General features: G+C 42.5%; 2 protein-coding genes across 2 annotated transcripts; one reads left to right on the forward strand and one right to left on the reverse strand.

The window, feature by feature from the left end:
* Positions 1–14603: 14603 nt before the first annotated feature.
* Positions 14604–104867, reverse strand: LOC311245940 (uncharacterized protein; the record flags this gene model as incomplete). Its single annotated transcript, XM_084335965.1, has 14 exons — positions 104732–104867; positions 101473–101651; positions 100903–101033; positions 94820–94992; positions 88697–88841; positions 78307–78446; positions 74609–74712; positions 71419–71570; positions 61011–61187; positions 60534–60828; positions 46988–47091; positions 45487–45924; positions 32916–33728; positions 14604–14620 (listed from the first exon to the last, which is right to left on the reverse strand). The coding sequence occupies exons 1-14, from the start codon at positions 104768–104770 to the stop codon at positions 14604–14606; spliced, it is 2907 nt and encodes a 968-aa protein (XP_084192091.1). The 5' UTR covers positions 104771–104867.
* A 13335-nt stretch (positions 104868–118202) lies between these two features.
* LOC311245941 (heat shock protein 30-like) lies at positions 118203–126850 on the forward strand (the record flags this gene model as incomplete). The annotated part of the gene is given in 3 exon segments (XM_084335966.1): positions 118203–118262; positions 118265–118741; positions 126836–126850. Coding segments are annotated over 3 exon segments (552 nt in total).
* Positions 126851–144179: the final 17329 nt, after the last annotated feature.

The raw sequence follows: 144179 nt of genomic DNA on the forward strand, positions 1-144179 counted from the left end.
TGTTTACATCAGGGCCGCCCACTTTCAATTCATCATGACATTTATAACATACATGACATACATTGATTTATTGATTGCTAATTTGATTACTGAACGCCTTGTTTCCAACTGGTTAAGTTTAAGCCCTCTTTCGAAGTTGGTTAAGGTTAGAGTTTGTCTTTAGAGCAGGGCGATAGACCACCAGCCCTGATTCCAAACTCTAACCTTAACCAACTTCGAAAGAGGACCTAAACTTAACTAGTTGGAAACAGCTAATTTTATTACTGTCCGCCTGGTTTCCAACTGGTTGAGTTTAGGCCCTCTTTCGAAGTTGGTTAAGGTTCGAGTTTGTCTTTAGAGCAGGGCGATAGACCACCAGCCCTGATTCCAAACTCTAACCTTAACCAACTTCGAAAGAGGGCCTAAACTTAACCAGTTGGAAACAGCTAATTTTATTACTGTCCGCCTGGTTTCCAACTGGTTAAGTTTAGGCCTTCTTTCGAAGTTGGTTAAGGTTAGAGTTTGTCTTTAGAGCAGGGCGATAGACCACCAGCCCTGATTCCAAACTCTAACCTTAACCAACTTCGAAAGAGGGCCTAAACTTAACCAGTTGGAAACAAGGCGGCCAGTAATAAAATTAGCAATCAATCAAACAATTCAATAACCCACGCTCACTTAAAACAGTGCACCTCCCAGCTGCTTCTATAGAAAGTAGGTTAAAAAAAAAAAAAAATCTTATAGGGCAAAGAACCCCCCCCCCCCCCTATAGGGCAAAGAAAACTTGTTTTAATTAGTTTGACCTACTTTCTATAGAAGCATCTAAGAATGAAGTTCTATAGAAAGTAGGTTAAAAACTAAACTTGTTAGTTTACTGGATGTCTAGTTGAAAGACAGTTGGATATCTTAGTTTGTTGGATGTCTAGGTGAAAGACAGTTGGATGTCTTAGTTTGTTGGATGTCTTAGTTGAGAGACAGTTGGATGAGTTAGTTTGTTGGATGTCCTACTGAGAACAGTTGGATGCACTTCCGAGCTGCTTCCACATGGAGGCAACTTCACTTTGTTTTTGTTTTGGGAACTACTTTTTCTGGCGGATGGTTTTTTCAATAAATCTTCAATTAATGTGTGTTTATTGTGTTTATTGTTTAAGCATTACATCACGCGCAGGAGTGGTTTGTGAAAAATAAACCATGCCTAGGGGTGGTCGTTAGGCTATTAACGTCATCTAAGCACGGTCCGTGCATTTAAACTCTTGCCATTGAATGGGGGATTGCATCGGCGTATCTAGACCACTATCAGTAGGGCACCGCCCCTACTGATGATCATCTGTGCCCCAGTGATTACATTTTTTTTTTTTTTTTTTTTACAAATGTTTTTTATTTCCCCTTTTTTAACATGATCAAATGATCATTTAACATGATCAAATAATTATTATAACATTTTTTACTTCACTTTGAAATATTATAGTGAAATATTTTGCAATGTTGTCGCATTTATCTTGTTGAAATCCTCCAACAGGCTCTTTTTTGTAAGTTGACTGGTTTGCACACCAATAATACAGTGCAATAATAGAATAGTAGAATAGATAGTAAAATTATGCAATAGAATGGCCAGAGTAAAATAGTGCTACAGTACAATCAACAGCGGGGTGTATTAGAAGGCTATGGTGAAGAGGTACGTTTTTAGCTTATTTCTGAAAATATTAAGAGATCTAGCTTCCCTAATGTCCATAGGTAGTGTGTTCCATAACTTTGGTGCATAGTTAGCAAAGGCTGCATCCCCGATTTTCTTTAGACTGTGGCTTGGAACCTTCAATAGTAGATGATCGCAATGTTTATACTTTGTATATAAGGAGGAGGACCTTGAAATCAATTCTAAATGTTACCGGAAGCCAGTGTAGGTTATTTACTTGTAACTTTGGGTTTGATCCAAGGAGTAAGTTGCCCCATATTGCTCTGTAACATTTCTCTTTTTGTTATAGGACCGACTAGTAGGATTTCAGTTTTGCCCTCATTTAATTTTAGGAAGTTGTTCGTCATCCATTTGTTTATTGCTAAGAGACAGGCGGAAATGGAGTTTATAGCTGTGTGATAATTTGGTTCAGCGGAGATGTACAATTGTGTGTAATCTGCGTAACTATGGAAACATACATTGTGCTTTCTAATGATGTCTCCTCAATGTTCAATGTTCAATGCAATGTTCAATGCAAGTAAAGCACTTTAAACTTTAAGTATGACTAAATGCTTTCTTGACTATATATATAGTAACTGTTCCAAAATGCATAGATTTCTATGTATTTTAGGGGTTTGGGGGGCTAGCTCTTTTTAATATAAATGTCAGATTGTTTTATTTATTTCATAGATTTCTATGCATTTCAGGAGTTTGGGGGGCTGGCTCCCCCAAATAATTAAATAACATAACCCTAACCTAACCCTAAACCCGAAATAAAGTTTAAAAAAAATAGTTACAAAATCCACCCATTTTCGCCCACAAACCGGCCAAATGTTTCTATAACTGCACAGGTTGACCCAGGATTAAATAAATAATAAATAATAGCCAATCAAAATAGGCTATTAACGTCATCTAAGCACGGTCCGTGCATTTAAACTCTTGCCATTGAATGGGTGATTGAATGATTGACAGCCTTTACATCCAATCAGAGTATTTTGCCCACTCTGCTGCTTTGCAGCTACACAATGATTGATAGCCTTGAGTTCCAATCAGAGAATGGTTCCTACTCTGCAGCTCTGTAGCTACACGGCTGTTTCTCCCCTCGCGGGATTGATTGATTGAAAATTGTATTAACAGAGCGGCAACGTTCGAAACCTCTATATTAGTGTATCTAACATTTAGCACTTTAACCCATTCTCCGCCATTGACGGATTAAGACGTCATTCCTCGCCATGCTTAATCTGCCAATGACGGATTACGCCGTCATCGAGATCAATATTTCAAATTTTCGTCATGGTATTCACATTTCACCCACGGAGTCATGACTGGTGCTGTAGATCTCCACTCAACTCTCCAGCGCTTCAATACCGCCACCTGGTGGCCGATCGGCGAGTTGCCAAACCGGAAGTGGGGCCGGAAGTGCTTGGTGTCACCCCTATTCCGTCCGCCACTCGCTATCGCTCGCGGGACTCCATCTGGACACACTGGATAATCGATCCGTTGCCGTAACTTGATAAACAACATTATTTGGACGTATATAGTATTATACAACCTGGAAATGGAGCGCATAGATCAACATCCCATAATAGCGATCTTTTTGCTCCAGTATCATCCCCCATCGCTACGAGGAAGCTGCGGTGAGTTTCAGCGTTTTTGATTATTATTATCCATACAAACTGCTATGATCTATATATCACCCATACGACATGAATCATTTAACGTCGGTCATTGCATTATAAACGACCCCCCCCCCCCCGGTCACCAGCAGATGATGAGTCATGACGTATAGATGTAGCAGTACTGTCTATCTGTATGTCATGTTATGATGAATTGAAAATGGGGGACCCTGATGTAAACAAGACGAAAGTCTTTCTCTGGTCTGCATCCCCTTAACAATTGTGTGTATTGAGCCGTACTGTATTGTACCCATTCTGCAATCTGTTAAATAAAGTTTTCATTCATTGTCCTTGTGTTACATAAAACCCATCTGTGGCCTCGTGCAGAGGAAGGTGGTGTGGTAGTTTTCATAAGCAAACTGTATAATAAACTGTTCTGGGACCTGACGGCAGCCTGGCAGCGGTGGTAATTGCATTCATCATACATTCCTAACTCACAGACGATCGCTGCCATTCCCCTCTCTGAGGGGGAAGATTGGGGATATAAAGGTTGAGTTTGCATATAGGCTGAATACACTATTATACAACATACTACTGGCTTACTTCCTCAGGCCAAACTCAGAGACAATAGTGGCTTGTTGACCATAAACAATGACACACCAGACTTCTGTCTCAAACTCCCCAAGCCGAACTTTAGATACAATAGATCAATAGCCATCCTGACGTTTGGGGCTGGCTGAGACAATGGAAGTCGACACCAGGCCCTAAAACACAAGTTTATTACTTTTCACAACAGAAACGGCCAAGCTGCAGCTGTTTACAATTGGTCCCCCAATAGAAACTGCCACAGGCAGCTGTTAACAGTAAGTTTGGGGGAGAACATAACCTCCAGCAAAGATACCCTTAAAAGGCTTTTCCGGAACATATCTATTCAAAGAGGCAGGCACCTAGTTTCATCTAGTGTCAGCGAATCAAACGTGGCGGTAGACTACAAACGGTCACGACCACTGGTTATCCAATCGGAAGCTCTCTGGCTCCCAGAAAGACCCGCCCTCATGACGTAAAGTTTGGCGGGAGGAGTCTAGTCTTTAAAATACGTAGTTCTGATCGAGATATGGAGAACCCCACGAACAACTGAGCGAAGAACATCCATTCTACATTCTCTTCCCCCTACTGGCCGGAGGACCGCGTCGACGCATTGAGACGACAATTCCAACTACCATCAAAGAAGAAGAGCCGAGAACGAGAGATGCTTATAGCTGTTTAGATATTGAACGTTTAGACTGAATTCTGCTGCCCTTCGGCATAGCGACTGCTTCCAGCAGAATTCATTGCACTATTCTTCAAATCGTTGATTTGTAATTGCTTTGAATCCCATTAAAAACCCGGATTCTTTCAGATCAAATCTGCTCGGACATCTTTTTCTTCAACCGTTTTCTGGTTTTGTTTTAAATACCACAGGGCTTGTAAGATTTATACACAACGCAGAGCAGATTAGGAATTAGGTTCTGATTATATCAGAACAGCATAGCCCAGTGGCGTACTTCAGTGGTAAATACATGTTAAGATATTCCAATGTACAGTTTTGCATACCATTGACTCAGAATGGTCTGTTTTATTGAAATCGTCACAGCAGTATAGTTTGTTTATACTTCAGAAGTATGATATTTAAACATGGTCCCCAAAATGAATGGAAGCGAATGAGGAGCCTGACACCTGGGAAGAATGGGGGTGTTGCAGCGTTGGGGATGTTTAAAAAATATAATTTAATATATAATATAATATAATATAATATAATAATTTGTGCTTCACCTAAAAATTGTCAGCAGCCTCCACTGGTAACAAGTTAGGGGCATCCATAGAGATAGATATGCAGAAGTGTTACAAATTCTCTCTCTCTCTCTCTGTGTGTGTGTATACAAATCTGAAACATACAGTAGACAGACAGTCAGCTCAGTCAGGGACAGCAGACAGACAAGGTAGGTTTGTATGTGCTTGTTTCTTTCTTTCTCTACAGGTGAATGGAGGAGTGTGTGTGTGTGTGTGTGTGACTTAGGGCTGTCTTAAATACTTCGAAGCTTCGTTCAATGGGCATGGGATTCGAATATGAAAATAAAATTCGATTATGTAAAATAAAATAATTTTTATTTTTTTTGCTAAATCAACTCTGCCTCTCTTTGTTAACTACAACAAGCAATGCTGTTTGTTATTTAAGATGAGGTCGGACTCGGCACTGACAGATTTGTGTTCATTGTGCTGCTTTTATAAAGCCTCAAATGACGGCTTACAATATTTCATGGAAGCAAAGTGTTTAGTTTGTCTAAGATTTAAAAAGGTTTAAACTTTACAGCACTGACAAAGTTGAACAAAGTGCTGTACAAGTCCCACAACATTAAAAAAAATAAAATTTAAATCGAATCTCGGCCCCGAAGCTTCGAAATTCCAAAAATAAATCTAAGGTCAGCCCGTGTGTGTGTGTGTGTGTGTGAGGCTGCCATGCTGAACTGGGTGAAGGTAAGGTTGTGTGTGTGTTTGCATGTCTGGTAATATTTCAGCATAATCATTTTGGTTAAATAAGTCGGCAGTCGTACAATAATAATAAAGTTTAAATTATTTTACTTTCTTGTTTAAAGTATTCTTGTGTGTTTGCAGATCATGCCTAATATCCGCCAAATGCGGAAGAGAGAGAGGAAGGTGCGTCTGTGGCCCCCGGAGGCCATGGATCAGGCCGTCGCAGAGGTCAGAGCAGGCAGGTGTAGTGTGAGGCGGGCAGCCATGGTGTTCGGGGTCCCTGAGTCCAGCCTGACCTGACCGACTCAGCGGAAGGGTGGCACTGGCTTGTAACATCGGCCGGAGCACCTATCTGACCCCTGCAGATGAGAGTTCCCTGGTGGAGTACTGCTTGTACTCTGCCACTTATGGGTTTCCACTGACGAGGTCGCAGGTCCTGGCCCACGCTCTGGCCATATACAACCTCCGCCACCCAGGGAACCAAAAAACATCCCTTGGCCAGGCGTGGTGGATCAATTTCCATAGAAGATACTTTAAGAGGGGGGCCATAGAATATACTTCAAGAGGGGGGCCATAGAAGATACTTCAAGAGGGGGGGGGCATAGAAGATACTTCAAGAGGGGGGCCATAGAAGATACTTCAAGAGGGGGGCCATAGAAGATACTTCAAGAGGGGGGCCATAGAAGATACTTCAAGGGGGGGGGCCATAGAAGATACTTCAAGAGGGGGCCATAGAAGATACTTCAAGAGGGGGGGGGGGGCCATAGAAGATACTTCAAGAGGGGGGCCATAGAAGAATACTTCAAGAGGGGGGCCATAGAAGATACTTCAAGAGGGGGGCCATAGAAGATACTTCAAGAGGGGGGGCCTTAGAAGATACTTCAAGAGGGGGGCCATAGAAGATACTTCAAGAGGGGGGCCATAGAAGATACTTCAAGAGGGGGGCCATAGAAGATACTTTAAGAGGGGGGCCTTAGAAGATACTTCAAGAGGGGGGCCATAGAAGATACTTCAAGAGGGGGGCCATAGAAGATACTTCAAGAGGGGGGCCATAGAAGATACTTCAAGAGGGGAGCTGTTAAGAGCTACAGGCAGTCTCTATCTATCTCAATCATCTACTCGAGATAGAAGCCTGTGGCCGCTCGATATCCCCCAGCGAGGTGCTAAACTCGCCAAGTTCTCGAGTCAATTACTATTTCTGTCAAGATTACTTCAAGTCACTGGTCTAGTTATATCCAGTTGATATGAAATGTAAGCATGAAGAGTTGTTAATCTCTTCTTGTTTGTAATAAACCGAATGTATGTCTAGGAGAACCATTATTGCCTATAATAAAAATAATATTATTATTATCATTATCATCACCGTCCTCATTTGTGAGGGAAGGCATGTAGCCTGTAGGCATGTACAGTCATTTTACGTAATGCCTGTTAGGCTGCTTCTCTGGAAGCCTGATGATCTTTCGTCACCACCACCACCATCATCACCGTCCTCATTTGTGAGGAAAGGCCTGTTAATAACATATATATATATATATATATATATATATATATATATATATATATATATATATATATATATATATATATATATATAATATATAACTTTTAGCTGAAAAGCATTAACCAGTAAATTGATTCAATCTGTATTAGGTTACAGTACATTATAGTCACCTTCAATAGGAAATCAGGGCGGCGGCCGGCGTCGTGGCACATTGCTGGCAGAAATCAGTCCAAGGATTCAATGGATAATTAGAAAAAAAGTAATCTTTATTTCAATGAAGTTACAAAAAAGGACTGTATTGGATATATCCATTACAGTTTAAAAGATTATATAATACAAAACATCTCATCTCTAAGATCGCAAAGGCCTAACACGGCTTGTGCCTGCCAAAGCAAAATCCTGCATCTTGTCTTCTAAAGCAGTGGTTCTCAACTGGTCTAGCCTCGGGACCCAACATTTTCCTTAGTCATTAAGTCGCGACCCAAAATTTTGAACCACTATGATTTATGTAAAAAAAAATATTTGCAGTAATACGCAATCTTTCAAAACATGAAATAAACACAAAAAAGTGCAACAAAAGTGCAACTATTGCTAAAAACCCAATGAAATAAAAGAATGATAAATAATATATTCTTCTTAGCAGATTTCTTAGCTTAACATAACATCCCTCTGAGCAATTTTACGTTGAATAGACGTTTAAAAGACGTCTAAATGGCCCATAGACGTCTAGGCTAAAGTCGGTCTAGAATGGGGTGAAAAGTGAAAGTTTGGTAGACGTCTATTCCAGACGTGTTTTCAACGTCTAAGCTTAGACGTGTTTTGAACGTCTATGTTTAGACGTTGTTTCAACGTCATGACATAGACGTCTAAAATCAGTCTAGAATGGGATGAAAAGTGAAAGTTTGGTAGACGTCTATTCCAGACGTGTTTTTAACGTCTAAGCTTAGACGTTTTTTGAACGTCTATGTTTAGACGTTGTTTCAACGTCATGACATAGACGTCTAAAATCAGTCTAGAATGGGGTGAAAAGTGAAAGTTTGGTAGACGTCTATTCCAGACGTGTTTTTAACGTCTAAGCTTAGACGTGTTTTGAACGTCTATGTTTAGACGTTGTTTCAACGTCATGACATAGACGTCTAAAATCAGTCTAGAATGGGGTGAAAAGTGAAAGTTTGGTAGACGTCTATTCCAGACGTGTTTTTAACGTCTAAGCTTAGACGTGTTTTGAACGTCTATGTTTAGACGTTGTTTCAACGTCATGACATAGACGTCTAAAATCAGTCTAGAATGGGGTGAAAAGTGAAAGTTTGGTAGACGTCTATTCCAGACGTGTTTTTAACGTCTAAGCTTAGACGTGTTTTGAACGTCTAAGCCTAGACGTTGTTTCAACGTCATGACATAGACGTCTACCAAACTTTACATTAAAGCATGAGCGTTGAAAATGCATTGTTTAAACATTAACACATCAATAACATGGAATAGTCAAAAGTTAGCAGTTTTTATAATTTCTTTTTATTTTAAAATACTAAAGGCTGGCCCAACACACATACATAGCAACTGAACATTTTAAAGATTAAAGATAGAGCTGATAGCGGATCTATTTGAGCTAAGGGGCGGCGCAGAGAGGGTTGCATCCTCCCAGTCTTCGGCACTTTGAGACAGCCGGAGAGGCGCAGAGGGGGTCGCATCCTCCCGGTCTTCAGCACGGGACGTCCAACACTCCTGGACAGCCACTGACAGGGAGACAGGGAGACGGGACAGGCGTTAATACAACTCACGTGATTGTGATGGGCGGACATAGCAATAGATACAAGTGGTAAGCATTAGTAGGTTACAGCAGTAGGGATGACCCCCGGAAATATTGTGTCTATTACTAGGCTTGCTTAAATTGTGAAGAAATGAGAATATGAATTAAGATTTTTCTTTGCATCTTTGACAGTGAATAACACCATGCTAATAATGACCAAACATTAAAAACTGCCACTGATCTCGTTCAGTACCTTCTTGAGATCATGTGTACAAAAAAGTCTAAGGAAATTAATAAAGGGAATATGATTAAACCGAAGGTTCTGTAGATACAGTACTGAATTCTCCCATCCGGACCAATGCCATTAGAAATATTATAGAATAGGAGGCGTATAAATTACCTTATTATAGCCAATTCGCACATTTATATATATATATATTTACATATATTAGCTACATAAATATACTGTAACAGGTTAAGCCTTTGAACATTAAGGCAACTAGGTAAATAAAATATTGCTCCACTTCTACAAGGACATTTGCATATTCTTGGTATCTAGGGACATCTATGGACCTCAGGGAACGTAATCACAGTGTCAGAAATATTGTGTCTATTACTAGGCTTGCTTAAATTGTGAAGAAAGGAGAATATGTAAGATTTTTCTTTGCATCTTTGACAGTGAATAACACCATGCTAATAATGACCAAACATTAAAAACTGCCACTGATCTCGTTCAGTACCTTCTTGAGATCATGTGTACAAAAAAATCTAAGGAAATTAATAAAGGGAAGATGATTAAACCGAAGGTTCTGTAGATACAGTACTGAATTCTCCCATCCAGACCAATGCCATTAGAAATATTATTATAGAATAGGAGGCGTATAAATTACCTTATTATAGCCAATTCGCACATTTATATATATATTTACATAAATATACTGTAACAGGTTAAGCCTTTGAACATTAAGGCAACTTAAAGGAACACTCCCAACATTTTGGGAAATTAGCTTATTAAACATCTTCCCTGGAGTTAGACATGCATGCATTGCATTAGGCTTAGGGAACACCTGGACCGTTAGCCTAGCTTAGCTTCATCCGTGGAAGTAGGTGCTACATTAAGCCTAGTTCCCAACAGTCATGAAATACAATACCTCTCCTATCTCTCCTCTGCTCTCTGCCTCTAGACATTTTTTAAATTCCGTTATCCGTTCCAACATACACGGTAGAGGGCAGTCTCCTTAAAGGCCCACTTGTCTCGTAGACCACCCTTTTAAATTAAAACGGGACATGACTGCATTTGTCATGAGTCTCTAAGAGAAAGTCATGACATTAATAATTCAAGCAATTCAACAAGTGACTAGTCAAAACAAATACAAATTGAAGGGAAAAGCTGTACTAGGACTACAAGTGTATCACCAGTTTCATAAAACCCCTTCCTCCCATTGTTTTTTGTTGCATGATGATCATGAACACATTTATTATGCATTGTATTTTTTGTTTAAATGTCAACATCATCTGTCCATCCTCAGTACATTTACTATCGATATAATATACGCGTCTGACTTAATCTGGTCTTTCCAAACATAAACACAGAAAGTGAGAACGCATGCCTGCCTGCCTCAACCTGCATCTTTGTACATGCATATAAATACCTGTCCATCATCTTGTTAGTGCAGTCGCGGACACTCTTTCCCCCGATCCCCGTCAATGTGGATATCTGAATAAGAAAAAAACAAATTACATGTATATTAATGTAACATCATGTACAATACAATTTAAATCCTTTGAACATATGAGTCAGTAATCCCTATCCTAGGAAAAGATTTAAAAGTCACCATTTTTTTCCTGATGTCCGCCCTCCCAAGGTCCTCCTCAAGCAGGTTCAACGCCTCCTCTGTCTGGCAGGGGTGTATGTCGACCCTCCCATCCGGATGAATTTCTTTGTGGAGTTTTTTGATATCATCCTTGATTTCCAGGAGGGTCTCCATCACTTTTCTCTGGAACCCTGATATAAATGACAATTATTAGTTAAATGTAGTGAAAACATTCCGTACTTCAAATAACCACAAATATTGTGCAAAACAACTCAAACCGTTTGTGACTGAGGGCGTTTTAATGTATTCTCCCATACTTCACAGAGGAATAAACTCAAATTACATGCTAAGATTTTATCACTGTTAGTTGTTGAAACAACGGTCACCAGTGTCTAGGCATTTTTACCCAACTGTAAGAATGTTTACACCAGCAATAACTTATAATATGGTAAATTCTATTTATAATCTTAGTCTTTTCAGGCAGAGGAAATTTGTCTCTCCTGGGAGTGGGCCTTGTCTGGGGTACATCTGAAACAAGTACAGAATATTTCTGTGACATGCTACAGAAGCTTCAATACACGGGTGCGTTTATGGGGGACCCTGGTGTAAACAAGACGAAAGTCTTTCTCTGGTCTGCATGCCCTTAACAATTGTATGTATTGAGCTGTACTGTACCCATTCTGCAATATGTTAATAAAGTTTTAAATCAATCAATCAATAAATAGCATTTTTATGAAACTATTGTATATTTGTATGTCTCTAAATGTTTTGATGAATTGAAAATAGAAGACCCTTATGTAAAAAAGCCAAAAGTCTTTTTCTAGTCTTCATCCTCCAGTCCACTGTTGTTGTATTGAGCTGTACTGTATTGTACCCATTCTGCAATCGTTAATAACGTTTTCATTCATTCAATCATTCAGCCGGCAACAGAATAATTTTGATTGACAGTCGAGTCTGCCAATTACGTCACATCGCTTGCACCCGCCCTGCTGTTCTTAGCACCAATCGGCAAGCGCTATGCGTTTTTTACTTTCCTGAAAGTCCTCCATTGATTTTGATGAGAGCTCAGCTCAACGACAATTTTCATAGCACCACGACATTGTGTCGCACTGTACAGCCTTGGTTGTAGGCTAAAGTTTTACAATTTTTTTTATCCAATTTGTATTGATTAATTTAGGAGTGAAATGCCAATGAAGGTTGAAATCACTACTCACAACGTTGCTCCCAGATATTATTTTTCACTCGCAACAGCCAAATTAATAGGCAATTTGCGATCATCTCGTTGCAGTGTATAGCCCTGCATAGAGCTGCCGCGGTATTGATTATTTCCTTATCGCATAAATTTGCAAAATATTTCCTACCGCCGCGTTTTTTACCGCACGCACACAAAAAATTAAAAAAAAAAGTTTGAATGCATTTTTTTTTTTTAGTAGTAGTCTACTCTTTATAGCATATAGCCTATAGCCTGCCTCTAGTCTAAATGTCTATCTTTAGAGGATGACTTTGCAGCATGAATATTGTTTGGGATTCGGCAAGCACGCATTAGTTATTGAAAGTGAAACACGGTGTCCCCCAGGGCTCGGTTTTAGGACCCCTTCTCTTCTCCCTCTACACTAAATCACTGGGTAACATTATCACGTCTCATGGCTTCTCCTACCACTGTTATGCCGACGATACTCAACTCTTCCTCTCCTTCCCTCCCTCAGATATCCACGTCTCTGAGCGGATCTCGGCCTGTCTGTCCGACATCTCCGCCTGGATGACGACCAACCACCTCAAACTGAACCTAAGCAAAACAGAATTGCTCCACCTGCCGGCCAAATCCTCCCCCCTGACCGACCTTTCCATCACAGTCGAGAATGCAGCTGTGACCGCGTCCCCGACCGCCAAGAACCTTGGTGTTGTCCTCGACGACCAGTTGAACTTCTCTGCTCACATCGCAGCGACAACCAGAACCTGCCGATTCCTCCTGAGCAACGTCAGAAGGATACGCCCCTTCCTGACAAAAGAAGCCACCCAACTCCTCGTCCAATCAACAGTCATCTCCCGCCTCGACTACTGCAACGCACTGCTCGCTGGCCTCCCGACCACTGCGACTAAGCCTCTTCAACTCATTCAGAACGCAGCGGCCCGCCTGATCTCAAACCTACCGAAGTCGGCCCATGTCACCCCACTTCTTAGGGACCTGCACTGGCTCCCCATTGCTGCACGAATCCGCTTCAAGGCCCTTGACCTAGCATACCGTGCGGCAAAGGGAACTGCTCCCGCCTACCTCCGGTCAATGGTCTCTAACTACACACCCTCAAGACCCCTACGCTCTGCATCTTCTGGCCGCCTCAGACCTACTCCTATCCAAGCTCCGGGAGGGTCATCAAAGAGAAGTCGCCTATTCTCAGTCCTTGCCCCACAATGGTGGAATGAACTACCCACCCCAGTTAGGACAGCTGAAACACGTCCAATCTTTCGCCGTCGACTAAAGACTCACTTCTTCAACCATTATCTGAATAAAAAAAAAAAAAAAAAAAAATCTAACCCTAACTAACCATACTGTCATGCACTTGTCCTAATAAACTAACCTACACTGTAGCACTCAACACTTTGATGAACATTGTTACTCAGCTGATAGAGTTGTGCTCTTCCTGATGGCTTGTCATACAGAACTTGTAAGTCGCTTTGGATAAAAGCGTCAGCTAAATGACTAAATGTAAATGTAAATGGATGCGCAGTTCACTCGGTGTCGCGGGCACCCCCCCGACCCTTTCTTATTATTATTACTATAAAGTTACTACTCTATAATAAAGGCATTCGTTTTGTGGCATTGACATTATATAGTTATGCGTTCAATAACATCAGGGTATTTACCGGACCATAGCAAGCAATACTCTATTCATATCTCAGTTCCTTTCTTTGCTCAGAGCGTGCTGACTGCTGAGTTGTCCCATTCTGCGGTCTGTTAATAACGTTTTCAATCAGACAAGTGTATAGAACGAAGGGCTTTTATTATAACATTCGTTGCAGACAGTAAAATCATTATGTCTCGTTTAGTACTCCTGAAGAGCGATGATAGTCCACTCCGGCGGAGAGTTAAAGCTAACGTTATTAGCTGTTGTGATGAACTGACATTCAGGACGTAAAAACGTGTGACGCGTCTCTCTTCTGACCAATCAGTGGTCTGCAATGTTTCACGTGACTTTTCTGGTACCCAATAGGGTCGCTTGGAACCTCGATAGACGAGTAGGGTATATCTGCAGAGCCGCAAGCCCAACGAGAGGAGGGTAAATTATTATTATAAAAACCAGCGGTGACGCGGTATTCAGCCTACTCTGCGGTGGCCGTGATGTAACAGCGATACCGCGGTAATGCGGTAATCGCGGCAGCTCTAGCCCTGCAAACATTAGAGCTGCTACGTCAGCCATCAAATGTTACAGCTAACACTAGTTGCGTTAATCAACGCAACTAATACCAACAGCAGTGGAAACAAGAGATGGTGGGATGATGTCACAATTTACCAGCTCTGGTGTAGAACCAGTTCTCATCATTAGGGGCCAGCTCCTTGTGTTTAGCCAGCTTGACCAGGTCCACCCAGTCTGGCACCTTCAGCTTTCCTGACCTGGTGACCGAAGAAATGTATCATAACTGTGGAATATGCTTTTTTATATTCTTTTAATAGTGTGACTGTCACACCCTTGGAGGAAATTAATTAAGTCAACTCACTTTTTCAGGAAGGCCGCCAGGGCACGAACAAACTCCTGTAGGTTGACATCTTTCACTGACGCCCGGCATCTGGACACATGCAACAGAACGTTACATTTTAAATAGGGATTAACATAAGTATTTGACCTCTAGACTAACGTACAAGTGTCTTCTCAATACAAGTATATTCGATTTAGTTACACAGGATATTGGCAGCAGGTCACAGCATAATTTAAACCAATCTCCTTTCAAATAGGCCAAGTTTTTAATAAGAAAGAGAGAAAAAATACCAACAAGGAACAATAACAGGGTCTGCTGTAAATATAGCCTATTTTGTGTCTTAATTTGTTATGTTATCCTACACTTTAAGCTGTCTGATATTTCCATTACCTGTAACTCTTGGGTCTCTTTCTCTCCTTCTCTGCCTCCTCCCTGAGTCTGCACAGTCACCATATCATTCTACATTAAGGAGAGCAATACACTTATGAATACACTGAACCGGTTTGAATACACAATCTTTATGCTACTCTGTAAAGAAAGGGAGAGAGGGGGGATATATAATCCAAGTATTTGTGTCTTAATTTGTTATGTTATCCTACACTTTAAGCTGACTGTCTGATATTTCCATTACCTGTAACTCTTGGGTCTCTTTCTCTCCTTCCTGAGTCTGTACAGTCACCATATCATTCTACATTAAGGAGAGCAATACACGTATGAATACACTGAACATCATTATGAAACATTTCTATTGCACCCTTACTTACAATTCATTATGAATTGAAAATGGGGAACCCTGATGTAAACAAGACGAAAGTCTTTCTCTGGTCTGCATCCCCTTAACAATTGTGTGTATTGAGCCGTACTGTACCCATTCTGCAATCTGTTATTGATTGATTAAAAATGTTATTAACATATTGCAGAATGGGTACAATATAGTACGGCTCAATACACACAATTGTTAAGGGGTTGCAGACCAGAGAAAGACTTTTGTTTTGTTTACATCAGGGTCCCCCATTTACAATTCATAATGAATTGTAAGTAAGGGTGCAATTAACACCGTGCAATCCATTATTTGTGGAGCCCGCCCTTTAAGTCTTTGAGCTATTAGGCTACTAGGGTTCTTACTTTGCGTTTTGGTGTACTGAAAAATGGTCCGATGTCTGTATTCTTTCTTTTTTCTGCCATGTTACCTGGTTGGCTGGAAACACACACATTTTCATTTCAGGTATTGTACCTTAAGATAATTGAACATCTTGATTTACCGTAAATCCTCAAATATAGGACGGGTCTTCTATTTACCTCAGCTGCAAAGAGCACCAGGCCTTTATTAGAGAGGCTTATATAAGAGGCAGGCCTTAATTTCTAAAAATTACACTCATGGACATAATCCCTTCATTTTCAGACTTTTATTGCATTATTATTATTATTATAAAAAAAAAAAAAAAAAAATGGGGGGGGGGGGGGGGGGGGGCTCGTCACTAAAGGCCCACGGGCCGCGGCCGTCGTTAATGCGGCCCTGCTCGTCTGCATAGCGAACGTTAAAATTTGCAAACGAAGTCAACGATAGAAATACAAGCACGTACACTCGTATGAACCAACTACACATGCCATTACATATATAGTAGTCAACCCGGTTACGTTTCGAGAGGGAATAGTAATGGGCTTGGCCACATTTTATTAAAATAATAGAGACATTTACCTTGCTTGTGGACAGCCAACAGGCAGCGAAGGAACCAGGGTGGAAGGAAGTGAACGACGGGGTTTCCAACCCGTGTTCAAACGGGCGACACTCGTGCGATTACGCGAGACTTCCGCGTTGCCCCCTCCCTCTCAGCACCACTCATTGATTGATTGATTGATTGATTGAAAAGTTTATTAACAGATTGCAGAAGGGGATGCAGACCAGAGAAAGACTTTCATCTTGTTTACATCAGGGTCCCCCATTTTCAATTCATCATAACATAATATTGATTGATTGAAAACTTTATTAACAGATTGCAGAATGGGTACAGTACAGTACAGCTCAATACATACAATTGTTAAGGGGATGCAGACCAGAGAAAGACTTTCATCTTGTTTACATCAGGGTCCCCCATTTTCAATTCATCGTAACATATATGACATACATGACATACAGATAGACAGTACTGCTACATCTATATATTTATGACATACCAGATTTGCAAATACAGTACTGTTTGTGATACAAAAAGAGTCCAGAAAAAAAAGTATATACATTTGACATAGAAACTGTACATTGGATTGGGTAGGTGGGGGTGGGGGGTGACATACATTTTTTTATTTTACCTTTATTTTACCAGGTAGTCACTTGAGATCAAAGATCTCTTTTTCGAGCAAGACCTGGCCAAAATGGCAGCAAAACAAAAACAAATATACAAATACACAAAACACAGACAGAGACATAAAAGGCAAACTGGGGCAAGGGAATACATTTGAGCTGCAGCCAAATAGATTGAATGGGATTGGGGGGAGATTGGATTTATGACATACCAGATTTACAAATACAGTACTGTTTGTGGTACAAAAAGAGTTAAAAAAAAAGAGAGAGTACCGGTATATACATTTGACGAAGAAAATGTACATTGGAGGAGGGGGGGGGGGGGGGGGGGTAGGTGGGGGGGGTAACTGTACATTGGATTATCGACGAAACCTTACTAGGTCCAAGAAGAGGGTGAGCAGGGTGAGCAGTTTCAAGTACCTGGGAGTCCACATCACAGAGGACCTGACATGGTCAACACACATATATTATGTGGTGAAAAAGGCTAAACAGCGCCTCTATCACCTGAGACAGTTAAGGAAGTTCAAAGTATCGGGGAAGATACTCCACTCCTTCTATTCCGGGGCTGTAGAGAGCATTCTGACTGGAAACATCACTGCCTGGTTTGGAAACAGCACGGCACAGGACAGGAAGGCACTCCAGAGAATGGTGCGCTCAGCAGAGCGTACTACGGGTATTGCACTACCACCCCTGCAGGTCTTATATAACAGGAGGTGCAAATCCAGAGCCTGCAGAATAATTAAACACCCTCCACCACCCCAACAACAGCCTGTTCAAGCTGCTGTGGTCAGGCAAACGCCGTACACACACACACTACGAGAACAGAGACACTCCGGCTCAGCTTCTTCCCCCAGGCCATCAGAACACTGAACTCTCCATCTCACAATGTGAACTTGGTTAATTATATTAACGTATAGCTGGTAATATAAAGTTTACCATAATGCTTCTAATCATTTAAATTAGATATGTACAATTGCATAGACGTCTAAGATCAGTCTAAAGTGGGGTGAAAAGTGAAAGTTTGGTAGACGTCTAAGCTTAGACGTGTTTTGAACGTCTACGCTTAGACGTCTAAAATCAGTCTAGAATGGGGTGGAAAGTGAAAGTTTGGTAGACGTCTATTCCAGACGTGTTTTGAACGTCTAAGCTTAGACGTTTTTTGAACGTCTATGTTTAGACGTTGTTTCAACGTCATGACATAGACGTCTAAAATCAGTCTAGAATGGGGTGAAAAGTGAAAGTTTGGTAGACGTCTATTCCAGACGTGTTTTGAACGTCTAAGCTTAGACGTTGTTTCAACGTCATGACATAGACGTCTAAAATCAGTCTAGAATGGGGTGGAAAGTGAAAGTTTGGTAGACGTCTATTCTAGACGTGTTTTGAACGTCTAAGCTTAGACGTGTTTTGAACGTCTAAGCTTAGACGTTGTTTCAACGTCATGACATAGACGTCTAAAATCAGTCTAGAATGGGGTGGAAAGTGAAAGTTTGGTAGACGTCTATTCCAGACGTGTTTTGAACGTCTAAGCTTAGACGTTTTTTGAACGTCTATGTTTAGACGTTGTTTCAACGTCATGACATAGACGTCTAAAATCAGTCTAGAATGGGGTGAAAAGTGAAAGTTTGGTAGACGTCTATTCCAGACGTGTTTTTAAACGTCTAAGCTTTTGGAGGAGAGTTTGGTAGACGTCTAAGCTTAGACAAGATTCTCCTGGGCTAAATGAGAGATATGGATAGACACACACACACACACACACAGTCAGAAGAATTTAATCATGCAAGGAAAATGTAATCCCTGAATTATCACTCAGCAACTCCTCCTCCTCCTCCTGTACAGTTATCTGTAGGGGATTTGTCAGTTTTGTTCTCCTATTATTCTCCTTCTTATTTCCTTGCTCTGTTTCTGCTGTGTGACCCTCTCTCTTCTCCTTTCTCACTTTGTCATTCATTATCTTCCCCTTTCATTATTTAGTGGACTTTTCTTTCTTTCATATCTCTCTCTCTCTCTCTCTCTCTCTCTCTCTCTCTCTATATATATATCTCACACACACACACACACACACTCAGAAGAATTTAATAATTATTTAATCATGCAGAATTGTGATCAGTCAGGTTTCCCAGCAGTGCACTATCAGCGCCACCTGCTGATCAAATGGCAAACCGCATCTGCACAGCAGACTCACGGGCTTCCCCATTTACACTCACCTCGCTAAATTCACGCACCTCAGGACATCTGGGTCACTGAGATTCGGAGATTCTGTGCATATTGATAATATTTTCAGATATGAATGCATTGAAATAATATACTTAGTGCATAGTTTAAAATACGTCTTAGCTTAGACAAGATTATCCTGGGCTGAATGCGAGCGATGGATAGACGTCACATAAAATCTTCGAAAATATCGTGCTCATATATTTGTAGGTGCGTTTGCAGGATGCCTCTGTCCATATTGATAATATTTTCAGATGTGAATGCATTGAAATAATATACTTAGTACATAGTTTAAAATACGTCTCCAAAAAAACACGATTTGGCCCGGTTATACGAGAGCTATGAAAAACGCTTGGTTGAAAATACGGCTTTTGCTCACTGGGATACCTACATTTGGGGGAACTAATGGGATAATAGAGTGGGCAACAAAAGTGCAACTAGGGCTAAAACCCAATGAAATAAAATAATAATAAATAATATGCTTCTTAGCAGATTTCTTAGCTTAACATAACAGACCTAAGTTTGGGGGAACTAATGGGATAACTGGGGTTGCAACAAAAGTGCAACTAGGGCTAAAAACCCAATGAAATTAAATAATAATAATAAATAATTATGCTTCTTAGCAGACTTCTTAGCTTAACATAACAGACCTAAGTTTGGGGGAACTAATGGGATTGCAATAAAAGTGCAACTAGGGCTAAAAACCCAATGAAATAAAATAATAATAAATAATATGCTTCTTAGCAGATTTCTTAGCTTAACATAACAGACCTACGTTTGGGGGAACTAATGGGATAACTGGGGTTGCAACAAAAGTGCAACTAAGGGCTAAAAACACAATGAAATAAAATAATAATAATAAATAATATATCCTTCTTAGCAGACTTCTTAGCTTAACATGCAGGGAACTAATGGGATAACTGGGGATGATGTTTGCTCCTGACAAGAGTCTCAAAGTCTGGGGTGATGGTAGACAAAGCAACTCTGAGGTCATGCTCAATGTCCAATCTGTTCCTCCGCTTTGTCTTCAGCTGGACCAGAGCTGAAAAGCCACTTTCACAAAGATAGGTAGTGAAAAAAAAAAGTAAAAAAAAAAAAAAAAAAAATTACTTTTTTTTTTTCCCACACATCCCACTCAAAATGGCCCCGCGACCCACTTTTGGGTCGCGACCCACCAGTTGAGAGACACTGTTCTAAAGTAACAAAATGGAAAAATCCGAACATCTGAAAAATCTCTCTCATAGCAAAAAACTCTCTTTGTCATTTTGAGTAAAAGAGCAAATGAGCTAAAAAACAAAGCTTTGTCATGTTGACTCCACTTTGAAAAATAGACAGATTCCGTTCCTTACGGTATCGGCCGCTAGAAGAAAGTGTCTGCAAGCAATCTGAAAATTCTCAGCTCTCGAAGTAGGAGCAGTCATTTTTATATCATATCAGGACCTCTTTGCCATTGGTCCAAAAACAGTGATGTAATTTCACTAGCCAATCAACATCTCACACATCAGGACTGACTCTCCTCCCCTCCTAGTTGTCATTGGCTGCCGTCCATTCCACTGGATTGTAACTTGAAAAAGTACTTGTAACGTTTTTGCTGGAACAGAATACGATAGTGTAGAAAGTCCCTCTGGAGCAGAGAGGCTCCGTACATTCCTCTGGGCTCCAGTATATATAGTATATACACTATATACATATATAGTACACATAGTATATACATATATATACACATACCTGTACTAATCATTGGTTACATGTTTTACTCTATGCAGGCAGGACAGGCAAGGGTTAACATGTGCCAACCTGCTGTTTCCTCACTGCAAGGGTTAACTCTGCAACTACATGGGCCTCTCTCGTTCTGACAGTAAGAGAAGAAGACGAGGCAGACTGCCGTAATATACAGTACATAGCCTAACACATACATATATACATACATATACATGTACAATACAGTACTCATATACTTTAAACACTGATTGATCACACATCATATATGTATTTTGTAGTTTAAGGCCAGTTCTCTCTTCTGCTCTCATCTCTGTGCTCGTCTCGCTCGGAGCTGTCTCTCAAGGTCACATTCTTAAGGGTAACTCCCTTACTGCATGTTCTAGGAAAAGGCCCTGCAGTATTGAGATGGAAGAGAATGGCCTGTGTAGTGTAGTGTAGTGCCTGTGTAGTGCATGAATAGTCTTATACGCTTATATATATATATATACTAGAGCTGGGCCGTTAACGGCGTTAACGTGCTGCGTTAACGCTATACTAGTATCGCGCGATAATATAATTAACGCATTAATAAAAAAAAAAAAAAAATATGTTTTACCTTTTATTTACCCAGGGTAGGTTCGCTGAGCACAGATGCTCTTTTTCAGGAACGCCCTGCTTCACATTCACACAGTTCAATTCACACCTGGGAGCTGCCCAGTACAACCACAGTTGACACCATTGGCCACTGAGCAACTCCACTGGAGCAGTTGATTCAAGCCATGTCACATAGTTCAAGTTTGAAATGATTCTTTCTGTTTTGCTCCTGAGAGTGCTAGATACTGTACTGTACTGGTAATATTATTTATTTGTGTTAACTTCTGAATAAAACAACTTATTAAACACAAGTACATCTTATTGAACATTATTTTGATATTTCATTACCAATTATCATAGCAAAACAGCTTTTTCAAACAGTCTGTAATGCATTTTGGAAACGGGAGATGGGCTCATGGTGTAATGGGCCACCTGGCCTGAGAAACATAAGGAGGAAAGAAAAAGTAAGGACTTACTTCTGGTCATTATTTGGGTAGAACACACATATTTTGAATGCCTTTGGCAGGTTTTTTTTTAATTTTTTTTAGCCATTTTAATCTAGATTAATCTAGATTAAATCCAGGATTGCAGATAGATTAATCTAGATTAAAAAAATTAATCTATGCCCACCTCTAATATATACAGATATATATACATACCTATCACATCTAGACGCATACAGTAACATATGCCTAGATTTAAAACAGATATATTTTTACACAAGTGGGAGGAAGAATATACAGACATTACTCATAATCATATATAATTAACATAAGAACAGGATGTCATAATAACCAGTGTCACTAGTTGGCTGTGACACTTCACAGGGGCCATAGAAGATACTTCAAGAGGGGGGCCATAGAAGATACTTCAAGAGGGGGCCATAGAAGATACTTCAAGAGGGGGCCATAGAAGATACTTCAAGAGGGGGGCCATAGAAGATACTTCAAGAGGGGGGGGGGGGCATAGAAGATACTTCAAGAGGGGGGGCCATAGAAGATACTTCAAGAGGGGGGGGGGGGGCATAGAAGATACTTCAAGAGGGGGGGCCATAGAAGATACTTCAAGAGGGGGGCCATAGAAGATACTTCAAGAGGGGGGCCATAGAAGATACTTCAAGAGGGGGGGGGGGGGCATAGAAGAATACTTCAAGAGGGGGGCCTTAGAAGATACTTCAAGAGGGGGGCCATAGAAGATACTTCAAGAGGGGGCCATAGAAGATACTTCAAGAGGGGGCCATAGAAGAATACTTCAAGAGGGGGGCCTTAGAAGATACTTCAAGAGGGGGCCATAGAAGATACTTCAAGAGGGGGGCCATAGAAGAATACTTCAAGAGGGGGGCCATAGAAGAATACTTCAAGAGGGGGGCCATAGAAGATACTTCAAGAGGGGGGCCATAGAAGATACTTCAAGAGGGGGGGCCATAGAAGATACTTCAAGAGGGGGCCATAGAAGATACTTCAAGACATAGAAGATACTTCAAGAGGGGGGCCATAGAATACTTTTAAATGTACTTAAGTACTAAAAAGTAAAAGTATTTTAACTATACATTGTACCAGGTGAGTTAGTTGAAGAGGTGAGCCAATTAGTGAAATCATCAGCTGGTGTTTAGGCAAGGCTGGAATGAAACCAAGCATACACTCTGCCCACAATGGAATGTGTTCTGCGATAGACAATGCTGAAATGAAAGAACAGAGGACACTTTTTTTGCATTAAAATTATTTAATGCACTTAAATTGAAGGTAAACTAACATGGACGGCATTCTCATCACAGCATGAATAATATCACAATATTAAAAACAGAATGGTGTATCCTGAATAATATCACAATATTAACCACAGCATACTGGATTATCCTGAATAATATCACAATATTAAAGGCAGAATACTGGAGTACCCTGAATAATATCACAATATTAAAGACCGAATACTGGAGTACCCTGAATAATATCACAATATTAAAGACAGAATACTGGAGTATCCTGAATATCACAATATTAACCACAGCATAATGCAGATCTATCTATTCTTCTGATAGCAGGTGTTTAATCAAAGATCCCCGCTTTCTAGTGTTGCACAAGGACCAATCAGCATGGGTATGGGCGTGTTCATGTTCCATTGATGGGGATTTAATTGGCTGTTTACCTGCGGTCGCAGGATTATTAACGTTAACGTTAGTTCGGCCTGATAAACAATACAAATATAATCATTAAAATGGTTGGCCCTGTGAGATTTGTACTTTGTAGGTCTGCATTTTAAATGTAAGGAGTAAAAAGTATGTATTTTTTCTCTGAAATGTAATTGAGTAAAAGTACAAAGATTACAAACCTAATAATACTCGAGTAAAGTACAAATCCCTCAAAACAGTACTTAAGTATTGTAACGAAGTACAATTACTCAAGTACTTTACACCCCTGCATAGAAGATACTTAAAGCTCCTCACCAGCACCAGAGAGAAACCCTCACATTCATAACTGAGACGAGACAGGGTTTCAGCTGGACTCCAACACATTCATAACTGAGACGAGACAGGGTTTTAGCTGGACTCCAACACGTTTATAACTGAGACGAGACAGGGTTTCAGCTGGACTCCAGCACATTTATAACTGAGACGAGACAGGGTTTCAGCTGGACTCCAACACATTTATAACTGAGACGAGACAGGGTTTCAGCTGGACTCCAACACGTTTATAACTGAGACGAGACAGGGTTTTAGCTGGACTCCAACACATTTATAACTGAGACGAGACAGGGTTTCAGCTGGACTCCAGCACATTTATAACTGAGACGAGACAGGGTTTCAGCTGGACTCCAACACATTTATAACTGAGACGAGACAGGGTTTCAGCTGGACTCCAACACGTTCATAACTGAGACGAGACAGGGTTTCAGCTGGACTCCAACACGTTTATAACTGAGACGAGACAGGGTTTCAGCTGGACTCCAACACGTTTATAACTGAGACGAGACAGGGTTTCAGCTGGACTCCAACACGTTTATAACTGAGACGAGACAGGGTTTCAGCTGGACTCCAACACATTTATAACTGAGACGAGACAGGGTTTCAGCTGGACTCCAGCACATTTATAACTGAGACGAGACAGGGTTTCAGCTGGACTCCAACACATTTATAACTGAGACGAGACAGGGTTTCAGCTGGACTCCAACACGTTTATAACTGAGACGAGACAGGGTTTCAGCTGGACTCCAACACGTTTATAACTGAGACGAGACAGGGTTTCAGCTGGACTCCAACACGTTTATAACTGAGACGAGACAGGGTTTCAGCTGGACTCCAACACATTTATAACTGAGACGAGACAGGGTTTCAGCTGGACTCCAACACGTTTATAACTGAGACGAGACAGGGTTTCAGCTGGACTCCAGCACATTTATAACTGAGACGAGACGGGTTTCAGCTGGACTCCAGCACATTTATAACTGAGATGAGACAGGGTTTCAGCTGGACTCCAACACGTTTATAACTGAGACGAGACAGGGTTTCAGCTGGACTCCAACACATTTATAACTGAGACGAGACAGGGTTTCAGCTGGACTCCAGCACATTTATAACTGAGACGAGACAGGGTTTCAGCTGGACTCCAGCACATTTATAACTGAGACGAGACGGGTTTCAGCTGGACTCCAGCACATTTATAACTGAGATGAGACAGGGTTTCAGCTGGACTCCAACACGTTTATAACTGAGACGAGACAGGGTTTCAGCTGGACTCCAACACATTTATAACTGAGACGAGACAGGGTTTCAGCTGGACTCCAGCACATTTATAACTGAGACGAGACAGGGTTTCAGCTGGACTCCAACACATTTATAACTGAGACGAGACAGGGTTTCCGCTGGACTCCAACACGTTTATAACTGAGACGAGACAGGGTTTCAGCTGGACTCCAACACGTTTATAACTGAGACGAGACAGGGTTTCAGCTGGACTCCAACACATTTATAACTGAGACGAGACAGGGTTTCAGCTGGACTCCAGCACATTTATAACTGAGACAAGACAGGGTTTCAGCTGGACTCCAACACGTTTATAACTGAGACGAGACAGGGTTTCAGCTGGACTCCAGCACATTTATAACTGAGACGAGACAGGGTTTCAGCTGGACTCCAACACATTTATAACTGAGACGAGACAGGGTTTCAGCTGGACTCCAACACATTCATAACTGAGACGAGACAGGGTTTCAGCTGGACTCCAGCCGAAGGAAGTCGTCGTGCCCCGCGGGACGAAGCACGCATACAGTACAGGCCCAGGGAACCAGGGAGTACATCGCGGTCCTGGCCTGCCTCAACGCGGCTGGGGAGGACGTCCCCCCTTTTATTATTATTTTTTTTTTAAACTTTGACCAGTCACCTGGTTCTTTTAGCGTTTATCGCTTTTTCTTCGCATTCATACTTGGTCAAGTTCGACCGACAGAGCAGGCTGAAAGGGTTCAGATGGGGGGAAAGACACTCTGGGAAAGGCACGGCTGCCGTCCGGGATTCGAACGCGCTCAGCCCCAGATCCGCGCGAGCGCGGTTGTCCACGGCGCTGAAATAGCACTCGCGGTACGTGGTGAGCTACTGGAGCTCCCCCCCCCCTTTTATTATTAATTAGGGGGGCTACCCGGGAGGGCCTGACTATAATCAGATCTTGACATAGGCCTATTCCCATCAATAACGATACTGTATACTGTGGGATTAAATGTATAATTCACTTTCAATGTTAATTTAGTTTATAATGTTCTGTTTAATAGGTTGTTTATAAAACTCTAAGTGGTTCCTTGTCTCATTGTGGTGTCCTTTACAGTGATGCCACAGATTACTTGTAAAAGTAATCCGATTACTGATTATTGATTACTCCTTTAAAAAGTAATCCAAGTTACTTTACTGATTACTTGATTATCAGAGTAACTTAGTTACTTTGAAAGTAACTAGGTTACGAAGTCGTCGTCGTTCCCCCAACCGTTTTTTTTAAACGCTTTATTGAAAGTGCATAAATTGTTTTTAACTTGTTTCTCTGCACATAACGTAAATTGTTAAACTAGTGCTTCAGCTTCTGTATCATCAAGTATGGTAAAGCAACAGTCTATGATGCTCACAGCATTAGAGCAGCCAGCCAGTGGTTTTACAAAACCAGTGTATCCATTCACATCTAACAAATGCAGGCTGAACTATTCAATTATATCAACTGTAACTATTAAATTGTTTTTATAAATGTCTCTCTATAAACATACAATCAGTCTGAATGAATGAATGAATGAAAACTTTATTAACAGATTGCAGAATGGGTACAGTACAGTACGGCTCAATACATACAATTGTTAAGGGAATGCAGACCAGAGAAAGACTTTCGTCTTGTTTACATCAGGGTCCCCCATTTTCAATTCGTCTCTCTTTAACATGTAAATTAACTGTAAATCTGGCAAATAAGAGCTTTTGCTCTGCCACCATCAAATATACATTAATCAAAAGGGAAAGAAACTATCTCTCTCTTTTGCTGTTTGGCTGGCCTCCGATTCCTCCTGTACCTAGTCGAAGCGTCGGCTAGTGTTGTGATTCCAGATGCTTTCAATGCAATTGGATGTGCTGTTTTTAGCGGTAGACAGTATTTTGTTTCCTCCGCATATGAACGTGAAGTAGTGACTGACGAGCGTTTTGGGATGGAAGTCTGAACAGAAACTCACACTGGAATTCTCCGACGACGGAGCCCTGCTGTCACACGATTGGCTCATATGTCACATGACGTGCTGTGAAGACCCGCCCTACTCTGCCTCTGATTCGCAGACTGTGGATGGGGAATGTGATTGGACCAAGGCAGAGTCACTCACAGACAGAGTGTCCAGTCACGCCGCGGCCCGCGGGACACATTCTTGTGTAACCCTTTCACTGCCACACTACGTCACTCCCAAAAGAAAAACAGCTCAAAATGTATTTTTGACTGTCGAAAACGAAATAAAATACTGCAATCCGCCTGCATTATGAATTTATGATGAGATAGTAACGAAATAGTAATGCACAGCCACTTGGACAAGTAACTGCAATCAGATTACTGGCTTTTAAAGATTAACGCGTTAGATTACTATTTTCGGGGGAAAGTAATCAGATTACAATAACGCGTTACTTAGTAACGCGTTACCGGCATCACTGGTCCTTTATGTCCTGTATATGTATGATAAAGACAGACCACTTTGTGACATTATCCTAGTGGCTGTTCTGTATAGTTTAATAGGAGCCTAGTACTGCTCTTCTAATTCAAGGCTCACAATCACCCCTGACAAGAAATAGTATAGGTATATTATGCATTTCCTGAATCCTTATGGTCCTGAGTGTGTTGTAGATTTTGTATTCAGTGTCCCTGTTGCTCCTAGATGACACAAGGCTAAAATATAGTATATAATGTAGGCGGAAATCGTGTAAAAATGTGTTGTTGACTGTTCAAAGAGCTCCAGTGACCTCTATATTGGTCAGAAAGATTCACATCTTAGCTTGAATGAAAGATGACAGTCCCATTTAAAATGATACCAAAGACAATATTGTGAAACATTGACAGATGTCCTCTACGTGAGTCTAAAGCAGGGGTGGGCAATACATTTTTACAAGGGGCCACATAAGAAACCTGAACTGTGTTGGAGGGCCAAACCAATGATAACTTGAACTTAATTATGCTCAATATTCATTATCTCCCATTGTAAAAAGTAGTAAATTATATATTTTGATTAGCTGCTACTGGTAATCGAAGAATAAACATAGAAATATAGAAGTAATAAACAGTAAAAACTAAAACAATCATTACATCAGTGTTCCATTTTATTTTCAACTTGTTGATCTTCAAACACTGAAGAGATGTTTAAAAAGATGTTAAAAGACATGCAATTGATCAACTTTATACAAAAAGCAATACAGTAGTTGTGTGTCGTCTTGGGCTTGATCACTTTAGCCTAGCTTGGCTGCACGTTAGCCTAGCTTAGCACAATGAATGGAAGCGGATAGTGCCGGTTAGCTAGGCTAATAACGTGCAACCTGATAGCACTGAATGCAGACACACACACACAGCCAGCATCTAGGCGTTATTTCTTTCTATCGTGATTCATTCATTGACTCGTTCTGTAGAAAGCCATCTGGCTCAGACTGGCTGACTTCTCCAAAGTCCAGTTATTATTATTAGCCTAGCTTAGCACAATGTGCTGTGCGGGTTAGCTAGGCAAAGTCATCATTGGATTCACTCTCGCTCACCGGCTCAGTCTTCATTGAGACAGAGACAAAATAATAATAATAATGGCCTAATATCTGTGAACACAGAATTCTCCAATACGATTGATAACTGCTGCCAACGCTGTGTTGTGTTGTGTGCTGTTGTCTGCTCAGAGCTACGATAGAGAGACACACACTGAGCTGACAGACGCTCGCGCACGCAGACCACACCCCTCAGAGGCTCCAACGCTTGTTGTTATGCAAAGTAGCCAGGTGTCGAGCGGAACGCATTCCGGTAATTTCCGGAGTGCGGACTTGCGGCGTGCTCCTGCTCAAAGAAGTCCAAAGGGCCGGACGTGGATGCCCAAAGGGCCGGACGTGGCCCGTGGGCCGTAGATTGCCCAGGTCTGGTCTAAAGCATGACATGCACCAGCATCTGAAATGCAATTTCCTGAGGGGGTGGATATACTTCATGACTTGATAATTATGATACAGCTACCACTCAGGAAGGGCTATCATACCAAAATATCATCTACAGACATGGATCTTTAAAAAAAAAATTGTACGTTTCGTCACAAATTTCACAGACAAGTGAAATTTTGGGCTCTGGCCCATGGACTATTAGTGTCGTGGGTCCAGTGAGACAACTGTTTATAAAATGTGCTGGCTGTTGTGTCAAGTTTGTCATATTTTTCAAAACAAGTGATTGTGATTAGTATTTGTTTGTTAGAAAATATAAATGACAGTACTGTTGTTGTTGTACTTCATTCAGTGTTAGCAGTAATGAATATAAAACATTTACCATTATATATATTTTTTATTGAAACCAAAATAAGTAATTAAAAAACATACATTTGGGTTTTGAACTGAAAATGGCCTGCGGGGGCCGCCTATTGCTTATTAACAGCGGAGCAGTGCTGCCGTTGCTTCCGCGTTTTCCCTGATTGGCTGCGACACGCCCCGCGGCAGGCGCGGCAACCGCAGAGCGGAGCGGCAGAGCTTGCGGCATTATGTAGCCCTAATCCGCCATGATTTTCATTCGAAGCTCAGCTCACCTGGCAGCGCAGCGGTCCTGCGGTCCGTTGTTGATAAGTTCGAAATCCCATCAAAACATTTTTTTTTAACGTGTATTCTTTCGCCGGTTAAGGTTAGGCATGGTTAAGGTTAAGGTTAAGGTTAGGCATTGTTTCGGAGTTGGTTAAGGTTAGAACGGTTAAGTTTAGGCGCTGTTAAGGAGCTGGTTAAGGTTAGAGTTTGTCTTAGAGAATGGCAATATTCTTTCTATGGTTAAGGTTAAGGTTAGGCATGGTTAAGGTTAAGGTTAAGGTTAGGCATTGTTTCGGAGTTGGTTAAGGTTAGAACGGTTAAGTTTAGGCGCTGTTAAGGAGCTGGTTAAGGTTAGCGTTTGTCTTAGAGAATGGCAATAGACAGCCTATTTCCGCACTGCCGCTCTCTCGCGCTGCCGCGGTCACATGGTCAAATTGTCACATTCTTGCACTCCTCCGCTGTTAGAAAGCAACACGCGCGGGGGCCTTTATTTACAAATCAACTTACATACAGTACTTTTCTGTAGTCCAGTAGATGGCAGTATTGGTTTAAAAGGTGAAACGTTATGTCAGAAAAGGTTGTGTATGTCAGAACTACTGTGTTGGCCTGGCTCCGCCAACAAACAAACAACAAAAGTGCAACACTAGCGTTAGGTCTGTTGTCTAAAGGGGGACATATGGTACAATTTAAAGGAGACATGCATTGCTATTCCTAGCACTATTTGGGCAACTTTACACAATTCCTGTGAGTCTATTGAACACATCTGTACGTTTTTTTTTTTTATTTTTTTTTACATTGTTTTATATTTCTAATCAAGTACTCAAAAGCCAATTTTTTCTCCCTTTGGAGTTCAGGCTGTGTTGGCCTGACTCCGCCCATAAGCACTTTGAGTGAAAGTCATCCACACAATCTGCGACTGGCACAGAGAGATAGAGGGAGGGAGGGAGAGAATAAAGTTATCTCTCCACTGCTTCCTCGCGAGGTCCAGGTTGTGTGTAAATGGGTGCTGCTTCCTCGCGAGGTCCAGGTTGTGTGTAAATGAGTATGTGCTACTGCTGCTTCCTCGCGAGGTCCAGGTTGTGTGTAAATGGGTATGTGCTACTGCCGCTTCCTCGCGCGCGTCCCCGCTCGCTCGCTCGCTCGCTCCCTCTCGCTCGCTCGCTCGCTCCCTCTCTCTCTCTCTCTCTCTCTCGCTCTTTTTCTCCCCCTCGCTCGTTGTCTGCCTCGCTCTGTTTGAGGAGGCAAACTCGCTCTGCTGTCGCTGTTAACCATAGAGTTAGTTATGCAAATCAGTGCTATATTCACGTCAGCAAAACCGTCAAATCATAAACAGCTTAGTTGAATGAGGGAAGATCTCGTGAACTCGAGACTAGAATGATGAGTCAATATGGTAATTAGAGACACAGACCCATTGATACTAACCCCTATTACTATAAAACCATGCTAAACACAGCCATTTATAATGCATGTCCCTTTTAAGATTTTTAATGATAGTATGAGTACATGGGGATCCTATTGAGTATTTAGTGCTTGAATGCCCACTATCCACTTCAATGTTAGCGTTAATATCGCCTAATCTATGTTTTAAATTATGTGTCTAATCTGCCCGTCGCTTATCAATGACTCATTTTCCAGTCAACATTGTCGAAGCGGATTGTTTTTTTATCGGTTCATTTCCGTTTTATAGCATCTTGAAAAGCCCTCGTTTTCAAGGAAAATAAAAATATTCCATAATAAACGGAATATTCTAGAATACACAAAAACGTTCAAATTCTTTGGCCTGGTATATTTCCTGATCGCTCGCACAGCCAAACAGCCACATCACACAGAGGAAAAGCTTATATCTCCGTGAAAACAGGTCTGATTATCCTAAGACTGGTAAAATAGATTCCTTACCTGAGATCAGATGTTATTCAAAAAGATTATTCCAATTCCTGATTGCCATTCCAAAAATCGATCCTTTTATTGATCCAACGCTACATACTGTAAACACATATAACACGCTGTTCTGATGGTCCACAATGACGGATCATCTCCGGTTACATGCGTGAGAAGTAAAATGTGGATTCCGGATTTTTTTTTCTCATCCATTTTCATTGAGTCCATTCCAAAAGGGTGCATTACCATCTGGGAGACGATAGGGGGCGTTTTCTTCACATCTGAGCTCCTGATGGGGCTGGTTTCCCAACGGTAGACTCGGTTGATGAAATATGAATTCAGATCGCTACTAAAAAAAATGTCACGCTAATTGTCGTGGTGGGCATTCAGGGGGCGGGCTGATAACACATGTTATGTCGTGGCTGGCATCCAAAGTGTTAAGTATACTGCTTAGAATAGGTACATGGGGATCCTATTGAGTATACTGCTTAGAATAGGTACATGGGGTTACTATTATGTAAACTGCAGACTGTGTTTTGGGACATGTTCCCTCTTCTTTTCAAGTCTACTCCCAGCTTAAACTTAACAGAATGTTTCTTTTTTCAGTATTTCTTTTTTCAGTTCTCATGTGCGTCTTCAGATCTCCCTTCATACTGAACCCTTTCCCACAAACTGAGCAACTAAATGGTTTCTCTCCTGTATGAGTTCTCATGTGTTTCTTCAGATCTCCCCTTAACGCTTTTCCACAAACTGAACAACTAAATGGCTTCTCTCCTGTATGAGAGTTGTCATGTGTTTCTTCAGATCTCCCTTCAAACTGAACGCTTTCCCACAAACTGAACAACTAAATGGTTTCTCTCCTGTATGAGTTCTCATGTGTTTCTTCAGATCTCCCTTCATACTGAACGCTTTTCCACAAACTGAACAACTAAATGGCTTCTCTCCTGTATGAGTTTTCATGTGGATCTTAAGACTTGCTTTCATATTGAACCCTTTCCCACAAACTGAACAACTAAATGGTTTCTCTCCTGTATGAGTTCTCATGTGTGGCTTAATATTTCCTTTCTGACTGAACCCCTTTCCACAAACTGAACAACTAAATGGTTTCTCTCCAGTATGAGCTCTTGCATGTATCTTCAGAGAGTTTTTCCATTTGAACCCCTTCCCACAAACAGAACAACTAAATGGTTTCTCTCCAATATGCTTATTTATGTGTATCTTCAGATTTCCCTTCTTTCTGAACCCAGGACTGATGTTAGACAAACTTTGTATTTTCTGTGTCTTCTTTGGTTTCAGAGTCATGAAATCTGGCCCTGCAGTCTCCTTCCATTCATCACCGTCATTGGTCTCAGTTTCAGAACGGTCATCATCACTGTCATCAGTCTCATTTCCTGAACAGTCTGAAGAAAGGAGCTGGCCATCTCTAGTTGGTTCTAAATCACCAGCTGGATCTAGGTTACTGGCTGGTTCTGATACTCCACAGTCCTCAGCATCAGGTTCTGTTTTCATCTGGTCAGTTGAAGTGCTGGGTAAAGAGTATGCTTCTCCGTTTCTCTCCCTTTGGGTTTGAAGAGGCTGATCATTCTTTTCACCATCTTCACATTTCACTGGGTCTACTGTGATCTTGGAGTGATCAGCTTCTTCCAGCCCTTGATGTAGTTCAACTTTAATCTGTAGGAGCTCTGGGTCCTGGGTTTGGCTGAGTTGTGAGGACAGAGTATTCTCACTATATTCTTCATATTTCACAGGATGTAAGATCATCTTGCACCAATCAGACTCCTCTAGATCTCGACATAGTTCCTCCTGTTCCACTTTAATCTGTAGGGGATCTGGGTCCTTGATTTGATTAAACCACAAGGACTGAGGTTTCTCTTCATCATGTTCACTCTTCACAGAGACAGGTTTGAATGTGACCTTCATGATATCAGCCTCCTGCAGACCTTGGAGGTGCTCTCCCTCCTGACTGGTCCAGAGTTCCTCCTGTTCCTCTTTAATCTGTAGGGGATCTGGGTCCTGGATTTGATTAAACCACAAGGACTGAGGTTTCTCTTCATCATGTTCACTCTTCACAGAGACAGGGTTGAATGTGACCTTCATGATATCAGCCTCCTGCAGACCTTGGAGGTGCTCTCCCTCCTGACTGCTCCAGAGTTCCTCCTGTTCCTCTTTCATCTGTAGGGGCTCTGGGTCCTCCTGGTCCAGACTGGGGCTCCTCTCCTGCTGCTCAGGGGGAACCTCCTCTTCACAGATAAACTGTTGTAAGGCAAGAGAGTCTAGAAAGAAGAAGAATTTAAATGTAATTTGTTGTAACCATTACTTCTGAAAGTAACAAACACTACACTCTTGCCAGGAAAATAACATGTTGAACGAATAGGCCTATATAGGGATGCACAGATCATATACCCAATATCGCTATCAGGGTGATAGATTTGATTGATCTGTATCGACTACAGTTGGTCAGATCTATTACCAAGTTGTCATAAAGCTTCCTCCTCCAGTAACATCAGAGGAGAAGGAAAAGGTTCCCAGCTTTCCTCCAGAATGAATCTGATTCCACTTGATGAGATATTGGCCAAAGGTTTGACATTTCTATTACATAAGGCTATAAAGTAAGACATGTACATGAGTATCTCATCTTTTACAGTCTATGCTTGTTATGTTTACAGTCTATGCTAGGTCGCCAGCAGTCTGAGCTGACCAGAGATTCTTCTTCTTAACTTTTTAAGTTAATGTGGAAAGTCTGTTTTTATCTCTGGTCCCATTCCCACACTGGCCTGTTGAGTAGAATCCTCAGTCTTCACACCTGGCTCCAGTGCTCAGAACATGGCTTTCATTGACAATTTGAATCTGTTTTGGGAATGTTCCTCGCTTTTTAGAACTGACAAGAGTCCATCCAAACAAACTGGGTAGTGTGAGACTTTGGCAATTCTATTTGTGCTCACATAGGGAATGTCATCAAATTCATATGGACTCACAACAGCCACCTGTTGTGGCAGGAGATGAGAGTCTGTGTTCTAAAACGAAGAACTGTTGAAATTCTAGACCCTCTTTTAAGTCTGATAAAAAAAGAAAGAAAAAGCCTGTCCTTGTTTGGTCTGATACTATTTTCTGAAAAGCCATTTCATTGGCTTAGTGACGATAAGACGCTTGTTTTCTCTGTTCTGGGCAGAACGTCTTGGCGTCTCCACACTACTGTATATTCTGCCCGTTGCAATGTATAATTTCCCCATTTCAACGTATTATTTTCCTGTTTGTTGTTCACTTTGGAATAAACCTCTGAAAGATGAATTCTACCTTTTGTTATTGAAGATGATCAGATAAACGCAACAGCAGCCGTATGCTAGTGGCTAACTTACAGCACGCTGTCCAGTCACGTGATTGACTGTTTACATCCCACACCCTACTCGCGGGCCCCTCCCCCTCCTTCATGCCACTGTGTCATCACCTGAATCAGTCTCATTAGTCCACTCTTTTAAACATAGGAAAGGCCTGGGACTAATTAATTTAAATGTAAGGAGTCTGGTAAAACAACTAAATATGGATCATCTGAAGATTCTGGTCCCTCAGATTGATTGATATTTTAGTGTTAACTGAATCATGTGACATCAGCTCCATTGGTGAACTAGCAGAGTTACTCTCCCACTATTCAGACGTTGAGATGATTGTCTTTGGTGATTTTAATGTTAATTGGTTAAGTAATGCCTCCAACAACTTTAAGGAGGTTAGTGGTAATTTATATCTTCCCCAGCTAGTTACTGAACCCACCAGGCCAAACCTGAAAAACATGGCTAAATCCACCTCAATTGATTTGATTTTCTAAACTAGATGTAATAATAATTCAGCTTGCAGAGTATTTGAGTTGGGAATCAGAGATCACTGCCCACAGCATGTATCAAAAACTCCCGACTACAGAAAACAAAATCTCACACTATTTCCAAAAGACACCCCTGATGTTGTTCTCTCTCTGTCATCAATAAACATGCTCCTTTTAAATAAATGAGGATAAAAGATAGATTAACCCTGTGGTTCTCACCTGAGCTATGTGATTTATTTAGAGAAAGGAACACAGACACTCCGGAGACCCTTCCCATCTGTCATTATTTAGGCAATTTAGAAATAAATGTGCATCTGAGGTAGTGAATGCCAAATTACATTTTATTGTCTAATATCTGAGCAGAAAGATATTTGTCTGGCCTTTAGGCACATTTTCTAAAGCCGGTCATTTGTTTGATAATAATTATATGGAGCCCGCTCTTGGTGATCATGAGCTGGTGCACGCTATGAGGCATGCCTCAGTTTACCTTGCAGCCCTTCTCTCCCTGTGTTGTTTTACAGACCATTGATACCAGGAAATCAACTGGAGAGGTTAAGCTAGACTATTTTTTTCCTAGACTATTTTTTTCTCCTCAGGTTAGCTGCTCCAGTAATTACAGAACTAATATAAACATTTTCATTGCCATCATGTATAGTTCCTAGTATCTGGAAAATAGCTCATGTTGTTCCATTACATAAAGGTAGAGATATAAGTAATCTGAATAGCTATCGAGTAGGGGTGGGAATCACCAGTTTCATCACGATACAATATCGATTCTTTGGACAACAGAAAGACTCAGAAGAAGCTTCTATCCCCAGGCCATCAGGCTGCTAAACGAACAATAATCGCTAAACGAACAATAATCACTATGCAACAACCATCAAATGCACACAGCACACACACCCACACGCACACACTCACTCAAACAAACAACACACTGCAGCACCCACTCTCCACACTTTAGATCACACAAACACACTTACACTTTATATTTATTGATAAAGGATTTGCACTACAACTCGTACACCTACTGTGAATTGTACCTAAATTGCACCTCGTCCCATTTCTCCATTTCTGCCTTGCACTATATAGTATTGTATATTAGTACACTGCACAGTATTGTATATTGTATGGTAACTACGTCTATTCTGCATCGAACATTGTACATATGTCTAAACTGAACACTGTGACCTCTTTTTTTTTACTTCTAATTTTACTATGTTTTTATTTCATACTTATCTTGTCTTGCACAGTCTCTGGAGCGCAACAGTAAGAAGCGTTTTGTACAAAAGTATTCTGTACTTCTGTATGACAACTATTAAAGAAACTTGAACTTGAAACTTGACAACGATACGATATTTGCCGATATCACAAAGTCTGCCACGATACGATACGATTCGATTCAGGTGCCTGCGATCGATATGAGGCGATATTATGTGCCCATTTAACACAATCAGTAACATTTAGATCAACTAAAAAAAGGCTACGGAAATATCAATTGATGTTTTTATTTTTGAGCTCTTACAATATATTGTTTTTAATACAAATAGACCTCCTGTTCACTTTTTATATATTGAGCTTTAAACTTTAAGTAAAATGTTTTGGAACTCACAACACGCAAGCTAAAACCCCTTCCTCTCCCAAACTTCCTACAATTGTTTTATGTTGCATGATGATCATGAATACATTTATTATGTATTCATGTTTAAATATCAACATTATCTGTCCATCCTCAGTAACACACACACACACACACACACACACACACACACACACACACACACACACACACACACACACACACACACACACACACACACACACACACACACACACACACACACACACACACACACACACACACACACACACACACACACACACACACACACACACACACACACACACACACACACACACACACACACACACACACACACACACACACACACACACACACACACACACACACACACACACACACACACACACACACACACACACACACACACACACACACACACCTCTCCCCCAGTCCCCCACAGAAAGGTAGACTGCCCAGTGCCCCCACCCCTCCCAAGTCCCCTCTCCTCTCTCCTCTCCTCTCACGGTTAGCTGCTTAGCTTAGTTAGCTCACGCTAACGCAACGTTAATTTCGGTATTTAACGCGACGTGGGCATAAAGGAATGGCGAGGATGGAAAGCATGTTTAGATGCATTTGACCCCTTGTGGGGGAAAAAACAACAGGCACTTATTTCTGGCAAAATAGGCGGACTCTGAAGCAATGCTTTTTTTTTTTTTAACTCAATTTTTATTTGCATTTTTGTATTACAAGCATACAAACATCATATTTGAATATTATTATCCTCTCAGTCGGTCTTCCAGGTACATATTATATAGACATAATGTACAACACCGTTAAACAGACAAATTATAAAGAAAAAAAAAGAAAAAATGTAATACCCAAAAACAGAAATAATAAATACCGACTTAAGCAAAAGTTCCACAGACATAAATAATAAATTGAAAAAACATAAAGCAATCATCCTACCCAAATGATAGAGATAGAGAATACTAACTAAAGCAAAAATGTGTGACATGGGTTCAGAGACCCTCCTTGAACCTCTTTCCTCCTTTACCCTTCTCCCTCTTGTGTTGCATTTGTTTCTTCCTCTGATGTCGTTTTCGTTCCCCTTATAGTCCTCCCACTTTCCCCATCTTTCCCCAAATTTCTCTTCCTGTAACCTCAGCATGTGTGTTATCCTCTCCATATCCTGTATCTCTTCCACTATTCCTACCCATTGTGCTATTGTCGGTGGGTCTTCCTTGTACCACAGTCTCGTTATTGCTTTTCTGGCCGCTATCAACATTATCTTTATTAAATATTTGTCCCCCCCTTGTATTCCCTCGTGTGTCAGGTCTCCTAAGTAAAGCACCAGTCCTGTTTGTGGTAATCCGTATCCTAGTATTCTGATCATTGCCTCCCCTATCTCCTCCCAATACCCCTTCAGCTTCTGACATCCCCAGAATATGTGTGTGTGATTTGCCCCCTCCTTCCCACACATCCTCCAGCAAGCTCTTTGTGTTCAGTTCTGGGGTTATAAAGAATCTGATTATGTTTTTCCATCCAAACTCTTTCCATATCCTCGATCCTGTTGTTGAATGTTGTACCTCGCATATGTTCCCCCATTCCTTCCCTGTTATTTCTATCTCTAGCTCTCTCTCCCATTTCTCCCTTATGTAATCGGTCGTGTGTCCCTTGCTGTTCATTATAGCCTGGTATATTGCTGATATTACTCTTCCTTGCCCCCCTTCGTATGCCCATACTATCATCTTTATTATTCCATTCTGTTCTTCGTCTTTGGCCCCCCTTATTTCTTTGTTGTAGTAGTCTCTAACCTGTAGATATCTGAAGTGGTCCCTGTTTTCTAGTCCAAATTTCTCCTTTAATTTTTGTAGTGTCTGCATTTCCCCCTTCTCTATCATTTTGCATATCGCTGTTGCCCCCCCCCCCCCCCCCTCTCCCACCTTCTGAACCCATGGTCTAACCTCCCTGGTTTGAATCTCTTGTCATGTGCTACCCATCTCAGGACCCCTGAGTGTTTCTCCAATTTGTGTGTTTTTATTACTCTGTTCCATATGGTCAAGGTGTATTTGGTGATTGGATCTAATAGTCCCTCTTTTTCTTTAAATAGTTCCCTATCTCCCACCAGAGCTTGTACCTTGTATCCCTCCCCTTCTTTTTCAATGTCTTTCCATCTTGCCTCATATCTGTCGTTACACCAGCACGTCACTGCTCTCAGTTGTGCTGCATAGTAATAATCTTGTAGGCTGGGTACTGCCATCCCTCCCTCTTCCTTTGGTAGTTGTAGTGTTTTATATCTGACCCGTGGTCTTCTCCCCGCCCATATGAACCTCGATATCAGTCTGTCCCACTCCCTGAATTGATTCTGTGGTATTTGTATTGGTAGTGACTGGAATAGGTACAGTAACCTTGATAGTATGTTCATCTTAATGACCTCTATTCTTGAATTGAAGTCCAAGGGCATTACTGTCCATCTCTCTAAGTCTCTCTTGATGTTCTGATTTATCTGTGTATAGTTCGCCTCATATAGTTTCTCCACCCCTCTCGTGATGTTCACCCCTAAGTATTTAATCTTGTCCATGTCCCATCTTATCCCGTACTGTTCCCTAATTTCCGTCGTTGGGGTATAGTTCCATGCTAAGGTCTGTGTCTTTGTCACGTTTAGTTTGTAACCTGAGTAGTGGCCATATTCCTTCAGTAGATCCATCAGTGCCGGGAAGCTCTTGTCTGGTTGCCTCATGTATACTATCACGTCATCCGCAAATAGGCCTAGTTTATATTCCGTTCCCTTTATCCTTACTCCCTTAATGTCCTCGGTCTGTCTGATCAGTTGTGCCAGTGGTTCTATGAAAACGGCGAAGAGCGTCGGTGAGAGACAACATCCCTGTCTGGTAGCCCTCTCTAATCTGATTCTATCTGTCAAGCTGCCATTCACCTTAACCCTCGCTGTCGGTTCTTGATATAGCGCCTTGATCATCTTCATCGCCCTCCCGTTCAGTCCGAACCTCATCAATGTTTTATATAAAAATGTCCAGCTCACACTGTCGAATGCTTTTTCTGCATCTAGGCTAATCAGTACCGCGCTACCTCCTTGTTTTTGTATCTCCTCTACTATGTGTAATGTCTTTCTCACGTTGTCCTGTGTCTGTCTCCCTTTAATAAATCCAGTTTGATCTTCATCTATAATGTCTGGCATAAACGTCTCAAATCTCTTTGATATTATCGATGTATACATCTTGTAATCCACGTTGAGTATGGACACAGGTCTGAAACTACTACATAATTCTCTATCCTTTCCTTCCTTCGGTATCGTGGTGATTATGGCTTCCTTCCACAAGGGGGGCATTTTTCCCTCTTCCATCGTGTGTCTGAACGCCGCCCCTAACATGGGTGCTAATTCAGTTCTAAATGTCTTGTAGAATTCCGATGGGAATCCGTCCCTCCCCGGAGACTTGTTGTTTTTAGCTCTACTAATTGCCTCTTCCAGTTCTCGTTCCGTAATTATTTTATTTAATTCTTCATTCTGTTCTTTCCCTATCGATGGTAGCTCTAGCTTCTCCAGATATGCTTCTATTTCCTCTTCTCCCGCTGCTTTTGGCTGTGTGTATAGTTTCTCATAGTATTCTCTAAATGTCCTCTCTATTTCCGCTGGGTCTCTCAATATTTCATTAGTCTTTGTATCCCTTATTGTGTGTATCGTGTTCAACTTCTGTTGCGTCCTAATTCTCCTAGCCAACAGTCTGGTCGCTTTTGGTCCCCCTTCATAGTACGTTTGTTTCATGAACCTCGCTTTCTTTTCTATTTCCGTCAATAATTCCCTATTTATCCTGGCCTTTACTTCTTTGATTTCTCAGAGCGTTCCCTGTTCTTTTGATATCTGGTGTCTCCCCTCTAGATCCTTCAGCTTCCCTATCAGATTGTGATATGTCTCCTTTCTGGCTTCTTCAGCATTGCTGTCTTCTCCATCAATTTCCCCCTTATCACCACCTTCAGTGTGTCCCATAGAATGTTCGGGTCTACCATCCCGTTGTCATTTTCCTCCTTATACCTGGCTATCTCCTCCTTGATCTGACTCACCACCCCCTTGTTATTTAGTATTCCTACATTTAGTCTCCAGATCGTGTTCCTCCGTCTCCCTTCTAGATCTACTGTCAGATATATGGCACTGTGATCCGATATGTCCGCTACTCCTATTCTGCTCTCCCGTACCCTGTAACTGTCCCCCGTCGTCATCAAAAAATAGTCTATTCTCGCATATGTCACGTGTGGGTGTGAGTAATGTGTGTATTCCCTGTCCATGGCGTGCATCCCCCTCCAAACATCTGTAATTCCCATTTCCATCATCTGAATATTCATATATCTACTGATGGGTGCTCGTCCTTTTCTAGTACTCGTGGTGTCTAGGTCGTGATTCAGTACTACATTAAAATCTCCCGCGCATATCAATATCCCTTCTAGTTCCATCACTATCATATCAAAAATGGTCTCATATAAATCCCTCTCACTCTCTGGGGGTGCATAAACATTCACTAACGTAACCATTTGGCCCTCCATTTTCCCCTTCACCAGAACAAACCTTCCCTCCTTGTCTCTTACTTCCTTGATCAATTCAAATTTGACTGTGTTTTTGATTAACGTGATTAGTCCCCTCCTCGGGTTCCGTTTAAAGGAACTATAGTATGCATTTTCATATCCAAATCTCTTCAGTTTCTCATGATCCTGTGCTACCAAATGTGTCTCCTGCAGAAAAATCACTTCCATCTCACTTTTTTTACATTTCAACATCACTTTGCCCCTCTTTATCGCATTATTCATTCCATTAACGTTTAACGACATCATTTTTATACCTTTAACCATTGTCATCTTTCTTCTTCTTTCGTCTGTCGGTCCCCCCCATGTCACATTCATTCCCCCCTCCGGTTGGAGCCTCCGCTCTCTTCACCGAATACATATAATGATTAACATAAATAAAAAACATAAACTTTACATAAAGTGCTCCCAAGGCGTTCGGGGGGTCCCTGTGTCCCCTGCTGGTGGGTGAGGAGTAATTGCTCTCCTAGTGAGAGGCCTCCTCCTGACGGCTTGGGGGTTTGAAGCCTTTACCCCCAACCGCTCGTCATATTTGTCCAGCTTTCTTACTGTTTTTTTTGCTGTCGAGCTCCTGGTCAAAAGCGCTCTGTCCTTCATTCTGACCAAAGACCCTCATATCCTAGGTCCCTCTCAATGTGTCTCATATGTTCCAATGTCCCTCCTTCCTCCCAAACCCGTGTGTGGTGTCTCCTGTGTACCCCTTTTTACTTTCTTTTCCTCCCCTCTATTTTCTATGTGATGTCCATTTATCCCCTTAATCCCTTCCAACTGTGTTACTCGCAGCGTGTGTCTATGTATTTGTTTCAGTATGTTCTGTGTCCCGTCTATCATACCTAGTTATATTTCCATTTATTTCCTCCATCAGCATGTGTATTATGTGTCCATGTATACGTTATGTTCATTCCTATATCCTGCCTCTACCTGGGACCACCTGGTGTGTTTATGCATATGTTATTTCAGTTTCTATATTTTGTCTCTATTTGGATAGTTTTTTCAATCTCTTGTGCGTGTACTCATCCGTTCGCCTCCTCCCGCCTCCTCTCCACTCCTTCTCCGTCTCTGGCCTCCTCGTCCGTCTCCGCCCTCGGTCTGTCACGTCTCACCTCGGCCTTCTCCTCTCTCCTCCCTCCTCTCCCTGGTTTCGGTCTCCTACTCTGGTCCATCTGCGTGCCCCCTCCAATCTCTGCTGCAGGCTCCGCGTCTGGTCCTCCTGTCTCCTTCCTTCTCCGTCCTCCGCCATCTGCATCCCCCGTCGTCTCATCTCCTGCGCCGCCTCCCGCGCCGTCGCGTACGTCATCGTCCCTTGCTTCCAGTGAATCCTTAGCGAGGTCATGGGTGATTGGAATCTCATTCCGTTTTCTTTCATTATTCTCTTCAGTCCCGCGTAGGACCTGCGTGTTATTGCTACCGCTGTCGAGTAATCGTGATCAAACGATAGTCTTTTCCCTTCGATTTCTATCTTCTTGGTCCACGCGGTTCTGAGTATCAATTCCTTAATCTCAAATCTCAGAAAGTTAATAATCACCGCTCTCGGAGGTCTGTCCGGTTTCGGTCTCGGAGCCAACGCCCTGTGGGCCCTCTGAATCTCCATTTTTTCCAGTCCCGTCTCCTTCAATTGCTCTTTGATAAGCTTTTCTACATATTGGGTCACCGATTCCCCTTCGACTCCTTCTTTCAATCCCCATATTCTGATGTTATTTCTCCGTGACCTCCCCTCCATGTCCGATATCTTTGTCTCCATCTGTTCTTGTTTTTGAATCACACGTTAATACCTCGTGTATCTCTGTGTTCCATTCCTCCGCTTGCGCCGTTCTAGTCTGTAACTCGGTCACGTTTCTGTCCTGTTCCGCCATCTTCTCATCCACCCTTTTGAGTTCTGTATTCATTTCACCTCTGAAGTCCTCCTGTTCCTTCCTCAATTCCTCCCGTAACTTCCCAATATCATTCCTTATCGTGTCCGTGTTCAGTTTTATCGCCGCTGTTATGTTCTCCAATATCCCGGCCTGCATGACCACGGCCCATCCTGGCATTCCCGTGTCTGCCTCAGCGGGACCTCCCCCTTCTTCCGCCTGTCTCTTCTCGGCTTCGCTTCGGGGACTCTGTTTCTTCAAATTCTCCTCTTCTCGTGTGTTCTCCATTTCTCTTTCCTTCACAATCGTTGTCTCTTCCTTACTTCTCGTGTGCATTTTCATTTTTAATCACTTTTCGGGTCCTTTTTTATCCGTTTTTTCGCTCATTTGACCAGGAGCTCTACCGCACGTGTGTTACCCGTCTGCTCTCATACCGGAAGTCCCTGCTCTATGCTTTTTTGTGTTTTAAGCACTTTGGTACAGTCACAACTGTTGTAAATGTGCTATATAAATAAAGTTGATTATGATTATCAGGCAGAACGAAAGACTGTCAGGTTTTAAACTCTGTGGGGGACCCAGGCCTGAATTGCGCCCTGAGAGAGGTAACTGCACCCTGAGAGGGAGGTTCAAAGAGTCAAATTGGGTACCATTGGCATTGGGTACCATTATTTTGTGCTGTGAAGCACTTTGAGCTGCAATTCTTGTATGAAAGGTGCTAGACAAATAAAGTGTATTATTATTATTATTATTATTATTATTATTATTATTATTATTATTATTATTATTATTATTATTATTATTATTATTATTATTATTATTATTATTATTATTATTATTATTATTATGGTATGTTCAGTATAGTCTCCTCCACACCCATTTCTTAGAGAGCCATCTAAACAGTGTTTATGGAAGAAAAAAATTCAAGTGATATCTTTTGAAATCAAATGCACTATTTTGTCGTGACTACAGATGTAAAGCCCCTCGTATACATGGCAACCATTTGAGATGTGAGACATGGTTTCATCTATTTGTTCCTGACCACGAGGTATACAGTGAGGAGCATGACTGCCAGGAAGCCAGATGGAAAGATTGAGCTTGGTTGGTAAAACCTGTAGTCTTGCTTTTATTGTGAAGATGATCATGATCTCTAGCTACATGTTTAAACACTGCGTGGGAGACAGAATGGTCTGCAGCAGAGAGACAAGCTAACTTCCCTTGAAGTTTAAACTCAGTCCAGTGTTGCCTTTGTCTCTGTTGTAGCGCCCTCATGAGGTGACCTCAGGCATTTGAGGTATAACTTCTCTGAGCCTGTAGAAGGTTCCTCTTCAACATCTCTGAGCCTGTAGAAGGTTCCTCTTCAACATCTCTGAGCCTGTAGAAGGTTCCTCTTCAACCTCTCTGAGCCTGTAGAAGGTTCCTCTACAACCTCTCTGAGCCTGTAGAAGGTTCCTCTTCAACCTCTCTGAGCCTGTAGAAGGTTCCTCTACAACCTCTCTGAGCCTGTAGAAGGTTCCTCTACAACCTCTCTGAGCCTGTAGAAGGTTCCTCTTCAACCTCTCTGAGCCTGTAGAAGGTTCCTCTACAACCTCTCTGAGCCTGTAGAAGGTTCCTCTTCAACATCTCTGAGCCTGTAGAAGGTTCCTCTTCAACATCTCTGAGCCTGTAGAAGGTTCCTTTTCAACATCTCTGAGCCTGTAGAAGGTTCCTCTTCAACCTCTCTGAGCCTGTAGAAGGTTCCTCTACAACCTCTCTGAGCCTGTAGAAGGTTCCTCTACAACATCTCTGAGCCTGTAGAAGGTTCCTTTTCTTCTACAGCAGTAAACATTACTTTTTCATTAACCGCTCAGCTTCATAGCAGCCCTGAAGATGCTTGGCCACAGATGAAGATTAGCTAAACAACATGACTAAAACCTTGCAGCATTTAAAAAACACCTCAAAACATAAGACTCTCCACCGATTACAGGTGTGTGTGTGTGTGTGTGTGTCTGTGTGTGTGCGTGCATATGATTGTGATGATGCAGCATATGTGTGTGTGTGTGATGCTGATGCATTGTGTGTGTGTGTGTGTGTGATGATGATGCAGCATATGTGTGTGTGTGTGTGATGATGATGATGCAGTGTGTGTGTGTGTGTGTGTGTGTGTGTGTGTGTGTGTGTGTGTGTGTGTGTGTGCCCCACTCTGTTCTTCTTACCTGACATGGTGGCAGGCAGGATAGCCTGTCCGACCAGACCTTGTTGAAGCAGGTTCTGGTCAAACTGACCCGACAGAACCTGGTTAGCAGGGAGGTAGATGTTGGTGTCTGAGCCGGTGGCCTGGAGCAGAGTCACAGGGTGCAGGACCTCTGGACACGCCTGTTGCTGTCCCAGGTCTTGGCCCTGGTCCTGCTCCAGGTCCGTACCCTGGCTGACCCGGCCCGCCGAGGAGGCTCCCCGTTTGGACTTGCGTCCGTTGCTGTTGGGCCGGTAGTGGCACTGGATGTGGGTTTTGTGGCGGGCGGACGTGCGGAAGCGGAGCTCGCAGAAGGGGCATTTGAAGGGCTTGGAGCCGGTGTGGAGACTCATGTGGACCTTCAGGCTGCCTTTGGTGGAGAAAGATGTGTTGCACATGTGGCAGTTGAACAGTTTCTGACCTGCGAGGACAAGGAACACTGTCAGTTGAACAGTTCATGAACATTGAGGACAAGGAACACTGTCAGTTTAACAGTTTCTGACCTGCAAGGAAAATTAATACTGTCAGTTGAACAGTGGAATGACCTGTGAGGACAAGGAACACAGTTTCTGACCGGCGAGGAAAACAGTGTCATTACACAGGCAGAGAAGAGGTGTATGATTCACCTCTGGTGTCTCTAATGGCTTACTGTAACTTTCTCTGCATTCCCCATTTTAAAGGGTATATCTCATCAATCACGTCTGTAATTAATAATAATAATATTAATCATAGTAATAATGATTGGTTCTTAGGGCTCCTCTGGTTTGCTTTGAACCAGGAAAAACTGCTTTTTCCTTTGCTGCTTTCAACAGCATGGAATGCCCTCCAACTGACTCTGAAGCTGAAGGTTCTTCCTTCTCTTGCTGCATTTAAATGTATGATCTCCGAACAACTGTGTGTCGGCTTGTAACTGTCTTAACTGATTTCTATTGTTTATTCTTATTTGTTGTGTCTATATGTATGCCTTTGCTGTGTCTTTGTTTTGTAAGCTCGACAGTACACCACTGCAAATAATGTCATTGGCTCAAAGTACAAGCCCTAAACTCCTACACAAAAAGTTGGCAGAAAAAAAATTAGTTATTTTGCACACAGTCTCACAAATATCCGAAAACTCTCATCAGTCAGTTTCACACGTTCGTATTTCGTTTGTAGTTAATGTGCTTGAAAATATCTTAAAATTATTTTCTCAGAGGACATCGTTGTGTTGATTGCAGCTCAGTGAAATGATGCGGATGAAAAATAGCGAGAAGGATTGATCATTTGTAACAGCTGTGGTTGTGTGGTGCAAGCCACTGGAAATAATGGGGCGATGCTGTGCCAGTCTGCGTCGTATCTGAGAGGGACAAAATACCAATGAGTGGAGTAACTAATTACTATTCCCAGGGAATAATAAGTAATTTATTATTGTTAAGAGAAGTGAGAAGTGAACGTGTTGAGCAGCAACCCCACCAGGGTGCAGCGGTACTGTAAGACACAAAGCTGACCTGTGTGAGTCTTCACATGGCAGTCGAGAGTGGACTTGACTGTAAAGCTCTTCCCACACTCATCACACTTGTAAGGTCTCTCTCCTGTATGGATACGGATGTGCCTGCACAGAAGGAGAGAGAGAGAGAGAGAGGTTGACAGAAAGTGGCACAGACAAAGAGACAAATAAGAAAGAAAGAAAGAAAGAAAGAAAGAAAGAAAGAAAGAAAGAAAGAAAGAAAGAAAGAAAGAAAGAAAGAAAGAAAGAAAGAAAGAAAGAAAGAAAGAAAGAAAGAAAGAAAGAAAGAAAGAAAGAAAGAAAGAAAGAGAGAAAGAAAGAAAGAAAGAAAAAGCAGTGTTATTAGTGTTTTATCAGTGTAATTATTTAATATACCCTCTGAAATTCATACTTGTGGAATTTATCATATTTATGTAACACAAATATCTGTTTCTGAAAACAACACTGCTGGCATAGAGATACACAATGGTAACGCTGCAAGTAGATAGGAAAAGACCATCTGTAGCGATAGTATTGGCCCAATATTGATACTGGACATAGAGATACGTAGAGCAGTGTACTCTGACAAATCCTGTTCCTTGTGGCCTGATGCCATGTGTAGAAGATGATCTTCTACAACATGTTTAGGAGCGATCGACTCTTCTCATGTGTATACCACCACCTAGAGGTTCTTAATTTATTCTGTAATGAGGTAGGTTACAGATCCCTATCACGCTTTCCACAAAGTGGCAGTAATAACAGGTGGAGTTTTCTGTGTGTCCTCTAATGGCAGGGAGCAGTGGGACCACGCTGGCTGCATTGTGTAGATAGGGAGTGCAGAGACTAGGTTTAGGGCCTGTCTACACGTTGAAAGAATAGCACTTGTTTTTCAGATGTGTACATAATGTAAATATCTGTAGATGACAGCAGACATCTACTCTGACAGAGCTATAGATCTTAAATGAGGAGACAGCCAGTGTGTGTCTTCACTCAGCTAGACGGTGGGAGAGCCACAGACAGGCCCTGCGAGAGATAGAGCCAAGGTCATCGGCAGAGGTGTTAATATCAACAGAGATAGCTGGTCAGCTAGGGAGGGGAGAAACCGTTGCTATGGGGAAGAGATAGAGAAAGGACGTTAGAGGTTGCTATGGGCTATCAGCCGTTGCGGGACTATACCTTTTTTTTTTTGTATTTTATTTTTTTTATTATTTTTTAAACAAACACATAAACAAACATGACAACACACAATAGGATATACAAATACACATATGCTCCAGCTCGTACCCCCCTCTCCCGGACCCCCCATTGGATAATCCAACCATACTATACCTTATAGTTGGGAGTTCTTCCGGTTTGACTCAGACTAGGAAACGAAGCTGACGCGTAGACACATTGACAGAGAGACTGCAATAGCTGGAGGGTGGTGGACAGGGAAGGCTTTTGGCTAACCACTAGGCCTCAACCATTATCAAACTGATAGCAGGAGAGACCGGTAGAATTAAGGAATTCTATAGACTTTTCAAAGACTTTCAGAACTGTTCCATCTTGAGGATATGTTTATGGAATAAACATAACGTTTGACGGAAAGGTATCACGTTTCCAGTGTGTCGTTTTCTTCTGAGTCGGATGCATTACCGGGGAGATAGAGTGTGCCAGCCAGTATGAGGAGTAAGGTATAAACAACACAACGCAGACATCACGGAAAACAGAGATATTACTGGCTGATAAACACGAGAATCCAACAACGTGGAAGGACCACGCTGGGTGCATTGTGTAGATATGGAGTGCAGAGACTAGGTTTAGGGCCTGTCTACACGTGGAAGGACCGCGCTGGCTGCATTGTGTCGATATGGAGTGCAGAGACTAGGTTTAGGGCCTGTCTACACGTGGAAGGACCGCGCTGGCTGCAGAGACTAGGTTTAGGGCCTGTCTACACGTGGAAGGACCGCGCTGGGTGCAGAGACTAGGTTTAGGGCCTGTCTACACGTGGAAGGACCGCGCTGGGTGCAGAGACTAGGTTTAGGGCCTGTCTACACGTGGAAGGACCGCGCTGGGTGCAGAGACTAGGTTTAGGGCCTGTCTACACGTGGAAGGACCGCGCTGGGTGCAGAGACTAGGTGTAGGGCCTGTCTACACGTGGAAGGACCGCGCTGGGTGCAGAGACTAGGTTTAGGGCCTGTCTACACGTGGAAGGACCGCGCTGGGTGCAGAGACTAGGTTTAGGGCCTGTCTACACGTGGAAGGACCGCGCTGGGTGCAGAGACTAGGTTTAGGGCCTGTCTACACGTGGAAGGAACTTCTCTGGGTGCCGATGCGGCTGAGCTGAGACACAGAACACATTGGTGAGTTACATGTCTGATTATCACATGTGCTCCTCGCAACAGAACCGTAGGATTAAGGTTGAATATCGGCAAAGTGCTTCTCTAATCATAACTTCAGTTCATATAAAAATTATGTTTCAGTCCATAATCTGAAAATTTTATGTATTATTGTTATTATTTTTAGTAATCCCCTATTATTTCTAATATAGCACTAATCTGATTACTGTACCTTTTTAAATCTCTGTAGCAGATTACTATTTCTTTTAATCTATCCATTACTCCTCAACCCTGCCATTAGCATCAGGGAAACCGAATGTATACAATATGAATAAAGCCACAGTGTAAAACACAGAATAAATATAATACTGTATTATGGTATCTATAAACTTTATGCTGTGTGAGCCAATAATTGCTGTCTGACTCAGCATATCAAAATCTTATCAATGTACAATATGATTAACCACAGTGCAAACGTTAGGTCAAGGGGTGCATTGTGGCTTAATTCATATTGTATATTAGTAAAATGTTTACATGCAGAGTCAGACAGCACTTATTACATTGCATGGAAGCAGAGAATGAAAAGGGAAGAGATGACCAAGCATTTGTTAGCGGTGGCTGCTAATCTTGTGATTCTCCGTGCTCTGTTCTCTGCTTCCATGAAATTAAATAACTATTTTTGTCTGACTCAGGATATCAAAGGGTTATCAATATTCATTCAATCAATTCAATTAAAACAACTACCGACTGTAGATGAAATGTTTGGCTATTATAGATTTAAACTGACCGATTAAAACATTTTCCTGATTCAGTGCAAATGCAAACCAAACCAAACCAATCACCAGAGCAAGTATGATAAGGTCCAGAGTTCCAGTCCAGTAATGAAGTGATGTGAGGGTGGAAGATAATTAATAATGGCTTTATACAAAAACAGGTGCCAGTGCAAGTCATGTCTCTCTACCAGAGAGTACCACTCAATTTGATCATACAGCATACAATGATGAGTACTGTAGTATTTGTATCCCCCTCTTCCCTCCCCAACATCCTCTCTCCCCTCCTCAACATCCTCTCTCTCCCCTCCCAACATCCTCTCTCTTCCCTCCCCAACATCCTCTCTCTTCCCTCCCCAACATCCTCTCTCTTCCCTCCTCAACATCCTCTCTCTTCCCTCCCCAACATCCTCTCTCTTCCCTCCTCAACATCCTCTTCCCTCCCCAACATCCTCTCTCTCCCCTCCCCAACATCCTCTCTCTTCCCTCCTCAACATCCTCTCTCTTCCCTCCCCAACATCCTCTCTCTTCCCTCCCCAACATCCTCTCTCTTCCCTCCCCAACATCCTCTCTCTTCCCTCCCCAACATCCTCTCTCTTGCCTCCCCAACATCCTCTCTTCCCTCCCCAACATCCTCTCTCTTCCCTCCCCAACATCATCTCTCTTCCCTCCTCAACATCCTCTCTCTTCCCTCCCCAACATCCTCTCTCTCCCCTCCCCAACATCATCTCTCTCCAACATCCTCTCTTCCCTCCCCAACATCCTCTCTCTTCCCTCCTCAACATCCTCTCTCTTCCCTCCCCAACATCCTCTCTCCCCTCCCAACATCCTCTCTCTCCCCTCCCAACATCCTCTCTCTTTCCTCCTCAACATCCTCTCTCTTCCCTCCCCAACATCCTCTCTCTCCCCTCCCAACATCCTCTCTCTTTCCTCCTCAACATCCTCTCTCTTCCCTCCCCAACATCATATCTCTGTGATCAGGCTGTTATCTACACATCCTGGGTTCATGTAATAACTCCTTTTGTGTTCCCCACTACAATACTGCGTCCCCACCTTTCCCTCCCTATGTTCAGTCCCATCTCCAACTCACAACACCTATCCAGCGGTCACAAAGCCATATGTCACCACCCCGTCCCCACCCTACCTACTGTATATCCTGCCGTCATGTAACCCTACAAACACCGGGCCCCGCCCCATCTGTATGTATAAATTGTGTTACCAAATGTTCATCGAGGATCTCCTTCGGGGTATGTTGCCTATAACCCGTGGAGTCATCCAGCCTAACTCTTGACAAAGTTGTATTTCGATACTCTGTTTGAGTTAATAAATCTGTAATAACCAAGTCTACTTGACTGAGTGCACCCTTTCCACCACAGTACCATAAATGTCACCGGTGATAAAGTCCTGTAAGTGGTTGTTTGGTGAGTGGATGTCAGGGTTGTTTAGAAGTGATGCGGCTGGACCAGGACTTGGTGTCCTGGATCTACTGACCTCACCAACAGACCACAGTGAAGACTGCACAGCAGGTCTGATGTGGTGCTGAGCAACACTGACTTTGCATTGGAAACCTCTTGGAATCGGATTCTCTGCTGACCTGTGGTCAGCTTTTAAACAGTTTTAGGCCAATATTTTTAACTTTCCTGGTACTAACTGATTGTACATATGTTTTTATTCATGTTTTGCCTGTATTTTATAGTTTTTATGGTGTTTTTATTGATGCCTATTTTCCATTGTGTAATGTTTTCTTACCTTTATATTCATCTGTTTTTATTATTTATTGTGATGAAATGTAAACTGAATGAAAACATTATTATAGAATTACAGCTGGAATGAATGAGAGACTGACACTGAAAATCTCACATCAAAATATAAAATCTCCATTTTGGATATCAACTAGCTAGTAGGCAAACAAGTAATGGAACTAGTTTACTACAATTCAGTTATTTAGTTAACATTTTAGTTCAGACAGCAACTGCGACAATTGATTTATCACCTGCTACAGGGTTCCTGCTGGTTCCAACAAGTTAAATTTAAGACTTTTTTAAGACCACTTTGAATATAATTGAATACCTATTGCATGGCCCTACTGGTAGAAAAGTATGAAGGAGAATGACTATGAAATAAATAATTCCATACAAATAGCTGGGGAGGAACTGTACTACTTACTTTACAGCCTGGACATTTCCCCCAAACACATTTAAACAGGATAGAGAAGTTATCGCAACATGGAAGAAACGTCCTAATCCAGTACACTGCACAGGAACCCTGTGCTAGCACAGGTTAAGGCTTACCGTTAAGCCAATGTTTGCCAATGGTAATCTGGCAACCGATCACTGGTCCCGTAAATTTGTTGACATTCATACATTAGTTTACATTCAAAAGCTTCCTCTGCTTCCAGGGTGAGGCCTCCTCCTGTACAGGACTGGAGGATGTGACTCACAACCCACTAACCAACAGCACATCGCGATCAGAGGCAAACACAGGACGCAGATGAGACAACAAACAGGTTCTCTGTCCTAAGGCTGAGAAGAACATCTTGCAAACAGACAGAAATCAAGAAGCCACTCATAAGTGACAACAAAGTGTCATTGCCTGTTGTGTGTGTGGCTGTATCTTCTGAGACCTCCCACTATAGACACGTTAATTTGTAGAGCCCAAAATCACATCACAAGCCCACAATGGAACAATAGCCACTGGCTTAACCTCTAATGAAGGGAAATTCAACGAGAGGATCCTCCCCAACGAGGACCGCCAGGTGGGCAATAGGTAACCTTACATGGCAGCTGGCTTCACAAGATCACACAGGAATCCATCTTGTCTCAGGCTTCAAGTTATGCGCGTGTGCCCCAAACCACAGTGGTTCAGACCAATCAGAGTCCTTTGAGAAACTACAGGCGGCTACGGGGGAAAGAAACTCTGCCAAGTATTTCTCTTGAAGTGCCAGTCCTATTGCAAACAGTTTGTGTGCAACAGACCATCTGGTGGCTCAGGTTATGCAATAGATGCAGCGGGTGTGCAATATGATTTCACTTGGTGAACCAGATGGAGAAAGTTCCATTGACCAAAAAGCTAAATGCACCCTGAGTTACTTGTAGCAGATGGTCATGTTCTGTTGTGCTCTGGTGGATAATGGTGTCTGGTGGAGGAGCTGCTCTCTAGAGACTATAGATAGAGGGGGGGGGAGAGCGAGAGAGAGAGAGAGAGAGAGAGAGAGAGAGAGAGAGAGAGAAGAGACTAGAGAGAGAGAGAGAGAGAGAGAGAGAGAGAGGGAGAGAGGGAGAGAGAGAGAGAGAGGGAGAGAGAAGAGACTAGAGAGAGAGAGAGAGAGAGAGAGAGAGAGAGAGAGATTAATTCATTGTGCTAAGCTAGGCTAACGTGCAGCCAGATAGCTTTCTACTGAACGCACAGAGAGGAAACTGGTATCTATCTTCTTGTCTCTCTCTGGAGAAGTTGTTACACTGTAACACGCAACACTTTGATGAACATTGTTACTCAGCTGATAGAGTTATACCCTTCTTGCTGTCTTGTCGCACAGAACTTGTAAGTCGCTTTGGATAAAAGCGTCAGCTAAATGACTAAATGTAAATGTAAATGTAAGACGGTAAGCTAATTTCCCAAAATGTTGGCATGTTCCTTTAAGTTCAGCAATTTTGTGTCTCATTTCTTTCTTTCTTTCTTTCTTTCTCTCAACGCTACTTCCCACACTCATAGATGGGAGGCCGAAGGTCTCTAGAGGCTTCCGTTAATGAAATGATTGATCTGGTTTTACAGAGTATATGTTATTGTAATATGAACTACATAATATACTATAATAACACATTTCCGTTTGTTGGCAACGGTTTTTGGGTCATATCTTTATGAAAATTAATGTGTTGATAAGATAAAAACGACCTACGTTTGTGAAAAGGGGCGTTGCTGCGGAACCAATCAAAACGCGTTACAACGTCAGGTGACTTGATTTCTCCCAATGACATTCTTCAAGCCCTGGAACCAGGAAGTAAATATTGCTACTCGTCTGTTGACAAGACTGGATAGCTCTGCATTCGGTAAGCTCTCAATTCATTACTATTACTATTGAAATGCATTTTTACTTAACTTTACAGCATTATTCAAACGTGATAGGAAGTTATGAGTCATCAGCAGTTTATATGCAGTCCGTTTTGACGTCCGATTACACATTGGAAAATGTTGTAGCCAGCTCACAAAGACTAACGTTACGTTAGCATTTTAACTTTCTCAGATAGCAATCTAACATTACGTTAGTGTAAATCAAACAACTCTAACCCAATACTAATAATAGTAACTTGTTTCACATTCTTGCTGTGTGTTACACTATGGTAATAGGGGTCTGTGTTGTTGCCTGTGACGTTAGAAATTTGACGTCGTCACAACCGTTACATATGTACAAAATATACTGTCTCATAAATATACTCTTCCAATATAACAATTAACAATAGTTTGATATTGGATGGTCCCTGTGCTGTTGTTTACTGTCTATCTGTATGTCATGTATGTAATATGTTATGATGAATTGAAAATAGGGGACCCTGATGTAAACAAGATGAAAGTCTTTCTCTGGTCTGCATCCCATTAACAATTGTGTGTATTGAGCTGTACTGTACTGTACCCATTCTGCAATCTGTTAATAACGTTTTCAATCAATCAATCAACATTTATAACACAATAACAAGTGTGAAAATAACATGTTATTTATTTTAACAGTAACATGTATTACAAAAACATATTCCCTGTTGTCCCAAATTACTGCTCCTTAATGATGATGATTCTTTAGCTTTAAGTATTGTTCAGAGACGATTTTGGCTGGCAGGAAGTACTGCTGAAAAAAAAAATTGGCGCTTTGATGGCAAGCTCCACATTCTCTACCCTTTAATCACTGGAAACAGTTATTAGCTGATGTTGTAACAATGGAGCTTTCTACAGCTAGATTAAATGGTGCAAACTATCAAACAATAGATAGCTGGAACCAACAATGTGCATTGTATGCCTGTACCTGTGCCTATCTTCCAAAAAAGAAATAAAATATATGAAAAAAAGAAGAAAAAAAACTCCAGTGAAAACTTAGGATACAGTGTTCTGACAGTCCAAACACAGACACATGTCTGTACATGGTAGGTTGTTTGATTTGCATGTGCATCGCCCCTTCATGCATTGTGTTTTTTTGCAGGAGCAGTATACAAGTTCCAGGATTGCGACTGGGGCTGGAGGAAGTGACATCCAGTCAATCTCGAAGAAATCTCTGGACTGCTGATCACCACATGGGAACTGTATTGAGAGGCATGAGCACAGTGAAGCAATAGTCGGGTGTCTGCTTCCTCCTGTATTGCGAACAGTGTTTGTAGTGGTAACACCTCCACCCCTGTGCCACTGCTGTTGACTCTGATGACATGGCACTCAGACCCATGTCCAACTATCAACGTGATGTCTTGCATTACCTCTTTGCTGGATTTTGACCATGTCTCAAATAGAAATTGCTGTAGGTTTTCTTTGTTTTCGCCACAAGCTAAGAACTTGGACCATTGTTTTGGTGTTTTCTGGTCAGCTGAATATATTGTAGTCAGCTGACATCCTCTTGCTGCTCGTCGGTTTCTCTCTGCGTTCTTTATGCTCAGTGTTTTGTACGTGTCGGGGACAAAATGCACCACTTTGGATTTACTTGCTTTGGCTGGGTTGATGAGGTTCAATAGTACGCAGTTTGCAAATCTTCCAAATGTATCCTGAGGTTTCATTGCCTGTATCAGAGCCATTGCATCACACACCCAGGTTGAGCCATCAGGGACTTCAACTGTGGCGGGTGGATTTACTGATCCCTTGAGAAAGTGCATTAACTTGGCTTTATCAGTTTTCACCATAGAGCCATCCATGTTCGCTATGGCTGCAGGGAAGGGTCCCAGACTGTAGACTAACATTTCCCCGATGTCAATCTTCCTGACTGTTCCCACCACTATAAGCCTGGCGAAGAGGTCTCGGTCTGCTTTCAGGGCCATCTCCTTGCCTCTCACCTTGGTAACACTTGATGTTGCTGTGTCCTTGAAGGTTTTGAGTTTCATCTTTTTTACAGGAGCATGGAAGTCCACCTCATCTGTTAGGAGACGTTTAAAGAAATCGCCAAATGCCTTCTCACTGTACTAGTTACACATTACACACATACAAATGACAATAACACTATGTAACAACCATCAAATGCACTCACAGCACACACATCCACATGCACACACTCACTTTAAACAAACTACTCACTGCAGCACCCACTTTAGAACACCTAAACACACTTTATATTTATTGGCAAAGAATTTGCACTACAACCCATACCTCATTACACCTTACTGTAAATTGTACCTCATCCCATTTCTGCATTGTACTGTATAGTATATTGTATTGTAACTCAGTTACTTTTCTACTCTGCATTGTACATTGTATGTATATATTGAACACTTGTCTACGTACTTGACTTCTATTTTATACTTATCTATTTTTATCTAGCACAATCTCTGGAGCAAAACAGAAAGAAGCATTTTATATAAAAGTATTCTGTACTTCTGTATGACAACTAATAAAGAAACTTGATCAAAAAATCAACATTCTGTTCTCTATGCCAGGCTAGATCTGACCGACGACAGCCCGCCTTCCCAGGCACGGATTATGCTTTGTGTACAGTGATTATTCCATGGATAAAGACCCCCGACACTGCCGTGTGTTGGAACCCCCCCCCCTGGAGAGGACGCAAGGTGAGGAGGCGCTCTGCAAGACGAGGTCGCTTCACGTCTCTCCTCCGTGGACCGGAGAGAGCCGGCCCACAGAGAGTCCAGCTGCTTTCATCTGTGGTCCAAGGATCGCTGGCGCATTGAACTGCACTACTGTGGGTTCACCCAGGATACCCTTAGCCGGACGAGGCAGCCAGACTCTACCCCCCCCCCCCCTCCTACTCCTGTTGTCTTACAAGCGACCGGATTAACCCCCCTAGTGTATCCAGTCTTATAATCATTAAAGTATCATTGCTGTTATTCCTTAACTATTCCAGGTCGTATATTTACCACCTGCGCCATCAGAGATTGGACATTCTCTATTGATATACCGACGAATACTCTTTGCCATAAAAGTGCATACTATTTCAATTCATAAATGTAATTAAGTGATTAAGTGCTTGCTCTACACACCATTGCTGTGTAGGAATAAATACATACTTCGACTTCGTACATTTGTGTTGGATCCGTTTCATCTACGTGAGAGTGTTTATCATAATATATTTATGCCGAGTACTGGGTGGCCGAATATAAAGTACAAAGGTAGTGGTAGTAAGTATCATATCTAGTAATACAGTCAGGGAATTGTACCCCTCAGTTACAATAGTATTTAGGTCGGATAGATCTAACGTTAATATCACGTTAACCATCTAAAGCTCATCTGTGACGTCGTTATGGTTAATACAGTGCGAAATACAATCTTATATAGTAACAAAACAATACACAAATTGAAGATAGTTTTGAACGTTTTATTACAATAGTATTTACTGTCTCATGTTGTGTATAATCAGCTAGCGTTCCAGTCAGATCCATTCTCCGTTGTTCTTGTTGACAATTTTGGGGTCCCGAAATCCCGTTTCTGTATCCTGATTGGTTTATCAGCTAGAGGTGTCCAAAGATATGCATGAGCAAACATTTAATTTAAATGTAAGATTACGAACACCGATGACCAACAGACGGCTGGCCAACAAACGTATTTTGACTCAACATAATAACTAGATATCACACAAAGAATTGTGTAGTCTGCCAACATGGATCAATCAAGTTCACTTTAGACAGACTCGGCCTACCATCTATCAGGTTTCCCTGCCGGTTAGGGATTCAAGCCGGTGGTGCTTCTGTCACAAGACTACTTCTCTGCCCTTCAGGTAGTTACAACAATACAAGTTGTGCTGAAGGGTCTGCAATTAGGTAAAATTAGACCTAAAATAATCCCCCTTTAAGTTCACCAACCTGTTTAATATGTGGGAGTTAAGTTATTATTTACCACATAATGTTACACTGTCTGCCTATTGATGGCATCTCAGGTTATATGACGGTGCTGCCATCTAGTGGGCCAGAGGTGGTAGTGTTCCCTCGTATCTGCGTCACTTCCTCTCTATGAGTTGTTGACGTTGAACTTGACCGGACACGCAAGAGAGCGGACGTACACACAGCGTTGCTCTCGTTAACGTTATAGTTTGACGGTGACCAAGTATGTAAAGTGGCTTACCAAGCGGACATTATACCACCAAGAGAGAGTGAGTTTTAGTACCCAGCTAATTTGATGTTTAGTAAACGTCTGGGATTAGCATATTACAGCGGACTATAGGATTCCCCATCTATCGTTACCAGTTAGCCGAAGCTAGCTAGCTCGGCGCTAATACCTAAAGTAGATTCGGCTCATGCTTCGATAGCTGCTCTATACTGGACATATCAGTCGATATATAACACAGACCAGAGAACATTTAGATAGTGTCTGTGTCGCTGTAAAAGGACACAACTAGTCCTAAGAAGTAGCCATAGCAGTAGCCTGTGGTACAGAGGGGACCAGCGTGTCTGCAGCAGCTGTCGGCCTGCGCCGTGCAGCACCACGGAGCGGAGGGAGACACTCGATCCACCACAGCGGAGCATCTGGTCTGCAGGAGCAGACTGGTGGCGCCTATTGGACCGGGCAGCGTCTTCCCGCCCTCATCAACACGCAGCGGTCTACTACTCCTCATCACCTCCATCTCTCTCATCCTGCAGAGGGAATTGTTCCTCTGTCACAGTGGTAACCGCGGCAACGTTTGGCCAGAACACTTTATTAGAACTATTTGGGCGCCCATCTAAATTTAGTAATAGTATTTAATTAGGCTTTGTGTAATGTGATAACAATATTTTTGTATGTATCTTTTTCCCCTTTTTTGCTTATATAAAAGCATTATGATTCAAACAGTTTCCTCGCTCTTTCTAGTTTAGGTGACTCCATTTTAAGTTATTCACTCAGTTGTGTATTTGGTACAATTAGTTTAAGAGTTAAGGCATCCTACCACACCCCCTAAGGTGATAATTATATACAGTCCTCTAAGCTCCCGCACACAAGTGATGAAAGTGGCCTGGCCAGATACAGAATTCTGCAGAGTACGGAAATACCTTTTCATTGTTTTTTACAAGACACGACTGAAAACACAATACATGAGCATGAAGTTGCCAGCAGATAATTTTTGTTGTCAAGGAAACTTTTAGTTTAAAACCAAAACCAATAATTAAGGCCATGACAAAAAGCTCCACTGAGGAATTCAATCATTAAAGCCATGACAAACAGCTCCACTGAGGAATTCTATCATTAAAGCCATGACAAACAGCTCCACCCAGAATATACTCATCAAAGCCACAATGTCAGAACTGATCTGATGTAGTAATTTTTATTTACTGACTACTATTTAGCCCCTGGGGGCCACTGCCAATGTTTCTGCGATTCCGGTGTAGCTGCTGGCTGCTGATTCCCAAAATCCAGGCCAAGACTTCCTCTTCCGTGCACCGGTAATTGTTTACAGTCCGATTAGCAACCAACTCTTATAATATTTTCAAAGGAAATTGTGTAAAACTGTTTAAGCAATTTGTTTATTTTATTACTCAAACGTTTCTCCACACAACACACATACATCAATACTTTTTGTAGGTTTTTAGAATCAGACGACATTTCAGCCAATGGGTTCTGCCGCTTTTGCTCCCCACACAAGCTGTTTACCTGCATGCAACCAAAGCCATACTACTCTGACTATAGGTGGTATCGGTGCATCGCTCGTTATCGGTGTATCGCTCATTATCGGTGCATCGCTCGTTATCGGTGTATCGCTCATTATCGGTGCATCGCTCGTTATCGGTGTATCGCTCATTATCGGTGCATCGCTCGCTATCGGTTGTATCGGTGCATCGCTCGTTATTGGTGCATCGCTCGCTATCGGTTGTATCGGTGCATCACTCGTTATCGGTGCATCGCACATTATTGATGGTATCGGTGGATCACTCATTATTAGTGGTATCGGTGCATCACTCATTATCGGTGCATCGTCGCTCGTTATCGGAGATATCGGTGCAACACTTGTTAACGGTGGTATCTGTGTATCGCTCGTTAACGGTGGTATCGGTGCATCACTCGTTATCAGTGCATCGCTCATTATTGGTGCATCGCTCGTTAGTCGCTCGTTAGCGGTGGTATTGGTGCATCGCTCGTTAGCGGTGGTATTGGTGCATCGCTCGTTAGCGGTGGTATTGGTGCATCGCTCGTTAGCGGTGGTATTGGTGCATCGCTCGTTAGCGGTGGTATTGATGCATCGCTCGTTAGCGGTGGTATTGGTGCATCGCTCGTTAGCGGTGGTATTGATGCATCGCTCGTTATCGGTGGTATTGATGCATCACTCGTTAGCGGTGGTATTGATCAGCTCGTCACCACTGATGAAGAGGGACTCACTCACCTGAGGAGGTCGTAGGGTTTCTTAAAGCTCTTGGGACAAAAGTTACAGCAGTTGGCAAACTTGGGCTCCGTGTCCAGTTCCACGGCCTTGTCTTTGATCTCACTGACGCGGTCCCTCTCGGCCGCAGACTGGGCCAGGATTCTCTCAGACACAGAGGCCTCGTCGCCAGGGTCCTTGGCCAGCTCCGCTGCCTGTTCCTCTGTGAAGGTGATGATGTTCATCCCTCTCCTCTTCCACGCTCTCTGGTCCCCATCCTCATCGTCATCTTCAACCTCAAACACTTCAAGACCTACCACTGAGGGAAGGGAGAGAGGAGGGACAATTATTATTATAGACTTAATAAATGGGCGAGTAAGTGAGTGAGTGAGTGTCCATCGGTCTGTCTATCTGCCCGCCTGTCTATCCATCCATCCATCCATCTCTCTACAGTATCTAGCAGGCAGGGGGATCAGTGCCGACGTGTTGCGGTCTCCACACCTCGCTGTTCCACAGAGTGCTGCTTCTTCATGTGTTTCTTCCAGATCAGGTTGGTCCTGAAGCTCTCTTCGCAGATGCAGCACCTGTATAACTTCACATGTATGATCATGTGACGGTTCAGACTCCCGTTGGTGGTGAACATGGCGTCGCAGACGTTACACCTGTACGGCTTCACTCCTGTCAGAGGGGGACGGAGGTTGACATCAAGGCATGTTTTATTTGTATAGCAGCAGCATTACATTATACCACACACTGAGTAACCCGTGGTGCTTCACAAAAGAGTGAAGTAAAGAAAAGAATAATAATAACATCATCAAACATCATAATAATAATAATCATGCAAACATATAAATATATAAAATATATTAAAATATACATGTAAAAAGAATAGAAGCAACAACGGAGAAAAGATAACATTCATGTTTGGACATACTAGTTAAAAATTTATATTAAACTTAAAAACGTTTGAAGGTTGGAGCACAACATTCAGGAGTGGGTTCCAGTGACTGGGTGCATGAGGCTGTGATCAGATTGGACGCCCTTTTTCGTGCGCTCAAAAAAGGGCGTGCACGGGGCGCAATGAGTGATACCACAGACAACCGTTGCCTCAGCTAACGTTACATGTACATACAATACTGCTCACAGCCCTCCAGGCGTTGCTGTTCATATCCCGGTCGTGGTAAGACCTGGTCGTACAAACAAGGTTTGTCAGAAACTGACAACATTAGCTTCTCCTCCATTATCAATTGGTTTGTTTTGCTGTCGATTTCTCTTCCGACACCTCAGATTTGTAATCTCCCCCCTGGTTGGTTTGATTGGTCCGCCAAGAAGGTGACATTGACGTTGTTGTGCTCCGTGGCTAAAGTTTTTACTTTTTTAACTGAGTGTGCCTGAAAAAGCGTTGCTTCAAAAACACGACGCACATAGTTTGGAGGAGACGTGCGCCTGTCGCAACAAAACCATTGAAAACAGTAGAAAAAAGGCACAGATGTGTTCAAAAGGATGTCCAATGTGATCACAGCCTAATGGCAAAAAAAACAGGGGCTCATCACATCAGACCAAAACATAAAATGTAAACAATGTGTAATACCAAGCAGGGCTATTTTGCCTAGAGGTCGGTCACTGGTTGACGGCATTACAGATTCTACCTTTAATCTGAACACCAGAGAGACACAAGACTCTAGTGATGACGTCATCAAGAGACAAGATTCCAGAGCTGCTCTACAGAGAGTGAATAGTTGTAACAACTGCAACTTTTAAAATACAACTTTTTTGGATGAAATAGTTCAAACGGAAATTCGATGAGCCCACAAAGTCAACAATTCACTGCCAATGAACCAACTCCAAAAGTGTCACCTGATGATGTCACAAATTCAAGTCTTGACGTTCTGGTTTCCAGTTTGGAGACAGTTGTGTTTGTGTATAGATATGAACTAAATGTAAATAATGTAAAATCTGTTTTAGGGTGGATTTTCCCTTTAAGCCCATTTTCCAGTTCTCTTTCTCAGTTGTGGCTGTGTAGAGTTTTTGGGTGTAGAGATTATGTGCAAAATAAATCAGCATTGTTTTTTTGGTGAAGTGCGCCACAATGATTGTGTGGTTTATTCCACAACCTGATCCAGATGCCATTCGCTTCCCATTCAAGTCCAAATTATATCAAAATTTAAGTTTAGCCTAGCTATTAGCATAGAGTATAGAGATTAGCATAGCAGCGTAATCCGTTGATGATATTTATGCGTAAACAAAATGCACGGCCATGCGTTATGAAATATTAAAAGCCCATTGCTTTGTGCCACTTTCCACCAGCGGAGGACTTCCTGAATGCGTGCATTCGAAAAGGCTCATAATTTGGAACTACTCTTCTTTCTCAAGATAATGGGTTTTTAATGCTTCATGCCAAGACAAATCTCCTCCATAGATTACGGTATGTTATGACACTAAGTTCTGAATCTCATTGGATTTTGTTTGGAGTTGAAGTGAATGGTGTCTAGAAAGAGGGTAGATACTCGTATGAAAACTGTTTTGGTGACAACACTGCATGCACGATTCACAAGGGGGAACGTGGGCTCAGGGTCTCGGTATACTTGCTTTTAACTGTGCATACGAGTAGACAAGCGGCTGCGTTGTGAACGGCATTGTTCACATACTATTTTGCGTGTACCTGGAGGATTGAAAAGTCTATCCACTAGGGTGCAGATCAGGGCAGAATCCTCCCTGGCCGACACATATAATAGAAGAAGAATATCTTCCTTGTGAACTATCCACTATCCAGATTTGCAACATAAACATAAAACATGGTGACAATTGATGAGATTAGGTTGAGAAAAAGATATTGGCGCTGTTTTCTTTCAGCTTTCCATGTCTAGTTTAGCATCTAGCCTGTCAAGTGTCACGTCCACACTGCTTCTACTCTTGACGAGCTTCATTGCACCTTTCGGATACATAGTGTAGGGGTGGGCGATATGACGATATTAAATAAATATCGGGTACAGTTCATTCACGATACACTTTTTAAACGTATCGTGGACATCGTGATGTTTTGCACAAACCCTCACGTCAGTTTCTAAGCCGCCGCGGCTGACATGAGACTTACTTTGGCGCAGCGCTTTCCTCTCTCCCTCTCACAGTCACACACACTCGCCCAATTTACATCACGTACACGCACATGCACACATGCATACACACACACCCAGAGACAGAGAGTCGGTGCCACAGGTTTGTTATTGTTTGGAGGATACGACATCGGCGTATTTAGACCACTATCAGTAGGGCCCTTTTTTATTTTATTTTTATTTATTTATTAAACAAATGTTTTTTTTCCCCTTTTTTAACATGATCAAATGATCATTTAACATGATCAAATAATTATTATAATATTTTTTACTTCACTTTGAAATATAGTGAAATATTTTGCACTGTTGTCGCATTTATCTTGTTGAAATCCTCCAACAGGCTCTTTTTTGTAAGTTGACTGGTTTGCACACCAATAATACAGTGCAATAATAGAATAGTAGAATAGATAGTAAAATTATGCAATAGAATGGCCAGAGTAAAATAGTGCTACAGTACAATCAACAGCGGGGTGTATTAGAAGGCTATGGTGAAGAGGTACGTTTTTAGCTTATTTCTGAAAATATTAAGAGATCTAGCTTCCCTAATGTCCATAGGTAGTGTGTTCCATAACTTTGGTGCATAGTTAGCAAAGGCTGCATCCCCGATTTTCTTTATACTGTGACTTGGAACCTTCAATAGACCAGTAGTATAGATGATCGCAATGTTTATACTTTGTATATAAGGAGGAGGACCTTGAAATCAATTCTAAATGTTACCGGAAGCCAGTGTAGGTTACTTACTTGTAACTTCGGGTTTGATCCAAGGAGTAAGTTGCCCCATATTGCTCTGTAACATTTCTCTTTTTGTTATAGGACCGACTAGTAGGATTTCAGTTTTGCCCTCATTTAATTTTAGGAAGTTGTTCGTCGTCCATTTGTTTATTGCTAAGAGACAGGCGGAAATGGAGTTTATAGCTGTGTGATCATTTGGTTCAGCGGAGATGTACAATTGTGTGTCATCTGCGTAACTATGGAAACATACATTGTGCTTTCTAATGATGTCTCCTCAATGTTCAATGTTCAATGCAAGTAAAGCACTTTAAACTTTAAGTATGACTAGTTGCTTTCTTGACTATATATATAGTAACTGTTCCAAAATGCATAGATTTCTATGTATTTTAGGGGTTTGTGGGGCTAGCTTTTTTTTTTTTTTTTTTTTATCTTTCTTCCCCTCCTTTTTCCCGATCTTTTTCCCGATTTTTCTCCCATCCCACCCTTCCTGGTTGTTGCGTACTTTCCCCTACTGTTGGTCCGGGAGACCGGAGACTGTCACATGCTTTCCTCCGACGCATGTGCAGCCTGGGGCAGGCCAACCTGGCAGCGCAGGTTCTCACCAGGGAGAGTGTAGCGTGTGGGAGGCCACACTATCTCTCCTTAGTTCCAACCCTTGCTGAGCAGGCGCCCCGACCGAACTGTAGGGGTCGCTGTCCACAACGCCCAGGACCCACCCTTCAGCTTTCCCACCCCCTGATACAGCCAATTGTATCAGTGTGAGAGGCCAGCCAAGCTGATAGCAACGCCGGGAGCTGGATTCGAACAGGCGAATCCAGTGACGAACGTAATCTCCGTGCGCCACCTGCCCCCCCGGGCTAGCTCTTTTTAATATAAATGTCAGATTGTTTTATTTATTTCATAGATTTCTATGCATTTCAGGAGTTTGGGGGGCTGGCTCCCCAAAATAATTAAATAACATAACCCTAACCTAATCCTAAAACCGAAATAAAGTAAAAAAAAAAATAGTTACAAAATCCACCCATTTTCGCCCAAAAACCGGCCAAAACCGGCAAAAAAATATTTCATATACTTCTGTGCCCCTCTGTGCCCCAGTAGAGTGCTGGGTCTAGATACGCCCCTGGGATACGAGAGAAGTGAATAGAGTTTAGAGAGTTTAAACGTTAGCCCTACGTGTTTTATTCAGAAACGGCAATGGAATATGGAGGCTCCGAGGTGGACAAACTGGTTCAAAAAAATAGTAGCCTTTCAAGCCTTTCAAGTACCTCGGAGCCCACATATCCGAGGACTTGACATGGACCACACACATTGACAGTGTTGTGAAGAAGGCACGACAACGCCTCTACTTCCTCAGGTGCCTAAGGAAGTTCCAAGTCAGTCAGAAGATCCTTAGGAACTTCTACTCATGTACAATAGAGAGCATCCTGACCGGCAACATCACCTCCTGGTTTGGGAATAGCACTGCACAAGACCGTAGCAGACTACAAAGAGTGACACGTTCAGCCGAACGCACAATTGGAGGGGGGCTTCCCACCCTCCAGAACATTTACAACAAGCGGTGCAAGGGGAAGGTTAAGAGAATTATTAAGGACTCGAGCCACCCGAACAACTGCCTCTTTGAACTACTGCGGTCAGGCAAGCGATACCGGAGTCTTAAGGCGAGCACAGAAAGACTCAGAAGAAGCTTCTATCCCCAGGCCATCAGGCTGCTAAACGAACAATAAACACTATGCAACAACCATCAAATGCACACAGCACACACACCCACACGCACACACTCACTCAAACAAACAACACACTGCAGCACCCACTCTCCACACTTTAGATCACACAAACACACTTTATATTTATTGATAAAGGATTTGCACTACAACTCGTACACCTACTGTAAATTGTACCTAAATTGCACCTCATCCCATTTCTGCCTTGCACTATATAGTATTGTATATTAGTACACTGCACAGTATTGTATATTATATGGTAACTCAGTTACGTCTATGCTGCATCGAACATTGTACATATGTCTAAACTGAACACTGTGACCTCATTTTTTTTACTTCTAATTTACATGCTATACTATGTTATTTTATTTCATACTTATCTTGTCTTGCACAGTCTCTGGAGCGTAACAGTAAGAAGCATTTTGTATAAAAGTATTCTGTACGACAACTATTAAAGAAACTTGAAACTTGAAACTCTAACCATTAGCATTGCATAGCATAGCTTCATAGCTAGCTTAGAAATCCTCTATTGGGGGGGGGGGGGGGGGGGGGGGGGGGGGAGGCTAATACCGAGTCGAGTAGGTAGTACCATGCAGACCGTGGAAAAGCGGCATGAGAGAATACTTCATAATGTTTCATGCAATTAAAAAGTAAATATATATATATATATTTAACACTTTGGGTGCCAAAAACGAGTTAAGTCGTTTCTGGGCCTAAGTCGTTCAGTTCAACGTTTCTGGGTTGTTTTTCCTTTTTTTCTATATTTTATTCATTATCCACCCAGGGAGCTTGTTGTTACCATAGGGAATGAGTCTGAGGTCGCCAAGATGCAATACCGGCCGCATCCCACTAGACGGCGGTATCGACCACACTTTGTAACCTTGTATCCTGGCCTGTGTAATGGCCAAACGTCTCCGGTTTCATGTTTCCTTGTCGGGCAAGGGCAGCCGTTCTCCTGGTTCCATTGAAGCGCGTCAAATATCCCCAATCCATATGTTGTGGTGGGTTATGCCGTGGGCCAAATGGACATTGGATGTACCAGATGGCGATAAAACAATTGGAATATTATTTTTGGAATACTCCCGATCACAGGTAAGAACGATCTGACGTAAATGTTTGCTTGATCCTGCAATGCTTTTATACCGATCGGGCTGATACGCGTTTTTAGTGTTCAATACGAATGCCGTTACTGACAATCAAATAATCAGAAACGACCCCCCCCCCCCTTTCATGCATTCATGATGGAACATAATACCTATGATATAGATCTGATTTCGGAATAATAGCGTGTACAGGCAGGAAATGGCAAAGTCTATAGTGGAATTGATGTATAGGGCTATAACTCAGCATTTCATGAATTACCCCAGACCACTCTAAAACCATACTTATATTCACCACGGTATAACACTGGAACGTATGGATGGAAAAGAAATTCACATATTGAACGATAGATAGGTGATGTCAAATGGGCCATAGTATTGTATCCATAGCTATAATATAGAATATAGTTATAGCTCTACAAACAAGGTGACAGATCCCTATCTATCTAGCGGTGGCGTTGCTACAGAGGACTGCGTCTAATGGCTGGCACTGAAAGACACATGATGCCCACACACCTTTACAGTGTTTTTTTTACCAGTAGGATGTTATAACATTGATGATAATACAAATTATTATAATTTTCTCACAGTAGTGTGTGTCTGTGTGTATTCTAAAGTGGATAGAAAACACAGTACTGTGCAAAAGTCTTAGGCACCCAATAGTTTTTATATAAATTATCTTAGACTTAGATGTTAAGCATTTCTAAGCGCTTTAGATGACAACTGGCTTCCCTGCACTGGCTCCCTGTTCGTTTCAGGATTTGATTGCTATGTTTGTGTTCAAGGCCTTAAAAGGTCTGGCTGCTCAGTAGCTGAACTTCTCCATCTTTGTACCCCAGCTAGAGCACTGAGGTCAGCAGATACGTTACTTTTAGATGTCCCGAGGTCCAGGCTAAAGACAAAAGGTAACGAGCTTTTGCGGCAGTTGCCCCTAAACTATGGAACAGTCTTCCACTGCCAATTAGGTCTGCCCAGACTCTAGAGAGTTTCAAAACAGAGCTGAAGACTCACCTGTTTTTATTAGCGTTCTGAGGCTTGGTAAGCCACACATCCCTGGTCGTGTCGTGATTGTTTTATGAATTTTTATACACTTGTGTGTATACTGTATTTTGTATTTATTTTAGTATTTCTGTTTTTATATTGTAAACCACTTTGGTACAATTTCGGTTGATTTTAAATGTGCTATAGAAATAAAGTTGACCTTGACCTTATACTGAGACCCTTAACCCATTCAGTACCAACCACGAGATTAGTCGGGTTAACTCACCATGCGTTGAGTGCCAAGACCCGAGAAAACTCAGGTTGTAATCGTTGTTTCTTTTATTAGCAATATCCATACATTTTTCATCCATCCAGCCTGACGTTATCATTGGGAATGGGTCTGAGCTCGAAAAGGGCAAATACCGCCGCCTATCGTCTCCCGGATGGTATTGCACATCATTGGATTGGATTGGGTGGGACTCTGCATCATAAAATAACTCCGGTCCCGGGGTTTCCCTTCTCGGGCAAGCAGTAGCTGTTACCACATTCACTGGGGAGGCTGGGAGCAGCTTTCGATTATGTGTTTTGGACTATAACGTTGGATCAATAAACGCGATCAATATTTGGAATGGCGATCAGGAATTGGATTAATCTTTTTGCAGAACATCTGATGTGAGGTAAGGACTCTATGTTACCAGTCTTGGGTTAATCAGATATTTTTTTCTCCGCCATCATAGCGTGTGTGTGTGTGTGTGTGTGTGTGTGTGTGTGTGTGTGTGTGTGTGTGTGTGTGTAACGTTAGCGCTGACCATGGCATGGATAATCGATTTTTCAGCCCGCTTCTCTAGCGTGCATAAGTACACATATACTATCGATAATCTAGCGTTTATTTGAAAACGATTCATAAATCAGCCGAAAAATGACAACGTGTTTTATGTATTCCAGTAAAGGGCTATTATCGCGGAATTTCTCTGGAATTACTAGATATCTCCAAAACTATACTCATATTCAAAACGGTATAAAACGGAAATGTACCAATGAAAATCTGTTTCGTACATGTTGACTGCAAGCAAGTCATTGATAAGCGAGGGGTGTTTTAGACCCATAGCCATAATTTAAGATATAGTTTAAGTGTTCGCAAATTTCCCCGTCCTCCCATTGACTTCCTTATTGGCACGCTAGCCCTAATATGGTCAAAGGGGCATGGCTCTGAATGAGTTAAAGGAGCATTCCAGTCTAATTTTGACTCCTCACCATTACCAGAGATGGCCCCTATCTAGGGCTGGGTATCGCCACTGATTTCCCAAAACGATTCGCTTCCGATTCACAAGGTCCCGAATCGATTCGATTTCTGATTAAATTATATTCCAATTCACAAGGTCGCGATTCGATTTGATTGTCGATTCAATCCGATTCAATGGTTCAAGGAACCCTCTAACATGTTGCATTGTAAAAAATATCAATGTTTACATTAAGAATTGACTCTTGTGCACTTACTGTACATGAATGTACTTTTCATTGGAACATTGGCTTTTGCATATGTCACGTCTGGGTGATGTCTCAGTAAGTGGTTTCGTAGATTTGTTGTATTTCCACAATCATTATCTATGTCTGTCACTATAGCCAATGGAAATGCTAAAAATGGTCACATGGGCTGGGAGAACCAATGGAAAATTCCTATCCCGAGGCCAAACTTAATTGCCGACCCCTGGTCTACACCCTCCCCAGACCGACAGTGGGGCAATGCGCGCAACGACCAGGAAGGAAATTGGCATAACGACTAAATTGGGGGATGAAACTAAATCGATTTTGGGATTTTATGAATCGATAATCGCTAATTCAAATGAAGATCGATTCAGAATCGGGAAATCGTTTTTTTTTAACCCAGCCCTACCCCTATCTCTAACTAATTCTGTATGCATAGGTGTATAAAGTTATTATCATTATTTTTAAATAATGTCTTGGTAGACCTCAGCCTAACTTTCACACTGTCATTGATGTTGAAAAGGGTTGAAAATATGCTCCATGGGGGTGCTCCAGTAGCACACCATGTTACCGCGCTGCGTTGCGGGACTCCGTGCTGCGTCACGGATCTGGTTGACTCCGAGTTCGATTCCCGGACTCGCCGTCATTTGCCGAATGTCTCCCCCAGCTCTCTCTCCCGTTTCACCCTACAACTGTCGGTCATGCTTGACCAGAAAAGCGATAAACGCTAAAAAAATAAAGTTTAAAAAAATAAATAAAAATATGCTCCATGAAACTTGAAAATCGCTAGGCGTAGGTCATTTACCCATGTGAATATCACTGTCATTTATTTTTGCCAACATTACTGTATTACTCAAATTGACACAGCAACCGGGAGCACCCGGGAGTTAATAACAAGCGCACACAACTGAATGTGGAAGTTTGCCGTGCAGAACTTCTAGAGTCAAAGAGGGTTTATATCGGTACAGTGGTTTTCAATTACATATGCCTAGCGACTTTCAAACAACTTTCAAGTCTCACAGAGTATTTTTCACCCCTTTGAATGGCTTTGAAGTATGGATGCTCAATATTGGCTTTTTTACCGATACCGATATACCGATATTGTCCAACTCTTAATTTCCGATACCGATATCAACCGATATCAACCGATACCGATATATGCAGGGTTTCCCCCCCAAAAAACGGAATAATTTCAGGTAATTAACATTACATATGTCTTGTTGTGGAATTAACATAACAGTATGCATACTTTTGACAATAAATAAAATCAGAATTTGTTCTTTTATTTTTTTTTGAAAACCGATACCGATATTTTCCGATATTACATTTTAATGCCAATATCGGCCGATAGGGTTTTCAATGGATATGTCTTCTTCATCCCCTTTAAAACACCCATGTCTTCAATTGTTAAGAGTCAGCCAGCGGATTATTTCAGTTGTCAGGTGTCATAATAGAGCTGTCAAGATAATAATAACCCATTTATGTCTGTGTGTGTATGTATGTGGGAGTGTGTGTATGTGTATGTGTGCGTGTGCGGGTGTGCGTCATGCGCTTATAACATGAATAATGATTAGACAAATGATTCGATGGCATGCACAGCTGGTATCAAGCCACTCAATACCAAGGACACACAAGGTACATCCACAGCCACCACTAGGGGGTCGAACAGCCAGTGAATAACTGAGTGAGTGACTGAATGAACGACTGACTGAGTTAGTGACGTTGCCTGTCACACAGCCGCTTCACATCTGAAAGAAATGTTAAAAAGAAGGAATACTTGTGTGTGTGTTGTGGTGGGACTTGAGAACCCCTGCCGAGACGAAGGAGCGCCCACAGATGAGACACCTGTAGGGTTTCTCTCCAGTGTGGGAGCGCACATGCTGCTTCAGGTGGCTGGACTTCTTGAAGCCCCTGTTACACCACGTGCACCTGGAGACAGAGAGACAAACACACAGGAGCTGTTACACCACGTGCACCTGGAGACGGAGAGACAAACACACAGGAGCCGTTACACCACCTGGAGACAGAGAGACAAACACACAGGAGCTGTTACACCACGTGCACCTGGAGACAGAGAGACAAACACACAGGAGCTGTTACACCACCTGGAGACAGAGAGACAAACACACAGGAGCTGTTACACCACCTGGAGACAGAGAGACAAACACACAGGAGCTGTTACACCACCTGGAGACAGAGAGACAAACACACAGGAGCTGTTACACCACCTGGAGACAGAGAGACAAACACACAGGAGCCGTTACACCACCTGGAGACAGAGAGACAAACACACAGGAGCTGTTACACCACCTGGAGACAGAGAGACAAACACACAGGAGGAGCTGTTACACCACCTGGAGACAGAGAGACAAACACACAGGAGCTGTTGTGTTCCTCAGGCTGAACCGCCTGTACTGCAGCACTCCCAGCTGTAAACCCCGCCTACAGTTTTTTTTTTTTTTTTTGGTCTTTTTCCCCCTCCATTTTCCTCCGATTTTCTCCCATCCCAATGTTAGTCGTATGCCAATTCCCAGTCCCTTCCTGGCCCCACAGTCAGATCATCTGGGAGAGTGGAGGCTACCACGTGCTTCCTCCGACACACGTCCAGCCAATCACCGCTTCTTTTCACCTGGCAGCGCGGATTCTCATCGAGAGGGCGTAGCGTGTGGGAGGATCACACTATCCCCCTCAAGTCCTATCCGCGCTTAGCAGGCGCCCCGACCGAACTGTAGGAGTCGCTGTTTACAACGACCCGGACCCACCCCGCCAGCTTCTCCCACCCTCTAATACAGCCAATTGTATTAGTGCAGACGGCCAGCCAAGCTGGTGACAACCCCGGAGCTGTGAGCTGGATTCGAATCCAGCTCACAGCTCCGGGGTTGGTGACGAACGCAATCTCCGCTCGGCCACCTAACCGCCCCACCCCGCCTACAGTTTTATATTTAGGAGAACGCTGAAAAGACCCATTATAATGTCCCGTAGTCCCGGTATACCTCGCGTTCGACCTCGCTCGCGTCCCAACCTGGCATCCGAATGAACACCATCTGCTTCCTAAATACAGTACTGTATATCAAAAGACGTGCATGCTTGGCACATATTCCTGCCATTGTCATCAAGTAGAGTTGGTCCCCAGGCGCCTGTCTGTGACTGCCTCCTGCTCCTAAGTGGTCAAGACGGGTCAAATCATTTTGTGTTTCGCAAGGAAAAACAGCACCTTTGTGCGTGTGTGTGTGTGTGTGCGTGTGCATGCCTGTGTACAGTCTGTGTGTATTTGAGCGTGTGTTCCTGTAGGAGGGTGAATACAACAGAGCCTGTCCGTCTGTGGCTGCAGATGCAAGTAATTATAATACCTCATACGGAAGGCATAGAACATTAAATCACATGCTTACGGTTTTATTATCACTGATACACATCCTTTTAACTTATAGCTTTTATGATTTATGATCACAGGGACTCGAATTAGTTTGACAGTTATCTCTTGACAGTTATTGAGAGTAAATTAGTTTGACAGTTATCTCTTGACAGTTATTGAGAGTAAATTAGTTTGACAGTTATCTCTTGACAGTTATTGAGAGTAAATTAGTTTGACAGTTATCTCTTGACAGTTATTGAGAGTAAATTAGTTTGACAGTTATCTCTTGACAGTTATTGAGAGTAAATTAGTTTTGACTTTGGTAGGAACTGCTACCTTATCATTTAATTGGGTGGTAATTAATACAACACAAGGATTCAATGTCCCTGGTGACCATATTCAAACTTGTTTACTCTCAATAACTGTCAAACTAAATTAATGAGTTTTGGGATGTGTGTGAGATTATGGCGGAAATAAATCTGCATTGTTTGTTGTTCCCCTTTAAAATTATTTTACATTTAGTCAATATCTATAAACAAACACAACTGTCTCCCCAAGCTAGATACCAAAGCATCAGGCCTTTTTGGATGTGTGTGAGATTATGTACAAAATAAGGCGCTGGAGGTAGAAGAGAAGATGAGGGGGGCAGGGGAGGAGAGGAGGGGAGACAGGAGAGGAGAGGAGGGGAGACAAGAGAGGAGACAGGAGAGGAGAGGAGACAGGGGAGGACAGGAGAGGAGACAGGGGAGGAGAGGAGAGGAGACAAGGGAGGAGAGGAGACAGGGGAGGAGACAGGGGAGGAGAGGAGACAGGGGAGGAGAGGAGGGGAGACAAGAGAGGAGACAGGAGAGGAGAGGAGACAGGGGAGGAGAGGAGACAAGAGGGGAGACAGGAGAGGAGAGGAGACAGGGGAGGAGAGGAGACAAGTGAGGAGAGGAGACAGGGGAGGAGAGGAGAGGAGACAAGAGAGGAGACAAGAGAGGAGAGGAGACAGGGGAGGAGAGGAGACAGGGGAGGAGAGGAGAGGAGACAAGGGAGGAGAGGAGACAGGAGAGGAGACAGGGGAGGAGACAGGGGAGGAGAGGAGAGGAGACAAGAGAGGAGACAAGAGAGGAGAGGAGACAGGAGAGGAGACGGGAGGAGAGGAGAAGATAAGAGAGGAGACAGGGGAGGAGAGGAGACATGGGAGGAGAAGAGAGGAGACAGGGGAGGAGAGGAGACAGGGGAGGAGAGGAGACAGGGGAGGAGAGGAGAAGATAAGAGAGGAGACAGGGGAGGAGAGGAGACAGGAGAGGAGAGGAGACAGGGGATGAGAGGAGAGGAGAAGAGAGGAGAAGAGGGAAGAAGAGAAGAGAAGAGAAGAGAAGAGGAGACAGGGCAGGAGGAGACAGAGGAGGAGAGAAGACAGGAGAGGATAAGAGACAGGGGAGGAGAGGAGACAGGGGAGGAGAGGAGAGGAGAAAAGAAGAGAAGAGAGGAGAAGAGAAGAGAGGAGAGAAGAGGGGAGACAGGGGAGGAGGACAGGGGGGAGAGGAGGGGAGACGGGGGGAAGAGAGGAGACAGAAGAAGAGAGTAGGGCAGATGAGAGACAGTGAGAGGACAGTGTGCAGCAGACCTGTAGGTTCTCTTGCGCTCTTCCTCACTGTCCTCCTGGTAGTCTTGTGTCTGAGCAGACAGCTGAAGATCTTCTTGACTGCTCTCCTGGAGGAGGCCGCTGGGCTACAATCACAAAGAGATCAATCAACCGTGAAACAAACCTGTCGAACAATGCGGAGACGAATCACTGTAGGCGTTTTGAATTCAATCTGAAACACTAAAGATGGCGGCAACAATGTAACAACTACTTGTTACAACACTGCATTTTGAGGTGAAATGTGAGTTTGAAAGAAGTTTAAAATGAATAACAATCTCTGCTAAAAGGCGAGAAATTGTGCAATGAGTGGTTGCCATGGTAACTAAGGACTCCACTGGAGAGACCACTGGATGGCACATGCATAGAAGCTGGTCTGTAGAAAGTGGGAAAAAGACATTGCCCCTTTCTGACTAAATTAACCATTCTGTGTTGTCAGTAATTTACCAGTGACCTCAAATATGGAATAAACAAGAGATTAAATATGGAGATAGGTAGTCGGGTCTAGTTAGTCCCCGTTATCAAGATGGCGGCAGAGTGAACAGATTTTGCTCATGCAGTTTTTCTGTGACACGCTAGCAGTGTGGCAGGCAGGGCAAACCGGTTTCATCTGAATATCTTTAATAGAGACACGTGCATTTATATGCATTTCAGAGTTTCTGCCATATTGAAGGAGAACTCTAACCTGAACCGCCAGATGGTCTGTTACATAGAACCATCTGGGAAGTCATCCTATTGAAACAGTTTGGAATAGGGCCGGCAAGAAATAAAAAATACCTGGCAGGTGATTGAATCAACTGGCTAGTCTCCCTTCCACAATCTTCAAATGCTCCAGAGACTGAAAGAGAGTAGTAAATTCAGCCTTAAGCTCTGAAAGTGAGTAGTAAATTCAGCCTTAAGCTCTGAAAGTGTGTAGTAAATTCAGCCTTAAGCTCTGAAAGTGAGTAGTAAATTCAGATTTAAGCTCTGAAAGTGAATAGTAAATTCAGGCTCTGAAAGTGAGTAGTAAATTCAGACTTAAGCTCTGAAAGTGAGTAGTACATTCAGACTTAAGCTCTGAAAGTGAATAGTAAATTCAGACTTAAGCTCTGAAAGTGAATAGTAAATTCAGACTTAAGCTCTGAAAGTGAATAGTAAATTCAGACTTAAGCTCTGAAAATGAGTAGTAAATTCAGACTCAAGCTCTGGAAGTGAGTAGTAAATTCAGACTCAAGCTCTGAAAGTGAGTAGTAAATTCAGACTTAAGCTCTGGAAGTGAGTAGTAAATTCAGACTCAAGCTCTGAAAATGAGTAGTAAATTCAGACTCAAGCTCTGGAAGTGAGTAGTAAATTCAGACTCAAGCTCTGAAAGTGAGTAGTAAATTCAGACTTAAGCTCTGAAAGTGAATAGTAAATTCAGACTTTAGCTCTGAAAGTGAGTAGTAAATTCAGACTTAAGCTCTGAAAGTGAATAGTAAATTCAGACTTTAGCTCTGAAAGTGAATAGTAAATTCAGACTTTAGCTCTGAAAGTGAATAGTAAATTCAGACTCAAGCTCTGAAAGTGAGTAGTAAATTCAGACTTAAGCTCTGAAAGTGAGTAGTAAATTCAGACTTTAGCTCTGAAAGTGAGTAGTAAATTCAGACTTAAGCTCTGAAAGTGAATAGTAAATTCAGACTTTAGCTCTGAAAGTGAGTAGTAAATTCAGACTTTAGCTCTGAAAGTGAGTAGTAAATTCAGACTTAAGCTCTGAAAGTGAGTAGTAAATTCAGACTTTAGCTCTGAAAGTGAGTAGTAAATTCAGACTTTAGCTCTGAAAGTGAGTAGTAAATTCAGACTTAAGCTCTGAAAGTGAGTAGTAAATTCAGACTTAAGCTCTGAAAGTGAGTAGTAAATTCAGACTTTAGCTCTGAAAGTGAATAGTAAATTCAGACTTAAATGGGAACTATCTTATAAATGGCCTTTTCCTGTGGCTTGCATTGTTTTCTAGCAATGTGGGGTTGTACCAACACTGACTAGATGTGAAATCTCTAGCTACTCCCATTTCTTCAGTTCAGCTCAGACAAGCACCTCCCGCACTGAACCAAGCCATTCAGAATTGACTCGCTCCCTGACGTAAGTAGGTGCTGCTGATCTGCATATCTCAGCCCCCTCTGTGGTTGTAGCCACCGGCCGCCCACAATCAACAATTCGCTCAATAACGGAGCGAGTGGAAATAATGCTAAAGCGGTTTCCCTGTCACTGACACTTCCTCAGCGAGAGATAGAGAGGGAGAGGGAGAGACAGTCAGATCGAGAGAGAGAGAGAGAGGCTCTCATACGGTGCGACTCGTCTCGGAGCATTTACACACACACTCGCAAATGCGTGTGTGTGGGGGGATCTCTCCTCTCTCGGAGGATCTCTTCTCTCTCTCTCCCTCTATATCTCTCTCTCCCTCTCTCTATCTGTCTCTTCCCCTCTCTCTCTCTCTCCCTCTCTATCTCTCCCTCTCTTTCTCTATCGCTCGCTCGTTCTCTCTCTCGCTCTCTCGCATCAGCACTCGCGCAATAATATTCACAGGGGTATATATTGTCGTTTGAAACAGGTTACCAATGCATTGTCCCGTGGGATGATGCCCACCCGCGGCTAAATTAATTAGTCCCTCTATCTCTCTATCGCCCTCTCTCCCCCCAGTGCAGACTGTGGGTGACTGTCACTCAAAGCGCATTGGGAGTATGGGCGGAGCCCAGCCAAAAACAGCTTGGAATCTGGAAGTGCAGAAAATGCTGCTCTAGAGTACTAGAAATACAGAAATGCAAAACAATGATTTATTTTTTTAACCTTACAGATGCGTTACATACTGTAGACTCACAGGAATTGTATAAAATTGCCCAAATAGTGAAATAAATAGTAAGATAGTTCCCCTTTAAGCTCTGAAATATTATATGTTCGGCGAAAAATTCAGCCCCAAGCCGCTAGACGCTCGCAAAGTGCCATGAGTGCGTTCTGCTCGCGGGCACGTCGGCTAATACACTATGTTCTGAATCTCATTTGATATCATTTGGAGTTGAATGGGAAGTGAATGGAGTCTAGAAAGAAGGCGATGGACCGTATGATGGTTGTTTTGGTGACAACGCTGCACACATGTTTCATGAGAGGGAAATACTCTGGAGAGTTAGCTAACATCCATGCCAGAGTTTGCCTTTAACCCTTGTGTCACTGTGGTGTTCAGGTCTGTGCTACACATTTATATTACATACCTGGTGTTCGGGTCCACTGGACCAGAAAGTGTGGAAATTGTAGGTGAAAACAAGTAAATGAAACAAGCTTCACTGTGTGCCTCCACCTTGTTTCATTTATATACTTCAAGATAAACATGATTTATTCCATTCATATCTTGATTATAGTTATTTCTTATTTTACACATTTACTTTTATTGATGAATGTGATCTAGCAGAGGTAAATGGTAAATATGAACTATACAGTATGCTGTCTAGATGGCTTGTAATTTAGATAAGGTTATCATCCATTAAGTATGTTTACATTCATTGTTATTGTTTATTGTTTTAAAATACCAATAATGTTGTGGGTTCACCAGACCCGTGAACATTGGGTCAGTAACAGAAACATGAACACAAGGGTTAACCAGGCTGAAAGCTGAGGCCTCTAAAGCGATGGGCTCTATGGCAGCCTGAGGGGGGGGGGAGGGGGGGCAGAGCACTCACCACCTCATCACTGGAGACATGGAGCAGGTTCTGGGGGTGGTAGCTGGAGGACAGGGCCTGACTCTCCAGGATGCTGGAGTCCTGGAGCTGCTGGACAGTAGAGAAGTAGTGTGTAGTGTAGCCCTCATTGAGGGTGAACCCTGTGAAGAAAAACAGAAAACGTGATCAACCTCTCACACACTTTTACAGGTTTAGTAGTTAATACTTTAAAAGCTGGCTCTATTGGCTGTTGGAAATGTTGGCTCTAAAAAGACAATGAAATATGTATTAATTATAACCTCATTAAAACCCTGTACTACTTAGAAACCTTAATATAATTAGCATATTGCTCACAGCAAGGCACAGTCTTATGCATTTCAGCTCTGTACACTTCGAAGAACTTTGGATAAAACCCCTGATGCTGCTCTGAGGCTGAATGTGTTGAAAAGCAACTCAATTAAAGTAAATCTACTACTAAAAAATTAAATGCATTTGGAAACTGTCTCTCAGTCTCTCATGTCGGACTCAACACTTCTGGGAAATCATAAAAAGACTATAGTCAAACCGGCTCCGTGGTATAGTCTGGCCCGAGCACACAATAGTAGCCTGCAATGCAATGGTGAGTGAAATATTGGAGATGATGAAGAAGAAAACGGATAAGGGATATATGTATTGAACACAACAATGACGAGAATAAATCAATTTAATTAAAAGCAATGGCATTCAAAATGCTGGAGAACTTTTTTTGCACTCAAAACAGTTGCTGTACAAGGTTTCTGAACACAGCTTTCATAACTGTATATTTATTGGAACTTGGTCCATACAGATGAACTCTGTGACTGCCCTGTTGAGCCTTTTATCATCTTTAGACTAATTTGTGTACTTAATATGCTGCTAAAAAAAGCGGAGGTTAGGTTGCTTCTGAGTGGGGGAGTCACTGTGAGCCAAATGCAGCAGACTTCTGTAGTTAAAAAAAATTCAAGGGGTAGAAAAAGTATGGTTGTATTATTATTATACATTTGTCATAGCAGAGGGCCTAATTAGTTTGAGATGTAATAACCTAGAAAACATTTTGATGAGTGAGACTGATTATAGCCTATCATAATCTAGAACTAGGTTATGTCTAGTGATGCACGATATATCGGCCGCCGATATAATATCGGCCGATATGGCCGTTTTTTTACACATCGGTATCGGTCCGATATCAAGATAGGGCCGATATCCGATATTAAAAAAAAAAAAAAAAAAAAAAAAAAAAATCTTTTTACATGTTTTGGCCTTAAATAGTTTCAAAATATCAGTCATTTCTGAAAATAAGTTACAAAAGTAAAAAAAACTATGCGTTTTGGAAAATAGCTATTTATTTGATTATCATAAAAAAGTGTTTTCTATACAGAGATATCGACATCGGTAAATATCGGTATCGGCCAGAACAGCAATATTAATATCGGTTATCGGTATCGGCCACAATTTTCACATCGGTGCATCACTAGTTATGTCATATTATAGGCTGTTTAACAAAAATAAAATAGATTTCCGTTGTCTTTATACAGTATGTATGAACCATTAATGGGCAATTGTCAAATGTCTCTGTATAAATCACGTTTGTGACTAAGCCATAGAGATGCTGTGTTTACTAGCTTTCAGCACGGCAGTTTAGGCTACCGTAATTCCTCTAATAGTAACCCCGGCTTGTATTTGTTTCAACTGTAGCGGGTACCAGGCTTGTATTAGGAGGAGGCCTGTATAAGAGGGAGGCCTATATTTCAAATTTTCAAACGGATCATAATGAATAAATCAACATTTTGTGTCAGTTTGAACCCAGTAAAATGTACTGGGTTCATTTATTGAAACCAAGTACTGTATGAAATAGTAAACAGTGCAATTACAGGTGGTCACTGGTCATTTCAACGTTTTCAAAGTGAAATCAAGTAACTAGCTCAGTATGCAGCTCAGTATATTAGTAACCCGGCTTGTATTAGGAGGCCGGCTTATAATTGCTTAGCTCAAGAGCGCACCCGGCCATTAATAGAGACCCGGCTTGTATTTGAGACCCGGTTACTATTAGAGGAATTACGGTATTAGGCATTTCAATTTATTTTCTATTCTTGCGAATAGCATTGTGGACATTTTCTAATGCTCGTATAAGGAACTGTAGTCACGGGGGCCGGCATGGCTCGTCCGGCGAGTGTTGGCATCGACGGCATGACCGCAGCGCTGACAGGAGCCACTGCGGCATGCGACGTCGGCCACCACAACCATCGACAATCGGAGTGAGGATCTCCGTCGACCGGCGCCGGCTGGCTAGCTCCGGCTGGCTAGCTCCGGCTAGAACCATAGCTCGCCAGCTATACAGGCCAACGCCAGCAGAGTTCGCCCCGTGCAAAATGTGCTCCAATAGGAAGGCATTCGCATGCATAAATGAAAAAAAATAAAAAATAAATAAAGTATTGTTTTTTCCCCCAAACGAAGTATAGTATAATTTCGAATACTCTAGTACCGCGGTACTATACCAATACCGGTATACCGTGCAACCCCAATACCCACACAGTATACCCACACAGTATACACACACACACACACAAAATAGCCCAGGTGGTGGTGTGATGACAGGTAGTGTGTTTCACTCATTCATTATGAAGGTGATGGTGGTGTGATGACAGGTAGTGTGTTTCACTCATTCATTATGATGGTGGTGATGATGATGATGACGGTGATGATGATGATGACAGGTAGTAGGGGTGCACCGATGTATCATGCATGTATTGGTACCATTGGCCATTATCAATGGTTTATTATGTGCAGTAAATGGGTTTGACATTGCACCAGTAGGGGGCAGCTGGCGATCCTCTGTTATGAACGGGTTGAGACTTTGTCCATGTTGGTACTTAATTTCACGTTTCAGGTTAACGTGGTGGTGACATATATGGGCGCTCGTGCACATATACAGTAACCGATTGTGTTAGTTGAACAATCGGTATCGGCGGCAAATTTTCATATCGGTGCACCCCTAATAGTAATGTCAATATTGCAATAACATTTTTAAAGTTATAGCCCTGCAAAGAAGGTAAACATCTCCATAGGCTTACAGCGCTGGCAGAGAGGGGCATGAGATGGGCATAACCCCCAGCGGGCAATGTGTTAAGGTGAGACACCCCAGGTGAATAGGCAAAAATTATATTTGAATAGATATCACTATGAAACGTTCCCAGTTTGTTATGTACATAACAACTTAGAAAAAATTTATTGCAAGTTTTCTGAGATATTATGTTTATATATGCAAAATAGACATTACCTCATTAAATATGCACTAATTTGCATATGACGTTTGGTAGGGATGGGTACCGAATTCGGTACTTTTGAGGCACCGAACCAAAACACGTCGGTACTACCGAGTATCGAATCAAGTGAGAAACCGAAAAAATATATATATATATATATATTTTAATTTTTATTTTTTTTATTTTTATTTTTTTTACTTTTTTCTTTTCATGTCAACGTTCACACGCACAATATATGCTTACCTAGTTCTAGTACTTGATTCAACAACAAAGCAGTCGGAGCAATCAATGACAAGCCGGAAACTGTCGAAATTGTAGTTATTTGAAGTTTGGATTTTTTTTTTACGACTGAGGTAGGTAAATTAAATTTCTTGAGACTAAAGTACCGAAAAAAGGTACCGTTTGGTACCGGTATCGATTCACAGGTACCGGTATCGGTTCAAATGTGAAAGGTACCCATCCCTAACGTTTGGGTATAAATACCAACATTGGATGATGCCAGATTTTTTTTTAAATTTCATTATGTTGACCCATAGTGAACTTTTTACAGAAGGGATTGTGGATATGTCTTTTTATCATCCCATGAATCAGGAAATGCTGACTACAGTCATAAAAAATCAATTTTCGCCATGTTTTTTGGTCTAAATGTACTATAAATCAGGCTATGAATGATATATCAACAAACCCCTCTGTAGAAAGATGCAGGGTATATATAGGAAGACATGTGGAAAGTATGGTGTGTGTAGGTGCTATGGAATGGTACATGTCTACCCTTGCGTGTAAGAAAAATGCATAAAAAATACTCATTTTTGGGAAAACGCCTTCAAAGTTCTGTATTGTAAAATGCCATACATTTTTTTTTATTAACAGCTATTTACAAACACAATACCTAATCAAACAATTAGTAATTTACACCCTAAACACATGCCTGATAACTGAATAATAGGGATGCACCGAATGGGAAATTCTTGGCCGAAACAGATACCGAAAATAGGAAACAGTTGGCCGAAAACCGAATGCCGAAAGGCCGAAAATTATTAATATAAATATATATAATGTTTTATTTTTTTAGCTACCTGATTATGGCAAAAGACATGATTATGGCAAAACTTTACTTAAATAATATTAATAATCACTATTATGGGCCCATAAAACATTTATTCAGCACTTTTGAATGGATACATTAATTTCAGACTGACTGCTGAAAGATTGTACAATTTAAACATTTTCTCTTTGCATACAACAAAATGTGCATTAAAGGAAAACTCCAACATTTTGGGAAATTCGCTTATTTAACATCTTCCCTGGAGTTAGACAAGAAGATACATACCTTTTTTGTCTCTGTGCGTGCATTTAGCTTAGGGAACAGTCGCTCAGTTAGCGTAGCTTAGCTTCATCACTGGAAGTGGGGGAGCGTTAGAGCCTGACGTTCCCTACAGTGCCCAAATACACTCCAAATACAACTCCAAAACGTTCCTGTAAACATGTTGTGACCTGTGTTTACCACGTGGAGAAATACAAAATAATTGAATTCGACAATTACGTTTTCTAAGCAGATATACTCGGAACAATTTTGTGCCGAACGACTCCTCTCTGAGCGCAGTCAGTGATTTCTACGTGGAAGCCGTGTTTGTTTACATTCTCATTCATTCAAAGGATCCGAACCGATTGAAGTTTATGGATACCATGACTTAAAATCCTCTTACCTTGACAATTAAAAGCCTCCCCAATTTAGAAAACAGTAATCCAATGGCTCGTATTGATATACTACTAACTACTGCACGCTAACGGAGATAACCGGAGCTAACACTAAAGCTAATATAATGACTTCCTTTCTGGGGGGTTTCAAAATAAAAGAGCGACGTCTATAGCAGCGGAATACGTTTATTTTGTACATTATCTAACTTTAACACAAACCTAAACTAACTTTACAACTAACCTAAAGTTAGTTTAGGTTTGTGTTAACGTTAGATAATGTACAAAATAAACGTCAATAGTTTCATAGAAGATATGTTTAGGAAGCAAAATATAACAAAATCAACAAAAAAAAGTATATTTGCCTATTCACCTGGGCTGTCTCGCCTTAAGCTTAGCATTGTGTGGGGCGGCGTGGCTCAGGGGTAGAGCGGGTCATCCAATGATCGAAGGGTTGGTGGTTCGAATCCCGCTCAAGCCCATGTCCATCCCACTGCCGTTGTGTCCTTGGGCAAGACACTTAACCTACTTGCCTCGTATGAATGTGTATGCATGTGAATGAATGTTGGTGGTGGTCGGAGGGGCTGTAGGCGATGATTATTCGCCACGCTTCCGTGAGTCTGCCTCAGGGCAGCTCTGGCTGCAATTGTAGCTTACCACCACCGGTATGACTGTGTATGAACGAATAATGGACTCTGTGAAGCGCTCTGGGTCAGTGAAGAGCGCTATATAAATCCAAGTCATTATTGTATAGTATTTTATTCGTATTACTTTTTATCATGTCTATTTTATTATCCATTCTATTATTCTATTCTTGCACAATCAAGGCGGGCATGGCCACCTTCATTTCACTACTGTGTATGTATGTGACAAATAAATCTCTTGAAAAAAGTTTTTTCTTGAATCTTGAAATGGGATATACATTTTTTGTAACATATATATTTTTTCTTATGTTATAGGGTCCATTTAGTAGTAAATGGAAATGGAAATGACTGATGGGCCATTTCTTTTGGTGATATAATGCAAATATTTTTAGCATTTCATGTGAGGTTTAAAATAAAGTTAGATTTATTGGAATATGGATATTTTCTTCAGATTCATCACAGTATTATGTCACCTTGAAAATTATGGTAATGACAATCATGGAAAAACATGTATAGAAAGAATGAAGGGGATATATTTAGTCTTTGCATGATTTATTTCAAGAATCTGTATGAACACTGAAGATGGATTTACACTTTAGAGCAGGGGTGGCCAACCAGTCAGAGACTAAGGGCGTTTTCACACCTAGCTCGTTTGGAGGTGTTATTCCGGAACCTGGAGCGTTTACCCCTTATTTCGGTTCAGTTGGGCATATGTGAACACAGCAATTACATTCTGTTGCAGAACAAAACAAGCGGACGGAGACCACCTGGAGAGGGTGGTCTCGGCGCAGTTCCAACCGAACCCGACTCGTACACTGTGAGAATGCAATCGATTTAACAAACAGACACAATTAATAATACTTCGTGGGTCAACGTGGAGCAGCGATGAGGTACACTGCGTCGTTGATATTTGGGCAGACGATCACATTCGGGTGTCAGTCAGCCGCGCGCAGGAGAGAGGAGCCGGGGTGTCTGTAAATATCTCTCTCTCTCTCTCATGGTAGAGTATGCAGGCTTCTAATTAGCACATCCTACCTTATGTTCCAGTGTCGAGCTGTCCACTGACTGGCGGCAGTCAATTCCACAAAAACTGAAATTCAAACTTGATTACTCACCCAGCCCTAGTGTAACAGCCTGTGAGACTTTGAAGGCAATCATCTCAAAAACATGGTTTAGCAACACTCTATAGTTAATTGAATATAGCGGGCCTCATATTGTGAGCAGAGAAGTCTTAGAAAGCTGACATTCTTCTATTTCTAACAGTCTATACACAATTCTAATCTAAATGTGTCATTATAATGGAATTGATCGTACCATAATTATCGTCACCTGCCATGGTAGAGTTCAGTGACAACTCTTTGTGTGGTTTTGAGTAAATACGAGTAATATAATGGAATGGAATAGAATAGGATCTGCTCGCAATCTCTTCCTATCCCTATGATCCCTTATAATAACTCCAGCCCAGCGAGGTTTAGAGTCTATTACCGCTGATCTCCCCGTTGTCTCCTCCTGGCTCATCAAGGCTCCACTGTGCATTGGGGGTATAACGGCTCTGAATCATCTCTCTCTCTCCCCTCCATCACGACAACCTGACAAGTTGCCGTCTCAAACATTCCTGAACAACAGAAAAGTGTCTCATGGTTGCAGGAATGACATCCAATACCTCAGCATGATTCGCCAATAGCCCACCTTTCGTTCTGTGCACTCGAGATGTTAGGGTGGCTGTGTGTATGTCTGGCAGGTTAGAGCACGCTCGGCCTAGCGGCTTGTCAGAAGCTGTTCTTCTCCGTGTGTTGGGGGGGGCAGGCCTCAACACGCCCTGCACGACACATCCTTCCTGCCTCTCCATGTCTCATCTCTGGTCCCGCCAACACCCCCCCCCCCTGGCCCCCACTGAGCATCAGAGCTGAGAAAACATACTTGATAATTACGATTGTACACCATGCACACACACACACACACACACTGAGGATGCTCATTTGTGTTTAGATCTACATCAGGATGTTCCTTCCCAGTATGTGTTTGTGTGGTTCACGTAAGTCATGTGGTTCCAACGTAAAACACCCAAAGGTAAAATGGTAACACACATTGCTAACTCCAACGGACCCATGCCCTTTTGATGTGAGCTCAGGTATTGCCAATGCCATGGTGGTAGAATTCTAAGATAGTTTAAGGAAAGATTTGAAAGGCTTAACAATTATCATCAACATGGGTGACTGAAGCACCTTAATAAACCTAATATTCATGTTTAGTTTTATAGATTCAAATCCAACGACTACTCAACATATATAGATACATCTGGTGGCTGACTTTGTGAAACAGTCCCTTGGTAGATTCATAAACCTCTCACGGACCAGGACACAAGCTCAGACTACACAGAATCAAGTTGTACTGTAGATGAACACTGCGGCGCCACCGACTAAACATGATGACATGGTTCCTCAACTCCTCCAAACAACCAAACAGTCATTACCTGCACTTCAAAGACACAGGGGGAAGACTCAGACTCCTATACCTACATGTTTTAACTGTGGATGATGTTCAAATATGATCAACAAGGACAATACTGGAAGCAATAATATACAGAGCTGCTCTGTGTGTTTGTGTGTGTGTCGGGGGGGGGGGGGGGGGTAACATATTTGGACAGTTAAGTGTATTTGTGTGGAGGACAAGCTGCTACTTGTCTATATGGGTGACGGTCTGGCAATTATCACTCTGCCTCCACAAGCCAGTCAGGACCTGCAAACAAACCGACACAATTAATAATACGTCGTGGGTCAACGTGGAGCAGCGATGAGGTACACTGCGTCGTTGATATTTGGGCAGACGATCACATTCGGGTGTCAGTCAGCCGCGCGCAGGAGAGAGGAGCCGGGGTCTCTGTAAATCTCTCTCTCTCCCTCTCCCTCTCCCTCTCTCTCTCTCCCTCCCTCCCCCTCCCTCTCTCTCTCTCTCCTTCCCTCCCTCCCTCCCTCTCTCTCTCTCTCGGCTCGATTTGGGGGGGGGGACACCCCCCAAAATCTGACCAATGAGTAACAGTTTTCTCGCGCGTGCGTTTGTTTTGGTGCGCTGTTAACACAGCCGTGTGAACACAAACAAACTAAAGGACAAGTGCAACAATTGTATCATTATAGTCCCGGTGTCTCCCTGAATCGGAACAAAGCAAACGAACTACCACAAAAATGACTGTGGTATCACAAAGAGCCACACCATATACCAGCGTTTGTCAATTTTTTTTTTTTCAGTCATGGCACCCTTCATGTGTTTATAGGTCTCACCCTCTGGCCTCTGAAGTTGCTAATGTCTTTTTTATTTGGGCCTCACAGGGTTAAAAGTACCCTGTGAGACCCACGGTTGCAAAATTACAAAATCACTTCTAGCCATTTAAAAAAAGAATGTTTATTTAAAAAAATTTAAAGGGGAACTATTTTACTATTTCTTTCACTATTTGGGCACTTTTACACAATTCCTGTGAGTCTATGGAATACCTAGGTTTTTTTTCAAAACATTTTAAATGCATTGTTTTGTATTTCTAATCAAGTACTCAAAAACCGCATTTTTCAGCCTCAAGATCTTAAGCCGTTTTGAGGCTGGGCTCCAACCACTGTGTGGCCTGGTGCCAACTGCCACATCAACTGCCACATTATTATGCAGCTGAGAAATCTCTGACATCACAGATATGCACATTTTCAGATGACTCAGTTCAGTGAGGGTGAATATTGTGAGAGGAGAATTGGAAGAATGCGCCAATATGAGAATTAGAGACATAGATCCTATTAATATAAGTCCACATAGCTAAGAAACAATGGTAAACACTGAAAAAGGCCATTTATAAGATAGTTCCCCTTTAAGCACATGTATAGTCAATTGGTCCTGTTGTTCAGCCTCACAATGCTATTTGATAGTAAATGTGTTTATATGTCCCACCCTCTGGCCTCTGAAGTTGCTAATGTCTTTTTAATTTGGGCCTCACAGGGTTAACCTCTTAAGCCCGAGATATACAGTAAAAGTGTATATTTTCAGCATTACGTTTGTTTACCAATTATTTTAACTGTTATTAGTGAAATATAAGATTATAGAAATCTCAGGGCATTGAGTCGGAAACCGGCGCATATTGACAGGAGGAAGTGGCACATCCAAAAGTGAGTGTAGTCTTTTGAAGGAAGAGACTCAGGGCACACCAGCCCCTGTCAATCATCGGACTTCTGGATTTACTTTTTTATTTCTCTTATTTTTTGGGATTATCTCCCACAAACCTGAACGTTATTGCCATAAAACAGAACGGAGTTAGTTTCTCTACCTTTCTGTGAACGTCTTGCAAAAAACGGTGTTGCAATATGATGAAAAATGGTGGAGAAATTTACATTATAAAAAAGATGGCAGAATTCAGTACTGTATCTACAAAACCTTCTGTTTAATCATCTTCCCTTTATTCATTTGCTTAGATTTTTCAGGTCTGGTCAATTTTAGCATGGTGTTATTCACAGTCAAAGATAATTTTTTTTAAATAGAATTGATATTCTCCTTTGGTTCATTACAATTTACTCAAGCCTAGTAACAGACACACTATTTCTGACACTGATCCATATATGTCCCTACTGTAGATTCAGATACCAAGAACATGCAAATGGACCATTAAAAAAAAAAAAAATTATGTTTATTCTACGTCCTTATGTGACATAAAAAAAAGTAAAAAAAAAATTAATGGATGGAAGAGCTGCACATTGACGGGCAAAGAGCCGCATGCGGCTCGCAAGCCGCGGGTTGGCCACCCCTGCTTTAGAGCCTTACCTCCTCCTTCATTCACAGATCCTTTCAGTCCTGGTGTTTTAATGCAGTCCACCAAGTAGACAGACGGCTCCTTTAGTCCCAGCTGAGAGAGGTGACTGCAAGACGCCATCTCCTCCACTGTACTGGATATCAATGGGGCTGTGGCCTAAACATACCAGATAAAAAACAGTAACAATAAGCGTCTTGCAAAGTACAACGTTCACTCTCCCCAGAGTAATTGTAGATTGACAGGTTTGACTGAGTGTTGTTTTTTTGATGTTGGACCAGGGTTTCCGTTGTCCGGTAATTACCGTTTTTTTTACCGGGGAAATCTGTTGAAGTCCGACATATTTAAATATCTCCGGTCATAATGTCCTGTGAAAATAATTCCCTCTAAGCACAATTTGAATTGTATTAAAATAGTTACATTTGTTTCATTGTTGCTTCACCAAGCAGGTCTAATAATGACAACGATGTGTGTTCCTATAGCATATCACACGCACAGCAAGTTTCAATTTCAGTTCCTGGCATTTTTGTTAAAGATTTATTTTTTGGTGTTTTATCGCTTTATTGCTACTGGGCAGTCCAGTAGAGAGAGACAGAGGAGGAATGGGAAACAGAGTGGGGGGAAGACATTCTGCAAATAACGACGGGTTCGGGAGTCGAACCCGGGTTGGCCGTGTCGCGGCTGAGCGCGCTATGTGGTTCGCCACTGGGGCGCCCTGTTCCTGGCATTTTTAACGAGTGGAGAAAGGTAAGAGAGATTTCCCTATCGTTTTTCTTATATGAATTATTCAACCTACGTTAATAAAACATACCTGGTGATCAACTACAGTTTGCTGTGAACATTATGATATGTGTGTAGTGTTCTGATAACGACTATTGGTGAAGCAATGTCGAAATTCATTTGGGTTAGGCAGCTGCTGCAGCGCGACCTGTGGTTTGCTGATGAGAATGGCGGGGCGGGAGCTTGATGCTGGATTAGCAAGAAGCATGCAACTGCAGAGCCGCAGATCTCACAGCTGTGCCCGCACAGTGCAATACTCCAATTCAGCCATTGGAAATTCAGCCATTGGATGGGTGGCGCTGCTGAGCGGTCCCCAGACCGGACCTGAGAGCGCCGCTGGCTCTGCAGTTGCATACTATTGGGATTAGTTTATCGCTTCGTTAGGAGGCGGAGATAGTCATTGGTTTCAGCGATCACGCAACGTTTAGATTTCAGTGAACCCCACGATGTTGCCGTCTCTCTCTGCCAAATTTCTCAGTTCTTCGCTTGATATAATTAATACAAATGTCCAATATAACGGAATTCGTTAGCTCATAAAAATGTGATTATAACAGACTGCTGTTTAATGTCGGGCCGACTGCCCACAGACAGACACCTATTTGATTTCAAGTCAGCAGCAGCACGGAGTCTCGAGGGACTTATTTTATTTGGAATATAATGACTGTATTGGTCAAGTAGTAGTCTGACCAGTTTGTTTTGTGATGTTTGTAATTTTGTTTTAAGCGCCTTTGAGGTGCTTTGGTACCATGAGGTGCACGCATAGTCATAGTACCCTTGAATGAGTGCTCCTGCCAGAGTCTTCAGGGTATTCTTGTTTACCAGAGAGGAGATCCGGTACAAGAATCTAGTTCGTTGGTTGACTTTTTTTATTACATTGGATGCCATTTTGTCACAGGAAAGATTTGCCTCTAGGATGGAACCCAGGTAGGTAATTTCGTCTTTCCTTGTGACAATATTGTCACCCACTGTAACTGAGAAACCGTCGGTCTTGCTGAGTTTGTTATTTGAACCGAAGAGAATGGACTCTGTTTTGCCCATGTGTAATGATAGTTTGTTATCAGCGAGCCATATGCAGATTTTGCCTAGTTCCGAGCTGAGGGCTTTTTCAACCTGTAACTTGTTCTTGTCAGAGACCAGCAGGGCTGAGTCGTCCGCAAACAGGAACAAGTTGCAGTCACAAGCTGACGACATGTCATTTGCATAAATTAGGAATAGTAGCGGTCCTAGTATGCTTCCTTGTGGAACACCACAGCTCACTGTGAGGGGGGGGGATAGGGTACCGTTTACTTCCACCATCTGTTCCCTCCCCTCCAGGTAGGATTGTATCCAGCTCACTGATAAACTATCAAAACCAATTGCTTTTAGCTTGTCAATCAGAATGGTGTGATTGACAGTGTCGAAGGCCTTTTGTAGGTCCAGCATGACCATGCCGCAGTATTTGCCCGCGTCCACCTCTTGTTTGATGTGGTCGTTCAAGTAGAGATGGCATGTGTCAGTGGAGTGGGATGTTCTGAAGCCAGATTGGAATTCGTAGATTAGATTTTTTTCCGCAAGGTACTTTTCGATCTGTTCGTATACTATTTTTTCCATGACTTTTGAGATGGATGTAAGGATAGAAACAGGGCGGTAGTTACCCGGGTCTAATTTGCTGCCCTTTTTGTGCAGGGGTGTTACTCTCGCAATTTTGAAGTCCTTGGGGACGTGTCCCTGTTTTATGGAGAGGTTTATTATGTGTGTGATGACGGCTGCTGCTGAGTCTCTGAGGAATTTGGAGGGGATGTTGTCATGGCCAGTGGCCTTGTTTGGTTGGAGGGCGCTCAGTTTTTTGAGTACCTCATCTGTAGTTACCATTTCCAGTTTGAAGTCGTCTTTGTGGACGCCTAGGTTCTTGTAGTATGCTACTATGTGTTCTACCCCATACTGCCCTGAGTGGGAGGGTAGTTTGTTTACCAGTGTTGTGAAGAAAGTGTTTAAGTAATTGGCTACATCCAGCTTGTCTGTGATGAGCGTGTTGTCCGTCTTTATGTTTATGTTTGAGAACCTGGTTTTAAGTTTTTTACTGCAGCCTAGTTGATTGTTGAGTATACCAGCCGCAGAAAACACTTCCTAGAGTAGGAGAGAGTAAGACATCAATAAAGTCACCTCTGTGTTCCTAAAAGCCTTTCTAAGTTAAGTTAAGATTTTTATAATTTCTTTACCCAGAGACAGTGCACATTAATCTTAAACTTCAGTTTCCACATCAATGTAAATGTGCCAGAATTAGCTAATGAGCTAGTTTTCATCTGTAGTCCCTGCCTACCATGCATGTTCAAGTTCAAGTTCAAGTTCTTTAATAGTTGTCATACAGAAGTACAGAATACTTTCATACAAAATGCTTCTTACTGTTACGCTCCAGAGACTGTGCTAGACAAGATAGTATCAAATAACATAATAACATAATATAGCATGAATTTAGAAGAAGAATGAGGTCACAGTTGTTCGGTATAGACATATGTACAATGTTCTGAGTTACCATATAATATACAATACACAATACTATGCAGTGTACTAATGTACAGTACTATCTAGTGCAAAGCAGAAATGGGATGAGGTACAATTTTAGGTACAATTTACAGTAAGGTGTACGAGTTGTAGTGCAATCCTTCATCCATAAATATAAAGTGTGGGGAGTGGGTGCTACAGTGTGTTTGTTTAAAGTGGGTGTGTGCTATAAAGTGTGTGTGGTGGGTGCTACAGTGTGTTTGTTTAAAGTGAGTGTGTGCGTGTGGATGTGTGTGCTATGTGTGTTTGGTGGTTGTTGTTGTGTAGTGTTCATTCATTGTTCGTTTAGCAGCCTGATGGCCTGGGGATAGAAGCTACTTCTGAGTCTTTCTGTGCTCGCCTTGAGACTCCTGTGTCGCTTGCCTGACGGCAGCAGTTCAAAGAGGCAGTTGTTCGGGTGGCTCGAGTCCTTAATAATTCTCTTAGCCTTCCCCTTGCAACGCTTGTTGTAAATGTTCTGGAGAGTGGGGAGCCCCCCTCCAATTGTGCGTTCGGCTGAACGTGTCACTCTTTGTAGTCTGCTTTGGTCTTTTGCAATGTCTTTATCTAACAAGTAAAACATGTCTTTAAAACATTTTGGAACCGCTGGTCACTACTAAGTTATACTTTATCAATCTCCATGGTTATAGTATTTGCATTTGATAAATTCATGATCGTCTACATTATATGATAAATGGTAAATGAGCCTGCTTGATAAATGCATGCTAGTCTACATTATATGATAAATTTGCCTGCTTGATAAATTCATGATAGTCTACTCTACATTATATGACAAATTAGCCTGCTTGATAAATTCACGATAGTCTACATTATATGATAAATTTGCCACATGGAACGTTTTGCAATGCACTTTGCAATACAAACTAAATTCATTAGTATATTGGTCAGTTTAATTTAATTTCAAAAACCATTTCACCACAGTCTGCAGTTGTTTTTAATTATTTTAAATGTTAAATTGATTGACTTTCTGTTTATACATTATTTATTAAATAAAGATTGAATGCATTGCCATGATTGCCTTATACAAAGTGGCGAGTAAATTGCCTCTGCCGTGGAAATGTAAACTTTACATAACACTGTAGACAGACAGGGAGCACCGCGGCCAACCACTGGAAGTCCATTCATTTTCTATAGACTACTAGAGCCAAGCCTCCCGGGAGACTGGACAATATTATTACAACTATCGACCAGTTTGTCGTCCATCAAGAGCCAGTCAGATATCTGCTCATCCTCGTTTCCCAACCAATGTGACAACAGATCTATAAATGAATGTTCCGCCTGCCACGACCAAAACAGATCAAATGATAAGCTGTATCATATCATGATATTATTACTACCGGTATGTAATGTTCTACTTACTATTTCTATTATTGCTTTTTTTCCTGCCTGTACCTCCCCTTCCTCCCTTCCCCCATGCTGCTATGATGTCTGAATTTGCCAAAGGGGATTAATTAAGGAACACTCGACTTGACACGATAAGTCTGACCATTCTCTCTGAAATGAAAGACCATGTTCCTCGCTGTATGTGTGTATGTGTTGTTTTGAGTGAGAGGTAGCAATCCTAGCTAGGGATGCACCGATACCGATACTGGTATCATATATTGGCCTGATACCAGGCAAAAATATCAGTATCAGAGAATTTCCTTGATACTAAAATGCAATACCAATAAACATATGTAACATGCCATTAAAGTGACTTGATTTGCTAAATTTTGAAACACCTAAGCATGTTAGATCTCTCCAGGGCCGGACTGGGGAAATAATTCATACTGGGAGATATAGCGCGAAATATAGCCCCAGTCAGGCCACCTTTTAAGCGGGGGGTCTGGGGGTCCCCCACCAGGAACATTTTTGTTACAAAGACTTCATTTCCTGCATTCTGGTGAATTTTAGTGCATGTGAAATTGAATCACAAACTAATGAGCCAACAATTGCTTAGTACAATGTACTGTTATGAACCTCAAATAAAACTGTTGTGGCACTAGCAATGCTACTCTCTCCACCTTCAAAAAGAAAAAAGCAAGAGCACAACATATTTTTCTATTTACTATTATAATACAGTTAACCACTCTCTCCACCTATTCAAACAGATAAGCACAATAAGTAAGGGCCTTTCTTTTTCTTTGTTTTATCCCTCTCTGCTCCACCCTTTCTCTTTCTTCCACTGTCCATCTTGACATCAACGTTAATTGACTTTCGCTCTACTGTATCTCTCCCGAGTCCCTCACTACCTGGCTCACTGCCTGGCTGTTATTCTGCATCCGAGTGCCATCTGCCATTCCATTCGCCGCCTCCGCTGTCAATCAGTTGTATCGCCTGGTCCCGCCTCCACCAATCACATGCGGCAGCACGGCTCCATTTGTGTGTGTGTGATCCGCGAGAGGGAGAGTCAGATAGTTCTCCAACTCTGTCGCAGACAGTGAAATCCTGGTTGTTCCCCACCCACCTAGGCTATCTAACTATCGCACCGCCACAACTAGAAACAATGGCCTGGCAAAATATTTTTTTATTATAATAAAAAAAAAATATAATATATTTTTATATATATATATATATATATATATATATTTTTTTTTTTATTTTTTTTTTGTGCAGGCCAGGCCACCGGGAAAACTCCCGGTGCTCCCGATGGCCAGTCCGGGCCTGGATCTTATATTGTAATTACCTCAATTACCTAATTTCTGTCCAGTGACTCCAAACTGATGGTCTAAGTCTATACCGTTCAGTAAAAGTAACGGATGGGATGTCTGTATCGGCAGTAAAGAAATAAGTCTTGGGTCCGTCCCTGATCCTAGAGTGGCGTGGAGCTTCCTTACCTCAGAGTGAACCCTCTGGACGTGGGAGCGCAGGTTGCTCTTCTGGGAGAAGGAGGCAGGACAGAACATACAGAGGTGAGGTTTCTCTCCCGTGTGTCTGACCATGTGGGTCTGTAGCGCCACATTCTGGTTGAAAGCCTTACCGCAGTGGCTGCACTTATAAGGCCTTTCACCTGAGGAGGGAAAGGTCAGAGAGAGAGGGTTATTTATTTATATATATATATATATATATATATATATATATATATATATATATATATATATATATATATATATATATATATATTAGTGCTGTCAATAGATAAAAAAAATTGTTTACTAATTAATCTCACAATTTTCTGTAATTAATCTAGATTAATCTAGATTAAAAATAGCATTTTTCGACTTCAAGACAAAAGCTTGTAACAGATATTTACTTGAGTAAAATCATGGAATTAATGTAAAATCAACACAAAGAAAGTATATTTAGATTCAAATACTATTTTAATAGTAATATAAATCATATCGAATGACTGGATGGTTCTTAGGGTTCTTCAGATTTGTTCTGAGCTAGGGAAGTCAGCCTTTTCCTTTGATGCCTTTAACTCATGGAATGTCCTTCAACTCACGCTAAAATTGGAGGTTCTCCCTTCCCTTGGAATGTTTAAATGTATGATTTGAGACCATTGTGTGACTACCTGTAACTGTTTTAGTTGATATTTTAAAATTATTTTTAAACGTTTAATTTGTTTTACTCTGGTGTTTAAATTTCTGTGAATATTGTTTTTATTATGTACTGTACAATCGTCGTTTCTGTAAATGAGGGAAACCTCAGATGCTTACGATTTTAAATAAAGGTTGAAATGAAAAAAAATATTAACAACAAAATGTGTTCCATCTTCATGTCAGATGATTTTCAAAAAGGTACATGAGTCGATGCAAAAAAGATAAAGCAAATATACTGCTGAAAGTTCAGAACGTTAAAGATTTTTCACTCCATAGATTAATCTAGATTAATTTATTTTAATGCTTTAATTAATTTAAATTAATCTCCAAAGTTAAAGCATTAATTTTGACAGCCCTAATATATATATATATATATATATATATATACACACGCACGTACACACAGACACACAGAATAGACAGACAGACAGGGGGCAGAGAGAGGGTTATACACAGACAGACAGACAGACAGACAGACAGACAGGGCTATACACTGACAGACAGGCTGACAGACATACAGACAGACAGGGGGCAGAGAGAGAGGGTTATACACAGACAGGCAGACAGACATACATACAGACAGACAGGAAAATAGACAGGGGCTGCACTTATAAGATCTTTCACCTAAAGAGGGAAAGAGTTACACACACGCTGATAGGAAGAGAGACAGATAGAGAGACAGACAGACAGACAGGCAGGCAGACATATTGACAGACAGACAGACAGACAGACAGACAGACAGACTATCTTTCATTATAGAAGACTATACTGTCTTCAACCAGAGCAAGTAATTTGTTGACGTGCTGAAACTGATGAGGAATAGATTATGTCACATCTAGAGACCTTAAAACCTACTCTAGCGAGGCCTTTAACCTTGAACTGGAGAGCCTGGACTGGTCAGATGAACTCAATGGTACACTGGTTGAAGAAACATGGCTTGGTTTCAAAACCAAATTCTCAACAATACTAAACGACATGGCCCCCCTAAGAACCACCAGGGTAAAAAATCGCGCTGAGCCGTGGATGCACTCCGAAATACTGGCCGCTATGAAAACCAGAGACAAAAAATGCTCTGAGTTTCGTAAAAATCAGTCAAAGCTTACTAAAAGCACGAGCAGTGAACTCCAAGCCCACGTGACTGAACTCAAACTAGAAAGAAACAGACTAAGAAACGACGTAAACTCCATGATCAAAACTGCAAAAAAGAATTTCATCAATGACAAAACTGAGGAAAACAAAAACAAACCACGTGAACTTTGGAAATTACTCAATAATCAACTAGGATGCAGTAAAAAACTTAAAACCAGATTCTCAAACATAAACATAAAAACGGACAACACGCTCATCACAGACAAGCTGGATGTAGCCAATTACCTAAACATTTTCTTCACAAACATAGCCACAACACTGGTAAACAAACTACCCTCCCACTCAGGGCTTTATGGGGTAGAACACATAGTAGCTTACTACAAAAACCTAGGGGTCCGCAAGGACGACTTCAAGCTGGAAATGGTAACAACAGATGAGGTACTCAATAAACTGAGCGCCCTCCAACCTAACAAGGCCACTGGCCATGACAACATCCCCTCCAAATTCCTCAGAGACTCAGCAGCCGCCATCACCCCAATCATCACACACATAATAAACCTCTCCATAAAACAGGGACACGTCCCCAAGGACTTCAAAATTGCGAGGGTGACCCCTCTGCACAAAAAGGGCAGCAAATTAGACCCAGGCAACTACCGCCCTGTTTCTATTCTCACCTCCATCTCGAAAGTCATGGAAAAAATAGTCTACGAACAGGTCGAAAAGTACCTAGCGGAAAAAAATCTAATCTACGAATTCCAATCTGGCTTCAGAACATCCCACTCCACTGACACATGCCTTCTCTATTTGAATGACCACATCAAACAAGAGGTGGACGCAGGCAAATACTGCGGCATGGTCATGCTGGACCTACAAAAGGCCTTTGACACGGTCAATCACTCCATTCTGATTGACAAGCTAAAAGCAATTGGTTTTGATAGTCTATCAGTGAGCTGGATGCAATCCTACCTTGAGGGGAGGGAACAGATGGTGGAGGTAAACGGTACCCTATCCCCCCCTCTCACAGTGAGCTGTGGTGTTCCACAAGGAAGCATACTAGGACCGCTACTGTTCCTAATTTATGCAAATGACATGTCGTCACTGCAACTTGTTCCTGTTTGCGGACGACTCAGCCCTGCTGGTCTCTGACAAGAACAAGTTACAGGTTGAAAAAACCCTCAGCTCGGAACTAGGCAGAATCTGCATATGGCTTGCTGATAACAAACTATCATTACACATGGGCAAAACAGAGTCCATTCTCTTCGGTTCAAATAACAAACTCAGCAAGACCGACGGCTTCTCAGTTACAGTGGGTGACAATATTGTCACAAGGAAAGATGAAATTACCTACCTGGGTTCCATCCTAGAGGCTAATCTCTCCTGTGACAAAATGGCATCCAATGTAATAAAAAAAGTCAACCAACGAACTCGATTCTTGTACCGGATCTCCTCTCTGGTAAACAAGAATACCCTGAAGACTCTGGCAGGAGCACTCATTCAGGGGTACTACGACTATGCTTGCACCTCATGGTACCAAAGCACCTCAAAGGCGCTAAAAACAAAATTACAAACATCTCAAAACAAACTGGTCAGACTACTGCTTGACCTTACTCCTAGAACCCACCTCACCCCTGCCCACTTTGACAACCTAGGATGGCTTAGAGTAGATGACAGAGTACAGCAACTTGCAATGGGCCTGGTCTACAAGATACACTACACGACCAAGGTACCCATGTACATGGCAAAATACTTCCCAAAGGTCAGTGAATACCACGATCACAACACCAGAGGGAGCTCCACAAATCATGTTAAACCCAGATTCGGCTCAAATAAGGGACTAAACACGTTTCGCAATTATGCCACATCAATGTGGAACGCCCTACCCAAAGCTGTAAAGGAATGTGGATCACTACCCACTTTCAAAACCTCTCTCAAGAGACACCTACGGGAGACTGCAATTCAACACTGGCCCCTGTAAATATCCTAACCCAACCCCCTCCAATGTACAGTCATTTACCTAGTATGGTTTTGTCAATAGTCCAATGTACAATTTTGTTTGTTTGTACAGAGTCTCCCCCCCCTCAATGTACAGTTTTGCTTGTTTATACAGTGTGCCCCCCCCCCCCCCCCCCCCCCCCCCCCCCCACCAACCTCCAATGTAAATTACCCAGTATGGTTGTCAATATCCCAGTGTACCCAACCCCCCCCACCCAACCTCCTCCAATGTACAGTTTCTACGTCAAATGTATATACTCCCTTTTCTTGACTCCTTCTGTATCACAAACAGTACTGTATTTGCAAATCTGGTATGTCATAAATGTATAGATGTAGCAGTACTGACTATCTGTATGTCATGTATGTCATATATGTCCTGATGAATTGAAAATGGGGGACCCTGGTGGAAACAAGACGAAAGTCTTTCTCTGGTCTGCATCCCCTTAACAATTGTGTGTATTGAGCTGTACTGTATTGTACCCATTCTGCAATCTGTTAATAAAGTTTTCAATCAATCAATCAATCATGTAGAATAAACTGTCTGTGTATTGTAATTCATATCACAATATGCAGCAAAAGAAATCTAAATTAAATAAAAGCTTTTTCAGTCAACATTATTAAGCACAATAGATCAATATTATGGCATCAATGAATTGCAAGATGCCTCCAAAATCCTCAAAGACTCAGAGCTGACAACTTGCTTACTATAATGTATATTATGAATTTCAATCATGAGTATTCATATCAGCTTATGAACTTTACTTCACAAATAAACAGGTGGGTGAATTTAAGGGGAATGCCACCCGTTTTAAGAATCCACACATGTTCTTCCTGTGCCAGTTCAGTCAGTATTTGTCATTTGCCAACGTTCCCCTTTGAAATCACCTCTCTTTCCCTTCTTCATTGTCTGTTCTCTTTGAGGAAATACAAGGTACGTGTGTCAAATGTCTTTGTTTACATACCGATCATTCATTGTCATCTACATGTCACTTGTCTAATTATTCTTCATTGTGATCCTATTCAGACTGGTCCCCTTTTGCCAAAAGAAAGCAACTTTACCGAAAGCAACAAACAATGGATCTCCTCAACCTCAACCCGCAGCCCCCAGGCATCTTAGCCGGCCCCTTTCGGTACTGTAAATCACGGCAACATCGTTGGACGAGCTAAAGCTCTCCGTGAAGCTCTCCCTTCTACGACCATTGAAAAATCCCACAATTAAGTCTGTTGCGCTGGTCGGCAACAAAACGCTCGTCGTACAAGTGTTGCACGAGGGTTTCGGACAGACAGACGCTAGGGTTTGAAAGCTCGGCGTTGCTAATAAACATTTTAAATAATTTGAATAAACTTGTGAACTTCAACTAAGCAATGAAATGGCTGTCTTTTTTTGCATTGCTGGGTGTACCAGCAATGTCAAAATGCAAAAAAATGCAGAAGAAGAAAGGCAGCCATTTCCGTCCTCTCTCGTTCCTCTCCCCCTGGGGAGCCTGCACTGTCCCAACCCCAGCCTGCCACCTCACCTATCCCATCCACTTCCCTCCTCACCTGTGTGTATTTGTATGTGTCTCTCCTCCTCACCTGTGTGTATTTGTATGTCTCTCCTCCTCACCTGTGTGTATTTGTAAGTGTCTCCTCCTCACCTGTGTGTATTTGTATGTGTCTCTCCTCCTCACCTGTGTGTATTTGTATGTCTCTCCTCCTCACCTGTGTGTATTTGTATGTGTCTCTCCTCCTCACCTGTGTGTATTCGTAAGTGTCTCCTCCTCACCTGTGTGTATTTGTATGTCTCTCCTCCTCACCTGTGTGTATTCGTAAGTGTCTCCTCCTCACCTGTGTGTATTTGTTTGTCTCTCCTCCTCACCTGTGTGTATTTGTATGTGTCTCTCCTCCTCACCTGTGTGTATTTGTATGTGTCTCCTCCTCACCTGTGTGTATTCGTAAGTGTCTCCTCCTCACCTGTGTGTATTCGTATGTCTCTCCTCCTCACCTGTGTGTATTTGTATGTGTCTCTCCTCCTCACCTGTGTGTATTTGTATGTGTCTCTCCTCCTCACCTGTGTGTATTCGTATGTGTCTCTCCTCACCTGTGTGTATTTGTATGTCTCTCCTCCTCACCTGTGTGTATTTGTATGTCTCTCCTCCTCACCTGTGTGTATTTGTATGTCTCTCCTCCTCACCTGTGTGTATTTGTAAGTGTCTCCTCCTCACCTGTGTGTATTTGTAAGTGTCTCCTCCTCACCTGTGTGTATTTGTAAGTGTCTCCTCCTCACCTGTGTGTATTTGTATGTCTCTCCTCCTCACCTGTGTGTATTCGTATGTGTCTGACGAGTTGGCTGGGTTTCTTGAAGGTCTTTCCACAGTGATGACAGCTGTTGTTGAAACCGCTGCGATCAATGTTTTTCTTGTAGTTTCTGGAGCTAGACGTGAGAGCCCTATGGAAACAATCAGGACAAAGGATCTGAAATTAGCTTTTTACCAGCGATACCGGAAGGAAAGAGATCCCTGTTGGGATCAGCCTTAAAGGAACACGCCAACAGTATGGGAAATGCATTTACCGTCTTCTCCAGAGTCAGACAAGAAGATAGATACGAAGTTCCTCTCTGTGCATTCAGTAGAAGGCTATCCGGCTGCAAGCTAGCCTAGCTTAGCACAAATTAATGGATGTGGACACAGGTGTTTTTCACTCACCGACGGCGGAGGCAACCATGCAAGGTGCCAACCTGCTCATCGGGAGCAGCTAGGGGTCTAGTGTCTTGCTCAAGGACCCTTCAACGCGCTCCCGGGAGGAGCCGGAATTGAACCGGGAACCTTTGCGATTACCATACGACCGCTCTGCCTCAAGAGCCACTGTCACCCCAAGTGATGCCTGACCTTATCTTGGCGTGGCTCTTCACGTGCTCCTTCAGGTGGGAGGACATCTTGAAGTCCTTCCGACAGTCCTTGCAGCTGTAGACCTTGACCCCGGACAGCTCCTCACGGTGCTCCTCCAGGTGGACGGTGAGCTGGCTCTGGAGGGTGAACTCATCCCCGCACTCTGAGCAGATCAGGTTCTAGAAGAGCAGGCGAGAGAGAGAGAGAGAGAGGCGGAGAGAGACAGAGATGGACACATAGAAGATTAGGTTATGTGCAACACGACGTATTGTGTTTCTATTTAGACACCAACACATTCACAGACATCAAAAAGAGATAGATATCAAGAGAGATATGTACATAAATGAATGGGTATCTACAGACATTAAGAGAGATATGTACATAAGGACTATCTAGATATCAAGAGAGAAACTCTTGACTTGACTTGAGATATGTACATAAGGATTATCTAGACATTAAGAGATATATGTACATAATGAGTATCTACAGACATTAAGAGATATATGTACATAATGAGTATCTAGACATTAAGAGATATATGTACATAATGAGTATCTACAGACATTAAGAGAGATATGTACTGCATATCGCATTGCATTCTACTCCCATAGACATCTCCAGGTGACTACTGATCAATATGAATATGGTTTCCGAGAAATATAAAATAAATTGTGTGCCTGAAATTAGCAAAAATAAGTAAAAATGTACTGAAATAAGTGTTTTATTAATAGAACTATATATAAAAAAAAAAAAAAAAAAAAAAAAACAATTTCCACTGATCATATTTCACTGTATTTCAGAGGACGTGAGCGACCTCCTCCTTCTCGTGCAGCCCTGAGTGGGAGGGTCGTTTGTTTACCAGTGTTGTGGCTATGTTTGTGAAGAAAGTGTTTAAGTAATTGGCCACATCCAGCTTGTCTGTGATGAGCATGTTGTCCGTCTTTATGTTTATGTTTGAGAACCTGGTTGAGTTTTTTACTGCAGCCTAGTTGATTGTTGAGTAATTTCCAAAGTTCACGTGGTTTATTTTAGTTTTCCTCGGTTTTGTCATTGATGAATTTTTTTTAGCAGTTTTGATCATGGAGTTTACGTCATTTCTTAGTCTGTTTCTTTCTAGTTTGAGTTCAGTCACGTGGTCTTGGAGTTCACTGCTCGTGCTTTTGGTAAGCTTTGACTGACTTTTACAAAACTCAGAGCATTTTTTGTCTCTGGCTTTCATAGCGGTCAGTATTTCAGTGTGCATCCATGGTGGCCTGTAGGCCTACTGTGTGTCGTATTAACGCGCACACATGAACATAACACCACACTGGTTAATATATATAATATAATATATATAACATAACACCACACCGGTTAATATATATAATATAATATATATATAACATAACACCACACCGGTTAGCTATGATGACCGACGGTCTACATAACTTTGTCAATTTACACACACTGCAATAATGTTAGACAACCCTTCGTGGCACGCAGTATTATAAGAAACGGGCTCTGGAACCCAAGTAGCTGTTTTGATTGATTGATTGAAAACTTTATTAACAGATTGCAGAATGGGTACAATACAGTACAGCTCAATACACACAATTGTTAAGGGGATGCAGACCAGAGAAAGACTTTCGTCTTGTTTACATCAGGGTCCCCCATTTTCAATTCATCAGGACATATATGACATACATGACATACAGATAGTCAGTACTGCTACATCTATACATTTATGACAGATTGACCAGATTTGCAAATACAGTACTGTTTGTGATACAGAAGGAGTCAAGAAAGGGGAGTATATACATTTGACGTAGAAACTGTACATTGGAGGAGGTTGGGTGGGGGGGGTTGGGTACATTGGGATATTGACAACCATACTGGGTAATTTACATTGGAGGTGGTTGGGGGGGGCACACTGTATTTACAAGTAAAACTGTACATTGAGGGGGGGGGGGGGGGGGGGGAGACACTGTACAAACAAACAAAATTGTACATTGGACTATTGACAAAACCATACTAGGTAAATGACTGTACATTGGAGGGGGTTGGGTTAGGATATTTACAGGGGCCAGTGTTGAATTGCAGTCTCCCGTAGGTGTCCCTTGAGAGAGGTTTTGAAAGTGGGTAGTGATCCACATTCCTTTACAGCTGTGGGTAGGGCGTTCCACATTGATGTGGCATAATTGCGAAACGTGTTTAGTCCCTTATTTGAGCCGAATCTGGGTTTAACATGATTTGTGGAGCTCCCTCTGGTGTTGTGATCGTGGTATTCACTGACCTTTGGGAAGTATTTTGACATGTACATGGGTACCTTGGTCGTGTAGTGTATCTTGTAGACCAGGCCCATTGCAAGTTGTTGTACTCTGTCGTCTACTCTAAGCCATCCTAGGTTGTCAAAGTGGGCAGGGGTGAGGTGGGTTCTAGGAGTAAGGTCAAGCAGTAGTCTGACCAGTTTGTTTTGAGATGTTTGTAATTTTGTTTTTAGCGCCTTTGAGGTGCTTTGGTACCATGAGGTGCAAGCATAGTCGTAGTACCCCTGAATGAGTGCTCCTGCCAGAGTCTTCAGGGTATTCTTGTTTACCAGAGAGGAGATCCGGTACAAGAATCGAGTTCGTTGGTTGACTTTTTTTATTACATTGGATGCCATTTTGTCACAGGAGAGATTAGCCTCTAGGATGGAACCCAGGTAGGTAATTTCATCTTTCCTTGTGACTATATTGTCACCCACTGTAACTGAGAAGCCGTCGGCCTTGCTGAGTTTGTTATTTGAACCGAAGAGAATGGACTCTGTTTTGCCCATGTGTAATGATAGTTTGTTATCAGCGAGCCATATGCAGATTCTGCCTAGTTCCGAGCTGAGGGTTTTTTCAACCTGTAACTTGTTCTTGTCAGAGACCAGCAGGGCTGAGTCGTCCGCAAACAGGAACAAGTTGCAGTCACAAGCTGACGACATGTCATTTGCATAAATTAGGAACAGTAGCGGTCCTATGCTTCCTTGTGGAACACCACAGCTCACTGTGAGGGGGGGGATAGGGTACATTACATTAGACTGTAACATTACAGTCTAAGAAACCAGCTGGTTGACTGCGACGACTCATCCATAGTTTACAGAATCATACCGGACATCTTATTCTAACTCTTAAAAGACGCTAATCACGCAACGCTGGTCTAGCTGTTGGATACATAATTGAAATAGAAAACTGTGAAACAACGTAACATCAAACATCCATATTGATAAGTGGTGTAAGAATATGGTCCAAAATACCTTCTGGTGATTTAACAAACTTGCATTGTGTTTCTTCATCTCACGTTCGAACGTCAGAACATTCAAGGTGGCGACCAAACTCTACTCTAGTTCATACGGCTCCTTAGTCCATTCAAATACTTCACACATCTCTCCAGCAGCTGCAGTTAGTCCGTTCTTTACACGATCTCTACATTCTAGATCTGTTCAGAATCACAAGTTAGCATTAGCCCGTTAGCAACATACAACGAGGTGAAGAGCGCGGCCCTTGACGTCATTTCCGCTGGGGCGGGGACTTCCTCAATGCGCTCCTTGGACCAACTCTAACTTTGCCAGCAGATGGCGCTCGAAGTGCAGTAAGTGTAAAATGAAGTGCAGTCAATGGGAGGTTTACACAAAAACACTGACTAAAATACATTTTTAGAGGATATGCTTTATTCTCTCTAAACAGACACCGACTCTCACAACAAACGTCCTAGATCAGATTAGATTCAGATGTAGTGTCATCATACCGCACACGTTCAGTAGAATGAAAATACGTTCTAACCAGAGTGCAAATGTAGCAGATAAAGTAATACAGTGTGTACAGTGTACAGCATTGTATACAGGTATATACGGTATATACAGTGTTGCAGTCTCTGACCAGAGGTCCCACCTCTTCTCTGCCAGCGGGATCGACTGCAGAGAAACAGGTGGGGGACCCTGATGTAAACAAGACAAAAGTATTTTAACAATTGTTTATATTGAGCCGTACTGTATTGTACCCATTCTGCAATCTGTTAATAAAGTTTTCAATCAATCAATCAAACATGCAGGAGCTCCACAGCAGTCTGGAGCTGATGGACAAACTTCAACATAAGATCCCCTCCTGACACCACTGCTGCTACTACTGCCCTCTCCTCCTGCCTCTCTGGAAGAAACATCTGGATGAACCACAACCTTCTCCAACTCAACAGAACTAAAACTGAAATCCTTCTAATAGGCCCACCTCACCTTCTCCGTAAAAACCCTGACTGCTCCATATCCATCAACAACCACTCTGTCCTCCCCTCCCCCACAGTGAACAACTTGGGTGCTCTATTTGACCCCAAACTATCATTCGAACCACACATCAATAACATCACCAAGATATGTTACTTTCACCTCAGGAACATTTCCCGCATTAGACAACTACTGTCCCCCTCCGACACTTAAGGCTGGTTCATGCCCTCATTCTCCCGTCTAGAGATTATTGTAATGCATTGCTCAATGGCTCAACATCTAAATCCCTCCATAAACTTCAACTAGTTCAGAACACCTCAGCCCGCATCATCACACCTGTCCTCTCCTCACTACACTGGCTCCCTGTTAAGTATAGGATTGACTTTAAGATATGTCTTCTCACTTACAAAGCCCTCCACTCCCTAGCACCTGCCTACATCTACACCCTCCTTCAACACTACACTCCCACCCGCTCACTCCGCTCATCCAACTTAGCCCTTCTGAGCACACCACACTACCGCCTTAGTTAAGTCCACAGAAAACAAATCATTCTCCGACTCTGGAATCAACTCCCATCATACATCAAAGAAGCCCCATCCGTAGAAAGTTAGAAACATAGTCCCACCTCAAAACCCACCTGTTAATTTTTTTTTAATTGTACCTTTATTTAACCAGGCAAATCAATTAAGAACAAATTCTTATTTACAATGATGGCCTGGCAAGAGACAACTGAAAAAGAATTCAGGATTAAACATTTCCGACATACAATATATGTTATTACAATATAAATATACATACAACAAGCAATATAGCAGTGAGAGGGGCACCATGACAGACAGGGGGTTGGGGATGTTACTGGGTTGAGGAACAGTTGCAGGAATCAGGTGGGGCGACAGTGGCTCGGGAGGTAGAGCAGTCGTCTGGCAATCCAGAGGTTCCCGGTTCGATTCCCGCTCCTCCCGGGCAGCGTGTCGATGTGTCCTTGAGCAAGACACTTAACCCCTAATTGCTCCTGATGAGCAGGCTTGGTTGGCACCTTGCATGGTTGCCTCCGCCGTCGGTGTGTGAATGTGTGAGTGAATGGGTAAAATGTGAGTAACAAATTGTAAAGCGCTTTGGATAAAAGCACTGTATAAAAAAGCAGCCATCAGTGAGAATGTTCATCAGCGTATTGATTGATTGATTGAAAACTTTATTAACAGATTGCAGAATGGGTACAGTACAGTACGGCTCAATACAAACAATTGTTAATTAAGGGGATGCAGACCAGAAAAAGACTTTTGTCTTGTTTACATCAGGGCCGCCCATTTTCAATTCATCATGACATTTATAACATACATGACATACATTGATTTATTGATTGCTAATTTTATTACTGAACGCCTTGTTTCCAACTGGTTAAGTTTAGGCCCTCTTTCGAAGTTGGTTACGGTTCGAGTTTGTCTTTAGAGCAGGGCGATAGACCACCAGCCCTGATTCCAAACTCTAACCATAACCAACTTCGAAAGAGGGCCTAAACTTAACCAGTTGGAAACAGCTAATTTTATTACTGTCCGCCTGGTTTCCAACTGGTTAAGTTTAGGCCCTCTTTCAAAGTTGGTTAAGGTTAGAGTTTGTCTTTAGAGCAGGGCGATAGACCACCAGCCCTGGTTCCAAACTCTAACCTTAACCAACTTCGAAAGAGGGCCTAAACTTAACACTTTAACTGCCGGAGGTTAAATTCATGACCATGCATGGGTTGCCAGCTCTATTTGTCTATGGAGAAGTTCCCCTTCTTTGCAGGGCTATAACTTTTTAGATTATATTGCTAGATTGCCATTATTAGGGCCCATTCAATGTCCTATATGTAATGTTCAGGGTGAAGCAACGTTAAACTTTTTCATTCACATATTCATACTAAAGTATGGTCTAAAGTATAATTATGTTTTCATCTCTTTCTGCAGCTTTCTCCAGAACGTGATCTATAGCCCCAAATGCATTATATTGATGATGAAATACAGTTTGATGGCAATCGGCGCGATATAAAAAATTCCAACTGGACATGGTTCTAGAAGTTACTACACGTCATCTGATGTTGACCGGATGGCCGAGGGGGCATTTATAATTCCGTGGGCAGCGTTATACCATTCATCTAATGACGTTTTGTCCGCTGCTCACCAACTTTCTCTGTCTTCTTTAAGCCTACTGTTAGGAATTCCCTACTCACTCTCTCTAGCCCCCACCCTCTCGTTCTTTACTCTCAGTGGCCACACCTGTTCGATTATCAATTACCTCTCGCACCTGTGGTGGCAGGCTAATTAGTTCCCCTGTGGGCTTTAAATACCAGGGCGCTTCCCCTCGTTTCGGCGTGGGGTCGTGTTGTATACTTGCCGAGTCATATTCTCTAAACATCTAGACTCTTTCGGGAGATCCTCTGTCTGCCTATGCTGTTCCATTCTCCGGCGTCGAGATGTTTGCTCCAGCCTTCGCCAGCTGTCGCCGTTGCCTGTGGGGGAGACTGGTCTGCGCTCCCTGTACTTCCACGGGAGGCACCCCAGCGTTCCACTGCAGACCCCCGCGCAGCTGTTCGTCCTGACGCACATCCAGACCAGCGCAGACGCTCTCCAGTCCTCAGCGCGCAACGCGCATCTTCCAAGGACGCTCGAGCTTGGCACGCTCTCCAGACCAGCGCGCAACGCGCATCTTCCAGACCCTCGAGCTTGGCACGCTCTCCAGTCCTCAGCGCGCAACGCGCATCTTCCAAGGACGCTCGAGCTTGGCACGCTCTCCAGACCAGCGCGCAACGCGCATCTTCCAGACCCTCGAGCTTGGCACGCTCTCCAGACCTCAGCGCGCAGACGCGCATCTACCAGACCTTCGAGCTTGGCACGCTCTCCAGACCAGCGCAGACGCGCATCTTCCAGACCTTCGAGCTTGGCACGCTCTCCCGACCAGCGCGCAGACGCGCATCTCCTAGACCTTCGAGCTTGGCACGCTCTCCCGACCAGCGCGCAGACGCGCATCTCCTAGACCTTCGAGCTTGGCACGCTCTCCCGACCAGCGCGCAGACGCGCATCTCCTAGACCTTCGAGCTTGGCACGCTCTCCCGACCAGCGCGCAGACGCGCATCTCCTAGACCTTCGAGCTTGGCACGCTCTCCAGACCAGCGCGCAGGAGCGCATCTTCCAGACCTTCGTGCTTGGCACACAACTCCACGCAGACGCACCCCGATGCGTCTCTCGGTTCCGGTGCGCACTCCAAGTTGTGGCGCACCACTCTGTCCTCGGCTCGGACAGCCGGCTTCCCGGTGGCGACACCCTCGCCACCGCCGCCTGTTCCAGCACCACTCTGTTCCTCGGCTCCGACAGTCGGCTACCCGGTGACGACACCCTCGCCACCGCCGCCTGTTCCAGCACCACTCTGTTCTCGGCTCGGACAGCCCGCTACCCGGTGGCGACACCCTCGCCGCCGCTGCTGTTCCTGCACCATTACGCATACGCCTGGGTGAGTTTTGATTGTGATGTCACTCACCCAGCGTAATGCCTCTTGCCCCCGTCCCGCTGCGTTTCCTGTACCATTACACATACGCCTGGGTGAGTTTTGATTGTGATGTCACTCACCCAGCGTAATGCCTCTTGCCCCCGTCCCGCTGCGTTTCCTGTACCATTACGCATACGCCTGGGTGAGTTTTGATTGTTAAGTCACTCATCCAGCGTGTTGCCTCCTGGGTGAGTTTGACTGTTAAGTCACTCACCCAGCGTAATGCCTGTTTTGTTCTCTCGTGGATATTATACCCTCGCCACCGCCGCCTGTTCCAGCACCACTCTGTCCTCGGCTCGGACAGCCGGCTACCCGGTGGCGACACCCTCGCCACCGCCGCCTGTTCCAGCACCACTCTGTTCTCGGCTCGGACAGCCAGCTACCCGGTGGCGACACCCTCGCCGCCGCTGCTGTTCCTGCACCATTACGCATACGTCTGGGTGAGTTTTGACTGTCTAGATCATCTCCGTTTTCGTGTGTTTCTAACACTGAAGAATTACCACCTTTTAATCTGACAGTCACTCACCCAGCGTTGTGCCTCTGTTTGTTTCACTTGGATATTATTCTGGACGTTACATCTCCCACTGTGTGTTTGTTCACACCAAAGATAGTATTCTCTTTGTATTTGTTTTGGTACTTTGCTCTTTGTGTATTTTTCACGAAGATAGTTTTACTTTGTTTAACTTTGGTTTTTGGACTGGTCACCTCTCCTGCATCTGCTCTGTTTTTTCCCCTTTGTACATTAACCCTCTCCTCTCTCCCTCTCGGCCGCCGTTACCCACCTCGGAGATCTGCCGAGAGTTCTGCAGAGCGGCCCAGGTTTTCCCACCAGTCCTCCCAGTCCTCCCTGTCCCCAGCCCGCCTCCGCGGGCCTCTGTCCCTAGTTTCTCCCCTCTCTAGTCCTCTGTCCCTAGTTCTCCTAGTCCCTAGTCCTCTGTCCCTAGTCCTCTATCCCTAGTTCTCCTAGTCCCTAGTCCTCTATCCCTAGCTCTCCTAGTCCCTAGTCCTCTGTCCCTAGTTCTCCTTGTCCCTAGTTCTCCTAGTCTCTAGTTCCTCTGTCCCTAGGCGTTCCCTTATACTTTCCCTTAGTGTTCCCTTTTCCTGCCCGCCTCTTAAAGGCACTTTACCTTCCCCTCTTGTGTTATTCCAGTGTTTTGTGTTTTCTCCCTTAAAGGGACAGTGCCCTTTTTCCCTGTTCTCAATAAATATCTGTTTCTTGGCAAACCATCATACCTGTCTTGTGTTGTGCGATTGGGGTCGGTTACAAACCATAACAGGTCATATGTTCATCAGATCAGTTAGTATAGAAGACATTGAAAAATAACGCTGAATCTTACCGTATCTTCCTCGCGCCGTTGGGCGATGAGCGTGGAGTATACATTTTCCTATTATGGGATGTTGAAATACCCGGTCCATTTCCAGGTTGTATAATGGTATATACGTCCAAATCATGTTGTTTATCAAGTTATTGGCAACGGATCGCTATGTATTGTGACGAGCTAGAGTGCCGGGACCTATACCGAGTGCCCGGAAGTAATATGGGTGAACAGCACATCGTCCAAGTAACTTCCTGTTTGGCGATTGCGCCGATCGGCCACCAGATGGCGCTCTTGAACCGCTAGAGGGTTCAGTGGGGCTTTTTGGTGGGTCTCAGGCCAGCGGATGGGAAATATGAATCCGATCACAGATTTTTGAAATATTGATATCAAAGACGAGTTACGGCGTCTTCGGCAACTTGAGCATGGCGGGGAAGGACGCCTAAACACGTCTTTCGGCACTTAAAGTGTTAACCAGTTGGAAACAGCTAATTTTATTACTGTCCGCCTGGTTTCCAACTGGTTAAGTTTAGGCCTTCTTTCGAAGTTGGTTAAGGTTACAGTTTGTCTTTAGAGCAGGGCGATAGACCACCAGCCCTGATTCCAAACTCTAACCTTAACCAACTTCGAAAGAGGGCCTAAACTTAACCAGTTGGAAACAAGGCAGACAGTAATAAAATTAGCAATCAATCAATCAAACAATTCAATAACCCATGCTCACTTAAAACAGTGCACCTCCCAGCTGCTTCTATAGAAAGTAGGTTAAAAAAAAAAAAAAAAAAAAAACTTATAGGGCAAAGAAAACTCCCCCCCCCCCCCCCTATAGGGCAAATAAAACTTGTTTTAATTTGTTTGACCTACTTTCTATAGTAGCATCTAAGAATGAAGTTCTATAGAAAGTAGGTTAAAAACTAAACTTGTTAGTTTACTGGATGTCTAGTTGAAAGACAGTTGGATGTCTTAGTTGAGAGACAGTTGGATGAGTTAGTTTGTTGGATGTCCTACTGAGCACTGCATGCACTTCCGAGCTGCTTCCACATGGAGGCAACTTCTATTTTTTTTGTTTTGGGAACTACTTTTTCTGGCGGATGGTTTTCTCAATAAATCTTCAATTAATGTGTGTTTATTGTTTAAGCATTACATCACGCGCAGGAGTGGTTTGTGAAAAATAAACCATGCCTAGGGGTGGTCGTTAGACCCCCCTAGGCATGGTTTATTTTTCACAAACCACGACTACAAGTGGTGTAATGCTTTTATACAACTGGCACATTCATCCAACCTTATTGCTATACAATAAACACACATTAATCGAAGATTTATTGAAAAAACCATCCGCCAGAAAAAGTAGTTCCCAAAAAAGAAAAAAATAGAAGTTGCCTCCATGTGGAAGCAGCTCGGAAGTGCATCCAACTGCACATCCAGCAAACGAACACATCCAACTGTCTCTCAACTAAGACATCCAACAAACTAACACATCCAACTGTCTTTCAACTAAGACATCCAACAAACTAACACATCCAACTGTCTTTCAACTAAGACATCCAACCAACTAACACATCCAACTGTCTTTCACCTAGACATCCAACCAACTAACACATCCAACTTTTCTTTAGTTTTTAACCTACTTTCTATAGAACTTCATTCTTAGATGCTTCTATAGAAAGTAGGTCAAACAAATTAAAAAAAAGTTCTCTTTGCCCTATAGTTTTTTTTTTTTTTTAAACCTACTTTCTATAGAAGCAGCTGGGAGGTGCACTGTTTTAAGTGAGCGTGGGTTATTGAATTGATTGATTGCTAATTTTATTACTGTCCGCCTTGTTTCCAACTGGTTAAGTTTAGGCCCTCTTTCGAAGTTGAGTTAAGGTTAGAGTTTGGAACCAGGGCTGGTGGTCTATCCTATCGCCCTGCTCTAAAGACAAACTCTAACCTTAACCAACTTCGAAAGAGGGCCTAAACATAACCAGTTGGAAACCAGGCGGACAGTAATAAAATTAGCAATCAAACAATCAATCAATCAATCAATTCAATAGGCCATGCTCACTTAAAACAGCGCACCTCCCAGCTGCTTGAAAGTAGGTAAACATTTTTTTTTAATTAAATTAATCAATCAATCAATCCGCGCGATTTTTATTTTGTTCCACAAATTCCATCAATTACATCATCCAACATTGTTTAAGCAACTAAGACATTCGCCGTGACAGAATCGTTTTCCAATTAGTCGTTATGACGCTATCAACATATCCATTCAGTCCACCCTCACTTAAAACAGCGCACTTCCCAGTTGCTTCTATAGAAAGGAGAAAAAAAATTCAAAAAAAATTGCAATTAATCAATCAATCAATCAATTCGCGCGATTTTTATTTTGTTCCACAATGACTCATGACCCATCAATTACATCATCCAACATTGTTTAAAGAACTAAGACATTCGCCGTGACAGAATCGGTTTATATTTAGTCGTTATGACGCTATCAACATATCCATTTGTTAAAGATTATTGTCCGCCATCTTGTTTTTTCCTAAAAAGCCTGACGGCGGAGTGATAGTAATTCGGTTGTGGGCGGGTCCTGGGACCAAGAGCGTGGAATTATGAAAAATACATACGTGTAAATTGACTGTTTCAGCCAATCAGAATCGAGAAATGTGCATGCCGTTGTATAAATAGCAATAAGGTTGGATGAATGTGCCAGTTGTATAAAAGCATTACACCACGTGCAGTCGTGGGTTGTGACAATTAGACCATGCCTAGGGGGATCTAACGACCACCCCTAGGCATGGTCTAATTGTCACAACCCACTCCTGCGCGTGATGTAATGCTTAAGTATGCCTCTCATAAGTTGTTATCCAACTCATGAGAACCTGCTCTCAAGCTCTTGCAGCATTCTGTCGACGACTGGATAGAACAGTCTCTGTCTCAGCTGATCTCCCAGTGCGTCTGTCTATCTGAAGATTGTTGTGTGTGTTGTGAGCGTCAGTGATTATGTACAGGCTTGCATGTGAGACTACAAACTATATTCAGGTGTGTGTGTTGGTTTACCCAATCTCGGATTGTTTGTGTGTTTGATGCAGGGAAAGACAGAAAGATGAGAGAAGAAGAGCAGGGAAATGGCTTTTCTTTCTTATATAGTCAACTCTACGTGAATTACACAATTACAAATATATGGGAAGGAATATATTTAAACACAAGAATATATTTAGAACAAATTACACGTATTCTGTGCATTAAGGAAGTGATTCCACACGGAGATGGTCAATCTCAACTGTCCAGTCCGCGTGACCTGATCAATCCAATCTACCAACCTGATCAACCAACAAACTAGATTCTTGTACCGGATCTCCTCTCTGGTAAACAAGAATACCCTGAAGACTCTGGCAGGAGCACTCATTCAAGGGTACTACGACTATGCTTGCACCTCATGGTACCAAAGCACCTCAAAGGCACTAAAAACCAAATTACAAACATCTCAAAACAAACTAGTCAGACTACTGCTTGACCTGACTCCTAGAACCCACCTCACCCCTGCCCACTTTGACAACCTAGGATGGCTTAGAGTAGACGACAGAGTACAGCAACTTGCAATGGGCCTGGTCTACAAGATACACTACACAACCAAGGTACCCATGTACATGTCAAAATACTTCCCAAAGGTCAGTGAATACCACGATCACACAACCAAGGTACCCATGTACATGTCAAAATACTTCCCAAAGGTCAGTGAATACCACGATCACAACACCAGAGGGAGCTCCACAAATCATGTTAAACCCAGATTCGGCTCAAACAAGGGACTAAACACGTTTCGCAAATTATGCCACATCAATGTGGAATGCCCTACCCAAAGCTGTAAAGGAATGTGAATCACTACCCACTTTCAAAAACACTCTCAAAGAACACCTACGGGAGACTGCAATTCGAAACTGGCCCCTACAAATGTCCTAACCCAGTTGTACAGTAAATGACCAAGTATGGCTTTGGCAGTATTCCACTGTAGACACTGAATGGCGATATGGACGGCAAATACAAGGCATATAATCAAAATATGGGAAGAACTGCCTGGCATTTTGTTGAAGGACGTATTAAAGTTTTACAGAGTACTTTAAAAGTTAGCTCTGCAGGGAATGTATGCATGTATCCGCATTTTACTGTATGCCCTGGTATGTACTGTATGTGACAAATAAACCTCTTGAATCTACTCTTTTTGAGAAAAGGTTTTCCAGGAGTTTTTCTTGACAATCCAAGACAGCACTCGCTCACAAACGGTCATATAATTTACCAGTAGGCCTAGTATTGACACATTTAACCTACATTTTTCAGATGAACTCTCTTCTGTCTCCACATCAGTGAGTAGTCTTGCAGAGTAAAGAGTGTTGGATATTAATTCTCATAATGAAATGTTTACTAAATAAACTACTCACTACTAACTGAGGCACATTTACTGTTTAGTGAAAAATAACTTCAGGGGTAAAAGGTTTTGACTGTGTGCAATGAGAAGGTTTATAGATCTGGCTAATATTTTCATTCTAAGGTTAAATGAATAGAACAGTCATCATGCTGTAAGTATAAGTCTGTACTTTAAATAAATAAGAACATGACTCACTCTAGTCCAACTGTATAACTGTGACATCATGACTAATTGGTTTACTGGTCACACAGGGTCTTCAATATTGTGATTAAAAAAGTATTTCACACACACACCACTAATAATAGCATAAACATTATGTGCTAGTACACAATCTATATCAGTGGCGGCCGGTGGGTTTCGCCACTAGGGGGCGCTATACCAAACATTTTGCAAAATGCAAACATGTACAGTACAGTACCACGCAACACTCATTGCCAGACGTGAGCGATTCGACTCACGCTCACGGCAATGAATCGGCTCTTATGAACGAGTCGCTCAGCTGTTACTACAACAACACACAACCAGTCAAATAAAGTATAGTCTAGACTCTAATTCACAACTTGAAACACAATATATAAATAGAAAAGTTAGAAACAAAACTCGCCCGTCTACAAACACAGGCAGATCTCTCCCTCTCTCTCTCACACACAGCGCGACGTGGAATCGATTCGTTACACAATCAGACCTATTATATACCAAGAATAACTTCAGTATGAGTACAGGGCTGTACACATATTTTGCATATTGTTAAACGAGCCAAGGCTAGCTATTAAACTATCGATATGAATCGAAAATCTGGGACCCTGATGTAAACAAGACAAACGTCTTTCTCTGGTCTGCATCCCCTTAACAATTGTGTGTATTGAGCCGTACTGTATTGTACCCATTCTGCAATCTGTTAATAAAGTTCTCATTCATTCATTCAAACATAGACGATATTGAACAAGCCATAATCCACGTATTTTCAATCCGAGAGAGCTGCAGTAGTTAAATCAATGAGCCATCGAGATAGTCAGTGTGGTAAGTAACGTTATTATTGCATCCAAGATTGATACAGATACAGAGAGAGAGAGAGAGAGAGAGAGAGAGAGAGAGAGAGAGAGAGAGACTCACTGTTTAGTTGAACGTCCAGGGCCAAGTTAGCAGTTAGCCAAGTGTTAGCTCAGCTGAGCTCGTTGCCACAACACTCAACAAGTACATTCCGTTGTCCATTTCCGCTCGAACAGACTGCAAAACTACCTGGCGTTCTATCGCCATGCTCTAAGACAAACTCTAACCTTAACCAACTTTGAAAGAGTGCCTAAGCTTAAGAACTTGCAGTCACGGCACGGCAAACAGCTGCATGCATCTCACAACAACACAACTATCTCAACCAAGCTAGAAGCTAGAAATTGGATTCGGCCAATCAGATATCGTCTCTGTGAAATTCTGCCATGGAAAGAAATACTGGCGTCGGCCAATCAGAGAGCGTCTCCGCGAAATGCGGCTATGGAAAATCCTTCACGGAAGTTCACGCTGCTGGCTAGACCGCTTCAAATCGCGCTCGGATTCCAACATAATAGTCATATTTCAACGCACAACACCGTATGCACTGATTGGCTCAAGTCAAGTCAAGTCAAGAGTTTTAATTGTCACGGCATACAGGTATACAATGAAATGCGGGTGGTCTTGCCCGCAACGATGTGCAATACAGTGGTACATATAATAGAATCAAAAGAAGAAACAACATTGTGCAGTAACAGGTAGCAGGTAACATGGAGTGACATCTCGGTATCTGTACATAGTTATTTACAGCGCATGTGTGACATGCTAGTTAGCTTTGGTAGTGCAATACACTGTTCCTGTTATTCTAATTTAAAGTGTCCTTTCCTTTGGCCATAAGTGTGCGTGTGTGCGACATGAGTGTGTGCCCGCTCATGTTAAAGTGTTAAGTGGCTGCTCGTGTGTGAGCGTGCACAGTGTGCGTGTCGTGTGTGTGTTCATGTGTGCTTGTGTGTGGACAGTTCAATGTTCTGAGCACTCAATGTACATTGTTCATGGCTCTGATGGCCTGGGGGAAGAAGCTGAGCCTAAGCCGCTCTGTCCTAGTAGCTGGGATTTGCAGGCGTCTGCCTGACCTCAGCAGCTGAAACAGGCTGTTATTGGGGTGGTGAGGGTCTTTCATTATCCTGCAGGCTCTGGATTTGCACCTCTTGTTGTATAGAACCTGCAGGGGGGGTAGTGCAATACCCGTGGTACGCTCGGCTGAGCGCACCACTTTCTGTAGGGCCTTCTTGTCCTGTGCCGTGCTGTTTCCATACCAGGCAGTGATGTTTCCGGTCAGGATGCTCTCTACAGCTCCTGAGTAGAAGGACTGGAGTATCTTCCCCGATACTCTGAACTTCCTTAACTGTCTCAGGTGGTAGAGACGCTGTTTCGCCTTCTTTACTACTGTGCCTATGTGTGTTGACCATGTCAGGTCCTCTGAGATGTGGACCCCCAGGTACTTGAAGCTGCTCACCCTGTCCACGGTAGCCCCGTTTATCATCAGTGGTGTGTGTGTCTCCTGCTGTCCTCTCCTATAATCCACGATCAGTTCCTTGGTTTTGCCAATGTTCAGGAGCAGGCTGTTGTCCTGGCACCAGCGTTCCAGTACCTCAACCTCCTCCCGGTAGGCCTTCTCGTCGTTGTCCGGCTGTGTTGCCTGGCTGTGACGGAGACAGCGATCAAACTGTGACGCGCACGCAGAGCGCTATCGCGTATTGCCCCCGAGAAATACGAAAAAATAAAAAAAATAAAAAAAACGTGATGTCACTGTGTTTTTTTAATTTAGATAATAACGTTATATTGTGCATTGGAAATACAAACATACTTAAAATGAGTAAATATTATTAATTTTAAACATGTTTATATTATTTATAGGGCTATAAAACACAAAAACGAAAAAGTTTTATTCTCTTCTTCTCTGATTTAACAGCAGCTGGCCAGCAGGTGGGTCGGCGCCCTAGCGCCCCTAGTGGTAGAGCCGCCACTGATCTATATATACTTGACTAGGTCATTCTGGACCATTCCAATTTTAGAAGATGAGGCGTGGTTTGTTTACATCGCCTGCAGTGAGGCTGCCACCCAGTGGAGACTTGTGGTAATGACAGGAACATTCCTGAAGACACTGGAACTCCCAGAGGCAGAATATAAAAGCTGAGACAGTCCCACTGCTGAGACACAACGCAACACAAGCAACACTGAACACACTCCAGCCTTCCATCACAACAAGAGGACTCAACAGTCAGTGAAGATGCTGTGCCACCGTGGATTCCAGCCTTCTCTCAGCCCCTTCATGGACTTCTATTGGCCTGTGTGAGCAGTCTCTGGCCAGAGGTCTCACCTCTTCCCTGCCAGCGGGAGAGACTTCAGAGAAACATGCAGACGCTCTACAGCAGTCTGGAGCTTTTGGACAAACTTCAAGAGACGATCTTGGAGGAGGTGGAGCGTGTCCCAGCCTCTGTGGCCATCCAGCCAGTCTCCTACACGCTGGAGAAAGAGGGAGAGAGCTTTGCCCTGACCCTGGACACTAAAGACTTCTCCCCAGAGGAGCTGTCTGTCAAGCAGGTGGGCAGGAAGCTGAGAGTCAGTGGGAAGACAGAGAAGAAGCAGGCGGAGGGGAAAAGATCTTACTCTTACAGACGGCAGGAGTTCAGACAGGAGTTTGATCTGCCTGAAGGGGTGGATCCTGAGGCCGTCACCTGCTCCCTGGCTCAGGACGGGAGGCTCCACATCCAGGCAGCAAAGCCTCCATCTGCTGAGGAGGCTGAGTGTAGCAGTCTGGAAAATATGGTATATTATTCAGAACTGCTGACTGTGTTTATATCCCTTTTTGTACACAAAGACATTCTAACTAGTGTCATTGATTCACACGAGCAATGACACAAACGTCCCCTTCCGAAGAGCATTGGAATACGGATTATAAATGACAGTACTGATTCATGTTCTACAATGCGTCTCCCCTTGTGACTGGCAGGCGGGACCTGCAGGGGGCAGTAGCAGGCAGAGAGTGGCGGAGAGAGCTGGGAGATGATAAAGGGAGGAGTCCAGCGGAAGTCGCTCTCTTCGGCAGTGAACTTGACAACGAGTAGTCGCAGCTAACGGGGCTCTGGATAGCCCTGTTGCTGACGTTATGCCAGGGGGCCCCGTAAGAGGACAACGGGTGATAACGAGTACTGGCTAGTGGACACGATATCCTAGCAGTACCAGCGGTATTATATGAACAATGAGTGCAGAGCCAGGCACTAGCAATCGAGTTATAGCAGTTACAGTGTGCGGTATAGGTAACGTGCGGTTAAACAATTATTCAAGTCTTTAAGTACCGAGTTATAGTAGCTACAGTGTGCGGTATAGAGCGCGCGCCCCAGGACGAACGTGGGCCAACAACCAGTCTGCTCCGGCTGACTTCGACCAGACCTGCGATCGGCTGCCTGCGTTCAGCCGGCCCCGGAGGACTTCACTCAGATCTGCACCAGGGTGCCTGCGGCCGACGGGAGTTCCGCCCATCCAACAGGGGTCGCCATCACTCAGTACATGTTCTCAGCCGGCGCTGCCTCTCTGCCTAGCTCCGCCTGCTGACATCCTCACGAGAGCGTTCGACGCCATCTTGCCTCCCGGACAACAGTGGAGTGGCGAGGCGGCCATTTCGGATGAGTACAAATGAGCATTGATGCTCCCGATTCCATATACAGTACAGTGTGGTGCAGCCCGCGGGCGAAAGTAACGTTGCTACTACCAGTTCATAGGGGTACCCAGAACAATATATGCCGGCATTAAGATAGGACTTTATAGGTATTTTGTGGGCTCACTCTTTTATTTCATTCCTTTTCTTTGAGCGTGATAAGGCGTGTATTTCATAAATAATTCCCGTTCAGTGAATCCCTTTATTCTCTTCCCTATGCTTCCCCTTCCTTCCCCATATTCTCAACCAGGGACAGTATGAGTGTAATTCCTTAGAGAAGGTAAATACTGTGTTCCGCCCAGACGTGGGCAGCGTTTAGTCTGGGTACCTGAGAGCACTTGGTGCCTGGGTGTAATACGATAATTGATTCATGCCATTGATTCATGCCAGTGTAATTATTGTATGGATACCCATGGTGCAGTAATCACCAGACGTAGCATTGTTGTAACTAGGCTGAGTTACAATACATTCATCCAGAACGGGAGCACTGTGTGCGTGTCTTTTATTATTCCTAACCCTAACCTTAACCCCTTCCTATTCTACCTTCCATTTCTATTGTAAGGTTTCTGGTGTCACTAAGGGAGGGTACTGCTTGCGGGGGGAACCAAGTTATTTCTCTACCATCCGGTCATTAGGTGTGGGAGGGCAAAAGAGACAATCGTGGAGGGTGAGGGTGTGTTGGGGAGTACTGCTGACTGCTCCAGAGAGAGGGAGGAAGACCAGAGTACCGGACCAGGTCTGTAAATCCTGGGCCTCATACATCCCCACTGCCAGCCTCCAGTTGACGCTCCGGACCCCAAAGACGGAGGTGCAGCTGGCCAGAGTGCTACTGTGTCTCGCTACCTATTGACCGCACACCACAGTTCCCACGAAGCAGGGATAATCCACCCTGCTACATGAGAGAGAGGTTGCCATCAGATGTTGCCTGGAGAAGACACCAACACCACAGTTCCTCAGCACACAGAGGGAAGCACCACACAGACTGACTCTGGCAACAAACAGGACACTGCTGAAAAGATGGACTCATAATGTTTTATGTCTCTGACCAAATTTGTACAAATGTGTATTTCATAACTTCTGTAAACTTGTGTGGACCCCAGTAATAGTAGCCTATGCCTGTGGCAATGGCTAATGGGGATCCGAATAAAGTATTTTTGTGTTTGCAGATCATGCCTAATATCCGCCGGTGGATTAATTTCCATAGAAGATACTTCAAGAGGGGGGCCATAGAAGATACTTCAAGAGGGGGGGCCATAGAAGATACTTCAAGAGGGGGGGCCATAGAATATACTTCAAGAGGGGGGGCCATAGAAGATACTTCAAGAGGGGGGCCATAGAAGATACTTCAAGAGGGGGGGCCATAGAAGATACTTCAAGAGGGGGGCCATAGAAGATACTTCAAGAGGGGGGCCATAGAAGATACTTCAAGAGGGGGGGGGGGGGCCATAGAAGATACTTCAAGAGGGGGTCATAGAAGATACTTCAAGAGGGGGTCATAGAAGATACTTCAAGAGGGGGGGGCCATAGAAGATACTTCAAGAGGGGGGCCATAGAAGATACTTCAAGAGGGGGGGCCATAGAAGATACTTCAAGAGGGGGGCCATAGAAGATACTTCAAGAGGGGGGGCCATAGAAGATACTTCAAGAGGGGGGCCATAGAAGAATAATTCAAGAGGGGGGCCGAATACTTTTAAATGTACTTAAGTACTAAAAAGTAAAAGTATTTTAACTATACATTGCACCAGGTGAGTTAGTTGAAGAGGTGAGCCAATTAGTGAAATAATCAGCTGGTGTTTAGGCAAGGCTGGAATGAAACCAAGCATACACTCTGCCCACAATGGAATGTGTTCTGCGATAGACAATGCTGAAATGAAAGAACAGAGGACACTTTTTTTGCATTAAAATTATTTAATGCACTTCTCCATTGAAGGTAAACTAACATGGACGGCATTCTCATCACAGCATGAATAATATCACAATATTAAAAACAGAATGGTGTATCCTGAATATTATAATATCACAATATTAACCACAGCATACTGGATTATCCTGAATAATATCACAATATTAAAGGCAGAATACTGAAGTACCCTGAATAATATCACAATATTAAAGACAGAATACTGGAGTACCCTGAATAATATCACAATATTAAATACAGAATACTGGAGTACCCTGAATAATATCACAATATTAACAGCATAATGTCTATTCTTCTGATAGCAGGTGTTTAATCAAAGATCCCTGCTTTCTAGTGTTGCACAAGGACCAATCAGCATGGGTATGGGCGGGTTCATGTTCCATTAATGGGGATTTAATTGGCTGTTTACCTGCGGTCGCAGGATTATTAACGTTAACGTTAGTTCGGCCTGATAAACAATAAAAATATACTCATTAAAATGGTTGGACCTGTGAGATTTGTACTTTGTACTTTGTAGGTCTGCATTTTAAATGTAAGGAGTAAAAAGTATGTATTTTTTCTCTGAAATGTGGAGTAAAAGTACAAAGTATACAAACCTAATAATACTCGAGTAAAGTACAAATCCCCCAAAACAGTACTTAAGTATTGTAACGAAGTACAATTACTCAAGTACTTTACACCCCTGCATAGAAGATACTTAAAGCTCCTCACCAGCACCAGGGAGAAACCGTCACATTCATAACTGAGACGAGACAGGGTTTCAGCTGGACTCCAACACATTCATAACTGAGACGAGAGAGGGTTTCAGCTGGACTCCAACACGTTTATAACTGAGACGAGACAGGGTTTCAGCTGGACTCCAGCACATTTATAACTGAGACGAGACAGGGTTTCAGCTGGACTCCAACACGTTTATAACTGAGACAAGACAGGGTTTCAGCTGGACTCCAACACATTTATAACTGAGACGAGAGAGGGTTTCAGCTGGACTCCAACACATTTATAACTGAGATGAGACAGGGTTTCAGCTGGACTCCAACACGTTTATAACTGAGACGAGACGGGTTTCAGCTGGACTCCAACACATTTATAACTGAGACGAGACAGTGTTTCAGCTGGACTCCAACACATTTATAACTGAGACGAGACAGGGTTTCAGCTGGACTCCAACACATTTATAACTGAGACGAGACAGGGTTTCAGCTGGACTCCAACACGTTTATAACTGAGACGAGACGGGTTTCAGCTGGACTCCAGCACATTTATAACTGAGACGAGACAGGGTTTCAGCTGGACTCCAGCACATTTATAACTGAGACGAGACAGTGTTTCAGCTGGACTCCAACACGTTTATAACTGAGACGAGACAGGGTTTCAGCTGGACTCCAACACATTTATAACTGAGACGAGACAGGGTTTCAGCTGGACTCCAACACGTTTATAACTGAGACGAGACGGGTTTCAGCTGGACTCCAGCACATTTATAACTGAGACGAGACAGGGTTTCAGCTGGACTCCAACACATTTATAACTGAGACGAGACAGGGTTTCAGCTGGACTCCAACACATTTATAACTGAGACGAGACAGGGTTTCAGCTGGACTCCAACACATTTATAACTGAGACGAGACCGGGTTTCAGCTGGACTCCAGCACATTTATAACTGAGACAAGACGGGGTTTCAGCTGGACTCCAACACGTTTATAACTGAGACGAGACAGGGTTTCAGCTGGACTCCAGCACATTTATAACTGAGACGAGACAGGGTTTCAGCTGGACTCCAACACATTTATAACTGAGACGAGACAGGGTTTCAGCTGGACTCCAACACATTTATAACTGAGACGAGACAGGGTTTCAGCTGGACTCCAACACGTTTATAACTGAGACATCAGTGAGCTGGATGCAATCCTACCTGGAGGGGAGAGAACAGATGGTAGAGGTAAACGGTACTCTATCCCCCCCCCTCACAGTGAGCTGTGGTGTTCCACAAGGAAGCATACTAGGACCGCTACTCTTCCTAATTTATGCAAATGACATGTCGTCAGCCTGTGACTGCAACTTGTTCCTGTTTGCGGACGACTCAGCCCTGCTGGTCTCTGACAAGAACAAATTGCAGGTTGAAAAAACCCTCAGCACGGAACTAGGCAAAATCTGCATATGGCTCGCTGATAACAAACTATCATTACACATGGGCAAAACAGAGTCCATTCTCTTCGGTTCAAATAACAAACTCAGCGAGACCGACAGATTCTCAGTTACAGTGGGTGACAATATTGTCACAAGGAAAGACGAAATTACCTACCTGGGTTCCATCCTAGAGGCAAATCTTTCCTGTGACAAAATGGCATCCAATGTAATAAAAAAAGTCAACCAACGAACTAGATTCTTGTACCGGATCTCCTCTCTGGTAAACAAGAATACCCTGAAGACTCTGGCAGGAGCACTCATTCAAGGGTACTATGACTATGCGTGCACCTCATGGTACCAAAGCACCTCAAAGGCGCTTAAAACAAAATTACAAACATCACAAAACAAACTGGTCAGACTACTACTTGACCTGAACCCCAGAACCCACCTCACCCCTGCCCACTTTGCCAACCTAGGATGGCTTAGAGTAGACGACAGAGTACAGCAACTTGCAATGGGCCTGGTCTACAAGATACACTATACGACCGGGGTGCCCATGTACATGTCAAAATACTTCCCAAAGGTCAGTGAATACCACAACCACTACACCAGAGGAAGCTCAACAAATCATGTTAAACCCAGATTCGGCTCAAACAAGGGACTAAACACGTTTCGCAATTATGCCACAACAATGTGGAACGCCCTACCCAAAGCTGTAAAGGAATGTGAATCCCTGCCCACATTCAAAACCGCCCTTAAAGAGCACCTACGGGAGGCTGCAATTCGAAACTGGCCACCGTAAATGCCCAAAACCCCCACCACCTCCTAATAGACAGTCTCCTCCCCACCGCATGTATATATTCCCTCCCCGCCGTATGTATATTTCCCTCCCACCCACCCACCCCCTCCTAATGTACAGTCCCCTCCCCATCATATGTATATACTCTGTCAGGATCTAGGGGTAACAGTACTGTATATTTGAATACCGCCTATGTCACAAATGTATCAGTACTAAATACCTATATGTCCCTATGCCATAAATGTCATGTATGTTGTGTATGTCATAAATGTCTATATGAATTGAAAATGGGGGACCCTGATGGAAACAAGACAAACGTCTTTCTCAGGTCTGCATCCCCTTAACAATTGTATGTATTGAGCCGTACTGTATTGTACCCATTCTGCAATCTGTTAAATAAAGTTTTCATTCATTCATTCACAGACGAGACAGGGTTTCAGCTGGACTCCAACACATTTATAACTGAGACGAGACAGGGTTTCAGCTGGACTCCAACACGTTTATAACTGAGACGAGACAGTGTTTCAGCTGGACTCCAACACATTCATAACTGAGACGAGACAGGGTTTCAGCTGGACTCCAGCACGTTTATAACTGAGACGAGACAGGGTTTCAGCTGGACTCCAACACATTTATAACTGAGACGAGACAGGGTTTCAGCTGGACTCCAACACATTTATAACTGAGACAAGACGGGGTTTCAGCTGGACTCCAACACATTTATAACTGAGACGAGACAGGGTTTCAGCTGGACTCCAACACATTTATAACTGAGACGAGACAGGGTTTCAGCTGGACTCCAGCACGTTTATAACTGAGACGAGACAGGGTTTCAGCTGGACTCCAACACGTTTATAACTGAGACGAGACAGGGTTTCAGCTGGACTCCAGCACGTTTATAACTGAGACGAGACAGGGTTTCAGCTGGACTCCAGCACGTTTATAACTGAGACGAGACAGGGTTTCAGCTGGACTCCAACACGTTTATAACTGAGACGAGACAGGGTTTCAGCTGGACTCCAACACATTTATAACTGAGACGAGACAGGGTTTCAGCTGGACTCCAGCACATTTATAACTGAGACGAGACAGGGTTTCAGCTGGACTCCAACACGTTTATAACTGAGACGAGACAGGGTTTCAGCTGGACTCCAACACATTTATAACTGAGACGAGACAGGGTTTCAGCTGGACTCCAACACATTTATAACTGAGACGAGACAGGGTTTCAGCTGGACTCCAGCACATTTATAACTGAGACGAGACAGGGTTTCAGCTGGACTCCAACACGTTTATAACTGAGACGAGACAGGGTTTCAGCTGGACTCCAGCACATTTATAACTGAGACGAGACAGGGTTTCAGCTGGACTCCAACACGTTTATAACTGAGACGAGACAGGGTTTCAGCTGGACTCCAACACATTTATAACTGAGACAAGACGGGGTTTCAGCTGGACTCCAGCACGTTTATAACTGAGACGAGACAGGGTTTCAGCTGGACTCCAGCACATTTATAACTAAGACGAGACAGGGTTTCAGCTGGACTCCAACACATTTATAACTGAGACGAGACAGGGTTTCAGCTGGACTCCAGCACGTTTATAACTGAGACGAGACAGGGTTTCAGCTGGACTCCAACACATTTATAACTGAGACGAGACAGGGTTTCAGCTGGACTCCAACACATTTATAACTGAGACGAGACAGGGTTTCAGCTGGACTCCAACACATTTATAACTGAGATGAGACAGGGTTTCAGCTGGACTCCAGCACATTTATAACTGAGACGAGACAGGGTTTCAGCTGGACTCCAGCCGGAGGAAGGTCGTCGTGCCCTGCGGGACGAAGCATGCATACAGTACAGGCCCAGGGAAACAGGGTTGTACATTGCGGTCCTGGCCTGCCTCAACGCGGCTGTGGAGGACGTCCCCCCTTTTATTATTTATTAGGGGGGCTACTCGGGAGGGCCTGACTATAATCAGATCTTGACATAGGCCTATTCCCATCAATAACGATACTGTATACTGTGGGATTAAATGTATAATTCACTTTCAATGTTAATTTAGTTTATAATGTTGTTCTGTTTAATAGGTTGTTTATAAAACTCTAAGTGGTTCCTTGTCTCATTGTGGTGTCCTTTATGTCCTGTATATGTATGATAAAGACAGACCACTTTGTGACATTATCCTAGTGGCTGTTCTGTATAGTTTAATAGGAGCCTAGTACTGCTCTTCTAATTCAAGGCTCACAATCACCCCTGACAAGAAATAGTATAGGCATATTATGCATTTCCTGAATCCTTATGGTCCTGAGAGTGTTGTAGATTTTGTATTCTGTGTCCCTGTTGCTCCTAGATGACACAAGGCTAAAATATAGTATATAATTTAGGCGGAAATCGTGTAAAAATGTGTTGTTGACTGTTCAAAGAGCTCCAGTGACCTCTATATTGGTCAGAAAGATTCACATATTAGCTTGAATGAAAGATGACAGTCCCCTTTAAAATGATACCAAAGACAATATTGTGAAACATTGACAGATGTCCTCTACGTGAGTCTAAAGCAGGGGTGGGCAATACATTTTTACAAGGGGCACATAAGAAACCTGAACTGTGTTGGAGGGCCAAACCAATGATAACTTGAACTTAATTATGCTCAATATTCATTATCTCCCATTGTAAAAAGTAGTAAATTATATATTTTGATTAGCTGCTACTGGTAATCGAAGAATAAACATAGACATATAGAAGTAATAAACAGTAAAAACTAAAACAATCATTACATCAGTGTTCCATTTTATTTTCAACTTGTTAATCTTCACAAACACTGAAGAGATGTTTTGCAGCATGTTAAAAGACATGCAAGTGAACTTTATACAAAAGCAATACTTTACTTGTATGAGTAACTAGGAGGGATATGAGGACGGTGTGTGTGTAACTATAGAAGGGATTGTATATTTTGATGAGCTGCTACTGGCAGTGGTAATCAGAATAATAAACATAGAAATAATAAACAGTAAAAACTAAAACAATCATTACATCAGTGTTCCATTTTATTTTCAACTTGTTGATCTTCACAAACACTGAAGAGATGTTTTGCAGCATGAGTGATCAACTTTATACAAAAAGCAATACTTTACTTGTATGAGTAACTATGAGGGATATGAGGACGGTGTATGTGTAACTATAGGAGGGATTGTATATTTTGATGAGCTGCTACTGGCAGTGGTAATCAGAATAATAAACATATAGAAATAATAAACAGTAAAAACTAAAACAATCATTACATCAGTGTTCCATTTTATTTTCAACTTGTTGATCTTCAAAAAAACACTGAAGAGATGTTTTGCAGTATGTTAAAAGACATGCAATTGATCAACTTTATACAAAAAGCAATACAGTAGTTGTGTGTTGTCTTGGGCTTTATCACTTTAGCCTAGCTTGGCTGCACGTTAGCCTAGCTTAGCACAATGAATGGAAGCGGATAGTGCCAGTTAGCTAGGCTAATAACGTGCAACCAGATAGCACTGAATGTAGACACACACATACAGCCAGCATGTAGGCGTTATTTATTTCTATCGTGATTCATTCATTGACTCGTTCTGAAAAAAAACCATCTGGCTCAGACTGGCTGACTTCTCCAAAGTCCAGTTATTATTATTAGCCTAGCTTAGCACAATGTGCTGTGCGGGTTAGCTAGGCAAAGTCATCATTGGATTCACTCTCGCTCGCCGGCTCAGTCTTCATTGAGACAGAGACAAAATAATAATAATAATGGCCTAATATCTGTGAACACAGAATTCTCCAATACGATTGATAGCTGCTGCCAACGCTGTGTTGTCTGCTCAGAGCTTGGTGTTAGCAGTGATGAATATAAAACATTTACGATTATTATTTTTTTTATTGAAACCAAAATAAGTCATTAAAAAACATATACATTTGGGTTTTGAACTGAAAATGGCCTGCGGGGGCCTTTATTTACAAATCAACTTACATACAGTACTTTTCTGTAGTCCAGTAGATGGCAGCATTGGTTTAAAAGGTGAAACGTTATGTCAGAAAAGGTTGTGTATGTCAGAACTACAAATCCTACAAATCCCAAGTCCAGGGGTCAGCACCGGATTAAAGGTGAGGAGACGCCACCTGAATACAGTGGCCGAGATTGGCTAACAAATTAGCATAACAAAAGTGCAACACTAGCGTTAGGTCTGTTGTCTAAAGGGGGACATATGGTACAATTTAAAGGAGACATGCATTGCTATTCCTAGCACTATTTGGGCAACTTTACACAATTCCTGAGAGTCTATTGAACACGTTTTTTTTCTTTTTCATTGTTTTATATTTCTAATCAAGTACTCAAAAGCCAAATCTTTCTCCCTTTGGAGTTCAACCTGTGTTGGCCTCAATCAACTTACATACAGTACTTTTCTGTAGTCCAGTAGATGGCAGCATTGGTTTAAAAGGTGAAACATTATGTCAGAAAAGGTTGTGTATGTCAGAACTACTGTGTTGGCCTGGTTCCGCCCATAAGCACTTTGAGTGAAAGTCATCCACACAATCTGCGACTGGCACAGAGAGAGAGATAGAGAGAGGGAGGGAGAGAGGGACACAGAATAAAGTTCTCTCTCCACTGCTTCCCCGCGAGGTCCAGGTTGTGTGTAAATGGGTATGTGCTACTGCTGCTTCCTCGCGCGTAGTTTTCCCCAAAAGAAGCGCCCCGCCTGCTAATTGTCGTGGTGGGCATTCAGGGGTCAGGCTGATCACACGTTATGTCGTGGCTGGCATCCAAAGTGTTAAGTATACTGCTTAGAATAGGTACATGGGGATCCTATTGAGTATACTGCTTAGAATAGGTACATGGGGTTACTATTATGTAAACTCCAGACTGTGTTTTGGGACATGTTCCCTCTTCTTTTCAAGTCTACTCCCAGCTTAAACTTAACAGAATGTTTCTTTTTTCAGTATTTCTTTTTTCAGTTGTCATGTGTGTCTCCAGATCTCCCTTCATACTGAACCCTTTTCCACAAACTGAACAACTAAATGGCTTCTCTCCTGTATGAGTTATCGTGTGTTTCTTCAGATCTCCCTTCATAATGAACCCTTTTCTACAAACTGAACAACTAAATGGCTTCTCTCCTGTATGAGTTCTCATGTGTTTCTTCAGATATCCCTTCATATTGAACCCTTTCGCACAAACTGAACAACTAAATGGTTTCTCTCCTGTATGAGTTCTCATGTGTTTCTTCAGATATCCCTTCATACTGAACCCTTTTCCACAAATTGAACAACTAAATGGCTTCTCTCCTGTATGAGTTGTCATGTGTGTCTTAAGACTTGCTTTCATATTGAACCCTTTCCCACAAACTGAACAACTAAATGGTTTCTCTCCTGTATGAGTTCTCATGTGTTTCTTCAGATCTCCCTTCATACTGAACCCTTTCCCACAAACTGAACAACTAAATGGCTTCTCTCCAGTGTGAGTTATGATGTGGCTATTCAGATGTGCTTTATGGCTGCATCCTTTCCCACAAACTGAACAACTAAATGGTTTCTCTCCAGTATGAGTTCTCATGTGGCTATTCAGATTTAGTTTCTGGCTGAATCCTTTCCCACAAACTGAACAACTAAATGGTTTCTCTCCAGTATGAGTTATTGCATGTATCTTCAGAGAGTTTTTCCATTTGAACCCCTTCCCACAAACCGAACAACTAAATGGTTTCTCTCCTGTATGAGTTATCATGTGGCTATTCAGATGTGCTACATGGCTGAATCCTTTCCCACAAACTGAACAACTAAATGGTTTCTCTCCTGTATGAGTTATCATGTGGCTATTCAGATGTGCTTTATGGCTGAATCCTTTCCCACAAACCAAACAACTAAATGGTTTCTCTCCTGTATGAGTTATCATGTGGCTATTCAGATGTGCTTTAAGGCTGAATCCTTTCCCACAAACTGAACAACTAAATGGTTTCTCTCCTGTATGAGTTCTCATGTGTGGCTTAAGATTTCCTTTCCTATTGAACCCTTTTCCACAAACTGAACAACTAAATGGTTTCTCTCCAGTATGAGTTATTGCATGTATCTTCAGAGAGTTTTTCCATTTGAACCCCTTCCCACAAACAGAACAACTAAATGGTTTCTCTCCAATATGCTTATTTATGTGTATCTTCAGATTTCCCTTCTTTCTGAACCCAGGACTGATGTTAGACAAACTTTGTATTTTCTGTGTCTTCTTTGGTTTCAGAGTCATGAAATCTGGCCCTGCAGTCTCCTTCCATTCATCACCGTCATTGGTCTCAGTTTCAGAACGGTCATCATCACTGTCATCAGTCTCATTTCCTGAACAGTCTGAAGAGAGAAGCTGGCCATCTCTAGTTGGTTCTAAATCACCAGCTGGATCTAGGTTACTGGCTGGTTCTGATACTCCACAGTCCTCAGCATCATGTTCTGTTTTCATCTGGTCAGTTGAAGTGCTGGGTAAAGTGTATGCTTCTCCGTTTCTCTCCCTTTGGGTTTGAAGAGGCTGATCATTCTTTTCACCATCTTCACATTTCACTGGGTCTACTGTGATCTTGGAGTGATCAGCTTCTTCCAGCCCTTGATGTAGTTCAACTTTAATCTGTAGGAGCTCTGGGTCCTGGGTTTGGCTGAGTTGTGAGGACAGGGTATTCTCACTATATTCTTCATATTTCACAGGATGTAAGATCATCTTGCACCAATCAGACTCCTCTAGATCTCGACATAGTTCCTCCTGTTCCACTTTAATCTGTAGGGGATCTGGGTCCTGGATTTGATTAAACCACAAGGACTGAGGTTTCTCTTCATCATGTTCACTCTTCACAGAGACAGGATTGAATGTGACCTTCATGATATCAGCCTCCTGCAGACCTTGGAGGTGCTCTCCCTCCTGACTGGTCCATAGTTCCTCCTGTTCCTCTTTAATCTGTAGGGGATCTGGGTCCTGGATTTGATTAAACCACAAGGACTGAGGTTTCTCTTCATCATGTTCACTCTTCACAGAGACAGGTTTGAATGTGACCTTCATGATATCAGCCTCCTGCAGACCTTGGAGGTGCTCTCCCTCCTGACTGCTCCAGAGTTCCTCCTGTTCCCCTTTAATCTGTAGGGGCTCTGGGTCCTCCTGGTCCATACTGGGGCTCCTCTCCTGCTGCTCAGGGGGAACCTCCTCTTCACAGATAAACTGTTGTAAGGCAAGGGAGTCTAGAAAGAAGAAGAATTTAAATGTAATTTGTTGTAACCATTACTTCTGAAAGTAACAAACACTACACTCTTGCCAGGAAAGTAACATGTTGAACGAATAGGCCTATATAGGGATACACAGATCATATACCCAATATCGCTATCAGGGTGATAGATTTGATTGATCTGTATCGACTACAGTTGGTCAGATCTATTACCAAGTTGTCATAAAGCTTCCTCCTCCAGTAACATCAGAGGAGAAGGAAAAGGTTCCCAGCTTTCCTCCAGAATGAATCTGATTCCACTTGATGAGATATTGGCCAAAGGTTTGACATTTCTATTACATAAGGCTATAAAGTAAGACATGTACATGAGAATCTCATCTTTTACAGTCTATGCTTGTTATGTTTACAGTCTATGCTAGCTCGCCAGCAGTCTGAGCTGACCAGAGATTCTTCTTCTTAACTTTTTAAGTTAATGTGGAAAGTCTGTTTTTATCTCTGGTCCCATTCCCACACTGGCCTGTTGAGTAGAATCCTCAGTCTTCACACCTGGCTCCAGTGCTCAGAACATGGCTTTCATTGACAATTTGAATCTGTTTTGGGAATGTTCCTCGCTTTTTAGAACTGACAAGAGTCCATCCAAACAGACTGGGTAGTGTGAGACTTTGGCAATTCTATTTGTGCTCACATAGGGAATGTCATCAAATTCATATGGACTCACAACAGCCACCTGTTGTGGCAGGAGATGAGAGTCTGTGTTCTAAAACGAAGAACTGTTGAAATTCTAGACCCTCTTTTAAGTCTGATAAAAAAAGAAATAAAAAGCCTGTCCTTGTTTGGTCTGATACTATTTTCTGAAAAGCCATTTCATTGGCTTAGTGACGATAAGACGCTCGTTTTCTCTGTTCTGGGCAGAACGTCTTGGTGTCTCCACACTACTGTATATTCTGCCCGTTGCAATGTATAATTTCCCCATTTCAATGTATTATTTTCCTGTTTGTTGTTCACTTTTGAATAAACCTCTGAAAGATGAATTCTACCTTTTGTTATTGAAGATGATCAGATAAACGCAACAGCAGCCGTATGCTAGTGGCTAACTTACAGCACGCTGTCCAGTCACGTGATTGACTGTTTACATCCCACACCCTACTCGCGGGCCCCTCCCCCTCCTTCATGCCACTGTGTCATCACCTGAATCAGTCTCATTAGTCCACTCTTTTAAACATAGGAAAGGCCTGGGACTAATTAATTTAAATGTAAGGAGTCTGGTAAAACAACTAAATATGGATCATCTGAAGATTCTGGTCCCTCAGATTGATTGATATTTTAGTGTTAACTGAATCATGTGACATCAGCTCCATTGGTGAACTAGCAGAGTTACTCTCCCACTATTCAGACGTTGAGATGATTGTCTTTGGTGATTTTAATGTTAATTGGTTAAGTAATGCCTCCAACTACTTTAAGGAGGTTAGTGGTAATTTATATCTTCCCCAGCTGGTTACTGAACCACCAGGCCAAACCTGAAAAACATGGCTAAATCCACCTCAATTGATTTGATTTTCTAAACTAGATGTAATAATAATTCAGCTTGCAGAGTATTTGAGTTGGGAATCAGAGATCACTGCCCCACAGCATGTATCAAAAACTCCCAACTACAGAAAAAAATCACACTATTTCCAAAAGACACCCCTGATGTTGTTCTCTCTCTGTCATCAATAAACATGCTCCTTTTAAATAAATGAGGATAAAAGATAGATTAACCCTCTGGTTCTCACCTGAGCTATGTGATTTATTTAGAGAAAGGAACATAGACACTCCGGAGACCCTTCCCATCTGTCATTATTTAGGCAATTTAGAAATAAATGTGCATCTGAGGTAGTGAATGCCAAATAAAATGTTATTGTCTAATATCCGAGCAGAAAGATATTTGTCTGGCCTTTAGGCAAATTTTCTGAAGCCGGTCATTTGTTTGATAATAATTATATTATGCACGTACCACAGACGATACGAACGCAAACTATAGTATCAATCCACAGTTCTCTGGACGTATATCCCATCATGCAGGGCTCACACAAGCAATAAGGGTACAGAGGAGGGTCGATGTGGGCCAGGTAAAGACGTATGGGTCAGCGGATATCGACGGTGCAAGAGGTAGAGTGGGCAATACCGATACCAGAGAGATAGACCTGGACAGACCTATATTCAAACCGGCCCCTGCCAACAGTGACGTGTCATGTTCCAATCTGGGGGTTCCAGTATGTAGACGCCCGCCTCCACAGGTATTCTTTCGGGTTCTCCCCACCTTAGGTGTAGATGGTATGTCTGAGATGACACAAACTGTCAGCTGCACAGTAAAGGTATCCATATTATGGAAGATCAAAAAGACGCCTCACACAAAACAGAACTGGGCAGGTTACATTCCCAATACCCCGGGACCGGGGGGTCTGTACCTAGTTGAAGGCGGTCACCCTCCATCTATCGTCCGCCAGAATGTAAAATATTGGGAGGATAATCAGATTACAGGACCCAAGATGGCAACATATTAATGTAACATCATACAATGTAATGTGATACCTAAATATGTCATTGTCCTTCAATAAAGAATAATTAAACGCAAAGGTATTCGTCTGTATCTTATTCACAATAAGAGTCATTTAATAAGACATGTCAGCATGTCAAAGAGGGCCATATCAGATTACAGGACCCAAGATGGCAACATAATAATGTAACATCACACACCGTAATGGGCTGCATAAATATGTCATTGTCCTTCAATTAAGAATCATTAACGCAAAGGTATTCGTCTGTATCCTATTCACAATAACAGTCATTTAATAAGACACTCAGCATGTCAAAGAGGTCATATTAGAAGACATCTGCCATATTCCATAAACTAAACAGACTGTATTCAGTAGTGGTGCAATGTACCCATCTGCATGAGCCTTATATAGATGGAAGGCAGTGAGCCACAACCACTAATCACACACACACACACATGCAGAGAGAGAGAGAGAGAGAGAGAGAGAGAGGATCTACGTCAGAGGCATACACCCCTCATAACTCAACTTCACAATTTTATCCAAGTATTGAAGCCTAACTAGCCTCATGCAGCGATCCTGTGACTGAACTTGCAAATCCCTCCCCTTGTCCTCTCTTCCAATGTCCTGTCTCCTGCTGTGCCACGTGTCCTTCCCCCCTCCTTCCTCCTCCCCCAGCCCCTCCCTGTGCGCGCAAGAGCTATCCAGAGAGAGAGAGAGAGAGAGAGGCGGGGCCGGCCGATAGATTGATGGGGGGGGCCGGCCCAGGGAGCTGACAGTCAGAAGGGGGGCTATGTGAGATTGCTGTTCGTTGACTATAGTTCAGCTTTCAATACCATAGTCCCCACCAGATTGGCTAACAAGTTGATCGATCTGGGTCTGAACTCGACCCCGAGCGCCTGGATCCTGGACTTTCTGACAGACAGGCCTCAGGCGGTCAGGGTGGATGGACACACCTCCAATTCAATCACCCTGAGCATCGGGTCCGCCCCAGGGCTGTGTTCTCAGCCCCCTGCTGTATTCGCTGTACACACATGACTGTGTGGCTAGGTTCAGCTCCAACTCCATAGTGAAGTTTGCGGACGACACAGTGGTGGTGGGCCTGATCTCTAACAATGACGAGAAGGCCTACCGGGAGGAGGTTTATGTCCTGGCACTCTGGTTCCCGAGATAACAGCCTACTCCTGAACATTGGTTAAACCAAGGAGCTGATCGTGGATTTTAGGAGAATACAGCAGGGGACACACACGCCACTGTGGATTAATGGGGCTATCGTGGACAGGGTGAGCAGTTTTAAGTACCTGGGAGTCCACATCACAGAGGACCTGACATGGACAGGACAACACACACAGACACTGTGTTAAAAAAGGCGAAGCAGCGCCTCTACCACCTGAGACAACTCAGGACATTCAGAGTATCAGGGAAGATACTCCAGTCCTTCTACTCTGGGGCTGTGGAGAGCATCCTGACTGGGAACATCACTGCCTGGTTTGGCAACTGCACTGCCCAGGACAGGAAGGCTCTACAGAGAGTAGTGCGCTCAGCAGAGCGTACTACGGGTATTACACTACCACCCCTGCAGGACAAATCCAGAGCATGCAGAATAATGAAGATCCTCACTGTAGGAAAGCCCGTTAATAGACTACTTTGTTCTGTAATAGCCCTTTAATATGTTGTTGTTGACAGGATAGGGTAGGGCTGGGCGATAAAACGATAACGATAACTATCGCGATAAATTATTTCCTCGAAATAAACATGAAACGTGGTCGCAAAGTTTCGATATATCGATTTTCCAAGCTTGGATATGAGCACACGCACTAACAACCAATCGGTGAAGGAGATGGCCGATAGAGGAAGGAGACCCGGAAGGAGGTAGGACTCGGTAAACAAGGCTGGCTATGGCTAATTAGCTTGCACGCCGCTATTTCACAGGTTACCTGCCGAGTTGGTGTGTGTTTTGAATTCTGAGGGTAACTGTTATAGTAGTGTGGGGTATACGGTGGACGTCGTTGCAATGAATTGGGCGGAACAGAGTATTTTAGGGTCATTTTTTAGTACATTGTCATGAAATACTCCGCTTGGAAACGGGGCTGGCTATGGATAATTAGCTTGCACGCCGCTATTTCACAGGTTACCTGCCGAGTTGGTGTGTGTTTTGAATTCTGAGGGTAACTGTTATAGTAGTGTGGGGTATACGGTGGACGTCGTTGCAATGAATTGGGCGGAACAGAGTATTTTAGGGTCATTTTTGAGTCATGAGATACTCCGCTTGAGATACTCCGCTCTGCTAACGTGCGCGGACTGATGACGACATCAATTCGACTCTCGAGACATTCACAGCAGCAAAACAAGTCAGCCCGCGTATCGGCGCCGGGCATAATAAGTTAATTAAACTTGACAGACATTATATCGACGATAATTATCGATATCGAGTTATATGAAAATAATTTTATAATTTTATCGCGATAACGTTTTTGGTCATATCGCCCAGCCCTAGGATAGGGTAATTGATTTATGCCAGTGTATTCGTTCAGCGTGATGTGCTATAGTTGCACTCTAGTCTTCTGATAACGTTACTGGCCCTTAAGAGTTTCCCTTTGAGGAACGTGTGCACAAGCTGTTCTCTGTGCTGCTGCCCGACGGTGCGGCTGTTGCAGCAGTAAGATCTTTCCCTTTGAGGAACGTGTGCGTAAATGACACGCAAGTACGGTACCTATGTTTAGTCCTACTTAATTCATCCCTTCAGCTTACTCTACCTTTATAGTGTGTCTCCGCTGATCCATTCCTGTTGACGTTGTTCCCTCTGTTATTGAAACACTGCGCCGTTAGCTTAGCTACACGTTAGCCAACCTGGTTCCCTCTGCTATGATATGCTGCCTGCTAGTGATGCTGCGTGGTTAGCTTAGCCGCACGTGAGCTAGCCTAGGCTATATAACTCACTCACTACTTCTAGTGAATAGAATGTATCTTTACACCCGGTTTACAGTCCGCCTACCTATATATTGTTTACATGCACTGCATGAGTAATCCCCCTGCATAGGCTATGTAGGTTATCTATAATAACTCCAGTTAAGTGAATGTCTTGGTTACTAGTAGTTGCACTGTATTGCTAATGAATATTATTGCAGCTATAGACCACATGTTTATGACATTATGTTTATGTGCGCCACTACTGTGTTTACTAATGTATACTGTATTGTATTCCTTTGTGTTTACTAATGTATACTGTATTGTATTCCCTTGTAGACAACCACACACACCTTTCTGTTCCCAATACAACCAATACCTGCAGCACGCCTCTGTGTGATTCTTTAATCGGAGTTACAACGCCATAGTGTCCGCCAGCTCTATCAAACGCAACCCGTGGAGGCCCTAGCCCTCCGTTTCACTCACCACCCCAACAATAGCTTGTTCAAGCTGCTGTGGTCAGGCAAGCACAAGAACAGAGAGACTCAGACTCAGCTTCTTCCACCAGGCCATCAGAACACTTAACACTGATCTCTCCACACACACACACAAGCACACATGAACACACACACTTGCACTCTCTCACAAACACACTACAAAAAAGGTCACTTTAAAAAACATAACTGTATATTTGTATATAGTACTCATACATTTTTATTCTTAACACATTGGTCGCCAAAATCGCTTTCCAGCATTATTGGCCGCCATGCGTTGACCGCCAGGATCGCTGTACAGCGTTTTTTAGATCAATATTTCATTTTTTCGCCATGGCATTCATAATTCATATACCCCCCTCGGTGCTGCAGCTGGACCTTAGATGTGACTGCAACGCCGGCTCAATACCACCGCCTGGTGGATGGTCGGGCGAGTTACACTCACCAACAGGATGTGCCCATCGGTGCATCGATGAAACTCATCCGGCAGTCACATCTCATTACGGGACTCCCGACAGACACTATGTACATAATGGATCGCTTTCTAAACTTAATAATCGATATGATTTCGGCGTTTATTGCTACATACAAACCGAAAAATTGGGATCTTTCTGATTGGCCCACGGTAAGAGGAATATAACGTTATTTCAGATGGTTTCCTTGTTTGCAAACCATCTGATCAATATATCCACCCAACCTACATAAAGCATTTACTGATGATCGGGGAATTATAAACGACCCCCCCCCCTTTCCTCCACGCATGACGAGGCATAATGTATACCGATCATATACATTTGAGTTTTTGGTGTAGCGTGTATGGGGGGGAAACGGCAATCGATATAATGCGTTTGGGCCTATAACTAGCGTTTTTGGAATTACAGCAGAAAAGATTAAAAACATACTTATATACTAGAAGATATTAACACAACAATGTATGAATGAACGATAGATCATCGATGTTGAATGGGCCATAGTAATTAGGGGTGCACCGATGTATCGGTCGGGTATCGGCCGATAAGTGCCTTGTTGACTGCAATCGGCCTATCGGCCGATAAGCTTGAATGTGCCGATGGCAGTAGCGGATAAATATCCATCAATTTGTGTCGCGTCAAAAGGCAAAAAAAAGTTCAGTCAAGCGACCTGCACAACGCCGCCCCCACACACACACACAAGCTACTGCATCAAAGTTACTACTTATGATTAACAAATCAGTTAACATTAACTATCTGTTGCAGCTGCACTTTTCCATAAAAATAGCATATTTGGATCAGTTTGACCATTTCTCAAAAACAGAAAATCATGTATTTTTTTAAATACAGAAAAGTATCACCAAGTTACCATTTCTCAAAATTTAATAAAATAAATACAGAAAATAAGCACTCGTTCACTCAGTGGAAATTTCTAGCTCAATGCGAGGTCTGCTGCTGCTGGCTAATAATACGGTCAATACGTGGGGAGATCTTTGACAAGGCAACACGCATGTCATCCTCAAGGCTCCACTTGGGCCTATATTTTGTTTTCAGAGCTGTCATGGATGAAAAGCCAGCTTCACACAGATATGTAGTGCTGAATGGTATCAACACCTTAATTGCTGCATCATGAGATACTTGGTACTCAGCACCACACTCTGAAACTAGCTCTCCAGGTGGTATCAGATGAGATTTCAATGAGTTCTTCCAAGAGTTTGGATGGAGATGTGTCAGGAAGCTTTGTCTCAATGTTGTCTGTAAAGGTTTGTTCTATCCAGAGCAACTTGGTGATCCTTTTCTGTGTTTTATTAAATAATGATTTTCAGATTTTGAGAAATGGTCAAACTTATCCAAATATTGTATTTTCATGGAAAACAGTGCAGCTGCAACAGATAGCACTTTAGTGATAATTTTATGTAATCCAAAAAGAATTAAAAAAACGTTAAATCTTTTTTTTTTTTTTTTTAAATCTCAAGGCACCCCTGGCAGCTCTCTGCGGCACCCTAGGGTGCCGTGGCACCCCTGTTGAGAACCGCTGTCCTAGAGTATTCACGATCTTGTTTGCTGATGACACCAACATTATAATGTCACATGAGAATTTTGCAGTATTAATTAGGGAAGCAAATTATGGTTTATCTTGTGTCTCAGATTGGTTCCAGACTAATAAGCTATCGTTAAATGTAGAAAAATCGAATTTTATTGTATTTTGTAATAAAGGTAAAAGTTATTCGAAAAAGGAGGCAAAGCTATTAATCAGTAACACCGAAATCAAACAAGTAACTTCAACTAAGTTTTTAGGGATCCTAGTTGATGATAAACTCAAATTGGAAAAAACACATTGATCATGTTTGTAAAAAAGCAATGAAGTCAGTAGGTATAATTAGGAAGGTGTGTTCATTGATAAATAGAAGTTGTTTTTTAATCCTGTATTATAGTCTTATCTTTCCTTACATATCTTATTGTAACATAATATGGGCTAGCACTCATTCATCTTCAAATTTTTTTTGTTAGACTGGCAACCCTCTCAGATCGATTTGAACCATCTGCTCCTCTTTTCAAGAAACTAAACATTCTGACTGTGTCTGAGGTTAATTCTTTACAGATATGTATATTTGTGTACAAATCCATTCATGATCACAATCTACCAAATGGTTTTAATAGTTTTTTTCTTTTAATTCAGATGTTCATTCATATGTTACACGTCAGTCCAGGGACCTGCATATACCTTATTGTGGTACTTCACTTAGGCAGTTCTCAGCAGTGATGAAGTAATCTGATTACTGATTACTCCTTTAAAAAGTAATCTTAGTTACTTTACTGATTACTTGATTATCAGAGTAACTTAGTTACTTTGAAAGTAACTAGGTTACGAAGTCGTCCCCCCTGCTGCTGCCACAACATAAGAATGACAAAAAAAATTTAGTAAAATGTACTCAGTTTGAGTAAAATGTACTAATAGAGCAGGTAGGCCTATCTTGCTATCTATAGATCTATAGATTTCACAAAAGATAAATGGTCAATAACACCACATGTAGGCTGATATGTAGCCTACCTTTGAGGCCTGCCCCATTCAGATATGGTTCTACGTTATTATTATTTATTATTGTGTGAATGAATGAAAACTTTATTTAACAGATTGCAGAATGGGTACAATACAGTACGGCTCAATACATACAATTGTTAAGGGGATGCAGACCTGAGAAAGACGTTTGTCTTGTTTCCATCAGGGTCCCCCATTTTCAATTCATATAGACATTTATGACATACACAACATACATGACATTTATGGCATAGGCACATATAGGTATTTAGTACCGATATATTTGTGACATAAGCGGTATTCAAATATACAGTACTGTTACCCCTAGATCCTGACAGAGTATATACATATGATGGGGAGGGGACTGTACATTAGGAGGGGGTGGGTGGGTGGGAGGGAAATATACATACGGCGGGGAGGGAATATATATACTGCAGTGTTGTCAGTGTGCTACTGACAACCTACATACTGCAGTATGGTGTTCCATGTTCATGAATAGTGCAATGCAAAAGATGTTTAACTCAAAGGTGGAACATACTGTTTGGCTGGTGCAGCTCCGACTCCGAGTCCTGTAGAAGTCGATGGTCGTGCTGTGCTGTATATTCCATATGCGGTAGACAGTATTTTGTTTCCTCCGCAAAGTGAATGTTTTTTTCACCCGGCTTAGCTTACACAAACGTTAAGTAGACTAGTGAACTTCCAGTGCAAGAAAGCGTTACGAGCGCGAGCGTCTCCCTGCTAGCTCGCAGGTCAGCCTGATAATAACAATAACAGCCGCGCCCACCAGCATGGCTCAACACGCGAGGTTGCGTGCTGTGACGTCACTCCCCAATACAAGGAAAAGCTTTCCAAACGTATATTTGACTGTCGAAAACGAAAGAAAATACTGCATTCCGCCTGCATTATGATGAGATAGTAACGAAATAGTAACGCACAGCCACTTGGACAAGTAACTGCAATCAGATTACTGGCTTGTAAAGATTAACGCGTTAGATTACTATTTTCGGGGAAAAGTAATCAGATTACAATAACGCGTTACTTAGTAACGCGTTAGTGGCATCACTGGTTCTCAGTGAGGTACAGTATAGAGGGTCCAATCTTTGGAATGCAGCTGATCCTATGCTGAGGAAATCTCCATCTCTGCTTATTTTTAAAGCAAACTACAAAAAAATGCTCATATCCAAAAGTAGTAGATAGATAAATAGGTCATACATGTAGGTATGCATTTGGTTATGTGGGTGGGTAGGTTTGTAGGCAGGTGGGTGGGTTGTTATATATTATTATGTACAATGTATACAGTATATTAGGGATGTCCCGATCCGATCACGTGATCGGGGCCGATCACGTGATTTTCCGAAGATCGGGATAGACAAAAATAAAACATGAACATGTTCACGTCTTAAACTCATACTGAGGCCTTAGTTTCGGTTTTAAATTGCATATCATGATTCATTTATTTATTGTCACACAGAGCAGAAGAATTTTGCCAAAACAAACCAATAGTATCCAGCTGCAGAACGGCAGACCAGCCACACTCTCAGAACCAAACGCATTTCCTTTGATTTAATTATACATCAAATGATTTATGTCAAGGATTGCAATGCCTCGCTTGAATGAAGTTAACTTTTCACCTGAATAACGTCAACATTCAGGGTGAATGTAATGTGAGAAATTTATTTAAAAAAAAAAATTATATATATATATATTTTTGTGATCGGATCGGGAAAGATCGGTATCGGCAGATACTCAAAATCACATGATCGGGAACGGATCGGGAGCAAAAAAGCCTGCAATTAAAAAAAATTATTATTATTATTATTTAACCAGGAAGTCCCATTGAGATACAAGATCTCCTTTGCAAGGTAGACCTGGCCAAGATGACAGCAATAACATGTGCAATACATCACACAGCAATAAAATGTGCGATACATCACACAAGAACATAATAAATGTGCATGTATACAATACATCACATGTAAACACAAAGCAGAATAGTCTACATGATAGTAAAAGTGTATAATACAGGGTAATACAGTAATTTTGCAGTTGGGACCCGACTACAGAAAGCAGCAACATTCTTCTTGTAAAAAAAAATATATATATGTTATAATCGCATCGCAATATCTGTCAGAATAATCGCAATTAGATTATTTCCCAAAATCGTGCAGCCCTATATAAAACCTGACAAGTCTTTCTTTCTATCTGATATCCAAAGTTTAAAACCTGACGGTCTTTCTTCCTATTTGATACCCACACAGTTTAAAACCATCTGATACCCAGACAGTTTAAAACCGTCTGATACCCACTAGGGTTGTCACGATACCAACATTTTAGTTTCGATACTATACCAATATTAATTTCGATACTTTGATACTTTCGATACTTTTCCTCAAAGTCAGGGAAACACTCTCAGATGTCATTATTGTTCTTTATTTTAAAATACAACAATGACGAGAATAATTAAATTAAAAGCAATGGCATTCAAAATGCTGGAAAACTTTCTTTGCACTCAAAACAGTTGCTGTACAAGGTTTCTGAACACAGCTTTCATAACTGTATATATATTGGAACTTGGTCCATACAGATGAACTCTGTGACTGCCCTGTTGAGCCTTTTATCATCTTTAGACTAATTTGTGTACTTAATATGCTGCTAAAAAAAGCGGAGGTTAGGTTGCTTCTGAGTGGGGGGAGTCACTGTGAGCCAAATGCAGCAGACTTCTGTAGTTAAAAAAAATTCAAGGGGTAGAAAAAGTATGGTTGTATTATTATTATACATTTGTCATAGCAGAGGGCCTAATTAGTTTGAGATGTAATAACCTAGAAAACATTTTGATGAGTGAGACTGATTATAGCCTATCATAATCTAGAACTAGGTTATGTCATATTATAGGCTGTTTAACAAAAATAAAATAGATTTCCGTTGTCTTTATACAGTATGTATGAACCATTAATGGGCAATTGTCAAATGTCTCGGTATAAATCACGTTTGTGACTAAGCCATAGAGATGCTGTGTTTACTAGCTTTCAGCACGGCAGTTTAGGATATTAATTTATTTTCTATTCTTGCGAATAGCATTGTGGACATTTTCTAATGCTCGTATAAGGAACTGTAGTCACGGGGGCCGGCATGGCTCGTCCGGCGAGTGTTGGCATCGACGGCATGACCGCAGCGCTGACAGGAGCCACTGTGGCACGCGACGCCGGCCACCACAACCATCGACAATCGGAGTGAGGTCTCCGTCGACCGGCGCCGGCTGGCTAGAACCATAGCTCGCCAGCTATACAGGCCAACACCAGCAGAGTTCGCCCCGTGCAAAATGTGCTCCAATAGGAAGGCATTCGCATGCATTAAAAAAAAAAAAAAAATATATATATATATATATATATATTTCCCCCCCCCCCCAAACGCAGTATAGTATAATTTCGAATACTCTAGTACCGCGGTACTATACCAATACACCGTGCAACCCTAATACCCACACAGTATACCCACACAGTATACACACACACAAAATAGCCCAGGTGGTGGTGTGATGACAGGTAGTGTGTTTC

Source organism: Notolepis coatsorum, assembly GCF_963971535.1.
Source record: "Notolepis coatsorum genome assembly, chromosome: 19".
NCBI lineage: Eukaryota > Metazoa > Chordata > Actinopteri > Aulopiformes > Paralepididae > Notolepis > Notolepis coatsorum.